The 144,179-nt window shown below is 45.1% G+C and overlaps 1 protein-coding gene across 4 annotated transcripts; it reads right to left on the bottom strand.

Moving 5' to 3' along the window:
- Window positions 1-43,465: 43,465 nt before the first annotated feature.
- EVA1B (eva-1 homolog B) lies at window positions 43,466-127,645 on the bottom strand. 4 transcript variants are annotated; one of them, XM_069223860.1, is made up of 3 exons: window positions 126,903-127,645; window positions 49,798-49,906; window positions 43,466-47,107 (listed from the first exon to the last, which is right to left on the bottom strand). In XM_069223860.1, exons 2-3 carry the CDS (start codon window positions 49,862-49,864, stop codon window positions 46,674-46,676), a joined length of 501 nt encoding a protein of 166 aa, XP_069079961.1. In that variant the 5' UTR covers window positions 49,865-49,906; window positions 126,903-127,645; the 3' UTR covers window positions 43,466-46,673. The 4 variants fall into 4 exon arrangements, with proteins under 4 accessions (XP_069079961.1, XP_069079960.1, XP_069079959.1 ...); XM_069223859.1 differs by having other exon boundaries at window positions 127,177-127,642; XM_069223858.1 differs by lacking the exon at window positions 126,903-127,645 and adding an exon at window positions 60,695-60,859 and having other exon boundaries at window positions 49,870-49,906.
- Window positions 127,646-144,179: the final 16,534 nt, after the last annotated feature.

The raw sequence follows: 144,179 nt of genomic DNA, 5'->3' as shown, positions 1-144,179 counted from the left end.
ACATGTGGGTGAAAGTAGGCTATCGACTCCAGCATGTGTAAAGGCAAAAATAATGTTACCATTTTGTAGTTTCACTATAGTCTGTATGTGTATTCTGAGTGCCAGCAGCTGTAACAGCAAATTCACATAATGTATCTCTGCTCATGTAGCTCAACAAACAAAATACGCTTGGTTTCCTAAATACTGTAAAGGGCACCAGGTCTCTTGTCAGCTATGCCTGGTCAAAACCCAGTCTGGTTGTAAATACACTGACCCTCCTCAACTTGGGGCCATAACTCTGACAAGAACACAAAGATGACTAAATTACATGCTCCTTGCGACCAGAAACATCTCTCAGACACAAAAGAAACATAAAAAAGAACAGACTCTTAGAATAAACCTTTGCATATTTGCGTCATTTTCTAATAAGGGCTTCAGTGTCAAAACCATATAGTCTGGAAATAGAAACAGACTTAGAGGGATGTTGTAGGGTGCTACAGGGTTGTCCTATACAAGTATATAAAGCTGTTGTTTGTGTACAGTGGGGAGAGTGTTAAAGCTTTCATTCTGTAACTGTCATTAAACCTGATCTGGATACTTTGAACCTCTGAGAGTGCTTGTCTTCCTCAGGGAAGCAGTGCCTACTGTGCTTAACTTGATCACAAGCCTCTGAATTATTGTCCAGTGAGACCTTTTTGTAGCAGCTAACCTGATGCTACAGATTAGCCTGCTGGATTTAGAGTTTGAGCAATCACATGAGGGTAATCCAGATGAAGTTAAACAAGAGACCAGGATTGATAAGACCTAGAAGGGTAAAAAAGAAAAGACAAGGCAGCAGGCCTTTTCCATCTGTGCACCCATGATCTGTAACAACATCCCCCATATCCATCAGGCCGACCCCTAGGCTTCTCCAATTTAGGAAAGAGTTAAAGACACAATTTCTATGAGAACACTACATTACAATGTAGTAACTGTCTGCAGACCAATTACCACTCCTATCACTCACGGACTTTATGGTCGGCATTGACCATCTACAGCATTCTGTTGCCTTTTGGCTAAGTTCATGCAATAAAAAATACCTTTATACATACATATTCAAAGGAATCAACATGTGGGTAGAGCCACTGCTCCTTGCTCAATTGTTCTTCTGAAAACTATTTTTCTGTTGATAACATAAGTCCTAGCAACAGCTTTGCTAATAAGCCAGACCTAAAAACATGACACAATCCCTTTAAGGCAGTGGTCTCCAAACGTTTTAATGCTGTGCCCCCCAGGTGAAAAATAAAAATCATTGGGCCCCCCTCAGAATTTTTCACAATTATTTTTATAAAGATGGAAATGTTTAAATATGTCTGGACCTATTTAAACATTGCAGTTAAGTACTGATACCTTTTTAAAGATGGAATAAAATGCTTCTGCTTAAAACAAAGGCCTGTTATCTGTATATTGCTTCTTTTGGCCAGAGTCTGGCACCCCCCCTGGGATCACTTGAGGCCCCCAAGGTTGAAGACCTCTGCTTGAAGGTAACCATGGTCCTCCACAGACCCAGAAGACAACCCAGTGTCAGTTTGTCTCTCAGCCTATTTTTCTTACATCACAGCACATAGGCTCTGAAAACTAATGACCGCTCCCATTGTGTTAGGTCTATCCAGGAGGATGGTTGGTTTGTTTATGTGTTTAATGCAGATAACTGTGATAGGAAAATTGTGTTGCAGGTATGTAACTTCTCTTTTTCCTTTTTTTGATTAATTTTCATGAACACTGCATGGAATCGCAAGGTTATGTCTTCCCAAACGAGGTGGTGGACTTATACGTAATGAAAGGAGGAGGAATAGACCAAGATGACACGGACACCCAGAAATATCCATTCCCAAAAAATGCTGAGCTACCTGTCAGTCAGTGCTAATGTCATGATTTAAAAACAACAACTGAACTAATGAACAAACTGAATCCCAGTCAGTTCCTTTTGCACATCATATTTGCAGAAGTGCTTGCTAAGCAATGCAGGGAAATCTAGGCTTGTTACAAATGTAGAGTGCCAGAGTGTCCTATTGGCCTTTTATAAAAACGTATAGGAATGTGACTAATTTTTATAAAGAGCATGTCTTCCAATTACTTAGTCCTTTAGTATTTTCATATGTAGGGTGTGGTTGTCGGTTTGTCTACCAAGGATCGTCTATGAAATTGTTACTGGACAGGTCTGTATGTATGTTTGTATGTATTGGTATTTATGTACCAAAAACCTAACAAGGAAGCACTCTATAATACACGGGGGCTGGGAGACGTACAACAAGCAGGAAATGCACAAATACATCTCACACATTACATTTCAGGCACAGTGAGAGTAAGTGATTTACCCATAATAACAGGAGGTTGAGCCAAGTGCTGAGGGGGATTTGAAGCTGGGTCCCCTGGTTCCGAAGTGCTTTAGCCACTAAGTGCCATCTCCTCCCATAGTGTTGTTTTTGATGTTGAATATTACTTCAAGTTGAATTCTGTAGGTGGGGAAGTCATTGGAAACCTCCGGCCAACGCTATGCCAGAGTGAGGTCCTGTTGGGTTGTCTCAGTCAGGAGTATCATAGGGGGGGGTGATCATCTTTTAACTTTCTGCCTAACACGTGTCATTTGTGTCAGTCAGGTTGCTCGAGGTCCTGATAGACTTCGTGCAATATTGAGCAAGCAGTACTTTCCTAAGTGTTAGCCGGATGTGCGAGTGGGTGCATGGGTAACTGCAGCCGATAGCAAGTGTTAAAGCTTATTCTGATATCAGGCTGCTGGGTCAGTGAGCTGTGTGATCTTGGAATTGTTTCTTGGTAGATTTAAGTAGGTAAGCCTCTCTTTGATTCTAATTTTTATTGGGCATCATTATCCCTGTAATCTACCTTGCCCTGTGTTACCTGTACCCATGTTTATTCTTGTTTTTAATACTTTAGTCATGAATTTTCATACAACGTACAGGAGACAAAAATACAACATGAATGCAGTTCTGCAAAATGTGAAATGGACATAGGGTGTATACGTGAAATTAGACCAGACATCATGAGCATATTTGGTGGTGGCTAGACGTGTCGTGAGGTCAAGTGTAAGTGCTCCCGGAGAAGTTTCTGAGTATGTGGGTAAGGGAGTCAACATGTAACAAACAAGACTGTCAGAACAATGAGCCAGTGGATACGAGGGGAGAGGGGGGATATTGCAGAGGGTGGTGGGGGAATCGAGGGTAAACCAGGGCGTCCCACAAGCAGACAATAGTTACAAAGTGGATGCCAAATGTTTTTAGGGTGAAAAGTAGGGGTTTGAAGCGTGGTGTATAAGTCACCACCTCCTGCTTGGCCAACAAGAAAGCGATGGTAGTGCAATGGCGCACCGGTTTAGGGTTGTCCTGAACATGGCCAAGTAGGGCCATAAAGGGGTCGGGAGTAAGAGTTAACTCTATCATTTTGGCCAACATGTCATAAACAGATTGTCAATGAGATGCAATCGTTGGGCATGTCCAGGATAGGTGGGCGAAATCTGCTATGGGATTGTGCCAGTTTGGGTAAGTGGTGGACCTTGTGGAGTCTAGACGTGCAAGGAATCTGGGTGTCACATGCATTCTGTGAAGAAATTTAAAGTGCAGAAGTTTGTGGCGCTAGGCGAAACATGGTGTATCTGTGTACAGCAGGCTGACCATACTTGGTCACTGAGCTGTGTCCAAAGTCAGATTCTCGGAGTTTAGTGTCATGAGAGGGGAGAAGAGCGACGCACATATATTAAAGTTTGAAAATTAGTCTTTGTTCACTCTTGTCAGCTATTAGTGAGGTCAAACGGAGGAACTTAGGGATCGTAGTACGGAGTGTGCTCTGGATGTGTCATGGTTGAATCGATCCATCAGAGTGATCGCAGGAAAATAGGTCTCGTCCATCACATCCACTATATGACGTGATATCAGCAAAGGTGTGGAGTGTGTGTTTTTGAAGAGTACGCTGGACTATCAGTTTTTTGGTTATGGGCATCAAAGGGTTGGAAGGCAGTGGTAGCAGTGGAGAGTATAAGAGGGAGCCCCCAGCAGCCTCATTGTTTTTTTCCAAGCCCAACTCATAATAGAGAGGGATTGGATGTCCACAGGGTTTAAGGGATTTCAAGTGGGGAATATGGATGCAAGTGGGGTGGGGGATGCTAGATCGACTTCAGGGTTTTGTGTAAGAGATCTGGGCGTCCGGGTGAAACCAATGATGGGCATATTGTCATTGGGCTACCAGATGGTAAAGTTACATGTTAGGCATTCTGAACCCTCCACGCTAGAGTGGTTGCACCAACGCATCCCAACTGACCAATGGGTGCTGATCCCCCATATGACTTTTAGGAGAAGGCCGCGCAATGTGGCAATGAAAGTATTGGTAAGCGGAATGGGGGTATTAAGAATTAAGTATAAGAATCGTGGGAGTATAATCATCTTTGTTATAGCGATGAGTCCCGCCATCGAAGGAGGGAGTCATAGCCAGTAATCGATTTGGGACATCAGTTTGTCAATGGAAGGACAGTAATTGAGTCTGATAACCTGTTCCTTATCCCGATGGAGCATAAAACCCAGGTATCTTATTGGTCCCAGATACCAGGATAAAGAAAATTCACTTTGGAATGGGGTCGTTGAATCAGTAAGTGGACACAATATGGATTTGGACTAATAGATACATAGTCCCAAAAAACACCCTGAAGTGAGTGATTTCACGCAGGATCAGCAGGAGATTATTGGTCGGATTCTGGACAAAAAACAAAATGTCATCAGCGTACTAGGAAAAAAGTAGTGAGCCGTTGTGGAACTGTAGTCCGTAATGCTTTGATTTTCCTGGAGGTGATGGACCAGGGGGTCAAGTGCAGTTATGAACAGAAGGAGAGAGAGTGGGCAGCCCTGTCTGGTGCCTCTAGTAACTATAAAGGGCTCATTCAGGGAGCCATTGGCACGGATCTGGACTGTGGGTAGGGAGTACATTAGTTTAATCATGGAGGTAATGTTTGATGGTATGCCCAGTATGGCAGAGGTGGCATGCAAGAAGGGCCATTCCAAAGACTCAAAATATTTCTCAGCACCGAGTAATGCCACTACTGAGGGGATGTCAGCCGAAATACGATTGAGGACTGAGAAGATGGTACGTAGGTTCAGGGAGGTCAAGCGGTGAGGGACAAATCCAAATTGTACCAGCAAAATTATTTGCTTCATAAGTAGGGAAAGCCAGTTTGAGAGTACCTTGACAAGGATCTTGTTATCAAATTTTAATAATGATAGGGGCTGATAGGAGCTGCCATTGCGATGGTCTTTGCCGGGTTTAAGTAGTAAGGTGATGACTGCTTTGTGTAATGTTGGAGGCAAAGGTCCTGTTGTCAGTGCCTCATTGTACATGACAAGGAGATGGGGGGCAGGTTTGATGATTAAATTGTTTGTAAATGGTGCCGATGAAACCATGCAGGCCAGGGAGTGGTCTTGGTTCCGTCCAGAGAATCTATGGCCTGAATGATTTTGTCTCAGGAAATGGGTTTGGTCAGGAATTGCTGGTGGGCCCTAGTGGTCCATACCTTGGCCACTTCCTCGAGATAGGAGGCTAGGGAGGTAGTGTCGTCGGGGAGCTGTGGTGCATTATAAATGTATGCAATATTGTAAAGGGCTGGCCACTATGTTTTCCCAATCCGTAACATGGATGCCAGTCGGCAGCAGTAACTCAGGAATGTATGAGGAGCCCCTGAGGGGGGGGGGGGCAAAAGAATCTAGCCAGTGTACACTCTTCCTCCCCATATCAGCAGGCCCTCGCGTATTTCCCTAGGAGAAGGGACTCACATTCTGCCAGGTCTCGATACTCTGCCAACAGAGAGGTGTGTGGGCAAAGGATTGTCTCAATCTTGTGTGGTGTGTTTATCTACCTCTATCACCCCCTTGTTTCAAAATACAGAGACCCCGAGTGTACGCCTTGAAGGCTTCCCATAATGTAGCTTGGGTTGTGACAGAGCCTGCATTTAGTTCAAAATATTCGACAATCACCGATCGAAGTTTGGAGTGGAAAAGATTGTCATGCAAGGCCATGGCAGTGAACTACCACTGACATTTGATGCCACTGCTATACGGCAGTTGGAGGGAGAGGGTCTCCAGGGCATGATCGGAGAGTATGTGTGGGCCAGGTGGGTGACAATCTTCAGCCATGGGGTAAGTGTGGAGGACAGCAACCAAAAATCAAGGCAAGACCATGTGGTATAGAGTGGTGTGTGTAGGCTCGGGTATTGGTGTAGAGCAGTTGCCAGGGGTTGCAAAGCAGAAAAGTGTTATATCACAGATTATTTGCACTGATTTGGGTTTGTTTGTCGGAGCTGAGGCAGTGGATTCAAGATGGGGATCAAAGAGTAGGTTAAAATCACTCCTCAGTAGGAGGTGGTCACCCTCCATGTGACTGATTTGGGTCTTTAGAGTGCTGAAGAAATCTGGGGTGTCAAAATTTAGAGCATATATATTGGCCTAGAGGGCCCTGTCATCTGCCAAAGTCCCTGCAATCAGGACGTACCTGCTGCCATTGTCTCCAAGGGTCAACAATGGATAGAATGGAAGACTCTTGTGTTTGAGGATGCTGACCCCACGGGAGTAGGAGCTGTAACAGAAGTAGCGGTGTGCCCCCATTTGGATGCAAAGGAGGGAGGTTTACCAGGGGATAGGTGGGTCTCTTGGAGGAACACTACCCTCATATTATGTCTAGTGAGATAGTGAAGTACTTGCATACCCTTGCAGCACTCATTTCGGTCACCTATGCTCCAAGAAAGCAGTGTGATGTCTAGAAATGGGACGCTGTAGCCACACTGCATGGACATGAGCAGATTGGTGCAAAATGGAGGAATGAGAGATGCGCACCATGAAGTGCAGTGTGTGTGACAGCAGATAAATGGCAATTAAAAATATGAAAAACTCCTAACCCACTCCCAAACCAGGCAAAAAGTAGCCTTGTAGTCCCCAATATGCAATACCCTATCAAAACATAAGAGCAAAACAATCCAAGAGGGTGTGTGTACCACAGGGGAGCAGCAACACCTCAGCACGATGGGCCCAGAAGCATTGCAGTGCAGGAAATGCATGTATGGACCAAGATATAGCAGCTGTGTGCAAGATCTAGAGAACAGGAAATTACAGATTGTACACAGGACGTAAGTCCGCAGGCTACTGATCAGGACGCTAGGGATCTTGATGTCAGGTCAGGCGGTGCCTTAGTCCAGGTGATACAGCTCTGTGCTGGAGGTAGGCCCAGTGTCTGATGCGGAGCGATCGGGGGTTGCACGCAGTGGCAAGGAGGCTGGTTTTGGGTAGTGCTTGCAAACTGCATTTGGGCATCTGCAGGTATGTCAAAGAAATGGGCCCTGCCGTGACCATCCACCCGCAGGTGCACGGGATATGACATGCCATTACAGAGTCCCAGTTTTCGCAAAGCTACTTTAGCCTCATTAAACTTGCTGCAGGCCTCCTGCACTGCCATGGTGAAATCTGGGAAGATCGAAACATCAGTACCCTGTCACAGTAACGTACCATGTTTCAGAGCCATATGAAGCACAGTGTCTCGGTCATGGAAATTCATTAGTCTGGCCATGATCGGTCTCTGTGTGGCTCCGGGTGAGGTGCGGGGGCCCACAGATACGTGGGCATGTTCTACCACAAAGGTGGAGGTGAAGCTCTTGCTGCCGAATAGATCTGTTAACAAAAGTTCTATAAAGAGGTCTAGGTGGCCACTGTATGTCGAATCCTCCACCCCCATTATGCGGATATTATTACATCGCCCACGGGCCTCCAAATCATCATTTTTTTTAATAGCCACTGTTTTAAGAAGTTTTTCAAGCTTGTCTATTCTTTCAGTCGCCGAGGCGGCATTGTCTTCCACACTTGAGATTAGCTCCTCTGCTGCCCCCAGTCTGGTCTGGTTTCTGTCCAATCTCTCACCATGCGGTCAAGATGGCTGAACAAGAGTGTTGAACCTGTTGTCTATGGTGCGGAACCCTACATGAAGTTCTGCCATGATGGCATCCGTTCCAGTACGTTGGGTGCTCTCTGCGGCAGCAGTGAGCCCTGATTCCATCGTGGGTGCAACGGCCAGCGCTACCATGACTTTGGTTGATGCAAATGGAAGCTTGCGCTGTCGGTTGTCACTGCAGACCATACCTGGGCGGTGAACGTGTCCAGGCCTTCCTAGAAATGTGCCCGTCGGTGGTGTGTTAGCATGGAGGTTGGCGCACACCATGAAAGCTAGGGCTGGATGTGGAGGCCATGTCAAGGAAGGCAGGGGATAGCAAGCATTAATTCAAGAAGGGGTCAGAGGCAAGGCTTATGGTACAGAGGAGTCACCAGGTGGTATTGCGCCCCAATACTGACGAATATCAATAGGCTGATGAGGGCTGTAGGTAACTGGTGTAACAGTAGTAACATGTGGAACTAGAGCGGCATGGTCCCAGGCCACGAAAGGCAAGGCCTCCCAAAGTTATTTAGGCCTGTCATATACTGAAGCTGCATGGGTGGCTAAGAGGTGCAGTTGGCAGTGGGCATCAATAGAGGCAGGGAATGGCCCATCCCACAGCCAGGGAGTAGGGCTTGTGTCTAAGGTGGAACGATTTGGTAAACAAGTGGTGGTGCAGCAAAGATGGCTGACATGGCGATGGCATAGGGACGTTAGCAGTGGGGGTGGCTTTCGCTCCGTAGGTGACAGACCCCAGCACGCACAGAGTCCCTCCTCCCGCAAGCTTCCACACACCAGGATCTGGTGGAGTGAGGCAGGCGAGCAGGACAGGACTCGCGTAATGCGGCCCCCGGCATAGGCAGCCATGAGGCAGTGCAGGTAGGCCAGCCGCTGCAGGAATGGCTAGAGGGGCACGATGTTTCACAGCAGGTGATGGACCCAGTCAGGTGATAGAGGATGATGGCCGGTGGAGCAGTGGGGTAACAGCAGCCAGACGAGGCCCAGCATCCTCAGTCTCACCCATGGCCCCTGTCCCCATGGGGCTTCCGAGGTGGCCTGGGCCACCCAACATCAGCAGGAAATGAGTGTGCTCGGGAGCACAAAGCGGCCGCTCAACAGGAGTCCTGCCAGTCGTGGCACGCAGCCTCGTGAGGATCTCGCCTGTATAGTGTTGTTGGTCCATTATTTCGGCAATGACCGGACATGTTCCACTGGACCTTCAAAGTCGAGTGGCCATCTTGGCTCAGCCAAGCCCCGATCCGTGTTTATTCTTTGTTATGCCTGGTCACTTTTATGAAAAGCAGGTTTCCTAAAATTCTAGCATAACTCTATAGGCCAGCAACCACTAATCACTTTGCCTCTTGACGCTTTACATTTTCATGGGCCCAAGGAGGCTGCATCTATCTTTGCATTACTGTAGGTTGTCCTAGCATCATGGTCCTGTCTAGGGATACTATAGTCCACCTTAGGAAGTAGAACTTTTTTAGTGGTAGACTACCGTGGGATGCAGAACCTATTTACTGATAGATTGCTCGGGGATTCTGAACCTGGCGACAGAAAGACTGCCCTAGAATTCTTAAACTTGCTAGTAGAAGGCTTCCCTAAAATGCAGAACCAGTTTAGGGGGTCGCAGGATCTCTGCTTTTAAACTTGGTAAGGGTTAGGTTCAGTGGCGTAACAGAGGCCCTCATGGTGCTGGGGACCTTCAGGGCTCCTTGTTTTGAAGGGGGTGCCCTCACCCTCCAAGCTATGCCATTGCATGCCTTGTAAAATGTGTGCAGTGGCATGGAATAAGAAATAGTTAAATGCAAGGGGAAAGCCACTCTGCTTTCCCAAGACGGTCCCTGTCGTGTGGGGAGGGTCTACCTGTTCAGGAAGTCCCTATGGAGCCCAAAACCAATGAATATCTGTGTGAGCTGGGAGGCACTGGGGTTCCTCGTTACATTCTGCGGGGAGGCATCAATTTGAGTTACGCAACTAGTTAGGCTGCTCTTAAATTAACAATGTCATTGGCTCTGTAACTGATCTCACACTTTAGGCTTGTGAGTCCCTTAGCTGATTATTAACTTTATCTTCTCTTTGAAAATGAATGAAACCATCTCCCTTCTCAGATAAGTGGACAAAGAAAATAGGGCAACCAATCAGAAACATGTCGGGTTAAGGCACAACTCTATAAGAAGGATAACCCCAATTTATCCTCTGAGTAACACCATATGACATTTATGAGACCTTGGAGTTTATTTGTCGAAACTCTATTGGCCCAAGGGAAGTTTACTAGGATTTATTCCTCACGGGGCTACTGATGTAGATCAAATATGCATTTGACACATAAGGCGAAAATAAGAACACTTATTTTCGTAGTGGGAACAATGTTAACACATAAACTATAATTGCATCAGTAAAGAACACCATTTATTTAAAAACAAAATCTCTGCAATACTTGATATGACAAACCGCAAGTCTCGGAAAGGGGTACTTTATAGCAGCTGTACTAGCAGCTATTGTAGCCTTAATGGAAAGAGGCTTGGAAATCAGATTCTGGGCATCAGATGCGAAGAAAGAATGTCATCCAGACCCAGAGATAGAATATACCATACTGTAACAGTATTATAATCTTAATCCATCATACTTGAATAGCTGAGGTCACCGATTATAAACTTGCAGCCTCCTGAAAAAGAGCCCACTAAGACCTGAATCCAGCATAGACGTTGTAGCTTGAATAAACTCTGCAAGTAAACTGTAGTCTTGCGTATTGTGGTCAATAATGACTACAAATCTGCCTTGGGGTTTCAACAGAAGACCCACACTGAATCACAAGCTCTCATGTAGACTTCAGGTAACCACCAAAGGCTCAAATTGATTGCTGACACTAGAACAGTTGGGGTGAGGCGTGGCCTGGGAAGAGGAGCATGGACTCCATGGAATGATCATGGTATCCTGAGAGACGTTTAGACTAAGTGCATGTGGCACAGAAAATAACCTGAGCCGAAGATGAGCTTTTTGGATCTGTAGACGTAGTCCTTCATGTTCATTTTATCTACAAAATGGACAGTCTGCGTAGCTCAGCAATGGACCTCATTTTAGAGCACCCGGATTTAGTTGAGATGTTGCGTTCATGACGGCACTCATTGGACAGTGGTCAACTAGCATGAAAGAATCACGGCAACAGCATTGCTAATTCTCTCTTATTTTAAGAATTGGACACGTATGCATCAAAGGGCAGTAGCACCAATTCCACAAGAGGACATTTCTAGGCCTGATGCACCCCCAAACTGGGAGAAGCACTGGCTTGCCTTCCTTGCCTACTTTCTGGGCAAGGACAGTGGTGTGCAAGCTGGGGCTTCACCATCGGAAATGTAACAGTTCGCACACCTATAAATGAGGCGGTGGAACCGTGAGTCTGGCAGACCGAAGTCGGATTATTCATGGAGGGGCTCCTCCCCCAATATATAATGTAATGAGTGATGTAATAGGTGCGCTGATAAGCAGGGCATTGTGGGGGCGCAAGTTAAATTTATGTGTTTTTTTTTTAGTTCAAAACGCTGATGTTACCATTGACATATTCACCTATGTAACTTTAACATTTGTTTTTCAATGAATATATACAAATATATATATATATATATATATATATATATATATATATATATATATATATATATATATACATCCATGTTTGATATATTTTCACAAAATCAACACAAAGATAAAAAAGCCTCAATTCTTCCTGTTGATTTGTGTCTGCCTGCTAAGAAACAAATGTATTTTTGCATGTTCAAAGTCTGCAAAATGGAAAGCTTTGAACTTGTGAGCTAGGCCCCAGAGATACAGAATGGTAGGGGCAGACTTGTAAGGCAGTTACCAGAGGAAGAAATCATACTAGGAATAGTACTTTACTAAAGAATTACTTATACTATGAGAAGGATTTGGGCTTTGTTTCATGTACATTCAGTGGAATTCAAAAGCCTTCGAGTAAACCTGAGAATGTCTCATTAAACCATGGTCGAGGTGTCAGGAAAATGAAGATAAAAATGTTAGGCCTGTTAAAGTTGGACTCCTCAGTGGGAAGCCAACATCTGCCTTGTGTACATTTCAAACCACCTTTGAAGTCGCCTCTCCCCGCTTACCCCTACTTGTAGGAACTGCAAGTTGCAGTTTCAGAGAATATACATGTGGGTAAGCCAGGATTGTAAAAAAAAAAAGATAAACCTTAACAGTGCAAAATATGATCAGTAGCGGCTTGCGGGCCGCGGAAGGGGCGGGGAGGCACTGGAGGGGGAGGAATAAATATTTAATTTCATTTTTTTTTTAAAAACACTTACCTCCTCCGCCAATCCTCTGTCCCTCAACGCTCTTCGCTGCAGGCACAGGCTCCCAGCCTGGCCTACACCAATCCTGACGCAGCTCAGAGTAGCATCAGGATTGGCTGGGAGTGCCCAGCCACAGCGCTTCCGGTCAGACTGGGAGCCTATAGCGCATGTGTGTTTGGCCAGCTGGCCAAACACACATGCACTGTGAAGGGGGAGCGCTAAGCACTCCCCCTCTGTGCACGTCCATCCTGTGGCACAGCACCTTTCAAAGAAAACCATAATAAATATAGTTTATTATCGTTTTCTTTAAAAGGTTTTGCAGCTGCCGCTGCTGGCGGGGGGCAACTCTCCTCTGCCCAAACGGAGGAGCCGCCACTGAATATGATTTACAAATATGGTAGTGTAAGACATCTTGCTATGTGATATTTTAATTTCATCAAGCTATTACAATTTATTGTGCCTCAGCGAAGTAAACTCCAGTCATTTCACTTACTTTTGATACGTAACAGGTAATTGTGAATAATGGGCTTGTATTTTTAATCAGGGTGTTCTGCCAGCATGAAGGCAAACCATAAGACCGAATTACTGTCCCTAAAACACTGGTGTTTAATGGTGTATAAAATACCAGGTAACCTGTTGTATATTGTTGATAGCACAGGATGTGCTTTCATGTTTCAGTGGTGCTCAAATATAAACATTTCACATAAGGTGCATCGTTTAAGTGAAGTTCAAATGATTAGGTTAGGTAATGGCAAAGTAAGCACCTTCATTGTGTAATTCTACTACAATGCAATGGGGTACGTGCTTTTAAAAGCTTTTGTAAAGTGCTGCCACTTTAGCAATTCCACGTCACTTTGGCTGTATTAGAGTTCAATCTACTAACTATTTAGGTTCAAACCAACGCTCAAGAGGGAGAGCCCAGAAAAGGCTGTCTTTGTACACTGAATACTGGGAGTGATGATCTGATAACCGTCAGAACTCATGGGAGAGTCAGGGTGACACTTGTCAAGAGTACATGGTGAGTGGTGCAAAGCCCTTCGCTAGTCCAGGTGGGTAACACCGGTCTGGAGTACTATGTGACTTCTTAGTATACTCATCAGGAGTCCTGGGAAAGCTGGTTTGACACTGATCATGAGTGATCGGAGAGTGGGTGGCAGACTGTTAGAAGTCCTGGGAGAGTTGTTGTAACATGGGGATGAAGGAGGGAGAGTTTCACACCTGTCATGAGTAAGGGAGAGGTGATGTGAGACATGTCAGGAGTCCTGGAATCCTGGAAGAAATGGTGCTGTGACCGGTGTGAAATTTGACATGCATTTTTTGAAAGTTGGTTTGACACTAGTCATGAGTCAATCATTAGCAAGGTCGGGCTATTGGCATGGAAATAGAAAGGACAGGGTGGAGAAATAAGGGTTTTTCAGAACAGTTAGTGGTTTATATACAGCAGAGGTCTTCAAACTGGGGGGCGGGCCCCCCTTGGGGGGCCTCAAGTGATCCCAGGGGGGGCGCCAAACTCTGGCCAAAAGAAATATTATACAGATAACATGCCTTTGTTTTAAGCAGAAGCATGTTATTGCAGTTTTAAAAAGGTAGCAGTACTTCACTGTAATGTTTAAATAGGTTTAGACCTATTTAAACATTGCCATCTTTCTAAAATAATTGTTAAAAATTCTGAGGGGGGGCCAATGATTTTTATTTTTCAACCGGGGGGGGCGCGGCATTAAAAAGCTTGAAGACCACTGATATGCAGTCATCCAGAAGAGCTCCTACCCCTAGCTCATATCCAAGATAATGGGCCACCTTTAGTGAATATTGCCTGGGGAGGTAAGTAATGCCACACTACACTAACTTTGATCAGATTCTATCCTTTTTGCATGAATGGTTCTTCTTGGGTCTTAGGGTTACTACAATAAGGATTCAGTAGGCCGGCAATACATCTTTTCAATCTTCTTGGGATATTTTAACAGACAAACATGGCCTGGTTCAGAGATTGTTTGGTAATTTACGGTCACCCACTAATCCTTCTTGACCTTCATTGAATCTTCTGATGGCCCTTTGGGTACTTGAAGTCCATCCTTTTGAGCCTCTGAAATCAGTAGAGATAAAAATATTAACACTGAAATCTTTCTTTCCACCAGAATATCGAGGAAGACGGTTCACTATCACGTGGACACCTGTTTCTTAGGATTTTTTGAGTATAGACACACATTCTAGGGCTAGGTTCCTCTTTCATACCCAAGGTGAACTCAGCCTTCCATAGGGATTAGGTGGTGATTCTACCATTTTTTATCCTGATTCTAAGAATCCAGAAAATATTAATCTTCACACTCTGGATGTCAGGAGGGTGGTATTAATTTTTTGGACAGAGTTTCAGAGTTGAGAGGTTCCTCTGCTGGTTTCTCTACTCTTTTTGTTAGTTTTGGGTTGAAACCTACAGTCCAGACCATTAGCAGACGGATTTTTCTCTAATAATACTGACATACACAAGTCAGGGTTACCTTCTTACTTAGAGATTGAGGGCAGGTAAACCAGAAGAATGTCAGCTTCTTTGGCAGAGCACTAAGGCTGCCCACTGACGGAGATTTGTAGGGTAGTTAAATGGGCTGTCCATCTGTATTTGTAAAGCTTAATTGAATAATGCAGGAAGTAGATGTTCAGGATACGTTTGGATCCAGAGTCCATTTTCCTATGGAGTCTGAAGCTATTCAAAGGATTGTGAATAGTGATCTCAGTTGACCTGGTCTTTCTTTGCTTGGGTAAATGTCACATTGTAATTGATTACAGCGAGATGGGCAAACATGTAATGCATCAATTACTTACAGGTAATTGTATTACTTGGAGTCTGTATCTCCCTTTGATCAATTACTTTCCTCCTTCCATTTCTGTTCGGCCAGACCAACTGCATTTTTGTGGCTTGAGACTATAACAGGATATGGTGAGTCTAAATTAGTTGGTGTGTCTGAGAGGCACAGATGCCTTACATTGTTATTCATTAAGGTGAGATACGGACTCAGAGCAATACAATTGCCGGTAAGTAATTGAAGCATTTCTGTGCATAAGTCTAATTTTCTATAAAATTGCGTTTATCAGGAGGAATGATTATACTCAGATTTTCTTCTATGGTTTTCTGTTGTTTCACTTCAGGTACCTGGAATATCAAAAAAAGTTACATTTTCAGGCTGATCACAATCATTATAGTTGACAGTACCTGTAGTGTCCTCGCTAGGCAGATTCCTTTTACTATACAAATGGTGGGCATCTCCATGAATTTCTACTAAGTAAACAGTTAGCATTTTGATCCTCAGGTGTTCCCTGTTAACAAATTGTTATTATATGAAGTTATGCATTACCTTGTCTTCTTTCCCATATGCCTAGTCTGTCTGGTTTCTCCCTTTTTAACAGTCCCTACCACTGTCTATAGTCAAGTCTCTCTAATTCTAAAACCTAATCAAAGGTAAATAGTGCTGGAGACTTACTGGGCTTCTTAGCTTTAATTCGACCCTGTTGTCGCCTCCCACAAGTGCTATTATATAAGGATCCTATAAACGTTGTGCTGACTATATAAATCGTCGTCACTCTAGGTACCATATCGCTGCATAATGATCATTACCAGCTTCCATTAATATGCTTTCTCAAAGACCAGTCCTAACATGTCTTTGATTTTTTTTTTTAAGATGTGAAGCCACCACTATGCAGATCATATACTGCCATACCCTGTAACCATGTGCAATGCTCTGTGTAGGAGTCCTTCTGTTATTTTTAATTACTGTAATCATGTTAGACCCTAGTTACATCTTTCCATTCATTTAACAAAACTCTGTGTGCCATGTCCACTTGGTATATTATTTTTGAGTATATGAGAGAGAATAGTTCCATCACATGGTCAAGCAGCACTTTGCCGCTGCAGCAACACGGTTTCCTGAAGAGTCTCAACCACAGTGTGCTGAACATTAGACTGTATGGAGTTGGGTGCAGAGTACATTACATAAACTGTAAACGTAATCATGTAGACACTACTCTGTCCAGATGCATTTTCTAACATGCATTTACCCATGTTTATAATGCATATATGTACAGTTCCCAGGTCCACCAACTACATAGCTGCTTTATACCTCCACCCAAGCTGTGATAGAGTGCTTTTTAGGTCGAAAGACACCAGACAGCAGAGCTGGTTTGCAGCAACTTCTTGGGGACATTCTAAAAGCTTCTCTGGGAATGAATTCCACCCATTGCTTACCATTGGCTTTGTGGTTTGTAACTCACATTTGCTTGCTTTCTACGTGCTAGTTTTGTTTTAGGCTGTCCAGTATGTCTTCGTCCCGCCAGTGGAGCATAGCCTATTTACCATCTCTCTGACTTGCTCCTTGCATTCTTCCCCAAGTGCTCAGTTTCTGTAAATAGGCCTTTAAATTTTCTTCTTACCTTTTCACATTTGCCGTTCCTTCAAATACAGAGGTCTCATGCCAGGCTTTGTCTTCTAAAGGAGCTTGGTGTTTACTTTTCTTTCTCTGACTTCATAGTGAGAGGATTTATGTGACTTCCTTGCTGGGTACTGGGGGGGTGTTGGAGAAAAGGTTGTGGGATGTCATTTTTTTCTAGCACACAACAAAGTTTAAATGTTTGTAAATGAACTGTGCACATATTTCAGAATAGATCAGAATTAGGAAAGCACAAATGAAGCAATGTTTTTGGAATTCTGAAGTGTGGTGGAAACAAATACTTTAATACGATGAAAACAGCCCAATACAGTAGGTGATGCCATTTTCACACATTGTTTGTGTGCTGTATAGTTTTATCAGTAAAACTGTATGTCTGTGCAAATGTAATGGCCATGCCAATTGAAAATGTGTTGTCCCTAATGGCAGTGCACTACCACACCATGCTTACTTCATAACAATGCTTACTTCACTCTACACAGCTCTGTTATACTACAATCTATGCCAATTCACGCCACTCTATGCCACTCTACTCCACTCTTTGCCACTCTACTCCACTCTTTTATGACATTCTACACCACTCTACTGTACTCCACTGTACACCACTCCACCCAGCTCCACTCTAGACCACTTCACACTATTCTACTGTACTCTACTCCATACCACTCTGTCACTCCTTTCTACACCACTTTATGCCACTTCACTATACAGGATTCCAATCTACAACACGCTATACCACTCTACGATACTCCAATCTACCTCACTCCACTCTGTCACTCTACAACACTTCACTCTACTCTATATACTCCTCTTGAGTCTACTGCACTCTTTGGCACTCTACACCACTCCACGACAATCCACTCTACCACACTCTATGCCATTCCATGACACTCCATTCCTCTCGATGCCAGTCCACAACACTCTATGCCACTCCACACTACACCACTCCATTCCACACCACTCCAGTCCACTCTTCTTTACACCACTAACCTTTAGCCATGCTGAACAGGTTACACACTGGTGTACAACATGGCTAAAGCACATTGGCAAAGCCAATAGCTTTTGCACAGGCGAAACCTAATGGCTTTGCCAATGCTTGTTTTAGATACGGTGCAAGGAGGGTTAAACCATCTGCTGCAAGAGTTGTTTATTTTCTTAGCCCTTTAGCTGTGAGATCTGGGAGAGCGGACTCTGGGGTTCCTATCGGAGGGCGAATATGGGTCATTGCTATAAATATCAGGCAGTGCTGGTTTGAGGTTGTAAACGATGGATATGGCGATCCCTGGAGGCGAATGAACATCTGCAACACACATGCCTCCTCACCTGGCTTCTACACGCCTTTGGTCCAGCTGAGGAAGATGATTGCATGAGCTTACTGACCCCATGACCCTGACCCGGGGGATTGCCCTGACACTCAGCACACGTTAAGCACGCTGCGTTCCACATTCCCCTCCGCATTCCTGGTCACGGTTGTGCGAACGTCAGGGAGTTAATGGGTGGTTTCTATTGCAGGCCCAGGAGCTTGGTTGCTGCCTGGGAGGCCTACCACAGCGGGACTGCCGGAGATATTGTCCGATTTCCCAACAGGCTAGGACCAAAGACTAGTATAGTTGGGGTAGAGTCAGCCACGTTAGGCTCAGCTCTATAAAATTGGTAGAGCTGAGGTAGAATCAGCCACAGGCAAGGATTTCATCTAAAACACGAGTAAGGCTGGTCAAATTCAGTCACATTCCAGATGCGCTTCAGAAAGGCCAGCCGGGCTGGGAGAGAGTCTGTCACACATCCTGCAGGAACCCAGCCTCTTAAAATGGGTAGAGAAGACCACCAAGTCGCTGGATTTCTTTCAGTCAACACGTTTACTCTTGACTGCTTAAACAACTATTCACGTTCTGCCGTCCGAGGGCCGCTTACATCACCCCCACATGAAATCTGAACATTAACATTGTAGCGTCCACACTGCTTCAACATTCAAAGACAATTATAGTATTAAAGTTCTCAAACAGAGGCTCCCTCTGCAACAATGAGCGCAGCACATACCCACTTCGAGGCGTAAATACACGAATTTTGAGATATTACAAAATTAATTTAGACACTTCAGAGTGGGGAGAAGTGGCGACGTCGCTTTGTTGTTTGTTTATTCATCTGGGCTTTACAGAGGCCAAAGTATAGCAGTCCACCGAACTACCCAAAATCCAATACCAAGAACACCGTTTTTTTAACTTAAAAAATTGCAGTTCCTAAGTGGCCATAGAAAGTCCCTTTGTATTTATAAGTGATGATAGTCAAGTGGGGAGCTGTGGCTACAATGAAGTGCTCGCAGTTTGTGTACATTCTGGAACTAGGGGCTTGGTTTGGAGGAGGACTTTATTGAGAGTTCCACCTGGAAACGGCGAAGGAGGGTATGCGGTGCTCCTTGAAGATGGAGCCGCAGATGGGTTCACTCTCAGGGTCTCGCTTAGAAAAACAAGCATTTGCAATGCAATCGGTCTCACATTTGCGAGAGTTAGAGGGGAACAATCTTTACAAGGTGATTTTTACATTGCAATAAATTTACGACCCATTTATTACCACGCAAGTTCTTAACACGTGTAGGCCTTAACCATGCATTCAAGGTAAGTATAGGGGTTTGGTGGGTCTCCCCCCAACAAGATAAAAATAAATATATATAAACATATATTTATTTAACCTTACCTTACTAATACTTACCTTAGCTAGATTAATAATGCATGATAATGGCATGTGAGGTAAAAACATATGTGTGCTAAAAAAAATTGCAGGGTAAAAAATGGGTTGCAAAGGCATACCATTTTTTAACCTTCGTTGTTCCGTCATACAACTGAGTTAGAGCTATTGGCGTTGTAAATGACAGTCTTTTACCCATGTGTTTTAGTTTGAAGTGGAAAAAAAATTTCTTTTGTACAAAAAGATAAAATAAGTGACGTGTTATTAAGCATATTGTATGTATGTCTCACGTTTGTTTTATTTACGCAAATCAACATAAGTTAATTGAATTAGCCAGAAATACATTTCATATAATTTAATATCCTGTGGTCGAAGTGCATTAAAAAAAAGTATGGGAACTGTAATGCTGCATGCCATGGGGCGGGGTCATAGAGTATGCGGGCAAGGTCAATGGTGTGGCAAGAAAAATATTCTTTGTGTTTTTTGGTCTTTCACCATCAGGCAGCTACATATAAAATAACATGCAACTTAAATGAAAAATAGATATTAAAAAAGTTGTTAGTGTGAAATGCACTATAATACATTATGAAACCTCTATCAGTTAATGCATTGCAGAGGTCTGTGTGTAACCGGAGGATCACAGAATTAAATCTTGGTGCAGTGGAGAATAGTGACGTGTATTTTCAGTGCTGCGAGGTAAGAGTCTGTGTGAATATGTAAGTCATTATTTTAAAATTGCATTACACACAGTATAATGTAGATTGCTACAAAATGCACAAGAAGGTTTAAGATAAAATGGTGTTTCTAAAATATAGGTTCTATTAATACCAGACTGAACGTAATGCAATTTTTGTTTGCATAACGGTCCCGCCAACCCCTCAGTCAGGGGTAATAAACTCTATGTAAATACAGTTTCAATTAAAAACATGCAATTCATAGCTCAGCTGTTGGTTCTTTGCACTACCACTCAAAAATAAATCTTTTTCATCAAAAGGTTTTGAGTGATTGATCAATTAACGCCAGTACTGGCTCCCAAGCATGCTGTACATTTGCAGATCACCCTACGATATTGCAGATTAACTCGTTGCGCACATTTGCATGTCTTTCAGGGATGCAGAGACTATGGCAGAAAGGTTTGTTTAGCTGCCTGCACGGCTTCAGTTTCACAGCACAACAGACTCAATGCATGATGCTTCAGCTGAATCATTTAAAATATAAGAATTAATTGTCCCGGGACGATTGTCTTTTTTGTACAAAAAGTAAGGGAACGCTTCACAGATGGCAAGGCTGCAATTGCAGAGACCTGCTGTAGGCAGCGGCACACAGGCTAACAAGCACTATAAGATGATTAATCTTAACAATGGTGATACACTCAGGGCACGTGATGGCATAAGATGAAATTAAGCACTTAGGGCCAGATGTGCAAACCGTTTTGCATGGCGCATGGCATGGAAGTGGAAGGGGCAGGCAACACAGGTGGAGGGACGTGCATGAGGAACACAGTGTAATAACAAATGCACTCTCCTTGAGTCCCCAATAGAGAGGATGTGGCGTAACCTACAGAGCTGCCGACTTAGGAACTGAGGAACAGGGTTTGAGTCCCGGCGGCCTCTCTTTCTTGAAAAAAAACATGCCAATGGTAAAAAGAAAATAATAATAATAAACTCATTGAAGATTAAACTCATTAAACAATGCGAATCAAAAGGTTGAGAAGAAAATACCTACCCCCAGGGTGCCTAAATGAAGACGGTAGCGAGGTGAAGGAAACACACACAGGAGTGAGACCACCAATAAACAGAACAATCCTAAACCAGACACCGAGGCAAAAGAAACAAGCATTTGCAATGCAACGGGTCTCACATTTCTCTGAGTTAGAGCTATTAGCTGTTGTAAACTCCCAATCGGACTTTTCTTGCCTCATTAAATGGAAAAAAACTAACGTGATTGCGCCGCTAAATAATGGAAATGGAAATAGAAACAGTCTCAGGGTCGATGTGATTCAAAGCGCTCGACTTCTGCCAAGCGAGATCGCTCTGCGAAAAAAGAGAAAAAGTAGTCCACAAACCGGACAAAAACAGCAAGCCTTGTATGTTTTCAGTACTTGGTCGCTGCGCTCGAGAAGGTCTAACCACCGGAAAAGGCATGACGTATGCATGCCTTCCACTAAAGAAAGGAAGCAGATTTTAAAAGGCAAGCCCACGAACCAATGAAATACACTGACGTGACATGGGTGGGGCTCCGAGCCCTTTTCTAACTACTACAGCGCCTCGCAAGCAATACGCATGCACTAGCACATGCTATCGCAGGCTCGACCCTCAAAAGGATTGCACTGAAACCAACATATATGGCCCATATAAGATGATCCATGTTAGAGAGCCAGTCTCCACGGGGTGACCAAAGGAGCAAAAGGAGGGACAACATTCACCAAGGAAAACAAAGGAATTTTGAAAAGCACATGAAGGAACTAATCACAAGCAACGGGCATGCTGAAGCCCTGTACAGTAGATAAGGCATGTCGAGAGGCAGCGCATATGCTGCCTAGTCTCAACCTAAACAGCGCTATGATATGGCCACTGCTGGCTGCGTCAAAGCACTTTTTTTTTACCAGTCCCGTTGCCTGTTCCCTCATACCCTAACTTTGTTGCTCATGTTGTCCCTTCCTTCCCACGCTCCTCCTGTTGTCTCTGTTGCTCGCCCCTTCAGGGGGAAAAAAAGTGCAATGACGGGAACAAAAGAATAACATGAGCAAGAGGGAGTAATTCATTGTGCGAAGCTAACTAGAATGGAACTAGCCTATAATTATTTGCTGATTCTTGTCATAACTTAGGGATCCTTAAAACTCAGGCATCAAAACTGTGCCGGGTTGTGCCCGTTATTATAATTGATCTTTAAATATCTAATGATTATTTTTACAATTAATCTATCCTCACTATTAATGTCAAGTGAGTGCAATAGTATCTCAGTGCGCATGTTATGTAGTTTCTAACACTCCAATATTTTTACTCACAAAAATCTTCAACTTGTTATGCTCTGAACCCTTGTTACAGCCCTAAGAAGCTATAATTTTGCAGCATCTTTAAGTCTGGTACTCATGGGCCAAAAAGATCCAGTATTGGCTTGTATGACCTGATTACTGGCCAACCAAGAATTTTGTTTTTGTTTAAGTGGAGAATATAAAATCCGTCCCTGCCTTATCCGTCACAAATGAAGGCGGTTCTGTGAACCGGTAGCCATAATCAGTACAGAAACAATTCTGAAATTTCGAGCAGTTGGTAGGAGAGTGCCACTTTGTCACATGAAAAACTATGTGTACAGCAATGAACAAAGAGAAAACATAACATTGTTTTGATGGAATGCTTTGCCTTTGTACACTGGCTGAGCTATGCACGAGCACCCTGCAGTAAAAGAGTGAATCCTGGGGGACTGGGACTGGGGAGGGAAGCAGATGTTCAGCTGGCAGTGCAGTTTCACACCAATACCTGACAAATTAAAAATGCCTGCCACAGTAAAAACAAAATGCTTTTGTGTAGACTGCATAAGTGATGGTTCTACATACTTTTTTATTTTAGATGTCAAATAGTCACTCATGCATTCCAGTGGTACACTTGCAAAGGAGGTGGAAAGATGACCCAACCAGCTATTAGAATAAGGCAAAAAAGCAGTAATCCTTTAAACAGAGCCGATATGATTGACAATTAGGCTATGAATGCAATAGTTGTGTGCAGAACCAAAGCTCACACACGCTGTATGTAAGAAGCAATCAGTCTGGTAGACAGTGTGATGTGAAGCTGGGCCGCATCACAGTGCTTTTTTTAAACTTCAGACATTCTGCACAGCAGTAGCACTCCTTTCCAACATGACTAAAAGACATTGCTATAGCCAGCAGCTCTTACATAGATGAGACTTATTGGCTTTGCCAATGCTTGCTTATTTTATGCTGTTAGAGTGCACTGCAAGGCCTTGCATTCTGGTTTCTGAATGAATGAATGGCTGCCAGGATAAGTGATAGGGTGTATGTACGATAACATATGGAGTGCCCAAACGCGACAGTGACTGAAGATACACTTTCATTTATACACCAGGCCTACTGGAATTGTAATCTTGCTCCTTTATGCGAGGCCTTAAAGGTTTTTCTCTCTTTTAAATTGGAACCAACTAAAATAGTTTAGTTAGCGGTGCTGCTCTGTGTAATTTTAAACAAATGTTTGGGTTTCTTGTGTTCTCCAGTATGTTTGATTGTTTTACAACATAAATAGAATTAAAATTGTGACTTTACAAAACAATGTTTTATGATTTGAAAGCTTGTTTTTTTTTTAGCTGTTGAAACACATTTATACCCGCTTGAACCAGAAAGGGCAATAAAGCGCTTACTGTGTATTGAACTTTAACTGGTCAATATATGTACACTGGTAACGAATATTTTACTTAAGCTGATTTATATTTTATTTACCCATAACCATTCAATCATTTTGTGCTAACCGATTCATTAACTACTTTCAGCAACAGACTGAGTCTACATAGTGTCATAACGAAACTGGAGGGGCACCCTGCAAAGAACATGGAGGTGGCCACCCTTTGGACTCACTCAGGAGCTCTCAGGCCAGGGTGCTGCACTGAGGGGGTCCCCTGGAGCTCAGGGCCCTCCTGCCCTGCAGGGGCCTTTGTTACACCATTGTACATAGTCTATGTAACAAGTGTGGGGAATGGGGGATAGAAAGTCTGCTACCCACTTTGGGACCGTGGTATTGGCTCAGCAACTTGTGATTCTAGGTAGATTCTGTGTCTAAAAAAAGAGAATTTGACCTTGTGTAATGTAACTGGTGCTCATGTAAAGCACTCCAATGCCTTGGGTCTAGTTCCAGCTATATAAAACTACAAAAAAAACCAAGCATTGGCAAAGTCAATAGGTCGCTCCTATGAGAACTATTTGCTTTGGCAATGTTTTGTTGCCATGTTGTACAGCAGCATGGATGCTTTACAGTGTGGCTAAAAAAATCCAAGAAAGCACTATTACACAGTCAGAGCTAAGGTGTTTTTTTCAAAAGTTCATCAGTGCTTAACGTATCATAGTCTTTTTTTAGTTTTATTATTTTAGCTTTGCTTCACAGAAGTCACTCTGTTATACAGCAGATATACAAATCACTGCCAAAGTTGGTAATGTCCATGCTGTACAGCATGAACAAAAAGCAATTGCAGAGCCAGTAGTCTCAAAGGCGAGACCTACTGGCTTTGCCAATGCTTGTTTGCTCTCAGAACCGCACCCCTGAGATTCTGAGCAAATCAGTTCATCTCTGGATGCATAAATTAATAAAAAATATGAGATATGGCAAAACATTCTATCACATAAAAAAGCAATTCTGCCCCTGTTAATGTCATAGTGAAAATACATTTGGAGGCAGATAACATCTGTTCTCACAATGAAAGCATAGAAACATGTGTTATCACAATAAAATCCATTCCAAAGGAGAAAACGGCATCACACGTGGCACAATAAAACATTGCGACGAATGGCAAGAGGTTCAACAAGGACCACAGGGTGGACGGAAAAATAAAAGTAGCACCTTAATCACAGCGCAATCAGTGGAAGGACAGCAATCCAGCTGAAGTGATCAGTACATGGTCCATGCTCCAGCCAAAAGAAGAGGAAGTTAGACCAGCATGCACTATTCAATTCTAAGGCAGCAAATAAGAGAGAAAATTAAGCCAGCAAATGTTCAGCAACGGGCTGGTTGCAAGACGCTTGTATGAAATATCTCCCACAAGCAAGAGTGTATGCAGCACATGACTGTGTCAGAAGAGGCCTAACAATGAATGAAAGATCGTGTGGGTCCAAGCCAACAAATCAAGTTTTGCGTTAACCATTTGGAAGTTCTTTAAAGAGTAGTATGTTGAGTGTTTTTTTCCCGAATGTTATTAGCTCCATTTCGCATTTGATATTATATGGTAGTGTGTTATAGAGAGTGGAGCCTGCTCCAGGGAAAGATTTTCATAATACGTGGAGGTACTAGAAGATCAATTATAGTTCCTCAATGCTCGAAGAGAGTCTCAGTGTATTAAACGTAGAGATATATTCACCGTTTACAATTTTAAGGAAGATACCCATTATGGAGAGTTGATGTGAGCGATAAATAATTTTCCCATAATCAACATTGTATTTACTGCACCAGGTCATTGAAGAGCAGTCATTCGGTGAAAGGTGCAATACCACATTTTTACTCTAGATGGTAGAAACACACTGAATTATCTCTCATAGGTATGTCCGATTCTTTTAGACTTTTGTAATGTAAAAATTCTTAAGCACAAAATTGTTCTGAACAAGTTTAAGAGTTTATTAATTTTGTTTTGCCTGATAAGACGTATTCTTCCATTGAGAAATGAAGGAAGTTGTCAGCGGGGATTTGGAAAGCTGCCGCTCGAATCATGCATGTGACATTTCATGCAACCTCCAGCTCTGTTCATGGGACCAATATCCCTGCAAATCCGCTAATGATACATCGGATCTTAACTTCTGTGCGGATTGGAGTGCATGTATTTTTCTCTGCACATAGCAGCACGCAATGCGATTCCAAATGCAATATGCCGATCGCATAAATGGCCATATTGCATATGTAGCAAGGGATTTTGAAGCCGCCTAGGGAGAATGACTGGCCTGCAGAGGATGACACAGTGTGACTGCAGAGCTATTATTTCAAATGAAGGCTTCCGTTTGCAACTCTGATAATTTATATGGGATCACTAACCGACAAACAGATTCCCTAATAGTAATATTTACCTGGCATAGTTTAGGAGCTTTCCAGTTTTGGAATTCTGAATGCAACCAAATGGAAAGAGTTTCCTAGATATAACAGGAGCTTAGATGCAACAAACAGGAGAACGAAAGCACACACACATGCAAGATAAATTAGAACAATAAAAGTAGAAAAAAGAAATGCTGAAGCTTATATGGCATGCTTGCAATAAAGAAATATAGTTAAGCATAGCTGCAGGCTTTGTTATATAGTGGCATTGTACATAGTGTATTATCTTTTTAAAGTTTCAGGATAACCACCGCCTTTAGAACAAATGTATTGGCCAGTTTAGAACAATACACGATGGTGCATTATGGACAGTACCATTCCAAGATGGATGTCCAGTTTAAAAGCAGTGGGAGTTTGGGGTGTCATCGCTTCAGTCAATGTGCCTCTAAACTGGTTCTCAGACAGCCTGACTTACCTTTATTGAATACGATGGGTACAGATGTTCAAAGTTGTCTCAGGCAAAAGGAATCCGAAGTTTGGAAAACATAATATTAACATTTTAACCACTCTCAACACAACTGAATTTCTTCTTTGTGCTTAAATAACAGTTTGAGGAAGTTTTTTTTCCCACCAACATCAATGATGCTCATTTTTCAGCCCCAGAAGAATGAAAAGCCAGTGCGCCCTGGCAGATCGCAGCCTTTAAAATACAGGTTGCAAACATATCTCTGTACTTAAAGCACAGAAGATGAGGAGAGGTTAAATGCGCAATCGCCCTTGGTAAATCTATTAATCGTTCCTGATAACTGAAAAAAATAGGAGTGCCGGCAGTGATCTGAACATCGATCTTAGGCCTTCTATATGAAAAAGGTGATGGGTGAAATGTTTGAAATAATCTCGGCCACTAGAGACTGTTCTGGATCGCATTCCATTTTATCTTACCTCGCTAGGTCATAGGAATCCAGGCTGCAGAGCAAAATGCTATAGGACCTTACAAATGATAGTAAAGCATGGATGTCAATTCACCAAAAAGGCAGGGGTAGTGGAAGTGACACTACACACCCTTTAACCGGAGTTACATCACGAGTAGTGACATCACAGGACCCGAAGGTCTTCCCAAGCCAAGGGGTGGGAATGGCAAGGAAAAGTGAAGAATTAAGACTTTTCCTTGCCATTCCCACCCCTTGGCTTGGGAAGACATTCGGGTCCTGTGATGTCACTACTCGTGATGTAACTCCGGTTAAAGGGTGTGTAGTGTCACTTCCACTACCCCTGCCTTTTTGGTGAATTGACATCCATGCTTTACTATCATTTGTAAGGTCCTATAGCATTTTGCTCTGCAGCCTGGATTCCTAAATTCTAAGTCCTGCTCTTTCGAAATTGTTTCTGGAAAATGTTAACACAAAACCATTCAGAAATATCCACCCGTGTGCCTGCATATGCAGGGCTACAAAAAAGGAATGTTGGTCCTCCACGGCTTTGTAACTGAAAATTGTACATTTAGCAGGAGGCACAGAGGGCTGGAGAAAGAGATAATTCACTACATTATAACAGGGCACAAGGGGGGGGCTTGCATTGGGTGAGAAAGTTAAAGCAGTCAGATCCCTAAAATGAGGGTGTGTGTTATTTCACCAGCAGGATTGCATTTTAATTCATTAGTGTGTGCATCACATGCACTTAAGAATGTTTTTATTTCCCCCAAAAACACGTATTCTGAAGTGTGATGCAAATTGTAATGAGTTAATATTTCCCAGATAGAGTGTAGCAGCAGAAAGTAAACCGGGCTCATCAGAGCCCCATTTTGCGTCTTCCTCCTGGCACTGCCATTGTGATGAAGGAGGCTAGGGGTCGCAAGAGCAGTGCCAGGGGTAGCAGGGGCAAGTCAGGGGTCACAGCTGCGACCCTTGGCAGCACCTAAATGATGTGCAGGTAGTAAACTTCTATGAAAATTCACCTACCAATATAAAACAAATTAATAAAGCATACGTAATATAACCTCAAACATGAAATAGCACAGCATAACCTGAAGTGGCTTCCGTCCTTAGAACTTTCCAGGGAATGTCCTAGCCAGGGCCCGCTTTAGCTCCCCCTCAATGACCTTCTTTGCAGATTCACTCACTACTACCAGCAATAATGCCCCTCATCTCTCCATAGTCCCTCTCTTACATACATTTAATTAGTTTTAAAGCGCTGGTAAAGGCTGGTTTTATGAATCCACTCCGCTTTCCACATAAAAATACAGATATGTATACTTCCACTAGACAAAACTCTGATCTTTCTCTTGATCTCTAGCAGGAACATTAATTGCAAGTTATCTTGACTGTTTTTACTGCTGCCTGAAAGCTGGACGCACAACAAACACTGCAGCAGGTGTTTTTAATTCACACGGTTTTGCTTAAGATAGCACCCCCTCTTGAGGTCAGTGACCCCTTCCACGTCAGTGTCCAGTGCAGCTGCACCAGTCACACTACCCTAAAGTCAGCCATTGTCCACTGGTCCGGTCTCATGAGGGTCATCTCCATCCACTCCTGATTTTTGTGCAACCCTGATTGACCTGCTGGGATGCATGGGCCTACGTTTATAAGGGGGAAAAAAAGAAAATACTAGTCTCTGAATCCATAATGCTAGCCTTTAGAAAGCAAAGTAGTCTGGTGACACAGTTCTAGTTTGCAGATCAGATTTATGCTGTCATCTGTTTATGCCCATGCACCTATACAGGTATGCCGCAGCATGGAATGCCGGAAAGTAGGAAGTGCCACCACTAACAGCACTGAGGGCTACGTGTACTATTCCATGTAATTGTCACCGCCTGAAATATTGCAGAGCTGCGTCACACAAGGATACAAAATAGGGTGGTACCACAGTCGGCCGCTGATGATGTCATCGGTGATGCTCAGGTTAATAATGCTGTTTTGCATGATGAGGTGCAAAGGGAAGCCAGCAGTGCCTAGTGTGTGATTTGTACTCGATGTACACCCTCTGATAGAAATTCCTATCCGCGGACAACTGGACATGAGCTAGACATGTATGATGTGTTTTTCAAGTAAAGCACATGTTACATATACGTATATCAGATGATGCACCGTTTGAACCCTTGTTTGCGTCTGGTTTCTCTTGATGGTAGGATTGGGTGCAAGCCAGATCACGTTAGTTAGTAGCTGTGGCTTTGCGTCAAAACCTGTGGTTTTTGCCATGTACCCCTCAGACACGCCCACTTTGAACAAATCAACAAAAGGTTGGTGGAAAGCGATTTTTGATCTTTGCGATGGTAAAATATCAGCGCGAAAAAATCTTTTGCACCTGAACATTGATTGTTGCTGCCATTTTGCTTCAAGCGAGCACCCTCGTGAGCTTTCACTAAACATGGTCCAGTGTGTTTCTCTTTGGTCCTCAGTGCTGCTTCCTTCCATGTCCTCCTTCGAGAAAGGATTTAAAGTGCTTCAAAAGCACGATTTATCCCTGTTGTTGTGAGCATTCTGTCGGGTGATTAAATGTGAACTGCAACCCCGGTCGCATTTGCAGTCCTTTATGCTGTAAATCTATTTTGGGCACAATTACTCGACGCTGTTTGAAAATGCGCAATTTTCCTCCTTTCTTGCACAGAGCAGTGAAAACTGTACAGCTAGGCCTCTCTCTGCCAGTCCCTCTGCGGCCGAGCGGCCGAGCGGCCTCCTCTCCTGACAGACCCCAGTCAGGACTGCAGACTGAAAGCAGCCCTCAGGCCGCCTGGCTCTCGTTAAACAGGAAAACTTCAGTTCTGTCAACGCCAGCGAGGGAGTTTTGCTGCAATAAAACATGAACTGAAAATTCCATCCTGGGGTCTTCCTGGCACTGCGCGAGTTAAGGAAAACAGATGGCCCTGTCCTTAGCAGCTGAGCTAGCAGTTCTGTTCCTGCCCTCCCCCAAATCCCCCACCCCCCTCCCACCAACTCCTGTTGGGAACTGGAGGTAAGCAGCCAGGGCAGGGCAGGCTGGCTGCAGGTCACCAGTACTATGGGAAGTCTGCTTGTAGGGGTCTGCAGTCTCTCAGGTCATGTTACTGACCCACCCGCCCCATGAAATGGTTACCGAGGACTTCAATCACCTTGAAATGGATAAACCTTGCCCTGAATCTGCCTGGAGTTAAAGAAAAGAAAAAAGACTGCACTGAATCTGTTTTTTAAATCTAGATTTTGAAAGCACAGCTGTCAAACTGTCATATTGCTAACAATGCAGCCGTTGGCTATCTTCCAAAACCTCTAATTGAGCCATCGTCATGAGAATTTGTCAATCGATATGTATTGTATCCTCAATCACGTTTTGGCTCAGCTCAGAGGCGTATTCATCTATAACTTCCACCTCCACTCCAGTGCTTGCGTTAGAATCCCTACAGCAGATTCAACACAGACAAACTGCCCTTTTCAGATCTCTGTTGTTACTTGACAAGCTTGCGAGACAACTTCAGTGGGTAAATGGGCCTTCCGCAGAGACCTGTGTGTCACATGTTCCTGGTCTCAGCATTTTAGATTCAGCTGCTTGTCCTGAGGTCGATGAAATAGGTTTCATCTAGTTGATTGAGCGTAGCACTTATTTACAGTGCTATGAAACATCAAGAATGTTGTTGCAAGGAATACCTGTTAAGTCAAGTCCCAATATAAAATTACGTTTCTGTCCCATTCAAAGCTGTAGGTAGGCTAGAGCTTGTTTGTACAGGACAGGCTAACAATTTTTTTTTTTTTACCTTTTTCCTTTCTTTTTTTGTAAAAAGCGTTGGTAGACCCAATAAGTCAAAAAGGCGAGACCTATTGCTTGTTAGGTCTTTCCTGAGACAATGCATATGCTTTCGCTTGCAAAACATTTGGTTTCCTTATGGGGTCTTTGAATCCACCCATTGCTTAACATTGGTTGACTTCATAGTCACTCTCATTTCTGTGCTTCTATTTCGTCATTGAGTGCCAGCTTCACCGCCTCTTCATGTGTTTGTCCGTCATCAGACCGTGGCCCAAGTACTGCTTCTTTTTGGCACCCAGTGCCCTTTTACTGCTTTCTTGCTTACAAAGGTACATTTTAAAAATGTTATTTGTAGGACTCCATAAGATTGCACGTGTTTTCAGGTGACCCTTCCACCCCTGCTCCACGTTGATGTTCTGTTGTTGATGCTTGTCCCATTGTTGCACTGTACTTTTTATCTCTGTCATCGTTGCTTTATCGTTATACCTTGCCCAGTTGTTGTAGTTCTGTTGTTTCTTGCCCCATCATTTCTGCCCTGTCGTTGTTGCACCATTGTTGCTTGCCCTGTTGTTGTTTGCTCCACCCCTACGTTATTGATTGCACTGTAACCCCTGCCCTCCTTCTGCTTCCTTACCCTGCCCCTGCGTTCTTGTTTGCCCCCGCCTCCTCCTGCATTCTTGGTTGTCCACCCCATACCTGACAACTTACAGTGTCACTATGTCTTACATGCTATTGACTCTTTTCACATGGTCACACAGTGAGGAGCCAATATCACATGATGGTAGACAATGTCATTTGGAAACACCAACAGACTGAGTTTCTAATTCACACTGTGTGGAGGCAGAGCACAGCTGATGTCCTGGAAAGGCTTTTGGACATCAGTAGCATGATTTGAAGCCTCGTTTTTTAGGGGGCTTAGACTTTCTCATAGGCAGTTACCTGCACAAAGCCCTGCCCCCTCCAAATGGCCATGGACCCTCAGAAGTACTTTCATGGTTGGAAAGTTAATGGACTCAAGGTTATGTGCCCTCCCCAGGCCTCAAACCCTCCTGGTTACCTTCTCCCACACAGTGATTTTTTTCTGGTGGTTATCAGGGCTGCACCCCCTCCTGCTTTGTTGCTTACCCTGTGCCCTCCTGACAGGAACAACAAAGCAAAGCCTAGGCAAGACCTATTAGCTGTACCAGTGCTTTTTTTTTTGTATTGCTAGGACATCCACTCATAGGCTTAGGGTTGTTTTAGCTTGTGAATTATCTTTTGTCAAGTGGACATTATCAGGAAACAATCGACATCTGGGGCCATATCAAGAAGGTTATGTTCACGTCAGGCAGAGATGTGTGTCTTTTTTAGATTTTGCCTACAGCATGCAGACACTGTCAGCAAAAGCACATGTAATTTTAAAAAAAGCTTTAAAACAGACTTAGAGCACATCCATTACTTACCGATATTTACCATTGGTTGGCTTCCACTTCACTCTGGTTTTGTTGCTTCTTACTGGTCACACCTCCTGCTTCCTGCCGGCTGCTCACTTCCTCCTGCATTTTTCCATGACTTCTGTCCCTGCCTGGAACATGGACCCAGCACAGCTTCCTATTTGCAGCCAGTGTTCTTCCACTGGCCACGTACTGTACAGTCCTTTTTTTCATTTAGTTTCATTTTTCACATTTTTTCACCTTTTAACCCACCATCATCCCCTCCCGTTAGTTCCTCCCATCTCATTGTCCGTTCCCCCCATTGCATCGTTCGTTCCCACTGACCGTTTTCTCCCACCCCTTTGTTTTTCCTCCCACCCTCTGTTTCACCCCATGCTGTCCATTTTGATTCCACTCGACCTTCTCCCTCATGTTGATTAACCCCTGCCACACCCTTCCGCTTCAACCCCTCACACACACCCAATACCCCACCCCCCCCGCCCTACAGTTTTTAGGTTGAGCACGCAAGCGCTCTGGCCTGTTGCCCAAGCCCACCGCACACCCATCACTATCACTCGTTCGTGGGCTTGCCTTTCAAAAATGCTTTGTTATCATTGGTAAATGCTTTTATGTTTGTCCCTCCTAGGGGCTGTTTTGTTACCGCTTTGGTCATCGACCCTGTTACATTGATAATTGTACATTTGCTGATACATTTGACTGCGAGCAAACCTCTTTCTCCTTTTGTGTCTCACTTTCGTGCTCATGCTCATGGCGGCCGTGGCACTTTGAATCATCACACTTATGTCAACTGTTTTACTTTTCATTTTCAATTTATGTGTCAAGAAAGGTCCCATTAGGAATTTACAACGCCAATTGCTCTAACTCGAGAAAACGCGAGACCCATTGCGTTGAAAATGCTTGTTACAAGTGGTGCACAGCAGCACGCACTCGCAAAGGCAAAACCTATTGGCTTTGCCAATGATTGTTTATAGAGTTGTAGTTTCTGAAGTGCGCATGCTTAAGTCGCAGTTTCTCTGAGTTAATGTATGCGCTGCAATGAGCACAGCTCGGAAACAGAGGGAAGCAGCAACTGCTCACTCTTCCGCTGTGCGCTTTCAGCAGCACGGGCTCTATGTCAGAGACATTCCGAGTTAGGTGTGCGTCCTCCACATGTGTATAAACATACGTGCACGATTATGCCCTGCGCATATGCACACCTTCACTATTTCGGCTCCTGTCGCTCTGTGGGCGAAAAGCAGAGTCTGAACTAGGGCTTGCCTCAGACTTACTTGCGACCATCGCGGCCGAACCTGCCTCTCTGGGCACCTGTTTGAAAAGTCCCACAATGTCCCGTTAAGCCTCCAGCCTCTTGCCCGCGGTATGCGCTAATGAGTGGAATTCTTTCTGGGAGCGACGAGCTGATAACAGCTCACTTTTTTCCGGCTTACCTACTCGGAGGGCGGCAGGCTTCAAAGTGACTGCTGGGTGACCCGATAAGGAGCTGGGCCCGGTGTGTGCTGAAGAGGGAGGGAGTCTGTGTGCTCACGCCGCCCCCTTCCTGGGCTATTTCCTTATTCGCTTATCAACAGCGGCGGCTCCTGGAGCCACGAACTGCCTTCCCTTATCTAGGACACCTCACCTGCACTTCCTGTCGTGAGGTCTTGTCAGGTCGGGTTGGGGCGGCGGTGCCAGGATGTCGAGTGCTTCCGGTCTGCCCGCCATCCTCGGCACCACCTGCCCTCTCGGTCTCCGGGGTTAGACCATTCGGCATCCACCCAACTCTGACGGCCCTCATAGTCGCATTTACTCTTTTTGTCCCTCTGTCTTCAGCGGCAGAGGTTGCGTAGCTGCTCTCCGTGGTCTTTCCCTGGAAAGTCATTTTATGATGTTACTTCCGAATCTCCTTTTCTGTTCTATCCAGCCTCGACTCAGGACCCCAGCCCAAGCCGTTCTTTCATCGAAAAATGCTGCCCTTGGGTATGAATCCTCGCCCCCTTGCTCACATTCCTGCTCCTCCTGGGACCCGAGTTAAACAGGTCCCCAATGGCGTTGCCAGACTTTGTAGTGCCCAGTCCCCGTTTATTCCTCAGAAGGAGTGAACTCCTGCTCTGTTGCCACCCCACCCTCTGAGGTCTCCAGAGCTGGACGCGCAGTACTCCTGGCCCTCCAGTGCACCAGATGAGAGAGGTCTCCAGAGCTGTGCGTGAAGTACTCCTGGCCTCCAGAATCGTACACAATGCCCCTGATGAGGTCTGCAGTTCTAGACACGGTACTAATGGCCTCCAGGACCATTCTGAGTGCACTCTGAGGTCCCCCGAACCGCTCACACACTACTCACGGCTTCTAGGACTGTAAACAATGCTGAGGACTCATGATATGGCCACATTACACCAAATGTGACTTCCAGGTTCCATGGCCTGCCCTTCCCATCGACAAATGGACTACCATTGAGATCCAATGAACTCCAGTTGATTGCGGCTTCCACTGCAAAATCAGACACGCGCCCATAAACCACCTTGCTGCCGCTGTAGAGCTCTGCCCCTAGCATCACACGGAGAAGGTGGATCATATCTGCTTTCTGGTGTACCGCACCTAAAGTATAATCTAGTGTGGTATTGGAACCCCCCTCCTCCTCCTTCACTTTCGGGTTTTGATACCCTTGCACTTTAATGCACCACTTCTGGGCAGCGCCTCTGGTCGAGATGCTGATCCCATAAAAGGATACAAACTTGGCCACAACTTGCAGAGTTTTTTGTAGCCTAAACTGACCAGCCAGGTTGGGTGCTAAATTCTGAGATGCAACCCTTAGATGATGGGAATAAAGTTCTCGAGGTTAGAGGCTCATTTCAGCTTCAGAGCTTCAAGTTTCTGCACTAACACGAGTTTTCACACCAGTTTCACAGACAGGGTCCTAGTTGCTACCTCTATGTTCCTTTCAGATCAACTCGCTATCCTTTCTTGGTGGAATACAGGTCTGAAATTAAAACATTTTCCTTGCTTTCTTGTGGTTCCCGGTCCAGACCTCTTTTCACTCAGGCACTCCATGTCTGGCTCCTGGCCACTTTTGCTCAATCTCAGAAGGTTCTGGAATGGCAACCTTCGTCCAATTTCCTGAAAGGACAAGATCACAGAAGGACAACAGTTCGCAATAGATATCCAGTAACTAAAAGACTGGGGGCACAGGGGTGTAGCTTGGTCAGTAAGATTGGAGGGGGGGGGGGGGGGGGGGGTTGAGCTTCAGATTGTCCGACAGTCTGGCAAATCATGTTTCAAAACATTATATGACAAGCAGGGTAAATGACAGGGTCCTACTGGGCAAAGGGGCCGAAGAGGGATGCGGATTGATAGGAGGAATAAGAGGGAAAAACAATATTTTGTGAAATAACCAATATTTATTTAGAACTTTCAAAACAGAGAGGGTGAGAGTGTGTGTGTCTCTTTGTCTGTGTGAATGAAAACATTCCTGGTGAAATCCGACTGACATCTCAAAACACCCAACTGAAAGCACCTGTACCCAACTATTTCTCAGAAAATACATATATTAGGGGGGTGTAACACCGCAAACACCCCCTTAAGATACGCCCCTGCAGGTGCAGTTGATGTGATATCACGTACCCTGTCACTCCTGTTGTTATAATCATGACACCTTGTCCCACCCTTTGCCACTCAATAGCCTCCTATTTGCTGAGGACAAGCTATGGAAATACCCGAGGAGATACTACAGAAAGCAAACAGGCATCTCGGCGCCTTGTTTCCTTTCTGTTCCTGCCACTGGCGAGGGCAGGGTTTTCAAGGGCAGACCCAGGAATACGGAAGGGCAGGCCAGGTAAGCAGCACTTACTACTCCTGGCTCCCCCTCATTGATGCTCCGGTCACTCACCCATCCCTGTGGGAATGTAACATGCTTGGTGACGCAAGCGCCAAGACGACACACATGGCCAAAGCCTGCAGCATGGATTAGCTCCATGGCCTGCGGTTGGATTTCCAGTTGTCCAGGGGGACCAAGGTCTAGCTCTGCGGAATGCACACCCCGGAACATGTCTACTTAAACGTTTGAGTTGTGGGGTAGAAAGGGCGAGAAGCATAACATTTTATACCAATGTCTACATTTCTCAGCAGGATGCAGCCAGGCCCCTAATCCAGCTCAATTTTTAAAAACACAACTTTGAATGCATTTGCAGGCAGAAAGTGTTTTGACAACTGGTTTTCGTTAAGTGCGCGGTGAGATGGGTGAATGGCACAGGCCTTAACGGTACCCTATATGTCTGTTTTCATTTAGCACAGACAGGCTCCTAGTTAGAACTACATTTCTGGCCTGAGATCAGGAAAAACAGTATTTTGTATAGCAGATTTTACTTCGGATTTACACCGTGTGGAGTGATTAGGGGACTTTGCCCTGGTGTTGTACGCTACGGATCAAACTATTCATTACTCGAGTAGCTATGTCAACTGCGATGTAACATCAAGCACGACTCAAGGCGCTGAGACTCGGCTGTGCGTTCTGCATGGAGAGGTAAGTGGGTTGGAGTGCTGGAAAGCAAGGGACTTGTGTATTTCTGGAATAACAGTAATTAGCGGCAAACTAACGAGTGGCTACTCAAATTGTATGCTTGGTAGACACAGTGTGCATAGCAAGATCCCGGTGGCCCTAATGTAAGCCAAGAACACGGGTCCGTCTACCTCAGGTTGTGTAGTAAAAGTGTGCCAACATTAGGGGTCGGTGTCTCCTGCTCACCTCTGTGCACAGGTGCCATTACACCCGCATGACCTCACTGCCTGCTGCAGAGCATGGAGAATTAATTTAGAGGTCAAATGTCAAAGATTACAAGTGCAAAGTGCTGTACTGCAATTTAGCTTTAGGTGGCCCTTGTGAGTTTTGGACAAGCAATGTTGGCAATTTTCCCCAGGAGTCATCCTAATTAGTACATATCACATTTTTTGCTGCTAAAAAGTTATGCTGATAGACATCGGCTACAGAATGCTCCCTCTTGGTCACCAAGATGGCGTCTTGGATCAATAAAGAGTAGGAGAATGCAAACAAGCATTGGCAAAGCCAATAGGTCTCGCCTATGAAAAGTTATCGGCTTTGCCAATATGTTTTAGACATGTTGTTCGCAAGCATGGCTACTGTTCAGCATGGCTGAAAGTTAGTGGCATAGAGGAGAGTGGTCTGAAGTGTCCAAGAGTGGAATGGGAAGGAGGGGAGTACAGTGTTGTAGAGTTGTGTGTCAGAGTGTTGTGTATTGGAGTGGCATAGTGTGGAGTCACATAGAGTGGCATACACTGTAGTAGCATAGCTTAGAGTTGACTGGCGTAGAGTGCATTGGCATAGAGTGTTGCAGAGAATAGAGATGCAGAGTGCAGTGGTATTCATGTCAGTGTTGTACAATGCAGCATCGTGAAATGCAGTGGCATAGATTAGAGTAATGCCCAGTAGAGTGGCACAAAGTGGAGTGGTGCAGAGTAGAGAGGCACAGATTGGAGTGTCGCAGAGTAAAGTGGTGCAGACTAGAGTTCAGTGGCGTAGAGTAGTGTGGTGTAGAGTGGTGCAGAGTGGAGTGCCGTAGTTGAGCGATGCAGAGTGGTGCAGAGTAGAGTATAGTGCCACAGAGCACAGTGGCATACAGTGGCACAGATTTGAGTAGTGCAGAGTACAGTGGTATAGATTTCAGTGGCGGACAGTGCAGTGTTGCAGTGTAGCGTCAGAGTGCTGTGGTGTAGAGTGCAATAGGGAGCAGTGATGTATAGTGGAGTATGCACAGTAGAGTGCAGTGACATAGAGTTGAGTGACAGAGTGCAGTTGTGTAGAGTGCATTGGTGTAGGGTGCAGTGGTTAAGAGTAGAGTGGAGTAGAGTGCAGTGGCATAGAGTGGAGTGGCCCAGAGTAAATAAGAGTGGTGTAGAGTAGATTGTTTCAGAGTAGAGTGAAGTGGCGTAGAGTTGAGTGGTGCAGGGTAGAGTGCAGATGCGTATAGTGGCTTAGTGTAGTAGCGTAGATTAAAGTGGTGGGGTGGCATAGAGTGCAGTGATGCAGAATAGATTAGAGTGGCATACAGTGGATTGGTGTAGAGTGCAGGGGTATAGAGTTCAGTGTTGTAGAGTAATGTAGAGTACAGTGGAGTAGAGTGGAGTTGTGCAGAGTAGATTGGTGTGGCCTAGACTGGAGAGGTGTAGAGTGCAGTGGTGAAGATTGCATTGGTGTAGAGTAGAGTGGCAAACAGTACACTGGCATAGAGTAGAGTGGTACTTGGTAGAGTAGAGAGGAGTAGCGTGAAGTGGCATAGAGTTCAGTAGCATAGAGTGGAGGTGTGCAGGGTGCAGTGGCATAGAGTGGAATATTCATGGTGTGGTAGCACAATGCATTACAGACAACACGTTTTCAATTGAAATGGCCATTACATTTGCACAGACCTACAGTTTTTCTAATAAAACTATACAGTGCACAGAGGAAAATGTGTGGAAATTGAATCACCTAGTTTAATGATTCGGTTTGATCAGATAAAAATATTTGTTTCCAACGCACTCCCACATTCCAGAAATAACAAAAAAAAAATTGATTCATTTATGTGTTCATAAATTTAAGATTCTGAAATACTTACTTACTTTATTTAAACATTGTTGTGTGGTAGAAAAAGGCTCTTTCCTACCCACAGTATCCAGCAAGATTGTTGCATAAATCTTCTCACTTTGAAGTCAGAGAAAAAAAAGTAAGCATGCTCCCTTGGAAGACAGTGCCTGAAATGTTACCTTGTACCCAGTGGCATAACACTAGCCGCCGCAGCCCTTGCGGTGCGGGGGGCCCACTCAGCAAAAGTGGTAGGTGGTGGGCTGGGGAGAGTGTCCCCCTCCAGGGAGTTTGTGGGAAGGGCTCAAGTTCTGTTACACCACTACTCTGTCTGAAAGGACAGCAAATGTGATAAGATAAGAAAAAGATTTAAAGACCTAGTAACAGAAAGAGAGTTCATAGAAGGATACAGAACACATAGCTTAGGGAAGAGGTGGGAGAAATTGAACCTGGAAAGACTAAAGCAAACAAAGCCAGAAAGTGTGCTATCTCGTAGGCTGCGACCTAAAAAAGATGACTGTCAAGAAAACAAAGCAAAACAGCCAATAGATCAAAACAGCCACCTGCTAAGATTCCTAATTCAGTTTGGAGACAGCAGTAGACATCAGCCAACTCTTGCTGTCAAGGACCACACATTGAGTCATACACACAGATTTCCTTGAAAATCTAAGTCAATGTCTCTCATCCTCCTTCTCCTTGTGTTCCTCGAAGATGTATTTTAAAGATAGAAACTGTTAACTGCTTACACCAGCAAGCAGTTATCTGTTAAGGCGTGAGAAATGTTTTCACCATCATAATTTAGTGGCAAGCCTGACTTCTTGCCCTGCCTTCATCAAGCTTATAAATTATCTTGGTTTACTTCCCATTTGCCCATGCAAACTTTTTCTTTGCGGTGTGAGATACTTTTCACTGCATTAGAAGAAAATTTCCTCTCTAATCCATCTCAGCTGTGCTATAAAATATTCACAGACTTTTCCATCCAGTTTACCTTCAGCACCGTTTTTGCCAAGTATAGCTTATGCAGAATAAAAGGATATATGCCATCTAAATTGTTGCAAAAATCATTATTTTCGTGCAAATGTGGCAAAGTGTTAAACTGCAAGATTGACCAAAGACCTTTGCAAAGATTGCCCCCCCCAAAAAAACTTAACTACTTTGTACCCCCAGTGTCCATCTCCTAGCCCATTTCATTCGGGCAGATTCAGTTGAATGCTTTCATCCACTCTGCCAATTTTGCCACTACCCTTCTGATAACTTTATGTAGCTTTAGGGCTTTATCACCATGCTGCAGTCAAGCACTCTGCGGAAGACCCCATATTGATAGTCCCCTGTATTAGAGAAGTGGACTTCCAAACTGGACTGGAGTTTCTAGAGCTACAGGTCAGCAGCCACAGTGTTACACTTTGCACTCACAGGGGATCTGTGCATGCAAACTTTAACACTGTGACTGCTGACATGCAAGCGCATATCTTCTTTCTCCATGGATAGCCACTGGTCTTTTTACCAGAAGGATGGGCCTTAACTCTTATAAAGCTAGCCTTCTCAGTCTGTCTCTTCACTGCAACCAAGACTATCGTTGACAAAACCATTGACAACTAAGACTATCATTAATGTTTCAATACATATAAAGAAAGATACTCACCAGTGATTTTCACCTGCTTCACAAACACAAATTATATTTATCACAATAAAGTTTGCACTATTGAATTTGCCAGTGCTAGGAAAATGGTAGCAAAAAGGGGTTGTTTTCGGCAGAGAAAGCACATTGGAGAAAAATAACTGAATATGACAAACAGTACGATGATTGAGTTTACTTTTCAGATGTCAAATAGTTCCTCAAGCACTCCAATGGATGCATGTCCTGAAAGATGAAATGCTCCTCCAAAAGCCAGACGCATGAAGTGAGAGACTAATACCCTCCTTGGCTGAGACAAAGCCTACGCTATGTATATTTTAAAAAACTGGTAACAGTACATCAGCTACATAGCTTTACTGTCAAGCCAGAACTGATGACCTAGCCTTTCCTACTGGCTTGTTGTGATGATTCCTGTTTCCTGGTTTTATCTCTTACCGGGATCTTTAGACTATGAGTTACATGCTACCTGTACTTTTGTTTTTATATTCTGAATTAAAAAACATGTTGCTCTGATCTCTGTAAGTCATTTCCTCTCTGATCTTCCTCGTCAGAGCCTCTTTTCTTACCTAGTAGTTTACTACATGCGTTTGTGATATCTTTGCTGTCCTACAGAGTGGCCCTTGACTAATGTGGGACACACATAACTACACATAGATCACCAACGTAGGACACAGAACATAAATGTTTTTACTATTAAAGATAAAAATGGCACCCTTGATATACTATTTGTACGCTTGAGGAACCGTTATAGTGCAAGGTCCTACACTGGTTATTAAGCACTAATTAGAAGCTTGTTCATGAAAGTTTTTTTTTTTTCGAACATTGTAAAAAGGCTATTCCATTATATATCAGTTTGACAGTGACTGACGTTGTGCACAATTATATCTTTTTCAAATATCAGTCTGCTGCGATAAGTACTGCAAGAGATCAACTTGCACAATAGTGTCTAGGTAAGAAGACTACCCACACGTGTATTTCTACACCCTCCAATACATGCTTAACCAGACGATATTGTACAAATTCATATCTTGCACTCCAGATTGTTATGTCAGTATTTTTGTGTTTGATATTTTGACATATAACTTTGACTGACTCTAGAACGGCCTCGTCGCCAATCGAGAAATTTACACACCAGGGAAATATTCTTCACTACCCTGTAAGCGTGTCGGTCTACAGAAGTGCTGGTATACACGGAGCTCTTGATTTAGCTGGTGCCTAATTTTTGTAAACACCCACTAGTGGAGTCATTAGTCACTTTCGATTGAAGTCTTGACAAAGAGGTCAAATATATAATGTATAAGGAGTGTAAATCCCACCCTCTTTCCCGATCGAAATAATTGTGGAGTGGCAGACCATATGGGAAATATTGTCCTTCCAATCAAACCCAGTAACGTTCTCAAAGCATGCCTGCCATAAACATTTAGATAAACACCCCAAAGTTATACATTTAGCAGAGTATGCTATGAGAAACCTCGCATGGTCACCCCTTTCCATCCCCCAAACCTTGCATGAACAAACACTGGACAAACAGTGTTAAAAAAAAAATCAGAAGTAGTGCATATATGCAATTAAAAAAGGTGATCTGTATTATAAACATATTTGCCACAAATATACCCTGGGGAAAAAACAATGACCAGCAGCAATACATACAGCCACAAACCTCAGTTTGCACATTGAAATCGTCTCTCACAAAGCTGGCTCCCGTTTATTTGCTTGGTTGTCTGTTCAGTGGTACAGGGAGGCTTTGTTGAAAGATTAGGCGGCAGGCATACCCGCATACCCTGTGACTCCCATTGTGCCAAGCCATTCATTTAGAAAGTAAACCTGCTGACTGTGCATAAGCATGTCACGCGCCAGCATCGAGATACCAAACTCTTTTATCGAATGTCCGCCTGGGGCTGACCTTTGGTTTTTTAGATTACCTTCAGGCTATAGGCTTTCAGCACACACAATTTTTCACAAACCAAAAAAACTACATTTTTTTCGGCCCTGCCCTCTTTTCAAAATACGTAAAAGTAGTAACATGTTACCATGAGTTAGGACATATCATGGAACCCACACAGTTGAAATAGAATCAACTAGTTCCTTTTTAGTTCTGTAACTGTGCATGCCGCAGAACGACTGAACTGGAGCTAGGGCTTTTATTTAAAAAAAAAAAAAGGTTGATTCTCTTCACTGAAGAGGTAAAACATCGATGAAGAGGTAAGAGATCACTGTTAGTTGTCACATGAACATAGTACACAGTGGACTGGGCGTGGTGTGGAGAAGCAGAGACAAGACCACAGTCCAGGTGGCCATATTAAGGTCAGGCAAAACCATTAACTACATCACTCTCTGATGAAAGGCAGGCAAAACAATGAAAGGACGCTGGATCAATTGGTGCTTGGGGTACACAAGTGAGGGACAGGGCTAAGCTTGAAGCTGAAATGGTGTGGGTTAAGAAAAAGGCTCTCACCAACACAACTACTAAAATTAACTTCCTCATTACTGGCAATTTAATGCTTTCATTTGGCAAAGGGTCTATCTTTGGAGAAAAGGCCGTAGAAAATTATTTAAAAAAAATGCTGGTGAAGAAAATCAGATTATATGTTGCAATCGAGGACGTGTCTGACTCTTCGGGAGGCGGCTGTTCTTTGGGCTGAAAGAGAGCCTGCACCTACACCTTTGCTTGATGCCGGAGCATGGCAGGCCTTCCATCTAATTTGTCCACCTCCAGGCGCCTTTCTGAATTTCACCTCGTGGGACAAGGGCACTAGAATCTTCTTTTTGTGAGGAAGAAGCTTAGGAATCCAATGAAGAGCACTAGTTCAAATATGCCGAGGCATTTTTAATTAGGGCTCCTTTGCACAGCTAACCATTGGAGTCATAATCTATGGATTGTCCCAGAATGCAGATGGATGCTGCGTTTTTGCCATTGGATTAATATTAGTAATCTGATGGACAGGCATATGCATGTGTTGCGCCAACATACTTTGCATATGTGTACATTTGGCCCCTATATGCAGCAGTCTCACTGTACCTCACAACATATTGAGTAACCACACCACAATGTTTCAAAAATGTTACTATAATTTTTCTTTTAAAAGCACCAAATCAGCCCCTTCTCCAAAGAAGCTGCCAGAGGTACAGTTGAAAATAAAGCTTTTACATCAGCAATCCGTATAACGCTCAACGACATCCATGGCAACCTAAAATAAAACATCATTTACAAAGTGCAGAAAATGTCTTTATATATTTGAACTAAGGCACGCTCAGCAAATATGAGTGCTATCAAAAACTGTGCGTCCTTCCGTGGGGCGAGGATACCAGCTGCACGCTGACAAGAGTCCTTTATATGACATTGCTTTCATGATGTGCCAAGTTATGGAATTTTAACAAACCTGTGAAACCTAAGGATCGACAGTGAATTGAGAAACAGAGAAATATTATTTGCTTAAGCAGAAGTTATGTGGATTTTCGTAGGAAGCAAATAGAGAAACTAAATGTATGTGTAAAAATATCTGCTTCTAAAAGATTTCTCAATTAGCCGTAACAATTCTTCAAACGGACACTTGCCATCTAAATGTCAAGTTTGTATAGCAAATACTGCTGTAATTTGTAAGCATTCTATTTTTCTGACTAATAACACAGGCACCAAGGGCCTGATTTATGAAAAGCTAGCACCGCCTTTTTTTGACGCAAAAGCGGCATAAAGTTACAGAATATATTTTGTAAGTTTGCGCCCCTGTCGTGTCAAAAAATGACGCAAAGGCGGCGCTAACTGTTCATAAATCAGGCCCCAGGTGTCTTGGCCATGGTCACTCAGTGTGGTCGTCAAGATTGGAAGTGAAGACTTGAGCCTCACACCTCACAATGTAACCACTGGGCCATCATTCTTCTAGTGTGGTATTTTTATCATTTCCCCTCCTACCCACTTCCTACTGGTGTATGTTTACCTGTCAGCAGCAACTTGAAGTTACTTTTCAGGATTCAATATGTGGTGTGTTATTAATCCCTCAATGATATGTAGGGTTATGTGGAAAGTATTTGCTGTGTGTGTATAGGGTGCTAGTGGCAATACAGAGTTAAAAACAAGCGTTGAGTTGGCATGCAGAACACACGTTAGACATACAAAGCTCTAAAGGGTCATTCACTAGTGCATTTGAGTTGTCTGCATAAACCCAATGGCGCCTTTACTCCAGCTCATGAAAACAGATACATATTTTAAAGCTGTGTTTGCAATTCCTGGTCAAAGAAAACCAGCAACTTTTTCGGAGCTTTGTTGTGGTTTGTGTGCAATATTCTTTTGCTAGTTAAGGTTTGCAAAATTCTCGATTTTCACCTTTTGCTGCACAATATCCTGGTTTGCCTTCACCCTTATGAAATTTTCTTTGCTCTGTTTAACAAAATACTATTTTTTTTCTTTAATCAATCCCAGCCAAGCTGGAAAATGTATGCATGTGTACCTTTTGCAGAGTCTGTCTCTGCGTAGTGGTGTTGTGTGGACAAAAACACTTTGTTTTCTGCAATATATATCTTAAGAGAACCATTTTGTTAGGGATAAGGGTACTTGCTTGACACTAACAAAAGGTGACATATATTGTTGCAAAAATAATTAGTTGTATGAAAATGTGGCCAAGTGAGCATCTTTGCAATCTATGCAAAGTGGGCAAAACCACTGGCACTATTTGCTGTGCTCTTGGGAGAAGACCCACCTCGCTGCATATGCACAAATGTCCTGTGCAAATCTTGTCAGCGGGCTGTGATTCATCAACATAAACACATAAAGAAAACTAGGTCATGTTTGAATAATACCGTTCTAAGTAAAAGCAGGGAATCAATCATTTTATAAACTATAAACACAAACACGAGTTGTTGGTTAATGGTTGAACATGGTCACAAGATTGCTCCATAATTAGAAAATGGTCAGCAGGGAAGGACCGGAATTCAGGGAAAATGTAGCGATTTCGTGGCAGTGTGGTGCCTCTAAAAGGCCTGTGAGGGCGTGATAGAGAATGTCACACGCCAGCTGACGTGAATGGACGTGCCCCAGGCTGACAGGCCGTCTAAGAGCACTTGGCTTTTGAAAATCTCCACTTTTCACTCTAGGCCAGGAGTGTCTTTCTGTATCCGTATTCTACAGTGTTTGCACAATTCAAATTGTTCCATTTCTGCCCAATTCACAATCCCCCTGTTTGACCTTTGTCACAATCTAGCCACACTGCTGCCTCTTTTGTATTCTTCTCAAGAGTTGCTCTGGACTGCACTCTCCCCAGAACTATAAGTCACGGTATGAAGGACAAATCCCTCCTGGAAGATTGGGCTAAAGGATCCTTTACATGAATATTATTCCCAAGTGCAAAGTTAACTTTCCACCAATCCACAACTCATTTAAATAAATGAAGCTCCATTTTGGCCTTAGACATTATTTAGGTCCCTCTGTCCCTAACATGGAAGGTCTCTTTTTCTTTTGCAAAATTTCCATTAGTCTGGCTTTTCATGACGTACAGTACCATAATCTTGAGTGTATATGAGTGTGTGTTCACACTTTGCGGGGATCTGAACGAACAAAGCACAATCCCACAGGTTGGAATTCCTACAATTCCTTATGAATAAACAAAAATGGGGACCGCATTATTCATTGGGGGACATAAGAAAGGCACTAGGATACTACAATTGTATAGAAGAAACACACGCTGGAATGTATTATTGCACCACCTGGAGCAAGCACAATGACATTTTCCAATCCCAAGTCTTCCTTGTGAGAGAACGCCAAAGGTGACTATGCTGTTTTCCAAAATGGCAAGCTTGCCCCTCCTAGCCAATGAAGGTCATCCTGGTCAGTCAGATACAGCCTGGAATACTTTCCATTCGGCCTGCTTATTTTCGGAGTCTGGTTTTTAAAAAAATGACTACAGTCGTATAAAACAAACGCTTCGGATGAAGCAATGTTTGTGGTCTGCTGTTGGGTGGAGGTGACATAGCAGATGAACAAATCAACAAATGGCCAACACCTAGATACACTGTCCCTTTGTCTCACAACTGTCTGCAAGAGAAAGACAGCTAGTGTTAGGGTTACATGTCGGCACCGGTGGTTATTGTTTATCTGCAAAATTGCACATAATACCCTTTTCTCTCTGAGCTGCACAAAGTCTGCCTGCGGGAAACCATTTGCAGTGGAGTTAACTGCATCCTGGCTTAGCAGCTATTGTACATCAATGATCAGGGACTCCAAAGGCACCACTCTAGGAATGAAAGAGATACTTCCTGTACCAGTGGTTCAATAGTAATGGACACGACCAATGGTGCCAGTGCCTGTGCCCAAAATGTCCGGCTGACCATTCCTCCATATCTCCCGGATAATGCGTTCCCGCTCCTCCAGTCTCTGGGCACGTTCCAATTCTTCGGCAGATGTGAACACGTTGATCGTCAACGTCCCATCATTGGAGGGACTGTGGTCCACCAGGGGGATATCCGTAGTGAGATTCAATGGCTCAGCCTCATCGTTGTTGTCACTCTCCTCTTCCTCCTCATGTGGCTGCATACCAGCACACTCTTCCTCCTTGCTGTAGTCCTTCAAGCTCTTTCGAGGCTTGGCCGGGAGTGTGTGTGTGCGAGGCTGGCAAGAAATGCGGATGACCAGCAAGCAGAGAGTTAACACGAGCCCAAAGCAGACCCCAAGGACAAAATAGAGACCAAAACTTTCAGGGTTGTCTGAAAGAGAAAATAGAGAAGATGTTTCAAGATTTTGTAAACCTTTTCAGAACATGGATCAGCCCAACCTTCCCTGCATCTGCCAAACTCTAATTGACCCTCTACTTCTTTATATTAAAGCCAAATTTTTTGGCTGGAAATTTTCACAACATTTTACAGAAAAAATATTTTAATATTAAACAGTTATATGGTTCATATGTGGTAAGTCCAATATTTAAAAAATAGGACAATCTAAAATTTGCAACTATTTTATACAAAATATCTAATGATATTCTAAATAAAATACTTCATGTTTTACCGTCAGATAGATGTTTTGTATGAAATAAGCTTTTTTACAGCATCAAAATATCTTACTGTGAAATATTTCAAAGATATTTACAGTTTAGTTTGCAGTCTTGCAATGAAAGGTATGTAGATATTTTGAATTGAAATATGTCCTGAAATATCGCATGCTAAAGTGAAATGTTTGTTGTTACTTTATATTAAAATTGCTCCTGATTTGTGCATAGAAAAATCTCATGCTATTACACTGTGACAGGTCTCTAGCTAGCATGGAACAAAATAGCTTATATGTTGTAGTAAAATGTAAAATATCTCCTAATATTATTAATGCTGCAATCTTACAGGGATTGTGTGTTTGTATATATATATATGTATAGTACTTTACTGAAACAAAACGGCATGATATTTGTCTAGCACTTTGAGAAGCACTGATTCACGTTAATCATGCATTATGCTGTCATTTTTTTTGTTTGCCATGATGTTCCATCTCTGTGATGAGTCATGATCAACTTTCTTAATCAGAGTGGCAAGGCATTCCATCGAAACGTGAAGTAGCATTAAGTCCCTTTAGTAATTTTATTGGCATTTTTCAGATTAGTACTTTACTGAAATAGAATAGTAAGATATCCCTCTAGCACTTTGAAAAGCACAAAGTCACTTTACTTATGCAGCATGTTATGACTTTTGAAAAAGCTGCTTTTTCATTAAATTATAATAACTGTGGAATTGTCAGGGTTCATGACTTCTGTGCAAAAGATTACTATTGTGAGAGCAAATATTATCATTGATTTGTACAGTGTCTTATGAGTCAAGAAACAATCTTTCTGCCATTAACAATACACTGTCAAAGTCACAATATGAAACGTGCATATTCTTCCCTATTTTTAATTTAGTATTTTACAGCAATTTGAGTCAACGTGAATGTGTAGTAGAAGAAATGACCAACAACTCCTCATGATTTTTAATTCAAGTCTTTGCAGTGCTTAGAATTAATGAGGACGAGGCAATTTACAGTAATGTGAATTCATTTCAACATATAGTGGAAAAAATGGTCAGACTTTTTTATTTTTTAAATCAGTACTTTACATCATTTGAAAGCAAAAAGAATGTGAATTAAATGTTTAGAAATACTGTTGGTTTGATACAGAAAATGGTGACTATTGTTTGACATGGTTGAGACGTATTGAAACGTTCTATTTGTTGTTTTTAGTAAAATGTAAAGATGCACTTAATGGGTTATTGGCACTTTAAATGAGACTCTATGGCCCTGTTGAAGGCACTACTCCGAAACGCGTCGGCTGTCTGTTTTTTTCTTCTGCACATATGAAATAAAGAAGAATACTTTCACAAAGAGAGGTTGCGATGCCGCCTTCTTTCCCGTTGAGGAGCAAGGTACGGGAGGTTGGTTTGGAGGTATATATATTTTACATATAAATATATCTCTTGACAAATCTCTTAAATCTCTTGATATATTACATTATAATTTTAGACATTTGGCATTCTATTTTTAATATATTTAATATTGCCTAAAATGTTATGGCCAAATATTTGTAGTCCAATCTCTTGCTTAGTAGGAGTTGGCACCATCACACGGGTATCCTGCCACAGCTCCTATATCTAGCTTGTGACATATTAGATGCACATTAAGGCCTGGTTTAAAGTTTGGTGCAGGGGGTTAGTCCGTCACAAACGTGACGGATAACCTGTCCATTGTATTACGATCCCATAATAGCCTATGGAGATTGTAATATGGTGGGTGGGATATCCATCACGTTTGTGACAGAGTAATTGGTCTGCCAAACTCTAAATTAGACACTAAGTGTTTTGTTGTATGTTCTGCACTTCCAGGAATGGGCACAGCAAATGTATCTGGGACACGGGCGTCATACTTGCTTTACACTTTCGGATATGGATGAAACAGGGTTTGCACGATCATTTGAGGGACATAGACTTTTTGCTCTGCAATTTTATATTCAGTTGAGGACTTCAAAGCACCAGAAGTTGCAAAAGGATCACTGTCCTAATCTTCTACATGTGTGTTATAATTCACTGATGAATTAAGAGTCAATGGAATAGCTGCCCTCCGATTTCAGTTCTGGGCCAGACTCATGGATGCATTGTGGAACATAAGGGGCCCTATTCCTTGCCTTAGCTCTTACTTCCACCGCAGCCCATGCACAACCACATCGATGTCATGAAGGTACCATGGCCATCAAGGGTCTTTAGAGACTTTGGTAGGCCTGAACTCAACATCCACGTCTGTTTCTTAAACATGATTAAAATGGCATTACCTGAATGGCCGGTTATGTAACTGCTTGTTTCAACCAAAGTGTGATTATTCCTAAAGTACCATAACCCACGATATTTCACAAGGGGCAAGTTCTATACCCCACTGCCCTAAAACATACCCCTGATGTGTGCGTAGGCTGCAATGCTGTTGCTGAGCAGCTCCATATCTCTCTTGTGCGTGTCCATCTCACCTTGCCTGGTCTTTGAGTATAGCCAGAACCGCTGCACCTGGAAGGAGAAACGCAGATGTAAAAGCAGTGTCTTACGTCAGCCCACCGGCTGTGCCATGAAGTAAGATACAGCACAAAATGCAAGAGCTATTGGGAATTTAGCTCATTACGATTCATCAATATGACATTTCTTATGTCGGGCATGTCTGTCATTTCGTAGAAAGGGTACAAAATATTCAGTGGCAAACAAAGTCTCAGAAACGCTGAGTGCTGCGTCTCCATCATTCCATTTCCACCATGGTCCCAGTCATAGGGCAGAGCTCTGCAGCTGCACATGTTATATTTGATTATAGAGAAAGTGTTTACGTAAAAATGGGGGGAAAGAAGCAGTTCCTCCTATAACCGCCATTATGTCTAAGTGCAAACTTTGAAATATTATGTGCCTTATATAACAAGGAATGTACCGTAGAAGTATTTTTTCGGTGTCGTTTTTTTTCTGCCAGTCTGGAGTATTTTTTCCATCACCCTGGCCTATTCAGTTTTTAGTTTTTTTGTTTGCGAAATCTGGTCGCCATAAATTATCTGGCATTTATACCAAAAATAAAACTGTTTTGCACACACATCAACACTCAGCAAAGATTCCTAGCATTAATTTCAACAGGTGTGTTTCTAGATGTTTTTATTAATAAAAAAAAATTCATTTAAAACTGCGTCCTATGACTCTTAGGGGGTCATTCCAAAGTAACCCCGTCGGAAGACCGCTCCGCAGTCAAGAGACTGTGGGGGTCATTCCGACTTTCCCGCTGGGCCGGCGGGCGACCGCCAAAAGGGCGCCCGCCGGCCCAGCGGGAAAGACCCTGCAACAAGGAAGCCGGCTCCGAATGGAGCCGGCGGAGTTGCAGGGGTGCGACGGGTGCAGTGGCACCCGTCGCGATTGGTGCCCTGTTAGGGGGCCCCTGCACTGCCCATGCCAGTGGCATGGGCAGTGCAGGGGCCCCCAGGGGCCCCACAACACCCGTTCCCGCCATCCTGAAACAGGCTGGCGGGAAGGGGGTCGGAATCCCCATGGCGGCGCTGCTTGGAGGATTCCCCCAGCCGGGGGAAATCCGGCGGGAAACCGCCGGACCCGGCTGGGAGACCGCGGCTTTACAGCTGCGGTCAGAATGCCATCTGAAGCACCGCCAGCCTATTGGCGGTGCTTCCGGCATCCTCCACCCTGGCGGTCATAGACCGCCAGGGTTGGAATGAGGCCCTTAGTCCGTATTCTACCGCTATAGCAGAGGTCTTCAAACTGGGGGAGGCCCCCCCTGGGGGGGGGGGTCTCAAATGATTCCAGGGGGGGCGCCATGCTCTGGCCAAAAGACAAATTATGCAGATAATATTGCTTTGTTTAAAGCAGAAACATGTTTATTGCATTTTTAAAAAGGTAACAGAACTTAACTGCAATGTTTAAATAAGTCTAGACTTATTTAAACATTGGCAACTTAATAGAATTGTTTTGAAAAATTCTGAAGGGGGGCCGATTATTTATTTTTTCACACTGGGGGGGGGCTGCATTAGCAAGTTTGAAAACCACTGTGCTATAGGGAGATGACGACTATTCTCAGCACGCATAGGCATGGGGCTATATGACATCTGTATGTAAACCGCTGCTGGAATGAAGTGGATGTTGGAAAGCTCGTCAAACAAATGAATGAGAATCCCATTCCTTTTGCTGCCCTCGAGGGTCCTGCTTTTCACAGCAACAGCAGTACATGAAGACGAAGCCAGACACGGGGGTGTTTGGGAAACCCCCTCCCCTAATCCTAGCGCCACCACTAGCCTCAAATCTGACTGATTTATATTCCTTGTCAATCAGAGAGTTTGTTTGTCGGCCTCAAACACTGGCTATAGTTACCGTCTCTGTTTGTGAAGATTGCCTTCCAGTTGCAGCGGGGCATCTGAAGGGGAAATCTTTTCATCGGAATGCAAGGGGGACTATGGGAAAACTAGACAGAAAGCCTGGAAGGCGGCTGCCTTTGTGAAGAGGGCAAGGCGAGAAGTGACTGGCTGCCACAGCGTCACCAGGCTCCCTGAGGAACCGACCTGATTCTCCCCATAGCAGGGACCCTGGGGCCCTTATTACCAGGGGCCCGCATAATTCCGGTACGTGCAATAACTACTGTTAGCGCACACATTGGAATTATGGAGCATATTTATAAGAGAGTTACATCACGTTTGCACCATGCAGCTTTGTACATGTGTGACGCACACCTCCAAGTCAGGTTTATGAAGCCACACAAAGCTACTCTGCACTGCTTTGAGTGGCTCCAGAAATCTGGAGTAATGCAGCGCACATCACTGCGTTGCATTACTCTGTTGTGGGAGGGCATTCCGTGGGCATTGCATGGGTGCTCCTAGGCAGCTCCCATGGTTTTTGACGCATCCCCTGATTTTCAAGACCATGTAAACCTGGGATTGCGCCAAAAACGTACGACTCCCTAGGTGAGGAGTAACAAGGATAAATGTCTCTATTTTTCCTCAGTGCTTCCTCTTTCTAGTGTGCTGCATTCTGCCACACACGGAGATAGAGGAATATGTCTCAGGATTGCTTTTGTGCAGGAAGGTGCACCTTCCTGCACAAATACAATCCTGCATGCAACTTAGGCACCCTTCCACCACGGTGGATGGCTGCTTGTGTTGGCGCTACACAGCCCATTATGCAACAGTGTAGAGGCATGTCAGGAATAAGCGGAATGCCTTAAACATGGTACATTCCGGCCCTTTCCCACTGAGGCAGTGCAGCAAGGTGGCTTACTGTGCCGCACTGCGCTGATTTCTAATAAATATGCCTTTAAGAGTTTATCTGCTAAAACTGCACTTGGGTAGACTTCACAAGACAAAATTTTAGCCGGTCAAACGGAAGGAGAGGTGATGCCTGATAATTACTTGGTAATCAGCCAGTTCATTCACATTATTGGAGCCATATTCATGACCAAATGCTATTTGAGTTGGTTGAATCAGAAGTTCGAGGTGTATGGCATTTACCACGCCCAGTAATTACCAGATGCAGTCCCCACAATGTTCCCAGGTGAGCATGGGTAAGTGAAACCTGCTGGTGAAATTTACTGGTGGAAAATACCCGGAAAATACGGTGACATATGGACTTTGGTCAACAAAGCACCGACATCTTGTATGCTGTGCCCCATTTGAAAGGGCTTCACTTGTAATACCGAAATCGAGGGTTCAGGATTTTATCAGGTGCAATAAATATCGCATTACCCGGGAGAGGGAGGGGGCTAGTAACAAACGTTTAGGAATTCTTGCATTCTACTGGCCTCTTGTGGAGCAGGAAACAACTACAAGTCCCTGTGTATTGCACACAAAGTACTTGGAGGCCACAGAACGCCAAACTTGCAGAAACTCGCCACTCACACGCTGCCTCCCCGCCTTCCCTATCCAGCAACTGCAGATCAAGTGGCAGAGGTCAGGGCACGCGATAAAAACATGTGGGTAAATTCATCATGGTGCAAGACATCTGATGATTGAATCCCCGGACCCTTGGCAGGGCGCACCTCCGGCTTCCTGACTTTCAGGATGAGCCAGAAACATCTGTCTTTGTGGCGGCATTCCTCTCTGGGACCAACCTGCCCCCCTCAGGCTCCCTCTCCCTCCCCACTGTCTAAGATGGACAGAAACATCCAAGGAGACCTCGCCCTCTGGGTCCTGGGTCGGAAGGGATAAGGCATCACACCACCCGTCCGTCTGCGGATTTTCCCAGAAGTACTCGTGTGACGGGATGGTCCGCACACACCGGAAGAGGAAAGCACATCTCCCTCCCTCCAGTGTGCACCCTGGAATGCCCAGCGCTGTAAAATGGCATTCCGGCCACGTGCCAGTGTTATACTAAAAACCCAAGCTAAAATAAATGAACAGATGAATGAATACATAATTGCAACATGCGCCTTTGGCTTAGTTAGACATAGCAGCCCCTGTGCACGCGCCTGTTTGCACTTCATAGAGCATCAAGTGAAGCGTAGGGGAGGAGTCAAAGAGAAGCCCCTCCTTCAGAATCCATGGACAGTCGACCTAAAGTGGTATGCAAGACACCTGACTTTACAACTTTATAACCAGTGTTTTAAATGAAAATATAGAAGTGCAGGTACTCACTATTTACAGTACCTGTTTGCCCTAGAGAAGTGCCGGCACTCTACCCATTAAATGTTTTGCATCAGTGCTGAGAAGTGCAGATGTTGCCCCTTCCAAATTAAATAAGTGCAAGTACTCAGTACCGGACAGTGCCTGCCCAGCTAAAGCACTGTTTATAACCCAATGTTTTGTACCCCCAGGGAAATGGCTCGATCTGCCGGTGAGGCCTAACTCACAAGCTCGAATCCTGTCAAGGCCAGTTCAGCCAAACCAACATTCCCAGTTCAGTTTTTGAAAACTACTAAATTGGCAAATAGTAACACTTCTTACTTACAGCTCATAGAAACCATAGAAGTGCGTATGCACGGGCAGATAAATAAACTATGATGATTAAAAGTGATTCCACTATTATCAACACCTGATCAGTCAGTGCGCACGGCAAGGCACTGTTTCTATTAGTCTTTCCTGGCTTTGTTTTAGGAAGCTTTGGGGCTTTTGTCATTCCATTCCTCTGAAACAGCATCCCCCCCCCTACTTGTAGTCCTCTTCAGCCTCCAGCTTTGGGGCTGTGGTGGTAGCTATGACAACTACTGTATGAAGGGGATCACTTGTAAGATGGAGGTGGGTGCAGAGTACTACCTGTAACAGCGCTCTTAGCTCAAAGAGGAAGGGTGCAAACACAGCAGTGACGTCTCTTGGCCTGTCAAAGTATTGCACACCAAATCTTAGCAATCGGGGTAACATGGGTCTGTCCAATAAACTGGAGAGCACATATAGTGCCCAGAGTCTAACTTCTGTATTAGCACCAGGGGTTATAAAAGCCAACCTGTAGAACACTTGGGTGTAGAGAGAACAAGCATTGACGTATCTAATATGTACTGGGTTTAATGCACTTACACAGGCAGTGTTAGCACATTAGAGTGAGACACACAGGTCTACAGTCGTAAAACAGCCCCTCATGCAGTGAACTGCAAGCACTTCAGTGAAGGTGAAAGGATACACTCAAATGGCGAATAGCGTGAGGTGAGATGAATAAGCCACTGGGCTGATCCAAGGCATGATTGACAAAGTATTAAGCCAATTAGTGAAACTGGCTTAATACTTTCACCAATTGGCTTAATACTAATGGCTTAATGATTGAAATGGCCAGACCCAAATCCCCTTCTATTTATTTTGTAAGGAACAGATCGGACTGACAGCAGCGCTATCAAACCTCATACCTTGATATACTGGGAGAGGGTATGTATGTGTAACATATAGAACCCAGAGGACGACAGAGACATAACAGTGCGTAAATACCTTAGGTGTAATACCTATAATGCAGGTATTGTCCATGTAAAATTTAGCAACTTTCCTGAGCGGTGTTATATTGCACAGCTTCTTCTATTAGCATTTTCTGAAGCCTGTTCTCCTCAGTGGCTTTTCATCATACAGATTGTTCCTCCATATGAACTTACTATAAATGAATCTTATATTTCTAATTAATCACTAATCCTACCAATTGTGATGTTGCTTTACCATATCAATCACAAGGAATGGCGCCCCTGCCACCCTGGGACTCATTTGAAGATCTGCTGGGCAACGCAAGACTGAGATAGTAGACATTGGAGGCAAGCAGGGAGAAATGGGTGAAGCAAAGAAGGACGAAGGGTATTCGAGATACAGAGAAATTAACATTATGTTATGCCATGTTATTTGCTTGCATAGCACATAATGGCTCCCTTAAGCTGCCATACGGTGCTAAGGAGCAGCTGGGCCTGTTACAAACTTAAGTTGTTTTTGGCACTTGAGCAATGGGTATAGCTATTTCCAAACTCAATGGTATTTGTTTTTGCCAACTGGGAGGGATGAACGGATGAGCTTCCTACGACTAGAAGCATTCTTACTAATCGAAGGACAGGAAGAGAAGTCGAAGAAAAGGAAGTATCTTTTGTGTTTGCTCTACACGCTACTCTTCATCAACCAGGCTCAGCCATGTCCTCTCTCTATGTGCTGACAGAGGTGATGGCAAATGAGAGTTAAAGGCCAGGGGCATCGCCATGCACAGCTGGCCTTGTGCCCTCAGGCCTCTTGTGCAGTGTCGCCAGAGGCATCACCAGCTGGCCTTGTACCCTGTGGCTAGCAGGAACAAGGCATCCCTGGCAAATTCTGTCACACCAGCCCCCATATGGTACATAGCAAACAAGCCTTGCCACTACAATAGAGCTTGGGGCGGGGCAGTATCCCACTGAGCACTGCACATAAAATGCTGTTCTGTAATCTGTACAGCACGTCTTCTTTGCAGTACACTGCCATAGATGAGTCAAAACTGCCACTAGCCAACCTGAAACTCTCTCCAGCAGGTACATTTACACCAGAGTTAGCTCGGCACTTTCATTGTTGCCTGGAAACTGTGGGATATACAAGGAACCCTGTAGTACTTTTAAAACTGCTGAACTGCTGCAAAACTGGAACCCGGCAGCAAAAGCGCCTCCCCACCCTTCCAGCCTCCCAGGAAAACGCCCGATGCCTGGTACGGCCAGTCTGGCCTTGGAGGCCAGGGGCATCACCATTCACAGCTTACCTTGTGCAGTGTGGCCAGAGACACCGTCATGCACAGCTGGCCTTGTGGGCTGTGGCCAGGGGCATTGTCATGCACTGCTGGCCTTGTGCACAGTAGCCAGGACCTGCCCTTGACAATCACGTCCCTCCCTGTGGCACACCAAGGGTCAGCACTCTTGCTGAAAGTAGGTTTCTGGTTCATTCTTGTCTGAATCTGATTGGCTCGGCCTCCTCCCCGGCGATAAGCAGCTTGCATCTGTGACTAGCGCGTGCCAGTGGAACAGCTGTCAGGGCAAGGCACGGACAGGGGGGCGTTCAATGTTCACTCTGAAAACGTGGAAAGTCTACGAAGGATGGGCTGAAGCGAATATCCCAAGGCTGGGGCAAGGTCGCCTGCTGCCCCAAGTGAACGTACCGGAGCGGAGGCGTCGGGTGTCAGACATGTACCCCCTCATTCACAAAAAATGCAAAATTAGCAGTGAGCCCTACCATGACTGACAATATACAGTCAATAGCCAACCTTGCCACGACTGAGAATACACAGACAGCAGGGAACCCTACGAAGACTGATAATGCAGTCAACAGCGATCACTACCATGACTGATCATGCACATTCAGCAGAGATCCCTACCAAGACTGATATGACACAGTCAGCAGTGAACCCTACAGTGACTGATAATACACAGAAGCAGCGATCCCTACCAAGACTGATAATGCATAGTCTGCTGCGATCCCCACCAAGACTGATAATGTACAGTCAGCAGCGATCCCTGCCAAGACTGATAATGCATAGTCAGCTGTGATCCCTATCAAGACGGATAATGCAGTCAGCAGTGACCCGTACCGTGACTGATAATGCAGAGTCAGCAGCGGTCCCTCGCGAGACTGACAATGCACTGTCAGCAGCGAACCCTATCAAGACTGATAATACACAGTCATTAGCCAACCTTACAAAGACGGATAATGCACAGTCAGCAGCGACCCCTACCAAGACTGATAATGCACAATCATTGGTGAGCCCTACCAAGGCCAATAATGCAGAATCAGCAGAGATCACTACTAACATCGGTAGTACACAACCAGCCAGTCATCAGCCAACGCTACCAAGACTGATAATGCAGTCAGCAGCGATCCTTACCAAGACTGATAATGCAAAATCAGCAGTGAGCCCTACTAAGACCGATAATGCACAGTCAAAAGCCAGCCTTTTCAAGACAGAATACACATAAGGCAGGGAACACTACGAAGACTGACCATGCAGTCAGCAGCGATCCCTACCGAGACTGATGGTGCAGACAGCAGCGATCCCTTCCGTGACTGAACATGCACATTCAACAGCGATCCGTACCGAGACTGATAATGCACAGGCATTAGCCATCCTTACTAAGACTGATAATACACAGTCAGCAGCAATCTCTACCAAGACTGATAATGCACAATCATCCGCGACGCCTACCAAGGCCAATAATGCAGAATCAGCAGAGATCACTGCAGCGAGCCCTGATCCACAATTGCTTGCTGCTCCGCGATAACCGGGACCCCTCGCACATCCATGTGACCTCTGTTCATGTGATTCCTAAAATGTGATTCTCCAGTAAACAGTAACGCTGCTTACCGGGCACGGACATGGCCCCTGGGGACACAAGCATGTCAGTTAGTCACACGTGCCATTCACAACAAAAGATCCCCAACCTGGGGCGCTCTAGGCCGCCCACGCCTCCACCCTCCTGCATGAGTGCACTCAAGCCCTGGCCTGCCCTGGCACTCCCCGGCCGCAGGGCCGCTGCCCCGCTCACTCTCTCAGGTCTCAGAGCCCATCTCCGGTGCAGTCTGGGTAAATCCGGGCACCACGCCCACCCTCTAAAGACTACTTCTCCATCTTTCCCGCCCGACCCCAACTCTTCTCGGATGGACATTATTGAATAGTCTTATAATTACAGTTACATAGCGCTTACTACCCCTGTGGAGGCGTTGAAGCGCTTTGATAAAGTACGATTCACTGAAAGGTACCGAGTCTCCCGAGTTCACAGGGCCTTTTTCACATTGATATTTTGATGCAAGATATCCCTCCCGCCCCCAAGAATGATTAAATAGACCCAAAAGCGCTCTGAAACTGAGATCGTTGGGTGCAGCCCCTCTGAGCCCGGCTCCTCAACGTGAGCGGCCTGCAGGAGTGACGTGTTATTCGCAGCGGGTGCATTGTGATTTCTGTGCAATCTCCAGATGTCCAGTGACAGAACTGCCACACATGGCCACTTACAGTCAGCGTCGCCATAAGAGTTTTTTTTTTTAGTCCAACATCATGGACACCTGAAGCTCCATTTCGATTTTGGGAAAAGTGAATATACGGGTCTCAGAATCCAAGGAGCTCTCTACTAAAAACGCTGAAGGGTTGAAGGCGGCCCCAGTTATTGGGCTAGAAGTATAAAATAAAGGAATGATTTAAATTATTTGATCTACCAGTGAATTCTCTGGGGACATTTAATTCCATCACATCATAGCTTGTTATCACCATTACAGACAAGGACGTATTCATCCGCAATTGTTCATTCATGAGTTTATTGCTTCCAGGCTCAGCTTGGGGTCTGAAGATTGGGGCCGTAAATCCCGGCTCAGCCCCTGTCACGGTGTGCGATCTTGCCTGCAGTACGCTTTAATGAATCTAAGGCCACAGAAAGGAGGCTATGATAGACGATCCGACCGGGCCTCCGATCAGCCATCGCTACCTCACTAATGCCAGCTTTCTGCCCTTTTGTCATATGTGTGTAATGTTTGGCTGAGTAGAGTAATCACTTGTCAGTGTTATCCCAGTGTTGTCAAGTGGCTTGTGATAATAGGGTGATTCCATTGTCGGCTAACTGTACGGGACTTGGAAGTTTTGCCTTTCCTGTTACAAACATTGGCCTACAACTCCCATCATGCTTGGTGCTGTTGGATGAAATACCAGGACGGGCTGAAAGTTACATCCGTGATGTGTAGTCAGTTGGGAGCCATGGTGCGGGCACCATGCCAATCCTCAGTTTATATTTCCCAGGGCTGTCAATCTCCAGTCTTAGAGGCCAGGGTTTCAGGCATGTGGAATCAGTGCAGCTCTAAATCCGTTATCCTGAAAAGAGGCTGAACAGCCCAGACGTGTCTGTTGTCACTTCAAATGAACCGGTAGACTGTGTCCTAGATTACAACACAAAAAATCCCCAAATTGACACACAAAGGCACCCTCCCCCACTCCGTGACATGGAGGAATCCAACAGCTTGGACTGCAAGCACGGTTCGCTGAAGTGCATTGCTATCAACCACTAAACCATGCAGACGACAAAGTTCACAAACCACTAAGTGCGCCTTTGAAAACGCTTCGCTATTAAACTGTTAATTGAATTGGCCGCAAAGCTTTCAAACTCCAGTGAATGCTTCCAAATCAGGAAGTTTGGGTTTCCCAGCCACCCGTCAGCCGCTGACACACTGTGTTATCTTGGGACATACCACTTTTCCTTTCTCCTACTTGGCACCAGTCACTTGGCTGTGAATCGGGAGCGCCCGAAAACGGTTAAATCGAGGCGTGTACGAGGTAAATCATTTCTCGTGTGCCCGCAGGCGCTGTGATTCAGCTCACGGAAGACAATGCAACATTGAGACGGGATGAGGGGGCGAGAGGTAGGAACACCGGGAGGAGCCCACGGGAGGTAGGCAGCCAGACTCCAGCCAAGATTATCCTTCGCGTGTGACAGATTATTCATTGTTAGCGGCTCGGGAGGTGTCTGACGATAACTGGAAGGCAGCCACATTCGCCATCAGATCGAACCTGTGAATGGCATCCACGGATACTGAATAGCAAACTGTTCCACAACCGGCTGCACCATTGCCCGGAGCACCGATCTGGGTAGCGCGGCAGGGAGGAAGAGGTAAACTGCACGCACCCCGTCTGCCACCCGTTCTTCACACATCTACCCGTCCTTCAAATCACTTCTCCCTTCCTCTCACCCACTCTCCTTGCCCCCTTTCTCTCGCCCATTTATTAAGCTTCCTTCCTCCCTTACCCAGTCTTCTCATCCTCTTCTCGATCTCCTTTTCCTGGCCCCTTTTCTAGTTTTCCACCCCCCTCTCCTCCCATGACCCCGTGTGGATTCAACTGGTGCCGAGTGAGGAACCCTCACAGACTCCCAAAAACCAAGGCTCTTACCAGGCAGGGATCAGGCACAGCTCCGGCTGCTCCACAGGTCTCCCAAACTCTGTTGCTTCTTCCTCTGTGTGGGGGCGGGGCCAGAGGGAGGGGCGGGGCCAGGGGCGGGGAGCGAGCACATCCATCTGCACACCAGGCGTCCGTCCGCATCCCTGCGAGGACCGGGAGAGCGGGCCGCGGGGTGCACAGGGCTTGGGTTTTTCTGGGGAGAAACAACGCTACGGGTCTGCGATTCTAGGGGACAGGAGGAGCTCGCGATGGGTCACCGGAGGTGTGGGGCGGTGGATTTTGGGTTGGGAGATCAGGCCTGATGGCACAGTGCTGGCTCCCAGGGACAGATGGCTTTGTGGCCACCGGACTAGAAGGAAGATCGCGAGCAAGCTGGCTGCGAGGGCCCAAGGCCCGCGTGTTGGGTAGAGACTGGCATCTGAAGCAACAACACTATGGCGGGACTGGGCTATGGGGGCAACAGGCATTAAAGAACAGGGCTATCTTGGCACCCGGCTAAGAGAGCACTAGTCTGTGTTGTGGACTAAACAGGGGTGGAGTTTAGTGAGATTATTTGGGGGAGGTGGGGTTTGAATCTAGTTAAAAAATAGGTGGGCTGCAGGGCAAGGGGTGAGATGTTCCTACGAAGAACAGAGCCAGTATATTGATTTACATTAGGTGGTCGTCTTTCTAGAGTGATCAAGCCAGGGATGGTTTTAGGATCTTGGGGGACCAGGGCAAAAGGGAATGTGCGAGGTCCCACTAATTTGCATAAAGCATGACACATTTAGGGCTCCTTGCATCTCAATAGATGACCTGCGCCTGAAGCCGCTTTTCACAGCATCCTCCTGGGGTGCAGCCCCTCTCTCTCGGCTAACTACAAGACCTGCTTCTACAGCTCATAGAGGGCTGGATGTGTGAGGTTTGCTTGCAGGCTGAGGGGGTGAAAACGGGGGAAATATGGATGCCCTGTAGTGCCTCTGTATTGGCAGCAAGGCAGGAGGCCTGATTGTAGGACAAACCAACTGGACCCATAGGAAGGGCCCCCCTCTTGACATGCTGCACCACGGCTGTGAGGACCGAGGGAGGGGGGCCTCGATGTGCACAATGACAATGAAACACCTCTCTCATTTGGATGGGCCTGGGGCAGGAGAGGACATGTGCAGTGGCCTGGCGGTCACACTGGTGCGGGGACCCTTATTGGTGGGCTGAGTGTGGGTCCCTGGCAGTTTCCCTAGCCCCAGCCCTGGGCCTAATGGGTGAACAACAATGGATTGTGATGCCACACAAAGGGATTTCCAGTGGGTAGACTGTTTGCAAGAATTCATCACATCTCCTTTTGGGTGTTTGCCAGTAGTATGCCTGAAAGCCTGAGACTGGTGAAGCTTTCCAGATTTACTACTGCAAATGTTTGTGAATTCCAAAATGTAGTACATTTTCTCCCATTCAAGGAATACAATTGTGGGTGCTGATTTACTACTTTTCTTGGTAAGACGATCAATATATATATAAAGGTTCCCAATCCAAAATATGAACAACTTAAAACCTCTTAGTGAAATTCAACTTTGAGAAAAAACAACACAGACATAGCAAACCCAACTCAATGCCTCTATATCCAACTACTAAGCCACGGATGCATTTATATGGGGCTGTCACTTTCCAGACACCCCTCTGAAGCTACGCCCCAGGTGCTAAGAAGATGGATATCGGCTAAAAGGCACCAGTGTTGTGAGGCACTGGGCCATGGAGAGATTTGGGTTTGGATGGGACAGCGAACTCTGAGGCGGGTTATTAGAGGGTGGGGAGAGTGGGCTATGGAGGTACAAGGCTATGGGCGATAGAAGGCTATTGGGTTAGCCAGTTGATGGGTAGTGCACAATGGGGATAAGGTGTGTTGGGGTGCAGGGATGTGGAGCAACAGGGCAAAGGTGGAAAAGGCCACTGGGTCAGCAGGCGTGAGTATATGGATATGGTGACACTCAAGCCTGTGTGCACTGGCTGTGGGATACAGCGCACTATTGGGGCAGAGAGCTGGGGGGCACTGGACTTTGGGTGGGAACAGGTGAGTGGGCCTTGAGCTACAGAGCAACCTAGCTATGGTGGGACAGGGCCTGAGGAGCGCCCTGCTATGGGGTCGGAAAGCGAACGTTTGGGGCAGTGAACTATGTAGGCACCAGTCTCTGGTGGTATCTGGAAGAGATGTAAATGAAAGTATCATAGCTATGACAGTAGCAACTCCTCTATAGGGGACTTGGAGCACAGCCCTGCCACCTGTGAGGCTTTTCAAATGCCCTCTGCCTACACTGATAACTATTCACCTCAGCAGTGTTAATGAAAACACAACCTTCATGTTTTCAGGAACACTGCTAGTGCACAGGTCAGCCTCTTGGTCTCTCCACCAGGTTCCTGATAACAAGAGGAAGATGAGGGCGTTGAGGGAGCTGAGCAACAAGCCATCTACAGAGTGATTATTTTAAACACAGCATTCTGTCTGTGTATGTCTTGATTGTGCATGTGAGGGGCATAGTTTAACAATGATCCTCTCAGAAAGGCACCATTAATTTAATTTAGCAGATTTACAGCACTTTCCTTGGATAGCAGAGTATATCTGCTAAAATAAAGCTGTCAAGAAGCACATCAGTCATTTCCTAAGCCCATTGAGAAGTCACACAGAGCTACAGGGGCAGGGCCCCAAGTACTGTGCCTGCTTCTGATAGGGCTGTACTACCGGTCCTATCAAGAATTTGAGAGAGGGCTTGAAGTGTGACTTTACGTTTGTAATCCTGGCCTTTCTGCTATGTTTTATTCCTCCATTGGAAGCATGACTTGCTGGTTCCTATGTCCAGCAACAGGCTCCTTGCCCTGCCGGAGAGACTTGGAGGTGCGAGCAAAGGAAGAAAGGCAAGTAAAATAAATAATCTAGTGTTGTTTTTCTGTGCCCGTGTGAATGAATGTGTTTGTGAGTGATGGGAGAGATAATGAGATTGAGTGAGAGTGCAGGTGTTTAGCATGCTCCAGAGTGTCAATGGCAAAGTGAGTGAAAATCAATGGAGTATAAGAGTGAGTATAGGTTATAGTGAGGGAGAGGGAGTTAGTAAAGTAGTGTGAGAGAGTTAGAGTGAGAGTGAGATTGTAAGAGTGAGTGGGAGTGAGTCGGGGTGCAGCTATCAATGGTGCAGCAGGTACAGTTGCCCAGAGGACTGCTGAAAACTATACATTAAAGAAGAGCACCTTATACACCAGTAGCTGTGAGTAAGAGTCAGTGATTTTGAAAGAGTGAACGCATGCAAGTGCATTTGTGAGTGACAGTGGAAATCAGTGAGTGTGTGGATAGATTTGTGTGAGTGGTAGTGAGTATGAGTCAGAAACAGTAAGTGGGAGAATGAGTGGAATGCAACAGGGAGTGAGTGTAAGTGAGTGAGAGTGTGTTTGTAAGTGTGCTTTTTGCTTGTGAGTCTGCTGCTGGCCATGGCATACTCGAGATCATCTTTGGATTATAGGGCACCCAATTTAAAAAGCTGTTGCTGACATGTTGGAAGTGATTCTTGGCATCAGGAGAACACCAGTTCAAAAATGCAGCCCCTGACATACTGAAGTAAATTTTGGCATACTGGCACACCTGTAGCAAGATGCTGGTGCTGGCATACTGGAGGTTATTTTTGGCAACTATGGCATTTTGGGGGGTGGGAGGTCTGGTTGTGGGAAGCAAACCACGAAAAGTGCTGGTTTTCACATTTTGGAGGTCATTTTTAACACATTGGCCACTATGCTATATGGACTGTATCAGTTGAAAAATTATCCTACTGACATATGATATGCCATTCTTGACATAAGAGGGTACTTATGACAAAATTCTGTCATTTTCACTCTAGAAAACATTCTTAACACATAGGGAGCACACAAAGCAAGTTTTGGAAACAAATGTGGTGTACAGGTATCATGCCCTATCACTTTCAGTGACCACCAACCAGTGGCACAAGGCTGTGTAAGGGAAGGTGTTGATGGGTATGCAAGGGAGCACCAGGCTGCAAGGAGTGGGCTGCAAAGGAACCCAGACTTTGAGCTAATGGGCCAGGCCTGAATTGGGATGAAAACAGTTGAGGACAGAACTGGATTTTCAAAAGGGGCTTGGCCTAAGATGCATAACTAGGAATCCTTTCCAAGAGGTATGGCCTATCTAATGAAAGGTGTGACTTAAAACTTGTAAATTAAAATTCTCTGCTTCACACAGCGTACTACCCATTGAGTATTTAGGTGCTTATCTATGAGCTTTCTGTATTGTATCCATACATATCACACAGTAATATGCATGCACCTAGAACAAGACAAACCTATTGGCTTTGCCATTGCCTTTTAGCAGTGTCAAATAACACTTATGATTTTGTTGTGACTAATTGCAATTAAAGATGTTAAAATTCTGAAAATGTGAGACTGTGAATTAAACATTACTAGATCTGTGGAAGAAGTAGTAGTCCTCGAAAAAGCAAACACTCTTTGGAAATGCAGAATTAAGTAAAATATGTGAACTATATACAGGAACTACATTAATAACATGAATCACCTTAATGGATTTTCCAGTTATTCTGCAGTTTATTGATGAATGTTTTTCCCTGTTAAGTTAAGGATAGAAAGAAAGGGGCCCGTTTCAACAGTGGTTTTAATTACTGCTGAGTCTTCGACCCAGGGAGACCCCCCCACACACACACTCACTTAAAAGCCTAGTTATGGGGTAACTGAGCTATGGGAGAAACACATTATAGAAGGCATCAGGTGAGAGGACCTGACTATTAGGAATCAAACAAGGGGACAACCGGTGCCTCAAGATGAAGGGGCATGGGTGAGGGGACTAGATAGATATTATGACAAAATATAATGTAAAAAGTATTGTGACACAACTATTGTGATGTCAAGAATATCATGGGGTAGAATATAAAAGGTAAAAATATTGTGTTTTTAGGTTTTTAATGTCATTTAAAAAAAAAAGTATATAATATTGTTTTTTTAATATCATTTTGTATTTTAATTAGTTTGACAAATTGTAGTTGTTTTAGTATTATAAGTTAATAATATTGTAATAATTGTGTTTAATTCGTTTTAGTATATTGTGTATTTTTTCAATTAGAAATTGTTAACTTAGTAGCAGATTGTTGGGGTTGTAGGGGATTAGGTTGAGAAGCATTTTAATATCTAAAGTAATTTTATTAGTTTACAATTAATTTTACTTATTTGCTTAATTCATAATTATGTAAATTCATTATTTGTTTTATTCATTGATTTTTGAATAATTGTTAATTGTTCAATATATTCAATCTTTAAGTGTGTTAATTATTTTTGGTGTATACATTTTAATTGCGTTATTCAATTATATATATAATAATAATTTAGACATTTAATATTGTAAATAATTTTTAATTGTTTGGTTTGTTCATTTGTAGGGTATTAGGATGGGAAGTGGTTTAAATGAATTTTTTTTATTTTTTGTTTTATTTCAATATAAAATTTGTTTTGATTACATTTGATTTTGTGTTTTATATTTAGGAAATATTCTTGGTGTTTTAAAGATATTTTACAATTTTAATTGCTTTTATCCATATTTAAAGGTTTTATTTTAAAAATGTCGGAATGGGAACAGTAAATCTGACCTCGTCAAAGTCCAGAACTTAACTCACTGTTGCTCAAGTTGGTGGGGGAATAGTAAATTTAAACCCTATAATGTCCAACACTTTCCTTATGGTTGCTAAGATTGCAGTAGAAATAGTAAATCAGACAACTACAAAGCCCAACACTCCCCCTGCTGTTGCTAAGATTAGAGTAGGAGCAGTAAATGTCACCCTTCCAAAGTCAAAGGCCTGATCAGTTCAAAGTCCAACACTTTCCATACTGTTTCTCAGATTGGAGTTGGAAAAGGACATTTGACCCCTCACAAGTACATCACTTCCCCAATTTTGCTTATGTTGGAGTGGGAATAGTAAATCTGACCACTCCAAACTCTAACACTTAGTCTAGTGTTGGTCACATTGAAGTAAGAGTAGTGAATTGAACACCCAAAGTGTATTTTTTATCTGAACTTTTATCAAATTGTTTTAATATATATTTTAGTTTTAATCATAAATGTTAGTTTAATGTGCATTTGTATTACTTATTTCTGTAGCAATATGTTTTTAATTTTAATATTCTGTATTTTAAAAACATTTTAAAAACTAGTGTTTGTAATTATAATTATACTGGTTTATTATTTATGTACACATAACTTTATTTTTTAAATGTTATCTTGTTTGTGATTATTCAAAGTATGTATTTTTGTTTTATGATTATGGTATACTTTTTACATTTTGTATGTTGTAAGTATATTTTTAACATTGTAATATTTCTTTGCAAAATTATTCTATGTTTTAAAGTTCATATAGTCTGAATAGCTAACATTTGATATGTTTACTACGTTTCTGACAATATTGTAGTCTTCCATATTTTTTCATGCATATTTTTAACTTTACCTGCAAGGTATGTAAAGCCTTTTTCTGTGTTCATGATATTTTTGCTAATATATTTATTGCCAATATTTGTTTTGATGACATTTTGTCAGACAACCGAACAAATGTCCCAGATAAGCTAGAAAAGCCTTGTTTATTTTTTCCAAGGTGAGTCCTGACATTTTGTGCTAAAGTTAATACATACCCCCGGTTTTGAAAAACAGTGGGGAAACATGCACATTAGTTACAATGATTCTTTAAAAACGAAATATTCCCTTGTCTACTTGACCTCAACCAGAGAAACAGATGTTATCTTCTGTTGTTCTGATGTTATTTTCGTTTGTATATGAAGCCTGCACAACTAGTAGCTTCTATTTGTTCCCTTCAGTCCTTCATTGTCTGGAGCATCCAGCCTAACTTCTGCAGGCAGTGAGAAGGTCTATGTTTGATTGCTGCTCCTCCCATTTAATATTTTTGACCGAGTCTGTGCATGTTGAAAGACAATTCAGCCTTAAGGTAAGACAGCAGTCCAAAGTGATAAAATACACCACCATGGTGGGTCACTGTCCTCTAGTCTCTTTCTGCTCTGTCTTTACCCTTCTGTGTTTGTGACCAGCAAGATGCCATCAAAATTGACCACAACACTCAAGAGGAGGCCTCTAGAATGCACCATGTCATCCTTCACAACAGACTTCTTCTCTGGGTAACAAAATTGCTATTCTGCACATAATTTCTACCGCAAATGTCACAAATGCTATTGAAATAAAGAAACAATATGGCACCCAGAGCTAAAGTCATTTCTACCAGAACCAGCCAGAGTGCTACAGATGTGGCATATAGAACTGGATGCAATGCTCCAGAAAGGAAGGGGGTAGAATTAAATGCAATACCTCAGAGGACCTACATACAGAATATGGGCACAATATTTCAGATGGTGCCTCACAAACTAAGAATACTACTTCAGGGTTGGAATTTCGAAAAGGAGATAATACTTTTGATCAAGAATATGTACATTATTGTACATATGGTCTCCATAACAGAACAGTACCTCAGATAAATCCTTCAGAACTCAGCATTACAGGGGGACTCCCTGTCACGCCGCCGCGCGCATCTCGAGCCGAACATTCGGCTCGGGACGCGGCATGAGGCCACAAAACGCGCCGCGCCCCTAGACTGATCTGCATTCTCCGAGGCCCCAAATTTGGCATGGGGCCTCGTTTTCCTTTCCTTCACCGCGCTTACAGGCAGGTCTGACCCCTCACTCACCTGTTCTTTTCTTTTGTTTTCTGCTTTTTCTGGCTATCTGGTTGTGCCTTCCTCTATGTTTTTTCTCCCTTCCCATATCTCCCTTCTTTTCCCAACATTCCGTGTTCCCTGCTCTCTATGGCTCCTAGTTCATTCTATTCTATGTATCTTTTCCCTATCTAAGATGGTGTCCTTGTACTTCCTGTTGGTCGCTTCCTGTTTGTTGGTATTTAAGGGCTATGATTCTTTCTCTCCTTGCGCTGCAACACTTTCTGTTTGGATGGTGTCTTCGCTCCTGTTTCTTTGCCTTCCTGTGCTGGTTTTCTTCGGTTCAGTGTATTTCCTGTATTTTTGCCTCTGTTGATTCCTGTTCTTTTGTTCCTGTTTCAGGAATCTATCTGTTTGGAGGTTTTTTCCCCTTTTCAGGTTTTTTTTCCCTCTGGCGCTATTTCTGAAGGGCACGGTCTGTTCTTGGCGTTTCCATTGCCTACAGCACCGTGGCTACCAGAAAGAGTCGCCTCTACCTGGGCCAAGGCCGAACATTCAAGACCCACGCCACTCGATCTGCGGACTCCAGGTGTGAGCAGCACATAAGTTGTGACAGATTGCAGCGCCAAATTCTCCCGACGTCATTTAACACCATGGCGGCTGCTGCAGATCCTGATCAATCTCTTCTGGCAACTATTCAGCAACAGGCTCAGGAACTGCAAGAATTAGGCAATGAAAATGCTGCTTTACGACAGGCTTTGGCTTTCCGCAGTGGCGATGTTCCGACTGTCTCCACCTCTACTCCTCGTTTCTCCGGTGAACCAACTAAACTGTGTGAATTCCTCGATGCATTAACTGTGTATTTCGTCTTCCGACCTACCCAATTCTGCCACGACAGGACAAAGGTGGGATATCTTATCAGTGCGTTATCCGGTCCTGCCTTGGCCTGGGCAATCCTGATGATATCATCCAATGACCCGGTATTGTCGGACTATTCCGCCTTCGTGAATCGGTTTAAACAAATGTTTAGTCGTCCAGGATTGGAGGCCTCTGCAGAAGAAGCCTTATGTGACATCCAACAAGGCTCACAAGATGTCCTTCAATATATTACTTGCTTTCGACAGCTAGCGGCAGAGACCACCTGGGTGGAACGAACTCTGGTGACTTTATTCCGTAGAGGACTTAAAGAAGAAATAAAAGATGAGTTAGTACACTCCACCCGAGTTGAAGATCTTCGTGGTCTGATGGATTAAGCTCTTTCCATCGAATACCGTCTCCAAGAACGACGATTGGAGAAGAGAAAGAGTAGAGGATCTTCCCAGCCAAGCACTTCACGGGTTTTTCTGCATCGTTCCGAGGAACCTCGTCCTCCCGCCAGAGACATAGATGGTGAATCTATGCAAGTGGATACCACTCGAGGCCCACTTTCCGTTAGCGAGCGGGAAGACAGATGTAAGAAAGGATTGTGCCTGTATTGTGGTGCTGCTGGCCACATGCTTCGTACCTGCCCCATTCGTCCTCAAAGGCCATCGGGAAACGCCACTTCCCGTCCTCTATAGGAAGGGGGGGACGGGATCATCGGCTATACCTTCCATCAGTTTATTCAAGGACAATGCCACAACTTTGTTCATGTTACCTGTGACGTTACAGCTACCGGACGGCCATCAAGAAAGAACAATGGCTTTACTTGATTGTGGTGCTAGTGGCATATACCTGGATAAGACTTGGGCCACTACTCAACAACTACCAACACGACCCAAAGAAATTCCAGAACAAGTGCACACAGTGGATGGATCCTTAATATCCTCTGGTCCAGTTGATACTACCAGCCTGACACTAAGTTTACAATTTGGTAACCACCAAGAACACATCTCCTTTGATCTCATATCATCCCCCAACCATACTATCATTTTAGGAATTCCGTGGTTCATAAGACATAACCCTTATGTAAATTGGGAAACCCGGACTATTTCCTTGTCCTCACAGTTTTGTCATGAGAACTGCTTTGCTTCAGACACATATTGGTCACCTAAGAGATTGATGCCTACTGAAATTACTACCGGATGTTCCATCAATACAGTCCAAGGAGTCCCTGAACACTATTTAGAATTTCAAGATGTGTTCCAAAAACCATCCAGACCTGGGTTACCCCCACATCGAGATTATGATTGTACTATTCCCTTGGAACCTGGAACTATTGTTCCCTTTGGGAGGATGTATTCACTCACAGAACCCGAAAGGAAAGTTCTAAAGGAGTATCTGGAAGAAAGCTTACAGGGCGGTCTTATTGTACCATCGTCCTCTCCGGCAGGGGCTCCCCTCTTTTGTGTACCCAAGAAGACGAAGGATCTTCGTCCCTGCCTGGATTTTCAAGGCCTAAATAAGATAACTATAAAAGACCGTTATCCTTTGCCCCTCATCAAGGATATATTAGAGGCAGTCAGAGGGGCTCAACGATTTACCAAATTGGATCTACGGGGAGCCTACCACCTTTTACGTATTAGAAAAGGAGATGAGTGGAAGACAGCTTTCAGGACCCCATTTGGTCACTATGAGTACAGAGTTATGCCTTTTGGTCTTACTAATGCCCCCTCCATTTTCCAAAGATTTATGGACTCTGTGTTTTCTGATCTTTTGAACCAAACGGTTGTCATCTACTTAGACAATATCCTTATTTATTCTAGACATCCTGAACTGCATTCCTCTCACGTGAAACAAGTCCTCCAAAGACTCTGGGAACATCAACTATCTTGTAAACCAGAAAAGTGTGAGTTTGACAAGACTGAAGTCAAATATCTGGGTTATCATTTAAGTCCCACTGGCATAGCTATGGACCAAGAAAAGGTACAAGCCATCCTAGATTGGCCTTCTCCTTCCTCTATTAAGGAAACACAATGTTTTCTAGGATTGGCTCATTTTTATCAGCAGTTTATCTTAGACTTTGCAAAACAAATCAGCCACATAACTCAAACATTAAAGAAGGAAATTTTAAAGAAAGGCTTTGTTTGGACTAGGGAGGCTGAAACAGCTTTTCAAGGTCTAAAGAAGGTTTTCACTCAAGCTCCTATATTGAGACACCCAAATACCAACAAACAATTTATTGTTGTTACCAATGCTTCCGAAAGAGCCATCGGAGCTGCCTTACTCCAACAACAACAAGATGACGGTCTTGAACATCCTTTTTTCTATTTGTCCCAAGTACTCTCTGCGTCGGAACAACATTACTCAGTACTAGAAAGGGAGTTATTAGCTCTGAAAACAGCCTGCCTAGAGTGGAGACAGTTTCTTATGGGTTCCAAGAAGCCTTTCGAGGTGAGAACAGACCATCGTAATCTACAATGTTTACGTAATTGTTTATGCCAGAATAGTCGTCAGGCTCGTTGGGCCTTTTTCTTCAGTCAGTATGATTTTTACGTCACCTATATTCCTGGATCCCAAAACATTCTGGCTGATGCTCTGTCTCGCCTTTATCCAGATTGTACTCCTACCCATCACAGTATCTACTTGAGCCTAGTAAGATCATCGGAGTAGCTCAGTCTTTCCTGGATGAGGTACAACAGGAATATTCCAACCTGTCTGATCAAGAATTGAAGAAACTAAACCCCCTTATATGTAAAAGGCAAGGATATTATTATTATCAGAACCTGTTGTTCCTCCCTACTAATGGAGTAAGAGAAAAAGCACTACAAATGTGCCATGATTCGCCGGTTGCTGGTCATAGAGGCATCAAGGCCACACAAGAACTTCTCTCGCGATCTTTCTGGTGGCCTACCTAGAAGTTGGATGTCGAAAGATACGTTCAGGCTTGTCCCATATGTGCTCAAGTAAAGATTCCCCGTACCAGACCTGCAGGATTACTACAACCATTACCTGTTCCACCAGCTCCCTGGCACACCATTTCTACTGATTTCATGTGTTCGCTCCCTCCATCAGCAGGAAACTGGGTTATCATGGTCACCATAGATTCCTTTACAAAGATGGCTCACTTCACTGCCCTGAAAAAGTTACCTACGTCCCAAGAACTAAGTCAGATATTTATCCATCATATTTTCCGTCTCCATGAACTTCCACATAACATTGTATCTGACAGAGGACCTCAGTACATCTCCCGGTTTTGGAAACATTTTTGTAGGACACTGAATATCAATATAGCACTATCATCGGGTTTCCATCCTCAAATCAATGGACAGACTGAGCGTCTCAACCAAGGATTGGAGCAGTACCTTCGCTGTTTTTGTAATTCTACCCAGAGCAACTGGAACACTTACCTTCCTTTCGCTGAATTCTCCTACAATAATACTGTCCATAGTGCCTCCAAGGTCACTCCTTTTTTCTGTTCTTATGGCTATCATCCTACCTCTTTTCCTACTACTCCTCAGTCTACCTCTCGTCTGCCTGCTGTTACTTCCTTTTCCAGACGACTTCTACAGATCCATAGATTGATTCAATCTAACTTGTTGAACACCAAGAGATATATGAAGAAAATAGCAGACAAGAAACGTAGGGATGTTCCAGAATATCACCTTCATGATAAAGTCTGGCTTTCAACGAAATTCTTGCCTTTACACCTTTCTCAGAATAAGTTCACACCTTGTTACTACGGTCCTTTCTGTATCCTTCAGCTGATTAATCCTGTCACTGTCCATCTTCACTTGCCTCGTAACTGGAAAATTCATCCGGTCTTTCATGTTTCCCAGCTCAAACCTTACGTAACTGATCCTTACTCTCGTCAGTTTCCTTGTCCACCTCCTGTGTTAGTGGATGATGTACCTGAATATGAGGTACAAGAAATTTGTGACTCTCGTATCTTTCACAAACGTCTTCAGTATCTGATTCATTGGAAGGGTTATCCTCTCAGTGAATGCTCTTGGGAAGATGCATCTTCTGTTCACGCACCTCTTCTGATTCGCCATTTTCACTGCTTGTTTCCTTACAAACCTGGACCTTCGGGGGGGGACCTACTGTCGCACCGCTGCGCGCATCTCGAGCCGAACATTCGGCTCGGGACGCGGCACGCGGCCACAAGACGCACCGCGCCCCTAGACTGATCTGCATTCTCCGAGGACCCCAAATTTGGCATGGGGCCTCGTTTTCCTTTCCTTCACCGCTTAAAGTTCTGACCCCCCACTAACATGTTGTTTTCTTTTCTTTTCTGCTTTTTCTGGCTATCTGGTTGTGCCTTCCTTTATGTTTTTTCTCCCTTTCCATATCTCCCTTCTTTTCTCAACATTCCTTGTTCCCTGCTCTCTATGGCTCTTAGTTCATTCTATTCTATGTATCTTTTCCCTATCTAAGATGGTGTCCTTGTACTTCCTGTTGGTCGCTTCCTGTTTGTTGGTATTTAAGGGCTGTGATTCTTTCTCTCCTTGCGCTGCAACACTTTCTGTTTGGATGGTGTCTTCGCTCCTGTTTCTTTGCCTTCCTGTGCTGGTTCTCGTCGGTTCAGTGTATTTCCTGTATTTTTGCCTCTGTTGATTCCTGTTGTTTTGTACCTGTTTCAGGAATCTATCTGTTTGGAGGTTTTTTCCCCTTTTCAGGTTTTTTTTCCCTCTGGCGCTATTTCTGAAGGGCACGGTCTGTTCTTGGCGTTTCCATTGCCTACAGCACCGTGGCTACCAGAAAGAGTTGCCCCTACCTGGGCTAAGGCCGAACATTCAAGACCCACGCCACTCGATCTGCGGACTCCAGGTGTAAGCAGCACGTAAGTTGTGACACTCCCTAGAAAATAATACAGTTCTTCTGTTACAGGCTCCAGAATGTGGCACAATACTCCAGATGAGGCCTCCAAAACCTGACACATTACTCTATGTGAGGCCTACACAAATGGATAGCATCCTCCTTTTGAGGTCGACTGATTGATATTTAAAGCAATATGCATTGGCGTGTGGTGTTATATAGTTGTGGAGGGGCGCTGGAGCCAAACTGATGTTTTAACCCACTGATAGGCACTGTGATAAATGCCTTTAGTCTTGATGCCAAAGCCCTCAATCATTGCTCTTTAAGAGTGTTTTATTTATAACGGGCCATGATTGAGAGCTCTGAACTTGAGGCTGAAGTCAGTGTACGTTTTTTACGATGCCTGTCAGTGGGTCAAAAAAATAAAAAATAGTAAAATATTTACTTACCCATGCATCCTCAGTACTCTCCTCTTCGTAGGTCTTGGTGCGACTCTCAGAGCCTCAGCCAACTCCCCTCTACCTTTCCAGATGCTGCTCTCAATCTGCTGATAGTATTAAGCAGCATGAGAGAAGCACCAGGATTGGTTGGAGGGGGAGAGAGAGAGAATGTTTATTTTATTCGTTAATTAAAACCATAAAAGTAATCCTTCAACATAAAATTTGACAGAACCATTTTAGTACACTGAAACATATGCAGTACATAAATTTATAAAACTGGGAAGAGATAAATACATTCCACAAATTTAAAATACTCCTGCTTGACTCCGGATTCTGGTGCAGGACTTCATAACAGTCTAGCTGTGTGGCAATGTTCCCAAATTTCCTTTCTTTCTTTGATGTGTTTACTCAGAGTAGGTAGATTATATCTCTGTTTGCGTCCTCCCTATCACAGGCTTGTTCCCGCAGATGTGGTTGGAGTGGGTGTGCTTAATGCTCCTCTCCACCCAGCTGTCTAAGACATCTCAGGTGGACAGGTTTAAAGTGTGCATTTCAGGCTGGCCATTGCAAGACAGACGGCCAAACTGACATGCGCACTTTAAACAGGAGTGAGCACCACTTCTCCCCTGCTGCAAATCAGCAGCAATGGCCCTGCCCTTTCCTGACTCTTGGCTCCGGCTGAGAGCAGCTCTGAAAAAGTAAATGGTAATAAATTCACTTTATTACCATTTTATTTTTCACCTATGCTGCTTTCGCAGCGGGGGGGGGGGGGGCGATGGTCCTCCGGTCAAATGGAGGAACCGCCGCTGGCACTATGTTATGTTATCCACATTAGTGCAGTAGAATCTTTATGTCTTCTTAGGTAGCATACACTAACCACCATTTTACTTCTAGTACAATCTAACTGGTAGGTTCGCTCAAAGAACAACACTGTGACCCTTTACACAACATTAACAAACCTGAGAAATGTGTACATCAAGAATGGTGGAAAGATACCTTTCAGGTGAATCCTGAATTTCGATTTTTTTTTTTAAAGGTGGACACCACCAAGACTCAACCTAATTTCCCTTCCCGAAACGCTGTATGGCTACCGCTTGGTGGTAAACAGTACTTTGCACCTCACACCGCCCAACATTTTTTTATTTCTGTGGGTTGCAACGCATGGTAGAATAATTAAATGTCTAAATTCTTTTAGGAAGCAGCTTCTAAACCTATCGGACAAAAAACTTCCAATGGAAACATCACTCAGAAACTTTATATGTGTGAGAAGTTTTGAAAACTTTATCAATGTTTGACTTTAATTGTATTGCACTGTAGTAGCATTTATAAAGCTCTTCATATGCCTGAAGAGGCACCAAAGCTTATTTCCAGACGGTGATGATGTCAGTCCAGACTAATCAACAAGAAGCCACCCCGATTACCTATTGTAATGCATATTGTAATCTATAATGTTTGTGATTACCATGTAATGCACAATATGTCTCTTTTTGATGAACTAATCTATAGTCAATTGCATTTTTGTCGAAGATTTGCATAAGTGATCTTTTTTTCTCATGCAAGGATCTATACCTAATACGTTCGCTGATTATACCCCAAAGCTTTTTTTCTGCTATAGCATGTCACTGATTACTTTTCTGATGACGTAATTTACACCAGATTCCTTTTCCAACTACAGTAATCTGTACCAGATTCCTTTTCTTCCCTTTTCAGGTGCAGTGATCTGCAAGTAACAGGTTAATTTCTCATGTAACACATTCCTTTCAGGTGCAGTAATCTGAAATTATTTCTTTATTAATATAGCAGTCTGTAATAGGCTCCTCTTTGATGCAGAAATATGTATTAGATTTATTTTCCTGCTGCGGTGCTTTGCAGTAGATCCATTTTTTTTGACGGTACTCTTTAACGGATTCCCTTTCCGATGATTTTCTTTCAGAATCTGTAAATTCTGGGTGCCTTTTCTGATGCATTAGTCGTTCATTCATATTGCAAATGTAAATGCTGTCACATTTCTTACACATATCATTTATAAAACAGATTTGGTACAGTACATGTAATGTAACCCAAGCCACTTAACATGCATAGAGGAGGCTTTATTGCAAGTGTCAAGTCTTCTGCCGAAGCACTTATTTATAGATGATATATCTAATATGTCTGGGATATAAGTATTTCAATATGGCAGGCAATTATGGGTACATTCCACTCTGAAGTCGTTATTTATCTTCGGCACATTCCTCAAAGTTAGATAAACAGCTGCGGAATGTATTAAACTGTTTCTCGCTGTTTCCGTAGCTTTAATTAAAGATGTTGTGGGAGGTTTGTCTTTCAGCGAGAGGACTATGCGATCAGACTCCTGCTTGATGGAGCAGACCTTATTAGATCGGGGAGCGATCACTATGTACAAACTGCTGCCCCCTTGTGTCCTGTGCAGAATATTAAACCGATTCGATTTTCGTGCCCTTTTCTATTTTGTGAGGAAATGTGGTCACAGTACACTCGCATCTTAATTGCTAAAACCGCCCAATAGCTGTCCTTAGTGCGGTGGTAGCACCCTGGGAACTCACTATAATGCAGTGACTTCACAGTGGGATTAGTCCCCTGTGCAGTGATATCATACTGGCAGCAATCTTTAGTGCAGTGACAGCATCCTTAGAGATGCTTCACGCTCACAACCGTCCTCGGTGCAGTGACATCGTACTGGCAGCAATCCTTAGTGCAGTGACACCATCCTTAGAGATGCTTCACGCTCAGAGCAGTACACAGTGCAGTGACATCGTACTGGCAGAAATCCTTAGTGCAGTGACATTGTTACAGCTGCTTCACGCTCAGAACTGTCCTCGGTGCAGTGACACCATACTGGGAGAGATTTTTGGTGCAGTGACACCATCCTTAGAGCTGCATCACACTCAGTGCAGTGACGTAATTCTGGGAGCGATCATTGGTGCAGTGACACCATCCTTAGAGCTGCTTCACACTCAGTGCAGCACTCAGTGCAGTGGCATCATACTGGCAGCAATCATTGGTGCAGTGACACCATTCTTAGAGCTGCTTCACACAGTGCAGTGACGTCATACTGAGAGCAATCCTTGGTGCAGGGACACCATCCTTAGAGCTCCTTCACACTCAGTGCAGCACTCAGTGCAGTGACGTCATACTGGGAGCAATCCTTGGTGCAGGGACACCATCCTTAGAGCTGCTTCACACTCAGTGCAGCACTCAGTGTAGTGACGTCATACTGGGAGCAATCCTTGGTGCAGGGACACCATCCTTAGAGCTCCTTCACAGTCAGTGCAGTAACATCATACTGGGAGCGATCATTGGTGCAGTGACACCATCCTTAGAGCTACTTCACACTCAGTGCAGCACTCAGTGCAGTGACGTCATACTGGGAGCGATCATTGGTGTATAGACACCGTCCTTAGAGCTGCTTCACACTCAGTGCAGCACTCAGTGCAGTGACGTCATACTGGGAGCGATCATTGGTGCAGTGACACCGTCCTTAGAGCTCCTTCACACTCAGTGCAGCACTCAGTGCAGTAACGTCATAGTGGGAGCGATCATTGGTGCAGAGACACCATCCTTAGAGCTCCTTCACACTCAGTGCAGCACTCAGTGCAGTGACGTCATACTGGGAGCGATCATTGGTGCAGGGACACCATCCTTAGAGCTCCTTCACACTCAGTGCAGCAATCATTGCAGTGACATCATACTGGGAGCGATCATTGGTGAAGAGACACCATCCTTAGAGCTGCTTCACACTCAGTGCAGCACTCAGTGCAGTGACATCATACTGGCAGCAATCATTGGTGCAGTGACACCATTCTTAGAGCTGTTTCACACTCAGTGCAGTGACGTCATACTGGGAGCAATCCTTGGTGCAGGGATGCCATCCTTAGAGCTCCTTCACACTCAGTGCAGCACTCAGTGCAGTGACGTCATACTGGGAGCAATCCTTGGTGCAGGGACACCATCCTTAGGGCTGCTTCACACTCAGTGCAGTGAAATCATACTGGGAGCGATTATTGGTGCAGTGACACCATCCTTAGAGCTCCTTCACACTCAGTGCAGCGCACTGACGTCATACTGGGAGCAATCCTTGGTGCAGGGACACCATCCTTAGAGCTGCTTCACACTCAGTGCAGTGACATCATACTGGGAGCGATCATTGGTGCAGTGACACCATCCTTAGAGCTCCTTCACACTCAGTGCAGCACTCAGTGCAGTGACATCATACTGGGAGCAATCAATGGTGCAGAGACACCGTCCTTAGAGCTGCTTCGCACTCAGTGCAGCACTCAGTGCAGTGACGTCATACTGGAAGCGATCATTGGTGCAGGGACACCATCCTTAGAGCTCCTTCACACTCAGTGCAGCACTCAGTGCAGTGACGTCATACTGGGAGCGATCATTGGTGCAGTGACACCATTCTTAGAGGTGCTTCACACTCAGTGCAGTGACGTCATACTGGGAGCGATCATTGGTGCAGGGACACCATCCTTAGAGCTGCTTCACACTCAGTGCAGCACTCAGTTCAGTGACGTCATACTGGAAGCGATCATTGGTGCAGTGACACCATCCTTAGAGCTGCTTCACACTCAGTGCAGTGACATCATACTGGAAGCGATCATTGGTGCAGTCACACCATCCTTAGAGCTCCTTCACACTCAGTGCAGCACTCAGTGCAGTGACATCATACTGGGAGCGATCATTGGTGCAGTGACACCATCCTTAGAGCTGCTTCACGCTCAGTGCAGTGACACCGGCCTGTGCAGGCTGGTTCTCCAGGTCCCCCACCACTGCGGGGCAGGGAGGCAATCCTTGTGACCAGCGCTGCTGCTGTCCCTGCAGATGACGACATCGGGTACTGCTGCGAGCCCTCTGAAAGGTGCTCCTCATTAGGCTCTGGTTTTCATGGGGCACCCAGATCGAAAAGCCGAGGCTTCGTCTTGGAGGCCGGACTAGGAGCAGAACATCTAGATCAGATAAAACAAGAACCACTCATAGAAAATCGATCGTCCAATCAGTGTTATTCTTTAAAGAAAAAAAATTAGGCCTTTATCATACTAAATAAACATGCACCGTTACCTTAAGAAGCCCTATAGCATTGCGTTACTTGGAGAATCCACCGTGAACATAATAGTGGCACCTTCTGTACGAAGTGTCTTGGAGAACGAGGGCGGAAGGTACGGGGGATTAGGATTACTACTGTACACATTTAACATAGGACTAACCAAGCGCCCGGCCTAATTTCATCTGGTGCACACATTTGTGTGTAACTTGCAGTTCTGATCTTTTGTATGAGTTCTGTTCCCTGTGGGCTCCAAGTGATCTGCGGTGCTTGTCCCCGCTGTGCCAGCAGAGGAATGGGGAGCTGCAGTGACAGCACTACCGTGCCACAGCAGAGCAAGGCGTGCTGGACCACGTCACTAGGACCAGGCTGTGCCGAAGAGGGGTGGCTGCAGAAGAAGGCTAAAGAGTGACCGCGGGTGGACCGGGGGATACAGTGTCTTTGCAGCTTGTACTGTTCACTCCAAGGGAGGCAACGCATAGATACATCTTTGGGTAGGTTACTGCGTGCCCTTAGGTGTGATAGGCCACTTTGGGGGAGGAGTCACACCTGGCCTCATGCCTGCCGGGGAAAGCAGGGGCTCAAAATAGTGATGGGCCATTTCACAACTGACCCTTTAAGTGGCCCAGTCACAGTGTCACCTACTGGCAACGTTTGCTGGTTGTTAGCCTCACAACAGTAGCAGCCATCTCAAGGGGTGACTCTTGCTGGGTCCCACGTCGGCCTTGTGATGAAGAATGTCCTGCTCATAGCAGTGATGGGCTACCTCACGGTGTGCCTGTTCCAGGGTCACAGGTTCACCTTGAACCTACAGTACTTCAACATATGAACTGCCTGGTAATGACTTATGGTAGGGCTGGGCTGTCAAGCATCATGTCTTGTAGCATGTAGCAGTGCTAGCCACCTCATAGCAGTACCCACACATTAGATTTCAAGCTCTGGTTATGTAAGGCAGGTTCTAAGCATAAAAGGAAGTCTACCACCCCTACAGCGACATAGCTTTTTTCCACAGTAGTAGGGATTTGGCCCTAACTCTTTAAAGAAAGACAGCTATGAGTCTGTATATGATTCAATTCTTTCTCTACACGCATGTACCGAATCCAGTGCCTCAGCAGGCGAACACTGGATAAGCAAGATGTAGCCACTTTTATTCAGTTTTAGGTACCCCTACCATTTTAAAATGTCCAATCAAAATCAATGTTCAACCTAACCTTTTGCGGGGAAGGGGCAATCCCTGCAGCCCGCATTTCTCTTTCAGGTAGCCTTATCTTCACGGCGAATATGTGGATGGGGTAGGCCACTTTTTTGCCATTTCTGTATTTCACATGTGCAGTTTCTCCTTTACACAAAGCTAATGATGGAAGAAGCATCGGCCTCCGGACTCCTTTCTACGAGGTATGCACCCTTTGTCCTGCCACCTATTCAGAGTCTTAGGGTCTGACTTAGAGTCTGATGGACAGGTTACTCCATCACAAATGTGACAGATATTCCGTCCACCATATTACAAGTGCCATAGGATATAATGCACTTGTAAAAATGCGAACAGGATATCAGTCACATTTGTGACACAGTAACCCATCTGCTAAACTCTAAATGAGGCCCTTAGTCTTGGTGTTGCTCTCCCTCAGGTTGCACTTTGGCCTCCTGGGACTAGTGCTAATTTCCAGCCAGAGCACAAAGCTCCATTTTAGGAACTGGTACTGAAAGCCGGACAGTGCACTTTTCTTTACAGCATATTCCAAAGGAAGTGGGATCTGAAGGAGCAGTCCAGGAGGACATGCTAGACAAGGGGAGATGACTACTTCTGCCTACCAATTACTTTATGGAGCACCCTGCAATCTTATCAGCTTTATACATAAAGAGGATTTTACAACCTCAGAAACTCACCTCTCATGTACCTAGGCTCTCACGTGCACACGCAATATGTAACCAGAAGGAACAATGGATTCCATTTGTGATCTCCTGCATACATTTAACAGTAGGCATTCACCACAGTGAGGTTCATGTTTTAAGGTCCGCCCCACACTACTAAAACCAGCAATTAACCACCATTTCTAGTGTCATTGCCAGGGCATGGGGACAGTAGTCACCCATACTGAAGGAAGAACCACTTTGGGTGGTCAAAAAAAAACCAACAGAATTTAATACTTTATCACAGATTAACATGCCATAATCCCACAGTGCACAAGTCAAGGGACCCTGAACAGTACCAGGATACCCTCATGGGTGATAGTGCCCGCTAGAAATCTGCATTACATAACATCATGTGGGCCCCAGGCACCTGAAAACATGCCCAGTCAGAAGAGTTAAAATGACAAACCGGTCTTCAAGTCTACGCTACACCATGACCTATCGACCCTCAATCCCAAGAGCTGCCTCTACTGCAGTGACATCAAAGCAAGAGCAACTCCTTAGGGCGTGTCCTCTCAGTGAGCCCTGTACCAGCTGCAGGGACACCACACTCAGAGCCGTCCTTACTGTAGCTACGTCAGTCCGGGAACTCTTCTTCCATCTTAGTGTCATCACATTGACAACTGAATTCACTACTTCCACATCACCCCGGAAGCGGTTCATGCTGCAGTGATATCGCTCTGAGCACAGTCCTCACTCCAGTAAAATCACACTGAGACCTGTGCTTACTGCACTGACCGCCCAGTCAGAGCTGACCTCACTGCTGTGACATCACACTGACAGCAGTCTTATTTCTGTGACATCACACTGACAACTCCCTTACTGTAGAGCCAGTACACAGAGAGAGCCTTACTGAAGGCAGAGACCTCATTCCGAGGACTGCCCTTACTGCTGCGTCACACTGAGAATTTTCCTTACTCGTGTGATGTCACGTTGAGAGGTGTGTGCCACTGGAAAGGTAAATCAAATGAAAATTTCCAAAAGGGTACGCTTTATAGTTACTCGAGATAACTTTAACTGGCGTATGTAAGTGGTTTTGCAACACACACACACACACCTACCCCACCCACCCTCATTCACAGACTTCGGCACCCTATGTTCACATTCAGGCACACACAAGCATATATTCCACCTGACGCAGACATCAAGACATGAGATGTGTACACACATACACACATGCATATCCCCTGCATCATGTGCTGTGCCAGACTTGACCTGTCTCCTGGGACACTAGTTTATGTTACCTTTTGCTCCTGGTATTGGGTGCTGGCCGGCCTTTGAAATGTCCAGACGCTGAATATTAGATTTACATAAATACAAAAAACAGAGAAGGAGGGAGTAGGTCACATCGGACGGACCTAGTGTAAACACATTCTGGATATGCGCCCTTTGAGCAAGACTTTTTCTCCGTTTCTTGGCCGTCACACACATCCATCTCTTGACACGAGCTGAGAAGGGAGGTGAGGTTTAAGAGATTGTTCTTGGCATGCAGAGCACAATTTATCTCCGCTGCACATTTACAAAGCATTCCTTCCATCAAAAACAGCAGATTCTGGGCTCTGAGAGCCCGGCAATGAAAGGAATGTCACCAGCCCCACGAGAAATATCACTAAACAGTTCGTTTTCTTGGACTGTTCTTCTCACCAAAACTGAATTTAAATGGGTGGCACCATAGATCATTCGTTAACAACCAGCTCCAAAACTAAACATTCACCTAACCTCACATTCCAAAAACCAACTAACAACTCAGAGTCGATTGTTGGCAATCTTCGTTCTGCACCAAAGCACCCCCAGATTGAGAACGTGCGTTTCCGGCATTTATTTTCCTGCCTCAAACGTTTGCTGCGAGCAAAAGACATATATGAGAAAGATGGAGGAAGAGAAAAACGGAAAAACATAGAGGGAGAAAGCAGAAAGCTGCAAGCTGAAGGGGCAGGGAGTTGCTGTAAATGGATTAAAGAGGCCGGAGATGGCTTCAGGATTAGGCTGCCTCAGTATTCTGTGCTCGCACATTTAATTGCAGCAGGCATGTGTTTCAGAGAAGGGCTGTGGGCACCCGCACGTTTTTATTTACAAATTAAGCACCGGTGCCTTAGTAATGGTAAAAACTGCAGCTCAAGGACAAAACATATTGCATGGATTGGCTGTTGTTCGTCATAATTCAACTATCCATTTTGGATAGGCAACGTTATAATCACCTATTTAAAACCAAATGCCAAAGGTGATATTCCTCCAAATAGGAGTCAGAAAAAATGAACAGCCAAAACGCTTCACTTCAGCATTTGGCATTTCACACATGAAAAAGTATCACTGCTGCTGACAATTTTCTATTTTTTAACTTTAAAGTCCTTTTTACATCATACGCTGATACAAAGGATATTAATATTATAGGCAAATTGAACATAAATGCCGAAGAAAGTTGTTTTGTACTTTCATTAATTTTGTTAAACAGATTTTCCAAAGCAATTAAAATGACTGGATTTCAGACAAAAATATAATCACCTACATAGTATTTGGCTGGGAAGAAAATCCTTTCTTTAGACTACAGAGGGGCAAAAGGAGTGCAGAAATATGGCTCCCTTTCGATCTACTGCCATGTGCAATCACCCACGTTCCTGCCTAGAATGTAATGAATGTCTATGTCATGTGTTCTATGTCTTGTGATTGGACATCACTTTGGCCAGTCATTTCATTGCGTTGTTTGTAGAGCTTTGCATTTCACATTGCGGTCACAGTAGAGCACCAAGAGCACCCGGCGGTCGCTGAGGAGAACTTCTAAATCTGGTTGAATGCCAAAGTGTTGTCAGTTTGGTGTGCTTAGTCCCTCAGAGTTGCACTGATGGAGCTATTCAGGTCATACATAGGGAGAAGACTGTGGTCCTTATTTAAAATTTGACGTGCTGGTTATTTCTCACAAATGTGACAGATATCTTGTCCATCTTATTACAAGTTATAGTGTTATAGTCAATAGTACTTGTAATACAGCAGACAGGACATCTGCCATGTTTTTGACATCTGCCATGTTTGTGACAAGAGTTTGCCTCTCAACCTCTAAATATGGCCCATGTCTCAGTTTGCTTGTCTACAAATGGTCCAGAAAACGATTCGGTCATCTTGTGCTCAACTGGGCAGGGCTGGAAATCAAATGGTGGAATGTGAGCCAAGGAAGTTGTACAGCTCTTGATGTTTTACATGCAGCCACTCCAAGGTTGGAACATTTACACATTCAAAGTGTCTCCTCAAAACTTACATGATGTGGCCTAACCCAGTTTCATAGATTGCGTGTCATGGTACCAAACACATGCACGCAAGTGAGACACCCGACATTTCCCTACCGAAAACAGGGTGCTAAAATAAGCCATAATTGGGGGACTGCATTGGGCCCCTTATGCCCTAGTGCATGGGTACTCGTAAACATTTTCACGGAGGCCGCAGAGTTTGGTCTTTGATGTGACCGAGGGCCGCACTGATGGCAGCAGGGTGGCAGTCAGGGGTTGGTAGTAAAGTGGGTGTAAGGGACGCAAAGCTATACTTCTAGTGTCTGAATAGCACAACGTGAAACCATAAACTTGGGAATAATCACAGCTTCTCCCCTTAACCAAACTGTTTGATCCTAAGCAAATGTTTTATTTCACTTTCCCTCCGGGGGTTGGTAGTAAAGTGGGTGTAAGGGACGCAAAGCTATACTTCTAGTGTCTGAATAGCACAACGTGAAACCATAAACTTGGGAATAATCACGGCTTCTCAACTTAACCAAACTGTGTGATCCTAAGCAAATGTTTTATTTCACTTTCCCTACTTTTTTTTCATTATCACATATGAGGACCTCGTATGACTTTAGGATGTGTGCTGCACAAAACCTTTGTGTGTTTGATTTAATAAACTATAATGTTTTTGTATAATTGAAACCTAGGCCACCGAAAGAGTGCACATAGCTGACTTGCTCACCAAAGGCATTGTTATCGGGGTGGGAGATGGGGGAGTGAATGTTTCTACATTCTGGTTAGAAAATTATCACTTTGAAAAAATATATTTCTTCAATGCACTGATATAATCTGGTGAACTAAGGTGAAGTTTCTGCGTGTTAATGAAACACACTTTTTGAATTTTGAGCAGACTTGATTGTGCTTTTACATTTTTGCTTCAAATATGTCTTTAAAAATGAAGGTGTTTCTGATGTTACATTGTACAGAACCCCTCTCTTATCTCTTTTCTTAACCTTCAACTTACCTTAAATAAATGCTTGCCTGTTTATTTAAATTTTTTAATGTTAGTGCAGAGTCTAGCTAAGAGCAGGCCAGTGCTGCTGGGCCGCATGTAAAGGTCAGGAGGGCCGCATGTGGCCCCCGGGGTACTATGAGTATCACTGCCCTAGTGAGACTGCAGCTACTGCACTAATGATAGCTATGCTCCCTTGCCATCGTTATCTCCATAAAACTCACTTTTCCATACGCCTAGCTGGTACCTGTATACCTTTATGGTACACTAATAAAAAAACAACTAAATTCCACAAAACTGCTCAAAACTTCTGGAGAGCTCAATGAAGCAGATTAAGTTACTGAAAATGAGAAAGAATTTAGAGCTGAATGAAAATCCCCACCTTTGTCTCCCTGAGGTTACACTTGTGTAAACCACAGTGCCCAAAAGGAGGTTAAGGAATTAAACATTTGGTGAGTTTTACTGAGGGACCACTAGAAGGAGGAACCATTGCTACTCCCATGTTGGATTGGCAACCCTTTATTTGCATTGTCTCTTCTCCAGTATGTTCAGTTTGGTTACTGAGGCAGGGCTATACTGTTGCTAGTTACATGTGCCTGGGGCCCGTGCATCATCTCTGCACTGACAATGCACAGTTATCTTGGGTACAGCCTTTGCAATGACTGTATATACCATTAAGAGGATGTGGGGTAAGGGCCTGAGTTACCAAATCAGGAGCTGGGGGGAACCAGGTTTGAGTCTCGGCGTCAGCATTGGCTTAACATCCTGTGATTCTGGGCAAATCACTTATTCTGGCCGTGCCTACAGTTCTGCACCTTGAGACCCTCACGGGTGATTTGTCGTGTTTTACAGATCCTGCATTCACATATTTATTTATTTAAGAGAAATTAATGAGTTACATACGGAACACAAGATCCTATTTCTGTGCGACCTGGATCCCACTTGCTTCACAAGCCCTTCTCGTTTTTATTTTGTGTTATTACCTCTCCTTGAACTAAAGCATGCCCTGTGAGAAATTCTATTTTTGAGCCATAACTCCTGGAGTTCTGTGAGTTCTGTGGTTAATCACTCCTTGCCCACTGCCTCTGATGGTTGATGCTGGGGGTAGGGTTCACCTCCTGTCCAAAAATCTTTTCTTTCCAATGGACACAGCTGTCCTGAAACCCATGGCTAGTTGAGAGGATCATTAATGGGTCTCAAATTGTAATTAGCTGAAATATAACTGTAGTGTGATTACCCTCAGCTATAGTGGCTTATCAAGACAGTGAACAGAACCCATACTGGTAGGTAAACAAGGACTCTTCCGCTCATGGGACTCTGTAAAGTCAAAAAATGTAATAAGGCAGGTAGGAAGAGGAAGCCCTTGGGCACCCTTAGGCCACGGCCACAGCTTAGTTTAGCTAGGGCAAGAGGACAGTGCAGAGAATGATAGGTATCACGAGTCACTCAGAGTGGGCAGTAGATGTCCACACTCTAAAGGGTACCTCTGGGGCATAATGGAGTGGATAACCCTTTGACAATCTGAGAGAGCGTTAGTTACTCCTGAGGTAGCAAGGGTAAGTGATAGCATGGCAAACAGAGAAGAAAGTACCCTACCCACATTGATGAGCCTACAGTCTCCTTTGTGACCCAGTGTTATCTCTCCTTCATGGCCCTTAATTGGTATCTCTCCTTCTGGGTGCCCTTGAGGTATCTGCATGTTTGGCTAGATACAATTTCTGGAATCCCACTGGTGCCCACACTCTTGGTGCCACAGAGTACCTGACATGGGTGTCCTCAGGGTACCAAACAACCTAGTCCCTAACACAGGGACCTGCCTCTCAGAGTGCAAATTTCACAAGGAAATAATGTCTGTAATTTACAGTGTTCAGAAATGTAAAACTGCGGCGCTACACTACTAGTATCTGACAAGTAGGAATAATGCTGATTAAAATGTTAGTCTTTTTCAAATGGTTTGGTCCATGATATAATAAGCAAGACATTCCATTGCTTCAATGGTTTGAACCTCAGCCATGCACTGAGCACAAGAGGGGGCCAGAACAGGTGCCAATCCGGTATCAGGAGTTAAGAGAGTTCTAGCCAGTGGTCAAATTGTGGGGATCTGAGAGGCACAACATGCCCACACTTTTTCAGTTTTAGAAAGTAATTTCCCCTGTTTGAGAGTTGAAATTCTTCATTTGAAGTGTAAGACGGGTAGGCTCCTGTGATGTGAAACGAAGAAGGGGCAGACAACTAAACAAGCCTTCTTGCCACTGTGCTTGCTTCCCTGAAAAAAATGTAACTCTGAGCAATTGGTCATTCTGCAAATGTAATGGGTGTTTGGGTATTGCAAGGGAACTACCAGCTAGGCTGTGAAGTATATGTTTTAAAAGACAGTTATACGCATATTGCTTGCTTCTTGATGACACATTCTTTTTCAGAGGTATTGTGAGGGTGCTACCAGCTAAGCTGTGAAGTGCGTGCTTTTAAAAGACAATCACAAGAAAAAAATGCACTACATACAGTCTGGGTATTACTAAAATCTATATTTTGGAAACTCTTTATCCTCAACCTTTTTGCACATTTTGATTTTGTAGAAGCACTTTATCTTCAATCTTTTTGCACATTTTGTAGCAGCCTATCTTTTTTTTGTTTGGATCTTTTTATTGGCATTGTGTAATTATACAATACAATTATACTATAGTAAACAAGCAATATACGTCTTTAGTGCAAAGCAACACGACACATGACTCAAACAAAATATTGTTGCAAGTGTATTATGCCATCAGTACATTGATGCACATAGTTGAGCATACACCGATAAACCCGTTCAATATGGTAACTTTTGGAGCTTAGTTCTAATTAGGTCACATTTTTAGGTTTCCTTAGTGTCAAGGTAGGCGATAGTACTCTATGGCAGCTCCTACAATACAAGAGTCTTATTTTGTGTCTTAGGATAAGGCAGTGCGCTGGTGCAGCTAGCACTTGGTAAAGTAACAAATCCATTCTCTTTGATGAACATACAACCATAATAATGTGACCACACAACTTAATCAGCCCTTCTTTATAATGGCCCTCCACCCCGCCACCTCATTCCATATCTTGGTGTGATACAGTTTCCAGGGCCAAACGCTAGTAGCCTCAAGCACCCTATACACAAAAGAGCAACATAGTCATCAAGATTAATGATTATGGCCTGTTGCTTAGCCTGTGTGTCTTGTGTAATGGAATGGACTGTAAGTCAGATCAAATAGTATCCCAATAATTAGCAATGGGATATTTTCACAGCCCAAGAGTATCTCCCCTGTGTAAAGTCACACTTTCCGCTTGTGCCTAATTGACCACTGATCTTTCCCACACAGTAGCCAGTGGGAGATCAGAGGATTTCCATCTGCAAGTAATGAAACGTTTAGCTACTATGAAACCTAAATCCAGAAAGCAGGAAGTAACCCTATGTTTCTTGCTCCTACGGTACACTCCTAGTAGGCAGGCTTCCCACTATGCAAATCTGAGTGTTCAGTACAGGCAGTTAAAGTTGTTGTGATACCAGACCAATATGTACGCAAATAAGGGCAAGACTAAAGCATGTGCAGCAAACCAGCATCTACCGGATTGCATCGGAGACAGGCTGCATCTTCTCTATTATAGAATCTATTGATGTTAGCCAGCGTAAGAAAAGCTCTCTGAACTATATAGCGTTGAATAAGTTTAAATTGGGCATTTTGTGGCACGTGTTTTGGGCCTTCCAGTAAGGCAGCCCATTCCTTCTCAGTGCAAGGACACATTAAGTTTGTTTTCCAGTGCTGTCAGAGACTGAGGAGTTGCAGGGCAGTCTGAGAGCAGAGCCAATCCGCAAACCAGCATGTGAGGTGACTGCCCCTGCCCATCACATGAAAGTATTAGGTCGTGAGATGCATGGGCAGTTCTGTGGTCACGTCTCCCCAGTGGTGTCCAAGAGTGGTGAGTAATGACTTATGAAGCAAAAACTGACCGGGAGGAAGTCCGTCCTCGTCCATTAACATCTCAGATGTGCCTAATGTGCCCTCTCTATACAGGACCCCCAGTGTGTGTTTGTAGCAGCCTACCTTATAGTGTATGTAATTCAAGTTTAAATTAATGACTTACATGTTCACAAGGCTTTCTATAATAGACTGTGACCTTGTAGCGTTAAACATACATGTTACTATTCTCCACTGCACCAACCAGGATTCAATTCTGTGGCTCTCTGGTGCAGTGCATTAACTAATAGAGGTTTCTTAATGTACGATTGTGCATTTCCCACTGAGTAACATAACTTGCAATTAATGTTCATTTAAGCTGTGCATTATTTTAAATATGGTTACCTGAAGGTGTAATACCAAAAAACGTTGTAGACTATATTGGGCCTGATTTAAATTTTGGGGGATGGGGTTACTATGTCACAAATGTGGCGGATATCTCATCCGCCGTATTATGAATCAATTATATCCAGAGCCACTGAAATTATGCAGCAGGAGTGGGACAAATTATGCAGCAAGGTCGAGTTAATTATGCAGCAATAAAATGCAAATTATGTGGCACAATGCAGCACATTTTGTAATAGTTTTACTTCATTATTTCATCATTTTTAAACTTGGTAACACCTCATTAGTACCAATTTGACAATAAGCAACAGAAAGATGACCTGTCCAGCTTTGTAAATGGACTTTGACAGTGCAGCAACACATGTTGCTGCATTTTATGTCACTTTTGAATTGTTTGAGCTAGAAACATTTTTTTTGTTAAAATCTGCAGATTATGTGGCAGATGATGGATTATGTGGCAAATGCAACAAATCTATAATTATGCGAAAATCACTGGGGCCGCACAATCGCATCATTCCAGTGGCCCTGGCTTCTTCCACCACTGGTTTAGCCATGGAGTATTTGAACTGGGGAAAACGTGGTACCCCTAGCTTTTATTTGGTACCCCTGGTGCTTGTCTTGCTGCCCCTGGAATGGAGGGTCACAAAGATAGCAGGGATGGGAAGTAAATGGTGTTGCATTTTCCCACCCTTCCCCTGGCCCTAAACAGAAAACCAAAGGCTGCTGAAGGGCTAAGGGTGGGGCAAGGGGTCAAACCTATGATGAGATTGATGCTAGCTCGGCTCGTCCCAGAATCTTGGTAAATCAACATCCAGGTGAGTAGGCCTCTTAACAAGCATGGACTTCGGACCCCTCGAAATAAATTCTTACTGTAATGTTCATATGTATGAAGCCTGACTGGGCTCATACACGCTGCCAATTCCGCCTCCCTCACCTCCCTCACCTCCCCCCCAAACCCTCAGTCCTAGATCACATGAAGGCCACAGGGGACAGCAGTGGATTCAGGTTTCCCAGCAGAACCGTCACTTCGTTGGCCACTGGGCCAAGCATTTTCAGCGAAGCCATCATCTGGTTTTCATATTCTACCTCCTCGTGTGTTTTTGGACAGCTTCCTCGCTTCAGTTTTCCTGCCAAAAAATGCTTATTTATCCTCTCATCTTGGAGCTGCTTCAGACACTATAAATACTTTGCCGGATCCCCGGACTGAACCCAGGCCTCATGACTTTCGGAGACCCCTATTCTCAGCGTACAAGGGATCTTCTTCAGAACCGGAAGAACACTAGTGATTCAACGATAATTCCACAAAGCAGGGCCACTGAGTTATGCGATTCTGCGGCCGTGGCGTTTTCTGCGTAATCCTGGTTTTGAACCACGTACCACATAACCCACCATCTGCTGTATCATTTGCAGGTGTTAACAAAAAATGGCTCTAGCTCAAACGGGTGAAAAGTTACTAACAAGCGTTTGCAATGCAACGGGTCTTGCGTTTGCTGGTGTTAGAGCTGATAGCGTTGTAAACTCCTAACCCGACTTTTCACTGGTAATGAAATGTACGTAACCAGAAAAAGTGCTATTAACTGTGTAACAGGGCCGATATTATGTAAAGCGCTGGACTCCTGCCAAGCGAGATCGCACTGGGAAAATAGAGGAAAAGTAGTCCACGAGCCAGACAGAAAACAGCAAGCCTTGCATGTTTTCTGTACTTGGTCGATGCGCTCGAGGATGGCTATCCACCGGAAAAGGCATGACATGTGCATGCTTTCCACTGATGAAGTCTGCAGATTCTAACAGGCAAGCCCAAAAGCCAATGACAGAAACTGACGTGACGTGGACAGGGCTCCCAGCCCTTTTTAATTACTAAAGCGTCTCGCTTAGCGAAACGCATGCGCAAGCGCATGCGACGCAGGCTCGACCCTAAAAATGAGGTGACGTGTTGCCACGAGGTGGATGGCCCATCGCAAAGTTCGACTGGACACCTTTCCGTTGCTTATTGCTGTATTTACTGTTACTAATGAAATTAAAACCTTTCCCCGGGAGTTTTAACATTTGCTAAAATAAAAAAATAACAGAATAATAAATTAATACTACTTCAAACCGCCCTGCATTACTCTACATAAATTGCTTCTTGCCCCCTAGTCAACCTGTCACATAATTCCATTGTCTTTGCCAATAAGTCACCTTTGACTGGGAGGTAAAGGTTGGTCGCCTGTCAAACGTTTACCTCATAACAGAGCTTAATTTGTAAATAAAAACGTGCCGGTGCCCAAAGCCCCCCTCTTAAACACGCAACTGCTGTAATTTAATGTGCGAACAGGGAATACTGAGGCGGGGTCATCCCGAAGCCATCTGGGGCCTCTTTAATCAATTTACAGCCACTCTTGCAGCTTTCTGCTTTCTCCCTTTGTGACGCTTTTTCATTTTTCCCTTCCTCCGTCTTTCCCATGTGTCTCTTTTGCTCGCAATAAATGCTCGAGGCAGAAGAATAAGCCCCGGCCCTAAAAAATAAGTGCCAGTGCTCAGCACCGGAAACAACAAGCACAAATTAAGCACTGCCTCATAAACGACTGGCTCTGCCACCAGTACTGGAAACCTGCATTCTCTAAACTGGCCTCTTCTGTGACTGGCAGTCAAGAGCTTATTCTTGTTTAGTAACTGTGGGGGTGAGAGGCAGAAACGAAGATAAGCAGTGAACACTGCCTCTGCTCTGGCATTATCATCTCTCGGTGTGGCTCCCCTAGGCCATCACTGGTCCTGCCTTTGCCCGTACTGGGCTCTGAAAGAGTTTCACCACCAGTTTTTCTGGGGGACGCTAATCGAGCATGCTTGAGTACCTGCGAATCCCTAAAGACAAGTGCCTGTAGGAATTTGTTGACAAAGTGCTCTGTATTTATCTATCAGGAGTACCTCTGCAATGCCCCCCCGCAGCCCTCCTCCCATGCGGGTAGGTCATTGCATCTCTCTTTAGACGATTTCTAGTGCACACAGTAGCGTCGCAGCCCAGTGACGTAACCGGGACCCCAGGCACTAACCACCCGGGTACGTCCACAAGGGGATTTCAGGGACAATTCCCCTTGTTCCAGGACCAAAGTGGAACACCCAAGGTCACATGTTATAATTAAGAAAAGGTGTGTCTAGTAGGCGTGATCAGGGAGTGGTGAAGTGGGTCCCCTCTGTCCAGCACACGCTCAAACAATCAAAAATGTTCTAGCTTACGCAACAATTTTTTTTCAATTCTATTAAGGACACGGAGGCGAGGATTATGCTATCTCTTTCTTTACTGTCAACACACAGCAGCCAATAAAAAACTTAAACTACATATCCCATGAGACCACAGCCTCGATATCACCCCCAATCAGGGTCTACCTTCTTATATATATATATATATATATATATATATATATATATATATATATATATATATATATCATAATCCTCCAAAGTCCGTCCTCTTTCTTTGCTCATCTAAAGACTCAAAACTCCACCAAAAGCAACCCCAGCCATATCCTCTTCAGACAGATGGAACAGAACAACCGTTGTATAAAAGTCCAAAACCTCAGGAACCACTCCCTGGAATCTGCTCAGGTAGCCTTCTCATCTGTAAACAGAAAAAATAGTGCCAAAATCTCTGATTGAGGAAAAACATCATAATATTTCATAACATATCGGGAGGGATATTTTACACTTAATACATCATATCAGAAATAATTTCTGAATTATTCATATCACGGGTGGGATAATCCTCGCCTCCCTGTCCTTAATAAAATTGAAAATTCTTGTTGTGTAAGCTAGAAAATGTTTGATTCTATTGTCAGGACCGGAGGCTTCTGATTATGCTAGTTTAAAATTGATCCACAATCCCAGAAGCGACATCCACAACAGGTTTATGATAGAAAAGCTTAAAGGTGGAATCTGAAGACCAATCAGCGGCCAACATAATATCCTCTAATCTGGAGCCTTAATTAAATGCCTTTGAAGCCATAGCCCCTCTAACAGAATGGTCTCCAAAGATCGAAATGTCAATTCCTGCTTCTTGAAGTAACCATCTAACCCATCTGGCCAAAGTCGCAGAGGACACAGGCCCAACAGGTTTCTGCAGAGAAATAAATAAGTGTCCAGTCGGATTCCTACGAAAATTCACGAGTGACATCCTCATATACTTTTAGACATTTAACTACGCATAATTTAGCATCATCTCTAAAACTTGGATAAGAAATACATGTAGAATTCGATTTAGTACACTTGGTGATTCTAAAAGAGACTCCTGTAGGAGTAAGTACTCTACATGCAATGTCTAGTGCTCTAACATCTGACACTCTCCTGTACGAAATAAGGCAAAGCAACATAGCTAGTTTTGTTGATAATTGTTTCCTGGATAAAACCATCATTAGATGGCCGAGCCACCATAAATTAAAAAATTATATTAACGTCCCACAAAACCGAATATTTAGGTTGGGGGGGGGGACGCACCAATCTAATGCCACATAGAAGTTTACATTTCATTGGATGTTCACCAACCGGTTTACCATCAATTCTGGGATCAATTGCTGAGATGGCTGACTTGAAATTATTAACCGTTCTATAGGCTAAAACTTGAGTAGCCAAATGTGACAAAAAATCTGCAATCATTTGCACAGAGGCCCCCAAGGGATCCACGTTCCTTTGACCGCACCAATCCAGCCATCGCTTCCAAGCAGAAGCGTACCTTTTCTGAGTGCTAGTGGCCAAGGATTGGGCGAGAAAGAATTTAGTGCTCTCTGAAATCTGAGTGACTCGTTCCGATTTCCCCAAATCCTAGATGCCATGAGAGAGAACTGCCCTTCCAGAATGAGAGGATGTGGAAGGCCCAGCGGATCCAACAAGAGATCCTCCGATCTCTGAATCCGCACTGGAGCTACGCAACAAAGGGCCAACACCACTGGGAACCAGGATTGCGCTTTCCAACAAGGAGTCACTAAGACCATCTCCGTCTTCTGGCGAAGGACCTGGGAGAGAACTCGGTGAATCATCGAAAAGGGGGGAAACGCATAAGCCAATTCCTCCATCCATGACTGAAGGAAGGCGTCCGAACTGAGAACTTGCGGGTCTGGTCTCCAACTGTAAATGCGCGGAAGATGTTAATTCAGACGGGACACAAACAGGTCTATTGAAAAGGGACCCCACAGAAGATTGAGAAATTGAAAAACTGTGGGATGTAACCTCCAGTCGCTGACATCCTGAAGATATCGGGAGTTCCAATCTGCTATCACATTCACTTTGCCAGGAATATACTCCGCTGTGACAGATATCTGATGAGCTAGACAAAAGTGCCAAAAGTCCTTCGCAATTTCTACTAACATCTTGGATCGGGTTCCCCCCAGTTTGTTTATGTACCTTACAGCGGAAATGTATTCCATTTTCAAAAGGATACAACATTGTGCTTTGACTGTGGACAATGTCTTCACTGCAAAAGAGCCCGCTAGAAGCTCCAGACAGTTGATGTGCATTCGAAGTTCCTCTGGGGACCACCATCCCCCTGTCTCCATCTGTCCACATCTGGCTCCTCAGCCCCATCTGCTGGCATCTGACTTTATGACAATCTCTGGAACAGAGGCAAAAATTGCTCTGCCGTTCCAGGCATCCATATGAGTCAACCACCATTGTATTTCTGTACGGGCTTCTTGGGACAAAATCACCTGCTCCAAATAGGAAAGACTCCTGTGAAGATGCAAGTTCTTCATTATCTGAAGGGCTCAATAGTGGAGAGGCCCCAAAAATATGGCCTGAATAGACGAAGCAAGGAGGGCCACCAATCGGGCAAGAACCCTCAAGGAAATCGAAGGAGCAGACAACACTCTTCTCAATTCCTTCTTGATGGCCAATCTCCTGCTTAATGGGAGTTTCAACTAAGTTGAAATTGAATCTATCTTGAACCCCAAGAAATCTATTTGTTGGGCTGCAACCAACTGGGATTTTTCCCGCAGTTATGATAAACCCCAGATCCTAGAGTAGCTGATCTGTCCATGAAAGAAGGAGAAGGACTAGACTTTTCTCTTGCGCCATTATTAGACTATCGTCGAGATAAATTATAAGATGAACACCTTTCTTTCGGAGCCATTGTACGACTGGACGCTTAATCTTGGTGAAACATCAAGGAGCTAAGGACAGACCGAAGGGGAGAGCTGAGAACTCGTAAAACCTTGTTTTCAAGAATAAATGAAGATAACGTTGATGAGGTGCAAAAATGGGAGTGGTCAGGTAGGCGTCCTTGAGATCTAATCGGACCATCCAATTTCCTTCCAGAAAAAGGTCTTGAAGGAGATGGATGCCTTCCATCTTGAAATGTCGATAGACAATCCATGAATTGAAGTGACGAAAGTTGAGTACTAATCAGGAACCCCCTCCCTTCTTTTGGACCAAAAAGATGGTGCTGATGAATCCCCTGGGATGGGGAAGGGAAGGGAAGGTACAAATGCCTCTTTCTGAAGTAAAGCTTCGACAGACTCACTCTACTTTACTTTTTAAAGAAAGTGACCATATGCGGATCAAGTTCCGGAGTCTCTGCAACTTTGCCAGGAAGTGCTAGACGAGGGCACTAAAAGCAGAGGGTGTTCCGGACGTCTTTCTCAAAACTTTTTCGCAGTCTAGACTGCACGTAATCTGCTACCTCCTGACATGGAACCCATTCTGTGAATCGAGGGTGCACAATAGTGTCATGGTCAAATTGCAAATTCTTTCCAGGAGGTGGCATAGTGGAATCTTCGACGTGATGATCCTTACGTTTGCGTTTAGCCTGTGGTTTATCTACAACAGGAGACACGTCTGAATCAGAAGAATCAGAGTCAGAATGCTGACTAGTCTGCACGGAGGGAGTTGAGCGGTCTTTGAAAGCCCCATATTCATGATCACCTAGGACCGTGTTAACGGTCTGATCTAGGAGGTCATTAGATAACGGGCCAGGCTCATTAACATTGACCTCTACCGGGGTGGGGTTCCCCGAGCTTGCGCCAAAGCACCTAAATCCAAAATTTAAAATAGGTTGTGCAAAAGGACGTAATGCTTTGACTAAAGCTTTATTAACTGAGTCCTGCACGTGGAAGTCTAAAGCCTCCACAAGGCGGTCTTCCATGTGTTGGTCTTAGTGACCAGCATCATATTCCCAATATTGATCGTCATCCATGTATTAGGCCATGCTTCTCTGTGCACAGTTATATATTAGAGGGCCCAGACACACAGAAATCAAATTGAGGGGAAAAACCCAAGTGCCTCACACAAATATTATTGTTAGCTGGTCAAATCAAGAGAAGGGAGGCACCAGTAATAACTATTTTCCCTCAAGCGTTGCTCTTTAATACTATTACAGCCCCTCCGGGCGTAACCTGAAGGTGCGCTGAATAAATTCTTCGGCGTTTAGTGCAGAGCGGGGAAAAACCGTCTTCACTCGCTGGAGAAACGCGCTCGCACAAGGAAAGCGTCTGTGCGCATGCGAGAAGTCCCGCAACTGAAGCGGATTAAAGGAAAGGCCGCTTAACCTTCAGGCCTCCTCACCGGCGGGCCTAGTAAATTATAAGAGCGCGCGAGTGCGCGACACCGCACAATGAAAACAAGCAATAAATTGTTCAAATAAGCAAATAAACAAAGCGGAACCTAATTAAAGGCATAAAGGCACGAGGCCGCGCTGAACATTATGAGTATAGCATATATACATAACAGATCGTTAGTGAAAGTATTTAGCTCTGTGCTGCAGCAGCAAAGAAAGAGGATGGACTTTGGAGGATTATGATATATATATGGGAGGGTAGACCCTGATTGGGGGTGATATCGAGGCTGTGGTCTCATGGGATATGTACTTTACGTTTTTTATTGGCTGCTGTGTGTTGGCAGTAAATGAAGAAATATCATAATCAGAAGCCTCCAGTCCTGACATAGAATCAAGTGTGTCACGCCTTCATTAATGCATATATTAAAGCTGCATGTATGCGCCTAGTGCCTGTATTCCCCAGCGACATTACAGAGACCTGCTATTGCCCCACCTTTGTGTTTTGCCTCTCTCTTACCCCGATAATATATTTTGAACATTCTGCAGACAAAACCCTAACCCTCTTACCAAACGGGGCATCTCACCGATATATACAATAATAATTGATCACTGTGCCCACAGGTGTTGATTGATCAAAAACCAAGGGGATAGAAAATAGCATTATGCACATAGTGTCCTCTGATGACATTGCTGTGTCGATCCCTTGTCTCACCCTTAGGCTAACTTAACCAGAACACCCTATCTACTGATGAGAGGTTAAGGGGCTGGCAAGGGAGAAAACTTCAGAAAATCAACCTGGTTCTTAAAGAGTCCGGTTCACTTTCCGTTCATGCCATTCTCTTCCCTATCCCAGAAGACAGTGCCAGGACCACTGCCAGGGATACCAAAGGGCAAGCCAGGAGTGAAAGTTGCTACAACTGCCTCTCCTTAATTGGAGTCCATGGTAATTCAGCTCTTAGCACACTCCAACAGCTCTAGGTCCTCTACACTGCCCAGTCACATCATTTGGATACTTAGAAGTCTTTTAAAAAAAAATTAGCAGGGTATATCTAGAATCGCACTCTTGCTTGATGGCGTCTGTTACCCACTTCCTTATTAGGTCTTGACTACAGGCAACCCTGTCTGTCTGTAGGTAGACCCATTAATTCTAATACATCCCTTTTGGAAAGTACCATCTTTCTTGGCATGTTACCCCCAATTTCTGCATGTTTGTCAGTGTGTTTTTACTGTCTCACTGGGATCCTGCTACTCAGGACCCCAGTGCTCATAGTTTGTGGCCTATAGGTGTTGTCAGTATGCTTGACTGTGTCACTGGAGTTCTGCTAACCAGAACTCCAGTGCTTATGCTCTCTGTGTACCACATTTGTCACTATAGTTTAGTGACTCCATATTCCAATTCTGATTGGCACACTGGACCTCCCTTAGAAGTCTATAGTATATGTTACCTAGGTACCCAGGGCATTGGGGTGCCAGGAGATCCTTATGGGCTGCAGCATTTCTCTTGCCACTCGTAAGCAGCTCATACAAACCTTTCTTCAGGACTGCCACTGCAGCCTGAGTGAAATAGTGCACACACTATTTCACAGCCATTTTTCACTGCACCAGGTAACTTATAAGTTACCTATATGTCTAACCTTCATTTACTGAAGGCTAGGTGCAAAGTTACTGTGTGTGAGGGCATCCTTGCACTAGCAAAGGTGCCCCCACGTTGTCCAGGGCCAATTCCCCAGACTTCGTGAGTGTGGGGACACTATTATAAGCGTGCAATACATATATATCAATACATACATGTAGCTTCACATTGGTAACTCCGAATATGACCATGTGAGGTGTCTATGATTATGGAATTGAACCCCCAATCCAAATCTGGTATTGGGGGGCAATTCCATGCAACCTGGGGGCTCCACCATGGACCCCCAGTACTGCCAAACCAGGTATCTGAGGTTTCCACTGGAGCCCCAGCTGCTGCCACATCACAGACAGGTTTCTTCCCTCCTGGGGATTGAGCAGCTCACTCCCAGGAAGGCAGGACAATGCATTTCCTGTAGCAGAGGAGTGTTACACCCTCCCCCATTGGAAATAGGTGTTACAAGCATGGGAGGGGTATCCCCAGAGCCTCTGGAAATGCTTTGAAGGGCACAAATGGTTCCCTCCTTGCATAATCCAGTCTACACTGGTTCAAGGACACCCAGTCCCTGCTCTGGCGCGAAACTGGACAAAGGAAAAGGGAGTGACCACTCCCCTGTCCATCACCACCCCAGGGGTGGTGCCCAGAACTCCTTCAGAGTGTCCCTGGCGTTAGCCATCTTGGATTCCAAGGAGCGGGGACCCTCTGGAGACCTCTGAGTGGCCAGTGCCAGCAGGTGACGTCAGAGACCCCCCCTCCTGATAGGTGCATACCTGGGTAGGTAGCCAATACCCCTCTCAGGGCTATTTAGGGTCTCTCCTTTGGGGGTTTCCTCAGATTTCGATTTGCAAGATTCCTCCAGGACTCTTCTGCATCCTCTGCTTCAGCTTCTGACCATCGGATCAACCACAAACTGCTCCAGGAACCACTGTAACTGCAACAAAGTATCCAGGAAGACTCCTGTGACCTGCAACTTCAGCTCCAGCCAGCAATTGCAACAGTTTCCAAGGTGTGCATGCTCTGAGGCCTGCCTGTCTTCACCCTGAACCAGAGGAACCTAAGGAATCTCCTGTGGAGTGACGGAGTCACTTCCCTACTTCAGCAGGCACCTCTCTGCGACGACAACCGGGTACTCTGGGACTCCTCTCCTTTCGATGAGCGTGATCCCTGGAACACAGGTGGTGGACCGAAGTGACCCAGACTGTCCAAAGGTCCAGCTGTCCAAATTTGGTGATGGTAAGAACTTGCCTCCCCGTGCAGCGACAGTACCCCTGTGCACCACGTCTTCTGCAGTTCCTTGGGCTTCTGTGCATTTCTTCCAAAAGTTCTTCATGCACAGCATTGCCCAGGTCCCCAGCACTCCATTCTGTGATACACATCTCTCTGAGTTGTTCTCTGGCAGCGTGGGATCCTCCAGTGTAGTGCTGCGACGACTGCACTTTTCAGCTACTTGTTCTGGGACTCCTGTGGGCGCTGCCTGGTCTTCTGGGGCTCTATGAAGTGCGAACCTGAGAAGACAGAGGGGGCTCTCAGCACTTCATAGAGCCCCAGAAGACCAGGCAGCGCCCACAGGAGTCCTAGAACGAGTACAGAAATGTGCCAAAGATGATAGCTGCGGTTTCCTGCTTGGTGCAAGAGATGTCCCATGTTGAGTTGTTGGATGCAGGCTGTTTGCGTAGCTGGATTCCGCAAACAAGCCTTGGTTCACACAAGTACGCGGAGGACAGGGGAGGCGACATGGCCAACAGAACGTTTTGCCTCCTACTGCACTCTCCTTTGTACCAGCAATAAAATAAAGTGTTATGACACAGCCAGTGCCAGCTGCATCATAGTGCTTTCAGTTAAGCTGCGTGGCAGTCACTCTTCTGTACAAGATGACTAAACATTGACAAATCCAATAGCTCTTGTCTCATAGGCGTGACCTATTTGGCTTTGCAAATGCTTGCTTTTAGTTTGTTTTTGGGAGCTTCAATGGAGTGCATGTGCTTTCTTGCTTGCGCTCACTCCTTTTCTTTTTTAATAATATCTTTGCCTTTTAAATCTGAGACCTATTGGCTTTGCCAAAGCTTTTCCTGTATAGGAGTCATGGATATTGTGATTTTTGTCTATGAATAATAAGTGTAGTTTTTCAAAATACACTTGGGTCATCGTCGGAGTATAAATTGTATGCGAGGAATGCTTGTGTGTATGAAAGTCACACAAGGTACTTGCTAAATGTATTTTCTAAACCGCTTCAAAAGTCATGCTGTGAATGTTGCTGGCACAGTGCATGCAGATACACCCCACATCCATTTAGCAGTTCTTATGAATTTGTTTTTTACCTGAACCAGTCTCCTGTGTGCAGAAATGAGTGAAAAGCATGACCAAAAGAGAAGCAAAATGATGCAAAATACACCAGACTCAATCATTGGTATTTAAGAGCGATTTTGCTTGTATAAAACAATCAATCAATCACAGACATTTATAGGGCGCGCTACTTACCCGTTAGGGTTCCAAGGCGCTGGGGGGGGGGGAGGGAGGAGACTGCTACTGCTCGAAGAGCCAGGTCTTGAGGAGTCTTCTGAAGGCGAGTAGGTCCTGAGTCTGTCGGAGGTAGGTAGGGAGCGCGTTCCAGGTCTTGGCGGCGAGGTAGGAGAAGGATCTGCCGCCGGAGGTGGTTCGTTGGATGCGGGGGACGGCGGTGAGGGCGAGGCACGCGGATCGCAGTTGGCGGGACGGTGTGTAGAAATTAAGTCTGTCGTTGAGGTAGGTGGGGCCGGCATTGTGGAGTGCCTTGTGTGCGTGGATAAGGAGCTTGAAGGTGACCCTTTTGTCGACGGGAAGCCAGTGGAGCTCTTTGAGGTGAGGGGTGTTGTGGCTGTGTCGGGGTGCGTTGGTGATGAGTCGGGCTGAGGTGTTTTGGATGCGTTGGAGTCGTTGGAGGTGTTTAGCTGGGATTCCTGCATTGCGTTGCCGTAGTCCAATCTGCTGCTGACGAGGGTGTGGGTCACTGTCTTCCTGGTGTCGGTCGGGATCCACTTGTAGATCCTGCGGAGGGTGCGGAGGGTGTTGTAGCAGGAGGAGGTGACGGCGCTGACTTGTCTGTCCATGGAGAGTGCAGAGTAGAGGATGAATCCCAAGTTGCGGGCGTGGTCGGTGGGTGTCGGAGCCGTTCCAAGGGTGGTGGGCCACCACGAGTCGTCCCAGGCGGAGGGGGATGTCCCAAGAATGAGGTTTTCTGTCTTGTCGGTGTTGAGTTTCAGGCGGCTATTTCTCATCCAGTCGGCGACTGCTTTCATTCCTTCGTGGAGGTTGGCTTTGGCGGTGGCGGGGTCGTTGGTGAGGGAGAGGGTGAGCTGGGTGTCATCGGCGTAGGTGATGATGTTGAGGGCGTGACAGCGGGCCACTTGTGCGAGGGGGGCCATGTAAATGTTGAACAGCGTTGGACTTAGGGAGGAGCCCTGGGGGATGCCGCAGATGATGTTGTTGGCTTCTGAGCGGAAGGGTGGGAGGCGGACGGTCTGTGTTCAGCTGGAGAGGAAGGATGAGGTCCAGGCTAGGGATTTTTCCTGGATGCCGGCTTTTTGGAGGCGTGATAGTAGGGTGCGGTGGCAGACCGTGTCGAAGGCTGCTGAGAGGTCTAGGAGGATGAGGGCGGAGGTCTCGCCGTGGTCGAGTTGGCGTCTGATGTCATCTGTGGCGGCGATGAGGGCGGTCTCGGTGCTGTGGTTGCATCTAAATCCGGTTTGTGAGGGGTCGAGGACGTTGTTGTCTTCGATGTGGCGTGTCAGTTGAAGGTTGACGATCTTTTCTGCGACTTTTGCTGGGTAGGGGAGGAGGGAGATGGGGCGGAAGTTCTTGAGGTCCTTGGGATCGGCTTTGGGTTTCTTGAGGAGGGCGTTGATGTCTGCGTGCTTCCAGCTTTCCGGGAAGGTGCCTGATTTGAAGGAGGCGTTGATGATCTTGCGGAGTTAGGGCGCGATGATAGAGTCGGCTTTGTTGAAGATGTGGTGGGGGCCGGGGTCATACGGTGATCCGGAGTGGATGGTGTTCATGATTTTGCTTGTTGCGTCGTCGTCGACGTTGGACCAGGTGGTGATGGGGTTGGCGATGCTTGGGTTCGAGGTGGTGATGGTGGTGGGCGTGGTTGGGGGTGTCGAAACTGCTGAGGATGTTGGCGATCTTGCTTTGGAAAAAAGCGCGAGGGAGTCGCAAAGTTCCTGAGAGGGCGGGATGTTGTTGACGTTGGCGCTGGGGGCGGACAGTTCCTTTACGATGCGGAAGAGCTCTTTGCGGTCGTGTGCTTTGTTGTCTAGGCGGTTTTTGAAGGAGGACCTTTTGGTGGTCCAGATGAGGGGGTGGTGTCAGCGGGTGGCATCTTTAAGGGTTACGTGGTTGTCCGGTGTGCGATCTTGGAGCCATTTCTTTTCCAGTTTGCTGCAGGTGCGTTTGGAGGCCAGGAGTTCGTCGGTGAACCAGGAGGCTTTTTTGCTGGCGAGGTTGCTGGGGGGTTTCTTCAGTGGGGCGAGGATGTTGGCGCAGTCGATGATCCATTGTCTGAAGTTGCAGGCCGCGGTGTCTGGGTCGGTGGGCTCGTTCGGTGGGTTCTGGGAGAGGGTGCTGAGAAGTTGTTCTTCAGTGACTTTGCCCCAGTTGCGGCGGGGGAGTTGGCGGCTGTGGTGGTGTGGGGTGTTTTTGTTGTAGGTGAAGTAGATGCAGTGATGGTCTGTCCAGTAGGGTTCGGTGGTGTCTTTGAAGGTAACGTGGTCGCTGGTGGAGAAGATGGCGTCCAGTGTGTGTCCGGCGGTGTGGGTTGGTGATGTGATGAGTTGTCTGAGTCCGAGGTTCGCAGGTTGCTGATCAACGTGGTGGAGTTGTGGTCGTTGTTGTTCTCGAGGTGAAAGTTGAGGTCCCCGAGGAGTATGTAGTCCGTGGAGGCGAGTGCATGGGTGCTTGCGAGGTCGGCGATGGCGTCACAGAACTGGGCCCGTGGTCCGGGGGGCCTGTAGACGAGCGTTCCTCTGAGGGTGGTGTTGGGGTCGGTGTGGATCCGGAAGTGTAGAAGCTCTGCGGTGTTGAAGTGGTCATCGGTGTGGGTGGTGATCTTGAGAGAGGATTTGTGGACGATGGCGAGTCCTCCTCCGTAGCCGTTGATGCGGTCCCTGCGGGAGATCTTGTATCCGTCTGGGATGGCGATGGCGATGTCTGGGGCAGATGAGTCGTTCCACCATGTCTCGGTCAGGAAGGCTACGTCTGGGGCGGTGCTGTCGAGCAGGTCCCAGAGTTCTACGGCGTGTTTGCGTGCGGAGCGGGTGTTGAGGAGTATGCAGCGGAGGAGGTTCGGTCTGGTGGTCGTTGGTTTGGAGGTTCGGTCGCAGGAGAAGTGGCAGATGCGGCAGGCGAAAGGTCCATGGGTGTGCTTTGGTGCGGCTTGGTAGCAGTGTTGGTTTTGGTTTCGGCCGTTGTTGAGTGCGTGGAGGGAGGCGGCGTCGTAGCTGAGCCTGGGTGGAGTGCGGAGCGGAGGGCGAGGTCCAGGGGTTCTGGCGCTGGCCGCGGTCCGGGCGCGGATGGGCGCAGACGGGCTTGCCCCTGGCACGCCTCTGGCGCGCCATCGGATCGCCCACTGCGCCTGCTGCGCGGTCGCGCAGCGACCTGCATTAAGAGGGGGTGGAGGGAGGAGGAGCTGGGGGCGGGAGGCGGGTGGGGCAGAAGCGGCGGGAAAACGGGCGAGGGAGCGGCGAGTGGGGGGGGTTGGAAATAACGCTAGGTAGCAAGAGGGGAGGTGGAGGTGGGAGGGCAGGGGGTGTAGAGTAGGGGAAAAAGTCAGGGAAGCGGGCGGATGGCGATGGATTGGAGGTGAGGGGGGTCAGAGGAGGAGGGAGACACGCAAGGGGAGAGAGCGAGATCAAGCGCACAGAAAAACAATAAACAATAAAGTCACTACTAGGCAATACAGATACAGATACAGAATACAGATACTAATGAATACAGTGGGCACAACAGGGACAACAACAACAACAACAACAGAGACAGAAACGAAGAGACAAACAAAGTGAATACAAAACACGACAGAAGCAAACCTTACTGCCCACCACTGGGCCACCAGGGATGAGGCGCAGGCGGGGGCCTGCGGGTAGAGGAGGGCCTCGAACACGGGCAGCAGCGGCAATCTGGGAACAGAGCACCTGCAGGGTGCGCTGTGCGGCGGGCAGAGCGTCCTGTCCTGACAACGAGGTCAGAGAACGCCCTCAGCCCACAACATTACTCAGGCCCAACCTTGCTCTGCTCCTAAGGATTACGCTAGGGGTGGCTCCTCCACTATGACGGAGGAGTGTCCCCCCCTCCACCTCACCAGCAGCTGCAAATCTTTTACAGTAAAAACATGATAAACTATGTCCTCAGTGCACATGTATGTTTGGCTGGCCGTCTTGGGCCAGCCAAACATACATGCGCACTAGGCTCTTTTCAACCTGGCAACGCAGTACAGGGTTGGAGAGCAGGCAGAGGATTCCCACTCTGCCTCAGAGTGTCCTGGCTGGGCACTACATCCAATCCTGCTGCTGCTTTCATGCTGCTGGCAGCATGAAAGCAGCAGTAGGTGTAGACGCAGGGAAGGCTGGGAGCCTGTGCCTGCAATGTAAGACCGAAGCAGAGCAGACCGGATCGGAGCGGCGCGGGAAAAAGGTACGTTTTTTTTTTATTATATTTTTTTTGGTTCCCCCCTCCAACTTGCCCCCTGCCACGGGCCACGCTGCCCATTTTCCCTCCCGCGAGCCGCGCGTGAATTACAACATCGCAAATGTAAGACTTTGTTGTTCTCTAAATTGAATTTTATTCCAAGCCACCTACATAGCTTTGGTAAATATCTCTTTTAAGTTTTTACTGCTTCTGTTTTTTATGTTTGCATATCTATACTACTTCCATCTGCCTTTCCCTTTCATATGCATTGTCTGGTAATGAGGACTGAAAGTAGAGCCCTCGTACTCATCCTTGTGGTACTTCTCTGTTCACTGCTTCTCTACTGAGACTGACTCAGCAGTATCCTACCTAGATTTCCATTTTGGGGTTAACAGTGTATGAACCTCCTGTGTTGAACTGCATCAAAGGCTCTCCTTTAATTTGTGGTGGCCACTTGAAACGCACATCCATCTCTCGCTCATTAGCTGAGTAAGAAAGATGGTCAAAGTAATTTGCTGCCTCTGCCTGACACGGTTTTCCATTGGCGGGAAAGCGTTGCTGCCGATACTGGAGTTCCAGAGCATTACAATATTCTGCCACTGTCCTTTTCGAATAATTTCCAAAGCTAGGGAGATTGGCTTTATATGCTTCGCTTCTACCCTGTCTTGATTTCAAGAGCTGATTCTGGAGTCATAATGTCAGAGCTTAATTTGTAAATAAACGTGCCTGTGCCCAAAACCCTCCTCTTAAACACGCGGGTGCTGCAAATAAATGTACGAACACGGAATACTGAGGCAGCGTAATCCAGAAGCCACTTCGGGCCTCTTAAATACATTTAAAGCCACTCCCTGCCCCTTCAGCTCACTCTTGCAGCTTTCTGATGTCTCCCATTGTGAAGCTTTCACGTTTTTCTTTTCCTCCGTAAATGCTTGAGGCTGAAAACTGAGCGCCGGCCCTCAAAAATAAGTGCCTGTGCTCAGCACCTGAAACAACAAGCACAAATTAAGCACTGCATACCATGGACAGTGCAGCGCTTTGAAGGGGTTGGATGGCAGCCTAGGTGCTTTACAAAATACCTACAGCACAACATAAACATTCGTAACTGCTGCTAACTGCAAGAAATATTAGTACTGCAAAACAGGCCAGGGGGCACTTCCTCAGAAAACCCCAAAATATTGGACTTGCAACAAGCCACTGCAGCAGACCACTAACCGGACCACAATTCCCACATTAGTAGTTTGGTACCTGAGCAGATCAAAGGATCCACTCTTCTCCTCAAATTCACTATACTTGAAGCATTCAATAGACTCTATCGGATACCGTGCATCTTTACTTGCGCAGATGAACGAGTTGACTACAGTCACAATGAACCCCTACATTACCATTTCTATGCCATTGGTGAAGCTGGACGCACGCACAAGGCCACAGTTCTCACACACAACCGTTGATGGACTGTTGCCACGAACACTGGGTTGGGCTCAGCCCTTGAATCTAAATCAGGGGCACACTGCGTGGGTTTGTATAGCTGGACAAAGCTCTTTGAGTATGGGTCTATTCAACACGCTGGGAAGTGAGAAGTAGCGCTCAGGGCTCAGACAGAGAAGGCTCGCAAGAGGTCCAGGCTGGAGGGCCCTAGAACTGAGGACGGAAACGCGCCTTCACCACTGACAGTGAGCCATTTATCATGAATAGACCTGCAAATACCACCCCGCCCAATCAGTGAACAGTGAGGGTTACGCAGGAAGGACATGGGATTGTGAGCAACTGGACTCACAGTCTCCATTCCTGACATTGCCCTCTTCAGAAAGGGGGTTAGATGTAGCCTTTTGTTTAAATGTCAACCTTACAACTATGTGTTTAGCTGAAAAGTGCAATATTGGTATTTATTTTCTCTTTACAGTTTGCTTAAAAGTGGTGTGATATTTTTATGGCTTTGCTGACAGCCACAGGGTTTCCTTTCTCTAGGTCCTTATTTGGACGGGTGGGATACTCAAATTGTGGCAGATATCACTTTCACCTTACTGTGGCCATGCCCTAAGTTTTTAAAAATATTTTATAATCCATGGAGATGAAAAAGTAGAGATCATTGGTATTAGTGGGTGTCTCTGAGAAAACTTCTCAAATCTTTTTCCTTGGTGTGAATATTGTGGTTCAGAGCAGAGCCTCACTCTTCACCAGTCCCAATGGTCCCACCTCCTTGATCTTTTTTTAATTTCTTTATTTTGTTTGCATTTCGTTTGCCCAATAAGCCATTTCCGGGAGCTCACCCACAAAATAATTAATTCAGGTCTTTTTTTTATTTTTTTTTATTTTTATTTTTTATTGTTTCTGTTTGGGCACACTGGAATACAAAAATACACCACATAAAACCAGTTCACTATAGAATTCACAGTCAGTCATTTGTGATATGATATTTACAACATTATATTAGAATTGCACCATAAAAAACATAAACCATCGCAGCATATAACACCAACATTGTAGTATACTAGAGAACAAAGCGCAAATTAAGGCTAGATAAAGTGCTTTCGGGGTTAAATATGTCAACACTAAAGAACACCTAAAGCAGCAGTAGCCCTAGTAATATGATAAACAGTGATAAAGTGCAAAGGGACCAACTCAGTATATAATTAGCAATCAATCATTCTTAAGCAAAGTGCAAATTGAAACAAGATAAAGTGCTGTCAGAGTTGATGACGTCAATGTCAATGGAATCCAGACAGGCTAAATGACAATTGACAAAGGAATAACCTTAATTCATTCAACAAGTCCAAAACTTTAAAGTTACCCTCTGGTGCAAACTTGCACCTTGAAACCCATGGCATCCTAATAGGCACTTAGGGCCCGATTTATGGAAAAGTGGCGCAGCGTTGTGCTGCACCAAAATTGGCAGTACTGCGCTGCGTCACTATAAAAAAGCAGGGATGCACAGTATTTATTAGAATACGGCGCACCCCTGCGTTTCCCCCTGTGCTGGCGCTAAATTTAGCTGCCAACACAGGCATCCTTGCACCACCGTGCAAGGATGCCTGCGTTGAGGGGGGATGATTGTTGTTTATGTGCGGGAAGATGTCCCTTCCCGCACGTAAACAATCACTAATGGCACTTTGGCACTTCTGTGTGTGCTGCACAATGCAGCACATACAGAAGTGCCAAAGCATCATTTTCAAATGATTTTTTCTGTGCAGGAAGGGACACCTTCCCGCAAATAAACAATAATTTCTAGTATTTTGATCTTTAGAAAAACATAAAAAAGAGGAGGAATAAAAGTATTCTTCCTCATTGGCCCTTGCTAACGCCACCCCTGAGGTGGCGTTAGATTTTGGCGCTGGCTCAGGTTTTTGAAATTTCATAAATCTGAGGCAACGAAAAGTGACCCTCCTGTGGTGGTAGGGGCCTATAAATTCACCCCTAAATACCGCTCCTTCAAACTTTCTCCCACCGATCGAGGTACCCCAGCATTCTAAAACCACATTGAATCATTTCTGAGAAATATTCAGTTGTTATATTTAAATACAATCAATCGCAGTGTTAAGAAAAACATAAAGATGTGGGTGGGGGAGCAAAGGTTAGCAAATTACAATCTTAAATTGTTCAGCTTTGGTGGACTTTAATTTATCAGTGCAGTCTAAGAGGTACTTTTGCCTCCTTCAGCCACAAACCTTCACAAAAAAAAACCTTGCTGAGACTGGCACTGGGGTCTTAGGGTGATTTCACATTCCTTAATGAACATCAGCTATCCAGCACCTCAGAAGAGGAGCTTGAAACCTTCTCTATACAATGGTTTTCCGCTCACCTTCGCTGCCAAGATGTCATATCAGCTCCTAACCAGGTGACTATGTGAGATGATATTGTGTGACACAAAGTGGCACCAGTGAGCTGTCGAGTCTGGAAGTGCTGTAATTGAAATGCACAAGGGCCTGTTTTACTTCTCAAAAGTACACTCACTCACTACGCCCTCACATTTAATTATTTATCTCCTACAAACCTTTTTTCTTGCTTTTTACCAACATTGGCAAACCCAGTAGAGCGGGCTTTAATGCGATAAACAGCTTTTGAGCATGGCGCACATGTAAAGAACATTTGGGAAGTATTATGTAACATCCATTGGAAACATTGAAGCCAGTACTACTGACTTTTCTAATGCTTTTTTATGTAAATGCCTCTAAAAAGTGAAAGGATTGACGCAAGTACATGCTTTGCTTGACATAGAGTACAGTGATGCTGGGTAGAGTGCATTGACGTACAGTGCAGTGGTTAAGAGTCGAGAGGCCTTGAGTGCAGTGGCATAGAGAGGAGTGTCACATGGTGGAGCAAAGTGGTGTAGAGTGCAGTGGTGCAGAGTAGATTGTTTCAGAGTAGAGTGAAGTGGCGTAGAGTAGAGTGGTGCAGGGTAGAGTGCAGTTGCGGAGAATGGCCTAGTATGTAATGGTGTTGAGTAATGTGGTGTAGAGTGTAGTGGCATAGAGAGTGGTGTAGTGTAGAGTGGTGCAGGGTAGAGTGCAGTTGCGGAGAATGGCCTAGTATGTAATGGTGTTGAGTAAAGTGGTGTAGATTGTAGTGGCATAGAGTGCAGAGTGGTGTAGTGTAGAGTGGTGCAGGGTAGAGTGCAGTTGCGCTGAATGACAACATGTGAAGGTGTAGAGTAAAGTGGTGTAGAGTCTAGTGGCATAGAATGCAGAGTACGTTAGAGTGGGGTACAGTGAGTTGGCGTACAGTGCAGGGGCATAGAGTTGAGTGTTACAGAGGAAAGTGCACTGGCATAGAGTGTATTGGCATAGAGTGCAGTGGCATAGAGTACAGTGTCATAGAGTGGAATTGTACAGAGTGGATTGGTGTGCCCTGGGGCTGGAGTGGTGTAGAGTGCAGTGGTGAAGAGTGCAGTGGTGTAGAGTAGAGTGGCGAAGAGTGCAGTGGTGTAGAGTAGAGTGGCAAAGAGTGCATTGGCACAGAGTAAAGTGGTACAGGATAGAGTAGAGAGGCATAGGGTAAAGAGGCATAGAGTGCAGTGGTGTAGAGTGGAGTGGTGCAGAGTGCAGTGGTATGGAGTGGTGCAGAGTAGAGTGAAGTATTTATGGGGTGGTAGCACACTGCCATTATAGACAACACATTTTCAATTGAAATGACCATTACATTTGCACAGACATACAGTTTTACTAATAAAACTTTGCAGTGCACAGACAACAGTGTGTGGAAATTGCATCATCTAGTGTAATTATTTGTTTTGATCATAATAAAGTATTTGTTTTCAACAGGCTTCAGAAATAACAAAAAAATATGCTTAATTTGTGTTCCTAATTCTGACATAATCTGAAATAATTACACAGCTCATTTAAATGTTGTGTTAGAAAAAAATATTTCCTACCCTCTGTATCCAGCAAGATTGTCACATAAATCCTCTCACTTTGAAGTCAGAGAATGAAACGTAAGCAAGAGCCTTCAGAAGACAGTTCCTGACTTTTGATCCTGGTCTTTGAATGCACATCAAATGTGACAAGATAAGAACAAGGGGCTAGATGTATGTATATTTTGATTTACGAGTTCCTTATTGCGATTCTATGCGAATCGCAATTAGGAAATTGCAATTTCAAATGTTCGAAACTCGTTTGAGTTTCATTTGCGATTTTCAGTGGGTCGTAAATAGACCTACTTCATTATTATTCAGGAAGTAGGTCTCACTTTGCGACCCACTGGGAATCGCAAAACATCACAGATTGGTGAGCTGCTAGGGTCAGCAGACCACCATGTCTGTGATTGCTTTTAAATAAAGCAATCTTTTAATTTTTTTAATGCAGCCCGTTTTTCTTAAAGGAAAACGGGCTGCATTTATAAAAAGAAAACTAAAAGTTTTCTTTTCATGTTTTAAGAGTAGGCAGTGGTCCGGGGGACCACTACCTGCTCTTATAAAATGCTTATACATACATTCATGAAAGGTAAGGGGTCCCTTGTGGACCCCATCCCATTTGCGAATGGGTTACCACCAATTTCAAATTGGTGGTAACCTGCAAATGTTTTGCGACTGCATTTCAGTTGCATAACATTCAAACATACCACTGCGATTCAGATGTAGGAAGGGACGCCCTAAACACACCCCTTCCTAATACCGAATCGAAATGCCAAACTGCAATTTGATAACAAGGTACTGAATCGCAGTTTTGCATTGGAACATGCCCAACAGCTTTTTAATGGTTGCAAACGGCCCGATTCTGCGAATCGGACCATTGTGACTGCTAAAAAGCTTTGAATATTTGCCCCAAGATTTGCAGGCATGTTTATAGAAAGGGAGAACTGGTCTTGAAGAAAGGGTTTTGTGCAAAGATTTTCGGAATCCCTGGCATAATGAAAGTTTGCATTTTTACATTTTTTACACCACCTCCCAGAAACGTTGCTATATTTGATTCCTTTTTAAGGGCGAGCGCACAGCGCTCCGTCCATTCTGTAATCTCTCTTTGGGCTTCAAACCACACCCATGTCACTTCAGTCACTTACATTGGTTTGTGGGCTTGCCTTTTAAAATCCTCTTGCTTTCATTTGTGTAAGGCATTGATACGTCATGCCTTTCCCGGTGTTTAGCCCACCTACACAGCACCAGTAAAGTACCAAAAACATACGAGGCTCGATGTTTTCAGCCTGGGGTCCGTACTACTTTATCTGTTTATTTTCCACGCAGCGCGATCGTGCTGCATTTTACATAGCGCGATCATGCTGCTTTTTTTTTTTTTTACAACGCTAATAGCTCTAACTCAAGTAAATGAGAGACCCGTTGCATTGAAAAATGCTTGTTTTACCTAGCGCGCTCTTGCAGCGAAGCCTTACAGCAGCTGTCCAGTATGGACTTAATGTAGGAAAGGTTATCACTTGAGCAAACATCAGCATCCGTCTGTCGCTACACTTGGGGTGTTAGGTTTTCAGATAAATGCTGTCCTGAGGAGATCTCGGTCCCTCCTGCTATTACCATTAGGGACCACACAACTAAAAAGAAGAGACTGGCATTGGAATGAAAAAGAAGAATTACCCTCCTGCCACTCAGATACTTGTTTCACTTTAAAACTGGGGGAGACAAGCAAGCTAAATAGGGGCACAGCATCATTCAGCAGTACATTAGACCCTCTAAAACACTAGCTCATTTATGGAATAAATGCCCCAACTGTGCTTCATTCCCAGTGATGCTTGCGACGCTGAACTCCATTTGGCAGCTAGGCTAACGCAGTTAGGTGTGGCCTTTCACTCAACCGCACAGGCACACTACGCCAATTCAACAACACATACGGCATCTGCACTGCCCGCTCCGTTCTGCAAGTGCACGGCTAAAAATACACGCAGGAAGAAAAACATTTCCTCCAAATGTTATTCTCCTGACACTAGCCAAGACTTTGGCTCCTGCAAAATTGCTTCCTGGGCTGAGTCGTCCAGCTGAGCGGACACACCCTCAGGGGGTTAGTTTATTGAAGTGTCTTCCCAGGCAATCAGATTTTTGTTTGTATTTATTTTTCTAACTCAGTCGAGCTCATAAGGCCTGCTTGATGATGTAAATTGGACGCGGCCTTTACGAAGCTGTCATCACGGGGAACACGCCTCTGGACCGCGCCTCACTTTCATCAAGTTTAGATCCGTATGGATGCATGTCAGTGTTTGCTGCTGGAGTAAAGTGGCTATCGACAGGATGTGAGACAGTTAAAGTCCGTGTTGTCTCAAGGATTTTAGAGGCCCCGAGCAAAAAATATATTGGGGACCTCTGTTAGGAACACCCACGTAAATAACTGTAGAGTTCAAGTGTAAATGGTTCACAATTTACCGCAGACCTATAAACGCATAAACCAGCTGCACTGGTTCGGAAGGGGCCACGGTTCTGTATACAAATAGCCCAACTGTCTGGGCCCTGGCCTGAATGCCCTCCAGTGCTGTAAATACATTTCACAATTGCATATGGCTCTGAACAGGCAGCAGCCCTGAATTTGAGCAAACATAACTGAACAATGCCCTTATTTTGCAGCTTCGCCTTCCTGGTTGGGTCCTAGAAAGGGGGCTCCATCAGAGGCAGATGCCTGTATCCTTGGAAAGTCATATGATCAGGAGGGGGGCTTGTAGGATTCCCTTCCACTGCCCCCAGGCCTGGTGTATTGTCTTTATCTCACAGCAGATGTCCTTATCCCAGAGCAATCACCAAGAGTGGAGGTGAGAATCCCGGCCACAGCCTTAAGGCAGCACTGGGCTCTTGTCTTCGGTGTTCCTGTCATCACTTCTGAGATACGCAGGGATCTGGTGCAGGGAAGCCTGCCAGCTCTCTACTCAATTACAAAGACACTATCTCACCCTAACACATAATCCCACCCACTCTCTCGCCAAAGTGCTGTGTTAGTGCAACCTCCCCTAGAAGATAGCCAAGCTGGCTTCTGCCTCCTCTGCAGCAGGCCTTTGTGACCACAGCTGTCCTAAAGAAGAATGCGACCCATCTAGGAGGCGTGGTCCTTTCACTGTGTGGTACACAGAGTATTCAATTTTCTTTTGTTAATAAACCCTTTCAGAATTTGATTGGCATGTGAGAAGAAAGAGGGTTGAGCTTAACACCGTGATTAGGTTTAGGGATGAAGTGAGGATTAAGATGTGGGTTAAACTGTATTAGGATTAGGAATGAGGTATGTTCATGGGTAAAATTTAAGGTTGAACTGATGTGTTATGCAGGGCCTCTGGAATTATGTTGTAGAAGAAGACAGAACTATACAGCAAGTGTGACCTAATTATGGCATAATGCAACATTTTTGTGATACTATTACATCTTTATTTTACCATTTGTATATGTTATCACTGAGCAAAGGTTTCACCTCATTAGTACCAGTTTCAGCAATAATTTACTGAAATGTGCCCATTTAATCTTTGCAAAGGGTAATTCACTGCACTGCAGCACCTGTCGTCGCTTTTTTTTAGTAACTTTTGATCCGTTTAACTAGAAACACATTTTTGGGTGAAAATCTACAAAACATACAGCAGATTATGGATTATGTGACAGTTCCAAAATTACACTGCAGACACTGCAAGTGCAGAATCACATAATTGGAGTGCCCCTGTGTTAGTACACATAATAGCAGCTGGTAAGTAATGGGTTTAGCATCAAAATTAGGGCTGCATTTTAAGCTACCTAACAGCATAGGTTAGTACCTTTAAAAACAAAACATACACGTTTGAGAACTTGGAGTAAATCAGACTTTTGATTTTCAAACTAATTTCCAATATCATAGTCTGCATTAAATGTTGAGCTATACATACACCTCACTTTTTGATTTAAACTTTTGGCTTTTCTAAACTTAAACAAAGAACTTTCACTGGGGACCTTTCCAGTAATGGTGCCACCTTGGTAATGGTTCTGAGGGACTGTGCAGATGGAGCTGGATTAAGCTGCAGTCATCTGTGTGACTTGGCCTAGATGATGCTGTACTGAAATGTTTAGCTGAGTCTATGTGGTACTTTATTGACCTCTTTGAATGGGCTTGGATGGCGCTGAGCGGAACCAGATCACTGGCAGGATGCTGCAGGTCTAATTAGGTCTATATATTTAATTTTCTTATAGTGGCTTTCAGCCAGCCCTCTTTCTCCATTGGACTGTGTGCTATTCAAATTCTGCTTCAACCTACTACTGCATACAGCATGGGGCAATGGGTGATCCCAAGTCAGCCACTGGTTAACTTCACTGTGAGGGAAATGGCATGCTTCTCTTTCATAAGGAACGCACCCATAGAGAAGGTAGTTCTCTTCCGTGCCTAAACAAGGGGGCTGGTTGAAAGCCTCTATAAGTATTATAGTGTGTGTATATAATTTTACTAAACACAAAGGGCTTGGTTAACTATAGACCTAAAAAGGAAAAAATGAATGGTAGAATGCTTGAATTAATCTCAAGTCCCATTCCAGTCTATTGTTTTCTGTCTGCAATACCACTTTAGACAAAGTTCAAAGAAGCCATATGCAGGTCAGATTTGGTGCTGCTGCAGTAGGAACAGCCCAGAACAAAGAGCCTGGACAGATACTATCCAGAAGGTAACATAAGCTTTCCCAGTCCAATGTTGGCCTTTATCAGTAAGATCCAGCTTTCATCCAATGGCAATGAGCATCAGATCTACTTATGGGTACAGTAATCACATGTAGGGTTGGTTACTAACCCCAAGTAATTACCAGTGGCTGAGGGTAATTCTGCCCTCTGCACCCCAATTATGGTTGTATTTTATTACATAATGGAGGTGGGTGGAGGAGATATTTTACATGCAAGCATTGGGGCCCATTCTACATTTACTCCACCAAAGCTAGGGTTACTTGTCTTCACGTCTTGAATGGGTCTGGACTATTTGTATTTTCCAGTCAATTATAAATAACACACTTTTTTTCCTAGTTTTGTATTTTCTGTTTTGCTACTGTATGTGTTTAAAAGTGACTGTTTTTGAGGCTGTTTTTGGTAAATGTTGGCTACGCCATTCTGATTTCCATTAAATACTATGAGAGCAGTCAAGAAATAAAGGGTTATATTCAAATTCATTTTGATATTCCACGGAATAGATGTGTGCACAAATACTTCAAACACAAAAGATTATGGGAGGAATGTTTGCAATAAGTCTAACTACTGGCAATCGCGCAGGGTAGCATCACAACCCATAGTTCTTTTGCCACCTCAGTTGTGACTCAGCCATATGCAAATATATGTTGACTCTGCTTGAACAGGAACAGTCCAGTCAGAGCTGCAAGTCATCCCCAAAATGCAACACAAGTAACCCTAAACTGCTTTCACCCTGATTGGGGTTTGTCAGGTGAGTGTTTCATGGTTCCAGTAGCACAGTGAGCAAGGGGCCCACATCTGGGCATACTCCCACCCACTTAGGATGTTACCATAAGCACACACATGTTTATGGGAGGAATACTTGCAATAGGTTTAACACTGGCAATCGCTCTGGGAAGCATTCCAACCCATTGTTCTTTTGTCCATCATGGCCTCTCAGCTTGGACCCTCCCATATGAAAATCAGTCTTGACCCTGCTCCAACAAGAACAGTCCAGTCCATACTGCCAGGCTAGGTCCTCCTTGAACAGAAACCCAAGCACCCAAAGACCAAAAAAACACATGTAGAGACGCGTGCAGACAAACTCAAACATATTTGCATACATATGGATGTGCACACACTTTTGCATGCACAAAAACGCATGCCCAAACACAGAAGGACCTACTCACAAAAGCATTATGGAGTATGTAAAGCAGTATTCCTAAAATACTCTGCTATGTATGTTAGTATGCCTTTGTGAATTGGTCCCAAAATATCTAAAGTGAAAATAAAACGGGAATATCTATGGAATAGTCATATAGAATTAGTACATATAGGAACCACAGTGGCCTGTCTGCACTTTAACTAGTAGAGAATCGGATGTTTCGGGCCGAGTCACAAGGGCATGTAAGAATATGTAAAAGTGGACTCCTGTAGTACCGCTCCCCCAACTCATGGATGATTTTGTGAATAAGCCCTCTATGATATTCGCAGTTACACGTAAGCGCACGTACACTCAACAGTGCGAACGCACACGCATTATACGTAGGTAATAACAACGTGAAAAAACATAACAAAAGGTAAAGGGATGCTTGAATGTCCCAGGGCTACAGCTGTGTAAGAGCTTCCTCTGTATCAAGACCCAGTTGTTACAAAGTTTAGTTTTTTCGTTATGATGAGAAAAACCGGCAGATTGCTCTCTTGTGACAGGCGGCAGACCACGGGACGGGCTGTTCATAGGCTGCTGTCATCAGATATCATTCCTTCCTCCCCCAGTTGCTGATGGGATATTCCTTTTCATCTCATTCATCTTTCTTTGGCTGTCCAGGCGCCCAAGGCTGTGAGGCTGTGGTGGGGGGACAAGTACGTTATATTCTCGTTTCAGGAAATGGCCCGGAGTGGGAGTACTGGCCTCGGAAACTAGGAACAGCAGACAGAGACAGATTGTCGGGGCTGCCGGAAGAAAGCAAGAGAGGTGAACGCGAAACACTCAAAACCTAGGCCACGAGGGGGTGCGCGACGAGAGAGACAGTAATACACAAACAACAGGGAGAGACCAAATCCGTGTAATGGATGAAGAGGGGGAATGAAAGCAAGAAGGGAGGAATAGAGGCACCGAGAGTGAGAGACGTTGGAAAAAGAGACATAAAATTGACGGGGCGACATAGAACCATAGGTAAATGGAAGGAGGGAGAGGGCAAAAACCAGAAAAAAGACATGAATGGAGGGAGGTGGACAAAACCAGACAGGAGAACACAGCGACAAAGGTGGAGAATGAACAGAAGACAAACAGAGCTCAAAGTCAAAGAGAAAGAAGAGACAGGACAAAGAAGAGAAGGAGAGAGCAGGAAAAAGACAGGGCCGAAGAAAGGCCAGAGTGAGCAGGATAGAGAGAGGGAGAAACAGCAAAAAAGGAAAGAGCGGCAGTGAGAGAGTGCAAAAGCGGGAGGGCTGAAGAGAACGCAGAACAGAGAGAGCAGTATATAGGAGAGAGAGAGCAGAAATGACAACAACAAAAAATAGAGAGAGCCAGAAGAGAGAGAAAGAGACAGCGCGTGACACCGAGTGTTGGTTTCTTCTTGGTTCTATTTCTGTGCAGCTAGGGCTGAATGACTTTAGTGTTCTTTTATTTATACCATACATGTTTTACTCAGGGCTGTAGTGCAGGCCCTGCAAGCTGCGAGGTGTGGAGCACTCGCAACTAAAAAGGGGGTGGGCGGAGCGGGGGGAGGGGGGAACTTGGAGGAATTAATAAAATAAAATAAAAAATACACTCACCTTCCTGTGCCGCGCCACCACCATCACGCTGCTCCCAGCCTACCCTGCGCCAAATCTGAAGCTGCTCAGTGCAGCATCAGAATTGGCTGGAAGCGCCCAGCCAGGGTGCTCCCAGGCAGACTGGGAGCCTGTGAAGGCTCTCTCCAGCAAGGCAACACAGTTGCCAGGCTGGAGACAGCCTATTACGCATGTGTGTTTGTCCGGCCTGAGACTGCCGCCCAAACACACTTGCACTCTAAGGGGGGTGCACAGTGCACTCCCATCGTCCAGGTCACCTCACAAGGACCCGCCCCTTTCACAAGCAAAGGATAAAAAACATGGTTCATTATCCTTTCCTTGTGAAAAGGTTTGCAGCAGTTCCTGCTGGCAGAGGGGGGTGGGGGGTGGCACGCTACTCCGCCCTAGCGGAGGAGCCACCACTGGTGTGGAGGCGAGGAAGGGAGCAATCATTAAGTGCCCCCACCCACAATCCCTTCACGGAGCCACAATTCAGCCCAAGGCCAAAACACATATGTGAGATAATGGCGAGTCAGGGGCCCACCTACCCATTCTGCAGGGGGCATCATTTTGGTTACACCACTAGCAGTACTGTTGTTATTATACAATCAGCAGTGGTTACAAAACCTGTAACTGAACGGAATAATGTCATCCCCATGAATCATTCATTCCCCGCACTCCACAGAAATGACATCCTTCCTCGGGTTTCAACCAATAGGAAGCCTACAATTATACTTTTTACTTGTTTTATCACAAACAAATAACACATATCCCTTTAGTGGGTAATTGTAAACGGAGTGTAAATGCAAGGCCATTGCAAAGACAGTTCCGTCTGGGGTGCTGATTGTCAGTTAGGCAGACTTTTACGTAGAGATTCCTGCGGCCGGTATCTCTGCATGAAATCCCACTTTTTACGTGATAAACCTTTTGACACAGAATTACCATGTGATATTCTGCATGAAATTCCCCATTCCAGGGTATGCTCTAATCACCTGGAAAATGCATGTCCAGGCTTCTGTGTGGGGTGTGAGTACAGGGAGGATGCAGAAGTGAAGCGTAAGAGTTGAACTGGCAGGAGAGGGTACTGAATGGTGCCCCCTTGTAGGGAAAATGTTGGGGTGGAACCAGGGACAGGGTTTGTCTGTTATTCCAGCCAAAGCCTTGTGTGATTTTACGAGGATGAATTTACCAACCTCTGCTATTGCAGCCAAAGACTTACGGTTTTACCTGTTAGAACTACCGGTCAGTAAAATCGGGTCTGTTGTTCTTCCACATAGAAGCCTGGCCCAGTTGTGATCAGGTGGAGGGCGGAATTGTATACGGTAATGTCAAGCAACCTGACTCATAATCATGGTATATATTTAACGCTCACAGTTTTCAGTTTTTACAGATTTTTACAGATAAATACATAAAACATTCTGTTTCCTGTCTGTATTTATTTTTAAAAGCAGAAAAATACTGAAAATTAAGCTTAATGGGAAAGACTCTCCATGCTGTCTTTCATGAATTCCAGGCGAAAGCTGAGCAGATAGACAGATAGGGAGTTACAAAACAGGATCAGATTTCCTTAAATACAGGCATATTTTAACATATATTTGTGATATAGCAAATATGCATACATGGGTGCAGTGTTTTGTTATATGTGGCTGCTTAATTTGCTAAAACGTGACAGACTTCCACTTATGAGTGCACGTTTAAGAGTTAAATAAATTTGGAAATATACCATTTTAAAATTCCACTTATTCACAAAACACAAAATATGGATAAACACCAATAAGATGGCCAAAAAATAAATATAGATAAATACAGACAGAAATGTTGAAAAAACATAAATACCATAAAACCAGGAGCCCTATATATAATGTAAACAACGGAAGTGAATAAGCCTAGCCATGGAATTAGCGTTGGGTGAGGGTAACCGCCACAAGGGCCAGACCGGAAGGAGGAAGTGGCTAGGAGCCGAAGGCAGGGGCGGAACTGTAGGAGGAAGCAATGAGAGGATCTGCAGGAAGATCCACCCTACAACTTCCTGTCCTCCCACGTCCTTTCCCAGAAACCATGTGGAACATCCGCTGCACATCTAAATGTTTATCTGCCATTATGTCGTCAAAGAGTATGTATTACAGCTGATTGCATAGTGTCCATCTGCAAGGGAACCTCTTGCCACTTGGGTCAGACCATAGAGAATGTAAAAAAAAGCTGGTGGTGTAATACAAATCATTACTCTCACTAACCTAAGCACAATGGCAAATCACGATAAAAAACACAACTTCGACCCTCAGTCGCCACAACAAAACTCTAACTCATATAACAGACCACACCACAAATAAAAATTCTCGCAGCCATGGTGCTCCGAAGGAGTAATGTGCTAATCTGGCACAAATCCTCTTCAGTGCATCGTCTGTGGTATTAAGTGCTACATAAGTGCTTCTACAATGTAATGCAAGTGTGAGTGTGTCCCTGTCCTGGCTGGCAGCTGTCCTCTAGTTAGACTCTGCATATGCCAGACCTGTATAGCAGACAGAAGCCCGCAGAAGGTTGTGGTTTAACTGCTACAACTATTTTGTACTACATATATTTTTTGTTGAAAGCCCTTCACTGAGTACCGTTGCCGTATGTTTACACAATAGCATAAAAAGCCCTGGTTCTGAATTGTGCGGTACTGGCAAAGTGGTAATTTATCATTACCGTGCAATAAATGTGTGCCAGTAATGTGGAATCACAAGCTAAGTACCATGCAATGGGGAAATACGACGAAGGACCAGATTTACCATAGTACAATCTAAGAAAATGTATAATTATATGGGATTTAGTACTTTTAACACCTGCCCTGACCATGTGGTATGATTCTGCCTCAGAGTGTGGTTGTAGGGTAAAGGGGCTTGGGGAGTAGGGGCAGGGAAAGCAGGGTACGTTCAGGCAGGAACATCATCCCTGCAGAAAAGACTGGCACGAGGCTCAGAAAATCCAGGAGTGGGAACACCTACCCGCTCTGAATTAGACGGAGTAGAATCCTGGTATGTGGACGTTGCCTCGCGTTCATTATGCCGAGGGATAGTTCACCGCCTGCAAGGCGGCGCTTAATTAAACAGCGCTGTAGTTGTAGGTGTTGAAACGCCTGTGGACACAATGGGGAGGGCACGGGGGCGGGGGAAGAAGAAATAAAACAGCAATTCCCTCAGGGCGAACACTGGCATAAAGCGTTTGTTGGTATTTGTACCGCGATGAAATGCCCGCTATTCCACAATTACATATGGTCATTCCTCTCCACCTGATTCATAATCTAGGCCAAGACATGTAATGTGCTGTAATGAACTGACTGCTGTGCCCGGTCAAACTGTCATGTGGTGCTCACAAGTCACGTCACAGCCTCAGGGCACAGTGTGGGTTGCTGGCAGGAAGGAGCGTTCCTTGCCCCCCACTTCCTGTGCCAAGGAAGGGGGTCAGGCAGGGCCTGAGGTCGCACGAGACTAACACTTGGAGCCTGTGCCTCATGTGATTCCACTGGCTGGATTTTACAGACAGTAAAATCGTGCCCAGTGTTCCTGCAGCTAGGCGATGCGGTGCAGGGGCACCCGCACCCCTTAAAATCGTGGGAAGCAGTATCCCACCTGGAAACACCGCTCCGCTGTGGAACTGAAATGAGACAAATCGCTGTTTCACCTACAATGCATGATGGAAGCACACTGGTGGGCAATGTTAGGACCCTTGCACTAGTTAGGCTTCATTGTCTGGTGGGCTGAGCTATACATCTTGCCACAGCATAAAGTCACTGCAGTTTCCCATGAATAAATCATTCAGTTGTGTAGAAAGTGTTTACACTGTCAGCCTTACTCTTGTCAGTATGTACTTCAACGTTTCTGACCCTCTGCACCCCTTGCCATATCAAACCAGCCCATGTTCTCATCTTAAATGGCATTTACTTCCTCTTCTCCCTTTAATCATTTGTGTATGCACGTAGTTGTTTATTTAATTAATCAATTTCTACAGCACCTGGACTGAAACAGCCCTTTTAAAAAAGTGACACTGACATCTAATGAGTGATACTAGAAATGTTTACAGGTTACCTTCCTAAACCCGTGGACTTCGCCAGCAATTGCAGTTAAGCGGTGCGAAGGATAGCTTTATGTTGCTAAGGAGAAGAGACGCGGACAACGCATTTCATTTTTCTTCATAGGAAGACCCTTGAAAAGAAATGTCAAATGAGCATGGAGGACGTGAGGACAATCTATGGTATTACTTTAGACAACATGTTTTCACAGAAAACACAAAGAATGTATTCAACAGAACAGAGAAGTAGTGGAGAAACTACAAGACGTGGATTTTAAAAGTCCTGTGAGAGACAAACACGAGCCAGCAGCAGTAACACACCTGTAAAGCTTGAAACCATGTAGCATCCCGTGTGTCAGAGTCAAGCATGGGCATGAAGAGAATGAGTGTGCGTGACTGGCCCTACCTGCAGTCCGGTGTGTCAGTCAGTGCCGGACAGCAGGCCCAAGGACTGCGCGGTGCCACAATGCCCGCGAGGCTCCTCCGCTCGCTTTCTGTGCAAAGAGGGTGTTTGACGTCATGATGCGCGTGCAGCAGCAGACCAGCTGATCCTGATTGTGTGATGCCATCAAGCTTGTGAGATTCGAACTGACACCCCAGCTGTACTTGATTGTGCAGTATCATGATGCACGCGGTGCGGGCGAGGTGCTGCTGCGGTCTCGTTAGCAGTTCAGCAGCCCTGCCGAGACCGGTGTCCACTGTCCCGCTGCAGGTGCAGCAGCCTGCCGAGGAAGCAGCCCCGTCGAAAAGCGTGACTGTTCAGCAACCCACAGATATATATTTACAGAATTTCTCTTGACAGGTATGGCCATTGGACCGATTTACGTAAGCAGCTTTGCTGAGAAGTATGCATACTCCCCTACGACAAGTACAGCAGTCGTACTGAGAAGTCTGGATATGGTTCCATTAGAGTCCTTCCTAGAAGTGTTTCTACAGTACCATTAAGAGTATGGCAACCCTGATGCGAGGTATGCTTAATGTTCCCCCACAAGTAAAACAGCCATACACAGGAGCACAGGTTTTGTTCCATTAGGAGTAGGGCGGCCCAGCATAGGCCCTCATCACGAGTGGCCCTGAAAATGGTTGGAGTTTCCCCACCCTTGAAGTTACAGATAGAGGGCTGTGAATAACTTCGGGGTTGGGAGGAATCTGGGCCATTAGAAGTGGGACCCTGAGGGTCACCTTAGAAATGGGAAATTAGTGAGTAATCAGTAAGACTTGGTCCAATTCCCCCGGTAATTTCTCATTTTTCCCCAACACCTGCTTCCACGCTGAGATATGAAGTAAACAAATCTGTCAAACACCATAGAGCTAATAATTCCAGTGGGTGCAGTAACCGGTGTTAGCAGCTCCATTGCAATTAGAGGCCACTTATAAAGGGGGCCTAACAAATGTGCATGCTGCCAATTTACAAGTACAGCCGCCCTTTCCATTACAAGCATGGCGTTAATTAATCAATCAAGGATTTGTAAAGCGCAGCAAATCACACGTGAGGGTCTGAAGGCGCTGGAGTTGCTAACTGCTTTGTTGTGATCTGTTCATTCGCTTATTCTCAGCAGTGTGGGCATTGACCCATTCCAAGTACAGCAGTGCTGCTCAGAAGTGTCAGGAGTGTGACATAATCTATTTACAGCTATAGAAGCACTGTTGAACATTGAAGCTTTATCCAATTACAACTGTAGCAGCATAGCTGAGAAGGGTGACATTTTCCAGTTACGAGTATAGCAGCACTGCTGAGAATTAAACGCTTCCCTTTTACACATACATCAGGTACACTGACAGCATTTTCTCTTTACAAGAACGGCAATGCTGCTGAGTAGTGTGTTTATTGTGCTATTACAAGTTTTGCAGCTCTGCTGAGAAGTAGCATCCTGTTCTCTTAAAAGTACAGAAAGTCTGCTGAGATGTGTGTAATAGCCGCACAGCAGCTATAGCAGCCCTCCTCATGTGTCTGTCATTTGGCCAGATAAAAACTATAGAAGTCTCACTGAAATGTGCGAGTATTGGGCAATCATAGCAGCTATGGTGAGATTTGTGAATGATGTAATTCTGCAGTAGTATAGTAACCCCACTGACAAGTGCGGACGTCCGTCTAGTATATCTATGGCTGTTTACTGAGAAGTTTGCACCTTGTCCTATTACAAGTATAGCAGTCTAATTAAAAAATATGCAAATTGCTCTCTTCTGAGGAGTATTGTATTGTGCCATTAAAGGTTTTACAGCCCTGCTTAGAAACGTGCATACTGCCCAGTTACAAGTACAACAGCCCCGCTCAGAGGAGTGTAGATTGTGCCATTTTTAGTAAAGCAGTCGTTCTATGAGGTATGGACATTGTCCAGTTACAGCAGCAACAGTTTATTTGAGCACTGAAGGAGTTGTCCTATTACAAGAATAGCAGTTTTACTTAGAAGTGTGCTTATTGCCCTATTACAAGTAAAGGAGACATTCTAGGAGGTGTGCCTAATGTGGCATTACAAGTTGTGCAGCTCTGCTGAGAAGTGTGCATGATCTCCCATTACAATCACAGCGGCTCCATTCAGAAGGGCGCACATTGTGCTGGGAAGTGCTGACGTTGTCCCATGACGTGATTAGCAGCAATGATTACAAGGGTAACATCCACTAACAAGCATAGCAGCACTGCCGATAAGTGTGGTTGTATTACATTACAGATGTTGCAGAACTGCTGACAAGCCTGATGTTTTCCACTTACATGTATCCCAGCCCTGCTGAAAAGTGTGAAATTTTTCGATTACATAATGTAGAGTGCATCATCTCCTCTGATAAGTGCGCACACTGTTGAGTGAATTATACCAGGCCTACTGAGAACAGAGCCTTTTTACAAGTACACTACTCTACTGAGTAGTGTGTGTACTGTGCCATCACAATATAGCACAACTAAAGCGCCTCTGCTGAGAAGTATGCATCCCGCTCCTTTAAAAGTATAGCAACTCTGCTGATAGCCTATACCGTCCCTCTATAATGACAGCGGCCGGCTCACAAGTGTGGACACTGGCACCATGACAAAGTATTGAAATGTTTGCGTATTAGGCTATCACGAATATAGCAGCAATGGAGAGAATTGTGAAAGGTGTACTTTTACAGTTATATGGCAACCCTACTTACAAGGGCAGGCATTGGGCCATTACATATAGAGCTGTTTTGCTGAGAAGTTCACACATTGTTACAAGTATAGCAGCCCAAATTAAAAATATGCATAGTGTGCCCTTCCTGGGCATAGTGTGCACATTGTGGCAATACACGTTTTTGCAGCCCTGCTGACAAGCGTGCCTACTGTCTAATCATAAGTACAGCAGCCCCATTCAAAAGTGGGTACATTGTGTCATTACAAATATGGCCGCCCGGCTGAGAAGTGCCATTGTCCCATTACAAGCACAGCAGAATTATATGGCCCTACTACACGTATAGCAGCCATGCTGAGAGGTGAATGGTTTGTGACATTACAAGTTTTGCAGCCCTGCTGAGACGTGTGCATCCTGTCCTCTTGCAAGTACAGCAGCCTCATTTAGAAGTACCTATATTGTGGCATTACAGGTATGGCAGCCCTGCAGTGAAGTGTAAGCTTTGTCCCTTTACATGAGTAGCAGTACTGCTAGGAAGTGCGATATTATCCAGTTACAGCAATCTGATCGCTGTTGAGAAGCGCGGACATTATCAAATTACAAGTATAACAGAACTGCTGAGAATGGTGGCATTTCTTCTTCCAAGTAGAATAACACTGTTGAGAAGTGTGATCATTGCCCCATTACAAGAAAAGCAGTTTTACTGAAAAGTGTGAATAGTGCCAGTATAGCAACCCTGTTATGAAGAGTGACCATTGTAACATTGAAGGCATAGCGGCCATGCTGACAAGCCCCTGTAGCGTTAAAGGGTGTGACCCCCTGAATATCCAAACCCTAACGTCGATCGGACTCACTATCGTGTACAAAATATCCAAAATAGAATATCAACAGGTAAGTCTGGGTTTTCTATATCTAACTCTCATATGTACCTTTGTCGTACATATATCTTCATGGTACATAGATGTGGAGTTAGGAATAGTAAATTATACTCCTCTATATGCAACAGTGGCGTAACAGAGCTTGCAAAGTACATGGAGGTGCCCCCTCCCGGACTCCGTCAGGAACTCTCAGGCCAGGGGTACTTATCTGAGCGGGCCTTCTGGAGCACCTCTTCTCCGCCCCCCCATGCACCTCTAATGTTACGCCACTGATATGCACTTACCTTTGGATATTTTGTCCCTCAACATTCTGTCCTCGATATTCTTGGACCACGAAATTGTTGGTGAGTATATTCAGCAGTTCAATGTTCAATCAATCGTATGAAGGCCAGTACTGTCTCTTTATATGTGGAGCACAGCATTGCAATGCTTCGGCTTCAGCGCGCTATCTCAGCAGTCTGAGATGAATTGACTAAGGAGGTGATGGTCTTCTGAAGGGGGCTCTCATAAATCTCTTGTCCACAAAAAGCTAGCTTACCTCGAGGTTCTCAGACTTACCTCTAGCTCTCAGAGGGGATCCTGTATTTGCAGATCAATGTCCATCAGCAGCAACAGCGCTTTCTTCCAGCGGGAAGGACGACACGCGGGGAGAGGGACGCTCTGGGCGATGTTTTCTGCAGGGCCTATTTTAACGTGCCTGGAGGATGTTACTGCGGTGACACTAGCTCACGGCAGATTTAATCCCCTTCTCAGAATTTTGTTCTACTTATGGCCAATCAGCAGCACTCCAAGCCGCACCGGGCGCTGTCACGAAGTTTCATTATATCCTCTCTCCGGCAGTTCTAGGGGGTCCTCTGCCCGGTCACATACAGTCCGATGGCGTCTGGTGCTCCCTGCTGGTCCCCAGCACCGAGCCCAGCAGCGCCGGCTTCCTCCCAGCCCTCCCAGCCCCCTCCGGCTGGCCCGTGTCTGGGACCGGCGGAGAGTGGAAAGTACCGGTCACTTCCTCCCTCCCAGATGCTGGAGCACAGTAAATAATTGTCGGGCCTCAGACCTGGCCGGACTCCTCCCAGCGCCGCCCACGTCCTGGGGGGTGAGTGGTGGGGCGGAAAAGGGCCAGACCCACGGCAGGAAAAATAAAGAGAGGGAAAGGTGGTCACCAACGGGGAGCCCGAGTGCAGGGGAAGCAGGTTTTAGATGGGAAACCCGCTGGAAATATAACGATTTTTTATTCTTTCTTGAAATTTGCTGCCATTCGGCGATGACCGCGTAAATGAACAGGGGCACGTGCTCAGTAGTTAAAAGTGTCATCCGCCCGTTCACAAGCAGTCCTGCACCTGACTACATCACCTCAAAACAAGGACTGGCAAAGCCAATAGGCCTGACCTTGGTAAACTGGTGAAATAGCTATTTTTGATTACTTATAGCAATCATATATTACAGAAATCAAAAGACGGGCTAAAGAAAACAAACTACTTAAGTGTGTCAACCATATATAAAACAAAAATAACCACTGCATAGTATTTTAACGTCGCATTTTAGCGGGCAGGTGTACGGAACAGGTATAGAAAAACTTTTTTATTTTTAATGACCATCACAGGAAAATATGATTCCCATTGACCAAAGAATAGATACTATTGAATGACCTAGTACCCCCTGCAATAAGATGTGGCGGGCAGAAACAAAAATGTGAGTGGAGTTGAATAGACAAATGGATGAAGAGGGCTGACTCAAATGCCTCTCTATGACCAACTGACCAGCACACTCACCAAATACCCACCACCCGAACCCACCGACCCGAGCACCGCCGCCATCAACCTCCATCAATGGATCCTCAACTGCGCCAACACCTTAGCCCCACTCAAGAAACCCACCGCCAACCAAGAAAAGAAAAAAACAGCCTGGTTCACAGACGAACTGACCACCTCCAAACGCACCTGCCAGAAACTCAAGAAGAAATGGATCCTCGAGCGCACACCCGACAACCTTGCCACCCTCAAGGACGCCAACCGTGAACACCACCAACGAATCCGACTCGCCAAGCGCGCCCACTTCACAGAACGCCTCAACAACAACGCCCACGACTGCAAAGAACTCTTCTGCATCGTGAAGGAACTCTCCAACCCTAACGCCAACGTCAACGACGTCCCTTCCTCCCAGAAACTCTGCGACGATCTCTCCACCTTCTTCCACCAGAAAATCGCAGCCATCCACGACAGCTTCAACACCGCACCTCTGCCAGACCCCACCCCCGACAACTCCTCCCACGCCTGCCGCCTCACCACCTGGACCCAAGTAGACGACGCCGAAACCCTAACAACCATGAATTCCATCCACTCAGGATCTCCCACGGACCCATGCCCACATCACGTCTTCAACAAAGCCGACGCCACCATCGCCCCCAAACTCCGCAAGATCATCAACCTCTCCTTCAACACCGCCACCTTCCCGGACAGCTGGAAGCACGCAGAAATCCAACCCCTCCTCAAGAAACCCAAGGCTGACCCCAACGATCTCAAAAACTTCCGACCGATCTCTCTCCTCCCTTTTCCAGCGAAGGTCATCGAGAAGATCGTCAACACACAGCTCGCCCACTTCCTAGAAGACAACTCCATCCTAGACCCCTCACAATCTGGATTCAGACGAAACCACAGCACTGAGACCGCACTCCTCGCCGCCACAGATGACTTCAGACAACAAATGGACAACGGCGAAACCTCAGCCCTCATCCTCCTCGACCTATCAGCCGCTTTCGACACAGTCTGCCACCGCACCCTGCTAACCCGTCTCCACGAAGCCAGCATCCAAGACAAAGCCCTCAACTGGATCTCATCCTTCCTCTCCGACAGAACCCAGAGAGTCCGACTCTCACACTTCCGCTCCAAAGCCACCAACCTCATCTGAGGCGTCCCCCAAGGCTCCTCTCTTAGCCCAATGTTGTTCAACGTCTACATGGCCCCCCTCGCACAACTGGCCCGTCATCACAACCTCAGCATCATCTCCTACGCCGACGACACCCATCTCGTCCTCTCCCTGACCAAAGATCCGCTCACCGCCAAAACCAACCTCCACGAGGGACTAAAATCCATCGCCGAGTGGATGAACAACAGCCGCCTGAAGCTCAACTCCGACAAAACGGAAGTCCTCATCCCCGGACGCACCCCCTCGGCCTGGAACGACTCCTGGTGGCCCACCGCCCTCGGACCCCCACCCACCCCAGCCAGCCACGCACGAAACCTCGGCTTCGTCCTCGACTCTGCCCTCACCATGTCCAAACAGATCAACGCCGTCTCCTCTTCTTGTTTCAACACCCTCCGCATGCTCCGCAGGATCTTCAAGTGGATTCCAACAGGAACCAGGAAGACGGTAACTCAAACCCTCGTCAGTAGCAGACTTGACTACGGCAACGCACTCTACCCAGGCATCCCAACGAAAGACATCAAACGACTCCAACGTATACAGAACGCATCCGCCCGCCTGATCCTCGACATACCCCGCCGATGTCACATCTCCCCCCACCTGAAGGACCTCCACTGGCTCCCTGTGGATAAAAGGATCACCTTCAAACTCCTCACCCACGCACACAAGGCACTACACAACACCGGACCCACCTACCTAAACACCAGACTCAACTTCTACGTCCCCACACGTCAACTCCGCTCCGCCAACCTCGCCCTCGCCATCGTCCCCCGAATCCAGCGCAAGACCTCTGGCGGCAGATCCTTCTCCTTCCTCGCCGCCAAGACCTGGAACTCTCTCCCCACCTCACTACGCCAGACCCAGGACCTCCTCACCTTCAGGAGACTCCTCAAGACATGGCTCTTTGAACGCTAGCAGCACCCCCCCCCCCCACCCCCAGCGCCTCCAAACCCTGTCGGGTACATAGCGCGCTTTATAAATTCACTGATTGATTGATTGATTGATTGATTATGTATTACCTATGTATGTCTCCAGGCCAGTCCCAAGAAGGACCTCACAGAAAGCTACCACATAAAATATCCTTAAGACCAGTGGCACAGAGGATTGGTATCCAGTCAGTAGAGGATACTGGGAATCTAATAGGTTGTGTCTATGGCACAGGACATGTTTTGGGGTAGCACAGCTGTGCCTGAAACTGGTCACAGTTTGAATGTCGTAGGACTAGCAATGCTGGCACCGGACTGATACATTGTGTCACTGGAAGTATCCTATTTCAAGGACAGGGGGACAGGGAGATAATTACCTAGGGCTCACCCCATATCTTTATTTTTAATCCTGCCAAGGAGGGGCCTAGAACAACGTTTGGGTTGGTACCCCTTTAGACATTTCTAATATTGTCTGCTATAATGGATCCCTTCAGTAGACAGGATACCAACCCTTGCATATACACGCACTGCACACACATTGCTCCACTCTTAGTGCTGGTCTGCACCTGAGTGTTGTAGCACACCCTATGATGAAGCATGCCACTATGTAGGGGATGAGGGCATTTTTAATAAACTCGCTCATGGCCTCACTAGATAAAAATAGGAAGGACTAACCCACATTGCCTCTTTCCCTTCTAGCTTGTGTGGTTTGCCTTTTGGGACACACAGCTTTGCAGCATGGTGCAGAGATGAGTGTGCGCTGTCTAGCATACAATTTGTACTGAAGGCATAGCCTTTGCGTAGACAGAAGGATTCCACACATCGAGGCTGTGCTCTTCAGTGCAATACAAAAGCAGTGCTTCCGTTTTTTTTTTTAGAAATGGACACATATCTCCTTGAGTGCACTTGCTGCACGTGGACGTTTGTTTTTGACTTAAAGCTCGGGTTGGATCTCTTAGTAGTTTGGGCTTTGTGTCAAAACCTACGGGTGCGTGCATTGATCCAAAGTAGTGCAAAGCTATTTCCGTGCTATGAAAATTTTAACTTTTCAGAGTAAAACACCTTATGTGCTGATAGTAACTAGTGTGTGCTGCTTTATGTCACTTTGCGGTATGCTAGCACCAACGCAAAGCCCTACAAAGTCTAGGCCAGACTTTTAATATTAAAGTATACAAAAGGCACGCAGATAAATATGGATGGAGACGGGAAAGGTGAAAAGGTTAAGATGGAAAGGGGCCCCATAAAATGGTAGAAATTAAGACGTGAGAGGGAAAGGCGAATTTTAAAATGGATTTAAATAAAGGGCCAATAGATGTGCTGGCTGCCATTAAACTACCGAACCAGGGGTCATGATAGGAGAATTGTGCTTGCTTGATTTACAGCACAGGACATACCACTGAAAGGAGCGGGGGGGGGGGGGGGAGCGGGGGAGGGAGCGGCACAGGGAGCGGCACCTCGTCGCCAATTGTCACTTGGTCGCCAGGCCCCAGAGGTGACAACATGTGTGAAATGCTTTTTTGCCGTAGGTGGGTACTTGAGGCCTACTAGTGATCTTCTCAGCTGATCCCAGACCAGGTGCTTCCCCTCTCTGGTGTCTCTTCCAAGTCTCGTGCTGCTGAGCGGGTGACCCCCCGCCCCTTTTACCCTCACTCAGCTCACGGCATGTCATTGGCAACGAGACCACGAAATCACCTGCCACGTTTTTATCCTGCAGGGGAAATATGCATTTATAAAACGTCTGCTAGAAAATTACTTAGATCCTGTGTTCCTAATTGGATCCATCTCCAGGATCTGCACCGCACATGCTCCGGAGAGGGGCGCAATCAGGGCCCACAGTGAGGCCGAAGACAAGAGGGTGGGAAGCTAATGCAACAGGAAGGAGCGCCAGGAAGAGGCCATCAGCCGGGCTTAGGAAGCCAGCCTGGAACTAATGGGTAATTGAAGAGCTGCCCTAACCCCTTTAATGCTTTGCAGACCCTGTCTGGGAGCCGCTGGTAGGCACTGTGTGCAGGAGCATGCACTGCTTCACTGCAGCTGCAGTGCGACATCAGAACCTGATGGGGTAGGACCAAATGTCTGTAATGTAGCTTCGGTGTGACATCAGAGATGGGATGGCTCACAACATGCAGCAAACACTGGAACTCTGCCTGACACAGGATCAATTAGGGTAAATCATATTGGTGCTAGACTTTTTGTTTCGATTGGAAATCATTTGCACTGTTTATTTACACATTACAATAAACGGAACGACGTATCCGATTAAAATATAACATTTGAGCTAAGTAAGTGAATAAAACAGTCATACCCTAGCGTATCACCGGCCACCAATACAGAGTTACAGTGGTTAACCACGGCAGTGCAATGGTTATTGTAACAATTTAATTACAGGGCTCAGTGTAGTCCATATATCACAAAGCACGATTTAACAATAATGGGCATCTAATAGACATTCACTCACAACAGCTGATAATATAATAAAATATTTGCGCTGGATCAGTTATACTTCTGAATACTATGGCTGGCCCTTGTCCAACCACCCATAATTGACTGAGCCTCTATATACCTAAATTTCCTAACACAACATATAATCCCATTTTATTCCCCCTTAAAAAAGCAGCAACATTAAGACTACAGTCAGTTTCTAGAAGTATCAGCCAGAGGTACCTAGACAGTTTTCACACAGATTAGGTTAAAGGGACAAAATATGCTTATTATGCAGCATCTCCTTATGATGAAACTGTAACGTCTAACATTCTGTGCGGTATTACTTCAAGTGCTTATAAACTGAAGAAATGGAACACAAAGGTGAAAACTAAAAATTGTTTCTTACGTAGTATTACAATCTATATAGCCATTTTAAAAGAGTGTGCAAGGGTCTACTGGGTACGCTGAAAATGTGCTGTTTGCATTGACTACTAGATCATGGATGTAAGAGCCCTCTTTGAAGTTAGGCCTGAAATAAGCTTTGGGCTTCAAACCGATTACTCCACAGGCTCTGACACCGGATCTATAATGGGGATACCTGGTGTTGATCCAATACTATTATACGGATCATTGCTAGTGGCTTAAGTTTCATATTAGAAGGGGTGGTTATCAAGTGCATTCACAAGTTGTTGGATTTGAGGTCCTCTATGTCATCAAGGGGATTAAGATGCATATGGAAATGTTGTACCTTTTGGCTTTAGTTGATTTAAATTTTTTAAGCAATCTGACCCAAGGATGGCTTCATGGCTGCCATCTAGCAGGAGTTTTAACAGTCATTACCCTTAATCTAACATGCCGAGATATGCTGCTAGTGGGATTCAAGCTAAGATTTTGGTAATATCATGTATCTGCCTTGCAAGTCTAGTAAACCGATGATAAAATGATATATCTGCACTGTAAATCAATGTGACATCAGAGCCTTGAGAGGGAAAACTATGTACTCCCACCACAACTCTGGTGTGTCAAAAGAGCACACTGGGCAACACCATGTATACCACTGCAACTCTAGTGTGGCATCAGAGCATAGTAGGATAACACCATGCACCTGCACTCCAGCTTGGAAATTATGTACAGACCACTGCAACTTTGGTGTGATATACAAGTGTACCTAGTCTTTACAACACCAAAGGGACAACAGAGCCTGATGGAATAACACTTTGTATCTGCAATGCAAAGCAGACCATCAGAAGCTGATTGACTAATGTCATGTATCTGCACTGAAACTCGAATGTGACATTCGAACCTGGTATGACTTCAGAGTCTGATGAGATAACTACATATATATGCTCTACGAGTCTGGTAGGCCGATGGAAGTGGAGGGATAACACAGCACACCACACCACTGCAACTACGGTATGACATAAGAACACAATAGGTAACATCATGTACCCTCACTTCAATTCTAGAGTAACATCAGAACTTGGAGGGATAAACCCATAGACCCACAGTGCAATGTCGAGGAGTCATCAGAGCTCACTGTGTAATATCATCTATCCCCACTTCAACTCTAATAGCACATCAAAGCCTGGCTGGATAACATAATTTATCCACATCGCCACCTCAGTCAAATCCTGGTGGGATCCCACTGTGTGTCCTCTCTTCAACTCTAAAGTGGCACCAGAGGTCGGAAATTCCAAACTACAACCGAACTGTGACATCAGAGGCTGGTGACAACCCCACTACAACTTTGGTGTGACATCAGAGTTCGTTTGTTATATCATGTAACCCACTGCAACACCAGTGTGACACCAGAGCATGGCGGCAAAGCAACCCCATACCAGAAACACAACTGTACTGTGAAGTACAAGTTGCACTGTTAGGATGTGTATCCCCACTGCAATGCCTGTGCCATCAGAACTCGGGATACCCTACAGTACCCGTACTACAACTCCAGTGTGTCATTAAAGCCAGGGGGTGTAACATCACACTGTAGTGTTGGTGTGACCTCGAGGGTCAGAGGGTAACACTAAGGGCCTGATTCTAACTGTGGAGGACGGTGTTAAACCGTCCCAAAAGTGGCGGATATACCACCTACCGTATTACGAGTCCATTATATCCTATGGAACTCGTAATACGGTAGGTGGTATATCCGCCACTTTTGGGACGGTTTAACACCGTCCTCCAAAGTTAGAATCAGGCCCTAAGTCTGCCCACTGCAACTCTATTGTTAGATCGGAGTCTGGAGGTAAAAACGCCCTCTACTCTGCCCCAGTTGAAACTCTTGTGTGATATAACAGTTAACTGGAAAGCATGTATTCCTACCTCAAGTCCAATACACCACCAGAGACTAGTGGGATACCACCATGTTTCTGCACTGCACGAAGGATTGACACCCGAGCTCACTGACTAACACTGTGCATCCCAATGCAACCCTAGTGTGACATCTCCCCATGGCAGGACACCACAATGCATTGGTACAAGACAGACTCTATTGTGACTCAGGTGTGACATCAGAGTCTGGTAGAGTTATGCCACGTGTCTGCACTGCAACTCCAGTGTGACATTAGAGATCACTGGATAACACTGTGTACCCTCAATGCAAATCCAATATGGAATTAGAACGTGGCAGGAGATGGTGTGTACACATACTGCAATTCTGATTGACATCATAGCTCGTAAGGTAACATCACATTACCCACTGAAAGCACAATTATAACATAACCGAGAGGACAAAGGGATTATAACTTGTAGCCTCACCACAGCCCCAGTGTAACAGAGTCCATTGGATAGTACGCCAGAGCCCCACATCAATCACAGTGTGACATCAGCACTTAAGGTATAATAATACCCTGTATCCTCATCATATTACCAGTGTAAAATTAGAGCTCTCTGCAGGCGGTGTGATAAAACATCCTTTTTTGCCGGATCACCCCCACTTTTTGTCCTCACTTTTTGATAGATTTAGTGCTGGTTTACTGACACTGTACACTGGGGTGCTGACTTCCAGCACCAAGTTTATGTGCTTAGACCCGTAAAGTATGTATGCAATTGGCTAATACCTGATTGGCGTAGATAATTTATCTAGAAGCCCTTAGCATATAGTACTGTGCCACCCCAGGGCCTGCAAGTTAAATGCCACTAGTGGACTTCAGCACTTCATGTGCCACCACTACAGTGACAAAGTGAAAACATAACTCTAGTCCTGCCACTGCAACGTAGCATGGCAGTTATAAAACTTCAAATTCAACATGGCAAAACAACCTCTTTGCCAGGCCTAAACCTTCATATTTAATAACTATAAGTCATCTCTAAAGCAGGCCATCAGTGCCCATAGTGCAGGGTACATAATATTTAAGAAGTAGTACATGTGTACTTACATTTTACGTGTCCTGGCAGTGAAAAATGTTGATTGTCTGTTTTCACTGTAGCACATCTGGCTCTCCCATAGAAAAGTACTGCGATAAAACACCTTATAATGTATAACTTCAGTTTAGGACTTTCTTAAACCATGCTTGAAGGACTAAAATTAATAGTAATTTAAAATTCAAACTGGTGGTGAAGTCAGATTTAAAATTACTGTTTTGAAAAGGCCACATTTAGAAATCTGGCATTTTTCTACCTAAAGCCTCTAGAGCATGGATACTCAAAGTACGCCGCCCGGGCCTCATGCAGCCCCTCTGACCTTTACGTGCGGCCCCTGGGGCAACAGGGGCACTGGGCAGCTGTTTGATCAACTCCACTAACAATGAAAATATTAAATACACCCACAATCATTTATTTCAAACTTAATTGGTGTTAAAGAAAGGAAGTAACTAGGGATTTTGTTAACATGCAGAACCTTTTTGCCTTGGTAAAAAATATTTTATCAGTGCATTGTGATGTATTCCTTTAAAAGTGATAGTTTTCATACATACATTTGCAAACATAAATTTTGAAACATTAATTATTTCCCTTACCCAGAGAACACCACTAATAGTAAGTTAGAGGGGCAAGTCACTTGGTATGTGCACTTTATGTGTGGCCAGTGTTCCTATCATACATTAACAACATTATAGTTTATTAAATCAAACACAGAAGCAGGGTTTGTGCAGCGCACACCATAAATCATGTATTTCGAGGTCATCTTAAATGTGATAATGCAAAAAGAGGAGGGAAAGTGAGACTAAACAATTGCCTAGGATCACACAATTTGGAAAAGTGGGTAAGCCGGGATTCATTCCAGGTTTTCTGGTTTCCCATTGTTTATTTCAGCTACTAGATGTATATCATTTGCTTCTCCTACAACTACCTTGCCACCAATCCCCCCAGCCACCCTACTTGACCGCCACTGCCCTGACATCAATGCAGCCCCCAGGCGCATCACAGGCCAAACTTTTTGGCCCCTTGAAAAATGTTTGCGAGTACCCATGCTCTAGAGTGAAACCCCAGCTCTCACCTGACAGCCTGCTGGGATGTAGTTTGAATTACTCTCAGGAAAGGGATGGGATGAGATGTGACCTCTTCCTGACATGATGGCTAGGAGGATATGGCCACCAACTGTACCAGCATCTGAGGGGCAGCCCCTGCCACAAGCAGATGTAACCCACACCTATGACTGCCATTGTCTATGTAGCCAAAGTGGCATTTCCCAGTGGGACAAAACCCTGTCCCAGAACTGGTTTTGGGGGGAGTTCCTCATTTCCCTAGACACACCCCAGTGCCCATAGCTCTGACTCAGGGAAAGAAGATTCTTACATCTTGGATTTGATCAGAGTGATGCACCGTGGGATTGTTTGGTGGCATATCCTCCAAAAGTAATGTAAGAGTAGATAGTGTTGCCATTGTGAATTTTTCCCCTATTGATCGGGGAGTCTCCCCCACCTACAAGCTAGGGCCAAGCATAAAAGTGGCATCCACAGCTGCTTTCTTCAGAAGACTGATGGACCTATAGAAAACAGAAGGATTGCACCTGCTGAACCAAAGAAATGGAACTCAGAAATCCCAAAGGCCTGACCTGCTCCCACTGGAACTCAGGACAGAAAAGTGGAATCCAAAGATCCAAAGGCAAGTTGGCTAGCCTTCTTCTAAGCTCCAGACACACTAAAGCTGCATGAAGCCTTCAACAAAGAAGGACCTAACTGACTAATTCCAGCTGGATATATTCTGGACCCTGCTTAGTGGCTTCTGGAAATTGTGTCCTAACTCACCAAGTGGTGCCCAAATGGTTCTGGACATTTTGCTGGTGTTAAGAGTGTACTCTTTCCCTCTCAACATTGTGAAAGTGGACACTTAGAAACGTTTTCTTAACTTTTTCAGAAAAAAACAAAGGCTACAGCAGAGCCGAAGCTGAACCACTGCTGCCAACATCACATCTATAGTCAGATTCAACTTGCTGAAGTGGCCCAACTTTTAGAAAAGTGTCTAAGTCCAATCATGGAGTATTTCACTGGGCCTAGTGCTGAACAGTACCTCGCCATTGTCAAGATCTCCGTATCTCCGTAATATCCAGCCAGCAGCTTGCCCCGACTACAAGACAATTTTCCATTGATTGCCTGTTTCCTCAAGGGTAACCTCTAGTGTCCTCCTGGTAGAAAACATAGCTATCAATAGTCCAGTGGGTACAGAAGGACCAAGATCCAGAGCCCCAAGGGCCATTTGAACCATGGTTGTTGCTGCATTTTACTTGCAAACCAGAGGGGAGCAGGCCCTTTTTGTTTGTGGAAAAGCACCCCCCCAATATGGGGGGAACGTGACCCCTTAGGGGTCGGGGACGCCGGGCTGAACCCTCGCACTAGTTGTGCACAGGCTGGTCGAGGCTTCCGCTCTCACGCCTCTCGGGGCGTGGGAGCGGAAATGCCTCTTAGGAGGAACGTCGGGCCGACGTGCGGGCCGAACCGGTCTGGGCAGCCACAAGCCAGTGGGGGGCTTAAAAGCACCCCCACTGAAGGCTCGGCCTTCTTCTTGTTGGCGCGGCGGCCCAGACGTTCGGGCTTCAGCATGGAGCAAGCTGATTCTTTATTTGCAGGAGTTCCAGGCGCGCAGAGGGACCGGACTCATCTTGAAAGGAGAGTTCACGAAGTAGCAGGCGGCAGGTCTCGGGGGCTCAATTTGCGTGGAAAAGAGGTGAGTGAGCGCACGGTGACGGGGCTCCGTGTTTAGGAGTGGTGTTTAACTGTGCGCGTGCTCACCTGTTAGGGGTTCCCCCAAGAAACTTTCGGTGATAATTTTTATGGGTCAAGCGTTAGGGAAAGGCAGGAATTCCTTTCTGGGGTGCCGGTAAAACGCTGATTGCGGCGCATAAACGTGTGTGGGGTGTTTGAGCCCCAGTGGCTCAGTTTATTAGCCGTGTGTGTGTATGTTACAGCAATAAGCGCATTGAGCCAGGTCAAGTTCTTCAGTCAGTGTTAAGAAAGGATTGTCGCAGTTCTTACAGCTTTTCTTTGTGGTAGCATTGCAATTTACCTACTGAGCAGCGCGTTCGTGTTTGTTCCCTTTCACTAATTTGTTATTAATTGTGTATGCTGTTCAAGTTGAATGTTATTTACATAAAAGACTTCGCCATTGGTTTTAAAAAGTGTATGCAGCAAGTTTGTTAATTTTGCTGGTGTTGATTAACACAATTTATTTCAGGTCTTACAGGATTGTTAATAATTACAAACCTGAATAAGTTTCAATTTAACTCGGTGATTGTTTTAAGAAAGAATTTACTTGCAGGGTATCTGTCTGTTACAAGTGTATTGCGGCTGCTGCACCCTTGTTTTCACTGGGTTTCTCACCTTACTTTTAAATTATGGCTTCCACTAGGGTGAGGTTGGGTAAGAGGAAGGGAACTGACCCAGAGTTGGCCCAGCTATTGAAATTAGTTTTAGCAAAATTGGGTGACGGTGACTCAGATGGGGCGGATATCCCTTCAGAGGGAGATGATGGCGGGAAAGGGCCTTCCCGCCCTCGTCGAGCACACGTGGCCCCGCGCGCAGCTTTCCCTCCAGTCAAACGTAGTAAAAAGCAGGTTGCAGCGGTCCAACAAACAAGTGCAACACAGGCAGCCCCCCCCCTTCCACCTCATACAGTTGATCCAGTCCCCCTGGAAGCCCACATGCCTACATCACTCACGGGGGTTAATCCAGTGCCTCACCCAAGCTCATGCCCTGGGCCGCCCCGGTACACCCCTTGGCTGATTGGTGTTTGGAGATGGGGCGGAACCCTGAGCATGGGTGCAAGGAACAGAGGAAGCAGGGGTATCACCCCCCTAGGGATACAGGTGATGACCAGTCCCTGTGTGGTCCAAAGGAGGTTCAGGACAGGAAGGGATCCTGTCAAAATTGTATGGTTACAAAAATGTAAAATGTATATATATCCGTGTATATTTAGGATGTGCAGTGAAAAGGATTAATAGAGTAATTTGCATAAGATTTTTGCATGATTTTAATGTTGATTAATGATATTTTGATCTTAAACAAAAGTATTTAAATAAATACTTCTTCCAACGAATTAATTGTCTTGTCGGTGGTGTATGACCTGTGTTGGGGAAAAGGCCTGCTGGCGCCTTCCGAGTCCTAATTGTACTGGGATCCGTGACACGCTTATTATGCCACTTCTCACATGCCTCAATGCTCTTGTCCAACTGCTGCCTTGCCTGGCATGCAGATACTAACTCTCCCCAGTTGTGAATGCGCCCATGTGACTCACATAACAACAGTCATTTGTACTCATCACCCAGAGGGCAGCCAACAGCAGTGAAGCTTCCTAGGGAACGCTTGGAGAGAAACTAGAGCGGAACAGTCGAGAGTACGTGCATAGGTTTAAAAGAGCAAAACTAATAGTCCAGCACCGTTATACAGCCAAGGTAAAATTAAGAGCATTCTAAAACATAAAACAGTTTGTTTCTTTAACAGTGGGTGTTGGTTCAGGCCTGTGTAATGGTTTAATAAGTGTTGCTGGTTGGCATTTTCAAGGCCAGTGACATAGAAAGAAGAGCCTCTGGCTCTGCACTGCGAGGAGAAAGTGCTGCGTGGAGTGGAAGATTTAAAAAAAACAGGGGTACTCACCAGGCCACTATGTTTATTCATGACGTAACGTGTAATGGCGCTTGCACCACTCATGGCAAAATATTGGATTTCTGCATACTCTCAGTCCTTAGGCTTTGGTTCAGGCTCTTCAGCAATTAGCTTCTGTCGTTCAGTAACCTTCAGCCGTTTTCTTGAAACTTTGTCAATAAAATCTTACATCAGCCCACATGAGTATTTTAGTCCCGCCATCTTTCTCTTGGCAGTGCGTGTGGACCCCCGCCTCAGCTGGAATGCATAAAGACCATTTTACATTTCAAAAAGTACACTTTGATCATGTATTTAATTATTTAGCTCCTCTATGCATTCAAGCCGGACTGCTCGTAACGGGCATCGGACGTTTCCCGGGATCCTGGAAGGATGGGGCCGGTTTTGCAGCGAGCAGTGCTGCAATATGGGTCTCCAGTAACACAAGCAGCAGTGCTCTGCACTATCAGCCCCGACCCCCAGGCCGGGCCGACAAGAATGCCCGGGGTGCTTTGGGTTCCCAGTCCAGCCCTGTATGCATTGCATAACCAAAGCAATCCTGCACCACACTCATTTTATGGCTTTTGACAGTGCTTAAGTGAGGCGCTCAAACCTATAGGCTTTACCAAAGGTTTGTTGTTATTTGGAAATGTGTTCTTCCCGTAGACAGTAGCGTCAAGAAACGCCTCCAATGCCTTCTCCCACCACAAATCCAAGCATTGGCAGGTGGGCCAGTCCGCGCACACATTGCCCATTCGAAGATCCGGACAGAGGGCTTGAAGTGTGGGCTGCAGCTGATCAGGGCATAACTTGGCAGCGCTGATGTGTGACCATTCTGAAATAATAGTTGCTTCATAGTAGTGAAAGAAGCAAGCAAGTTTATGCAAAACACAGGTGCCTTTGAATGCCAACCTAAAATGTAGGGAATGAGGAAACATAAACATAAAACTCTTGCTTTCTTTACACACCTTTACATAATAGTTGAATGTCAATGTGTAGGTGTATGTGTTGGGGTATGTGGTAGTAAATGCGATGTATTTAATGGTAAGTAGTCAGCCGAGCATGTAAAAAGAGTTCTATGGTGCGCATGGAAGGCGTAAGAATTAAGGGGGGCAGGGCACAGGTGGAACAGGCTGTGTGATTGTATAGGGTTAGGAGATAGGTTGTGTGGTTTTTAGGATGTAGGCAGTGTAGATTGATGGTGATGTAGGTTGTAGGTGGTAGTGCAAGGTGGAGGATGTCAGTGGTGTAGGGTGCAGAAGGTGAGGGGTGTGGGTGATGCTATAATGCTTAGTCAGCATAGGATATTTTGTAGTGTTCTTCAAAATGATGGTGTATCACATGGTTGTTAGGTGTGATTTGGTGTAGATAGTTGTGCACAATGCAAGTGGCGACGAATGGTATAAGTTAGGGGTTGTTGGGTTTAAGTGGTTTAGGCTGAGTTAGGTGTAGGTGGCGTGTGTAGTAATATAGGATTGGTATTGAGAGTGTGCAGTGGTGTAGGCAGTAGGTGCTGGACAGTACATGTGTTGTTAGGAGACGTGTTGCTATGCAGGTGCTGTCCTCTCCTCTTCAATAAACCTGGAGGATGCAACCCAACTTATCTTCCTGATGGCAGCAAACAAAATGAAATGAAGCAGTCTCTGCCTTTCCACGGTTTATCAGCTGAAGAGAATCTCTTCACCGGCTCATCTCAGGGAACGAGATATCTGCTGGTGTCTGCTAGAGCCTGGGTTTCAGCCTTACTTTTAATTTCAGTCTGGGAATGACACATTTGGTTTCTTCATCACAATCACTTACGTTGCTGTGTTTCTCATGGAGCAATATTCCGTGCAGCATGCTTCAACACCAGCACCTGGCCTTCCTCCTACATGGTCTAGAGGTTTCTAGGATGAATGAAATCAGAAAATATGAACCTCAGATGAGGTGATATGGGATCATGGAGGTGAAGCTGTACCACCTTGTCCTGTAGTCTGAGTGCGTATTTGTGGAAATTATGTAGTATTTGTGCCAAAGATGATCATTAGGAACAGGAATAATGATTATATTTATTGCTTCTCATGCAACTTCGGCTTCTCCTCAGGCAGTCTAAACGAGTAGGGGCTCACCCCATCATTTCTCAACTGTCCATTGTGGACACAACAACTTTTTATTAAGGCGTTTTTCATCTCCATGTGCTATCCCTGCTAGCCACTGCAACATAAAAGGAATGCTAGGCACCAATGTTTTATTGTATTTGTTCTCCCTTGCTTCTTCTCCACCTGCCGTGGTGCACGTCTGCATGTGTGCAGTGTCCTTTACTTGCTTCTCCATTGCTCCACCTCCTTTTGAACTTTCTCTGCCTGCTTAGGAAGGGCCCGATCTCTCTCCATGCTTGTTACAAAGCTAGTGTTAGTTTCACCGCGCAATGTTGAGTTTGTGTGGTCAGTTGCTTCAGAACCGTGCATGTTCTTGGCCCTCAGGAGGGGCACACTGCTTACTTGGCTTTATGGTAGGCGTGGCCTCCAACCTCGGCATAAGCTCCCGCCTAGGTATGAGCTCCCGCCTGTCCACACTTGCACTTGGCGACGCCAAACCTTCTTTCCCCACTCTTCCTCTTGCAGTCTATCTTCTATACTGACTTACACAACAGCAGACACTTTGGTGACCCTAGGTGTTGACATTACCATGGCATCGGTGGTGTGCCTGGGGTATCACCATCTTGGCTAAGGACATTGTGGTAGGCCTGAGGGAGAAGAAAGATGGCAGGTTTATTGTTTGTTTAGCGACTATAATTGCGGAGGGGGAATATTCCCGCAATGGGGGCAGAGTTTTCGGAGGCCCTCTGACTTACATGCTTGGTTAGTGCTGGAAGCGAATGGTCCTGAGCAAATCTGAGATTTCTTGTATTTATGGGGAACCAGAATTTGTATGCCTTTTGTTACTATGTGGATTTGTCTCATAGCAAGTCTTATTCTTTGCAGCAACACCAGGACCCTCCTTTCCTGCTTCATTGCAGGTCTTCTACTGCCGTCTGAAGGTACTGTTTATATTCTGATCTTGCAGTACTGTCAGATAAACGTTAGAGTTTGGAGTATTGTTATGCAGTCTTTTAGAGGTCACCTTCGGACCTGAGTTTGCTGATTTTCACCCTCTGTGTCATGCCAATAATAACGGCATCCATCAGTCTCCTCAGCCTGAAGCTCTGTTCCCACTTGTCAGAGCTAATGCGGTGTCCTGTGTATTGGCAGCATGAAGCGTACCCTGACATTGATTTAATTCTTTCTTTATTCAGTTATTT

This window comes from Pleurodeles waltl, chromosome 3_1, assembly GCF_031143425.1.
Source record: "Pleurodeles waltl isolate 20211129_DDA chromosome 3_1, aPleWal1.hap1.20221129, whole genome shotgun sequence".
Lineage (NCBI taxonomy): Eukaryota > Metazoa > Chordata > Amphibia > Caudata > Salamandridae > Pleurodeles > Pleurodeles waltl.
The sequence above is the reverse complement of the archived record's forward strand: the minus strand, read 5'-3'. Positions and strand labels throughout refer to the sequence as shown.

Bases quoted from the DNA above. Each gene is read 5' to 3' on its own strand.
- EVA1B (XM_069223858.1), bottom strand. From the start codon at position 60,844: ATGCGGACGGACGCCTGGTGTGCAGATGGATGTGCTCGCTCCCCGCCC. The intron at 49,907-60,694 runs GTAAGAGCCTTG...TTCTCCTTCCAG, and splicing joins CTGTGCCTGATCCCTGCCTG to GTGCAGCGGTTCTGGCTATA. The intron at 47,108-49,869 runs GTGAGATGGACA...TTTCTCTTTCAG, and splicing joins ATACTCAAAGACCAGGCAAG to ACAACCCTGAAAGTTTTGGT.